Consider the following 144,179-nt stretch of genomic DNA (forward strand, 5'->3'; position numbering starts at 1 on the left):
CCAGAGTGGGAACTTCCAAGCTGAGATCTCAATCCCCAGAGTGAGCTTGTTGCTGAGGAATTTGTAGTTTAGTCAGCTCCCCAAAAACCCACTCTCTCTGCTTTGACCTGAACAGAGGATGACAAAGAAACCTGTCTCCTTTCTGGAGTGAAAATATTTCCTTCCCCTTCAAAATGAGTCTAAATGACAGCTGAAGGTGTTCTGTGCGGTGCTTGGCACCCAGTCAGCACTCAGCAAATGTCCCCTTCCTTCCGACACCTGCCATTGCCACCAGTTGGACCAACATTGGCCACCTGCCTAAACTTGCAATGGTTTGTATATCATGGGACACAATGCTTTATGCTTTAAAACCAACATTGACATTTCATATAATAAGGTGAGGGTTGGAAGTAAGTTTCACAACTCAGAATAAACTGTTTGGGTCCAGCTGATGAGTGCGAGGGTGGGGGGTGCGGTGAGGGGAATATGCTAGGTCAGCCAGGTCACCATTCCATTATGATTGAGGCAGTGAATTATCTTTCTTTGTCCAGAAGACCAAGGTGGAGGGCAAAAGGGGAATGAGCACTCAAGTGAGTGGGAGAAGAATGCTTGCCTGGGCAGCCTCTGGATGACTCTTTCGAAGACTGTGTCAGTCTTGGTCCCTCCACCCATCCAACACCAGCATTAAAAGCCTAATCTTTAACCAGGCTCTGAGCCATTTGCCTGACACTGAAAAACGGCTGAGTTTTCCTGCCAAATATATATCCACATTTTTTTTATAGATATAAATCACCTTCAAGTCACTTCTCCTCTTTGCAGTTAAGGTTACTAAATCTGCCCAGCACTTTTGTTCTTTAGAAGAATATAGACTTTGTGGTTAGACTGGGTTTTAAGTCCCTGATCCATTCTACTAACTGTGCGACCCTGGGAAAAACTTTTAACCTCTCTGAGCCTCAGTCTTATCATTTGCAATAACAGTACTTACCAATTTCATCCACCTGCATAACAAATATTTGAGTGCCTATTGTGTGCCAGACACTGTGAAAAGCTATAAATTTCACAGCAAATAATACAGCCAAGATCCTTATCCTTGTGGATCTTACCATCTAATAGAAGGCACTATAATAATCAAGTAAATAAGATTATTACAGATGGTGATAAACGATACGAAGGGGATATAGAGGGTGATGTAATAGAGTGAGCCACTTAGGTGACATTGAAGACCTGAAGTGTGAGAATGAGCAATAACCATGGGAAGAGCTGTTAATGGTATCAAGCCACAGGAACATGGAGCACAGAGGTGTGGGGATGGGAAAAGAGGTGTTGTTTTAGGGCTGGGCGTGGTGGCTCATGCCTGTAACACCAACACTTTGGGAGGCCGAGGCGGGCAGATCACTTGAGGTCAGGAGTTCAAGACCAGCCTGGCCAACACGGTGAAACCTCGTCTCTACTAAAAAAAAAAAAAAAAAAAAAAAGTACAAAAATTAGCCGGGTATGGTGGTGTGCGTCTGTAATCCCAGCTACTTGGGAAGCTGAGGTGGGAGAATCGCTTGAACCTGGGAGGTTGCAGTGAGCCAAGACTGCACCACTACACTCCAGCCTGGGTGACAGAGCAAGACTCCATCTCAAAAAAAAAAAATGTTGTTTTAGGAACAGAGAGTAGTATAGTACCAAGAGGGAAGGTGGTACGAGATGAGGTCAGAGAGGGAGGCAGAGGCCCGATCACATGGGCTTTATGCATAATGGTAAGGATTTTAGATTTTATTCTAATCAGGGTGGGAAGTCAATAAAAGAATTGTACAAGGTTCATATTTTCTTTTCCTTTTTTTTTTTTTTTTTAATCTCTGAGACAGGGTCTGGCTCTGTCACCCATGCTGGAGTGCTGTGGTGTGATCATGGCCCACTGCAGCCTTGACCTCCTGGGGTAAAGGAATTCTCCTCACTCAGCCTTCCGAGTAGCTGGGACGACAGGTGCGTGCAATGGCACCTGGCTATTTTTTATTTTTAGAAATAAGGTCTTACTATGCTGCCCCGGCTGGTCTCGAACTCCTGGCCTCAAACACTCCTCCTGCCTGAGCCTCCCAAGGTGCTGAGATTACAGGCATGAGCCACCATGCCCAGCCATGATTCGTGTTTTGAAAAGATCAGTTTTGATGCTTTGTGAAAAGATTATAAGAAACAAGAGAGGTCAGGGTTATTGTAAAGATTACCTGCAATTACAAATGTAATGGGCACAGCCCCTGATGCACGTAAATTCTCTATGAATAATAGTTAGTTGTTCTGGAAAGTCTAAGCCTGTCCTGTCCAGTACACCAGCCATTCTCTACATGTGATTACTGAGCATCTGGAATGTGGCTGGTGCAACCAAGGACTTAAATTTCTGATTTTATTTAATTTTAATTAATTTAAATTTAAAAACTGATATTCAATTCAGTTACTGGGAAGTATGTTTGAAAAAACTTACATATATGAATCAATTTTTTAAAATATAGATTTTATGAAATGTGAATGCAGACTCAAGTATTTTTGATGAAAATTTGATGTCCAAATTGAGATACACTATAAAATACACACGTGACCCCAAAGACTTAGTAAGAAAAACAGAATGTAAAATAACTTGTTACGGCTGGGTATGGTGGCTCACACCGGTAATCCCAGCACTTTGGGAGGCCGAGGCAGGCAGGTCACCTGAGGTCAGGAGTTCAAGAGCAGCCTGGCCAACATGGTGAAACCCCGTCTCTACTAAAAATACAAAAAATTAGCCGGGCATGGTGGTGCATACCTGTAATCCCAGCTACTCAGGAGGCTGAGACAGGAGAATCGCTTGAACCCAGGAGCTGGAGGTTGCAGTGAGCCGAGATCGTGCCACTGCCCTCCAGTCTGGGCGACAGAATGAGTGAGACTCCGTCTCAAAAAAAAAAAAAAAAAACACTTGATAAACATTTTTATATTCATCACATGCCCAAAGGATATTTTAGACATATTTGATTAAATAAAACATTAATTGCATTTAATAATAGTAAATATTAAATTAATTTTACTTATTTTACTGTTTTTAATGCCAATACCAGGAAATTTAAAATTTGACCAGGTATAGTGGCTCACACCTATAAGCCCAGCACTTTGGGAGGCCAAGGCTGGAGGATACCTTGAGGCCGGGAAATCAAGACCAACCTGGTAAAAATAGCAAGACCCTCTCTCTACAAAAAAAAAAAAAAAAAAAGAGGCACAATGGCATTCGCCTGTAGTTCCAGTTGCTTGGGAGGCTGAGGTGAGAGGATGGCTTGAACCCAGGATGTCAAGGCTGCAGTGAGCTATGATTGTGCCACTGCACTACAGCCTGGGTGACAAGAGTGAGACCCTGTCACAAAATAAAGATAAAGTAATAAAATATGTGTGGCCCAGTACAGTGGCTTATGCATGTAATCACAGCATTTTGGGAGGCTGACATGAGAGGATCACTTGAGGCCAGGAGTTTGAGGCTGCAGTGAGCTAGAATTATGCCATTGCACTCAGCCTGGGTGACAGAGTGAGATCCTGTCTCTAATAAATAAATAAATTACATATGTGGCTCACATTGTATTTCTATTGGGCATGCTGATCTAAGGGAAAACAAAAATGTAGACATATAAATGCACAGGATGCTAATTCTTGATTATGTCTCATCAGAAATTTTAATTCAAAGATTGGAACTGGGAAAAAATAAGAAACAAAAGCATCTTTTGGAAACACTGTAGGAATGCATAATCTACATCATAATTATTTATTTATTTTTATTTTATTTTATTATATATTTTGTTTGAGACAGAGTCTCACTTTGTTGCCCAGGCTGGAGGGCAGTGGCGTGATCTCAATTCGCTGAAACTTCTGCCTCCCAGGTTCAAGCGATTCTCGTGCCTCAGCCTCCCGAGTAGCTGGGATTATAGGCCTGTGTCACCACATCCAGCTAATTTTTGTATTTTTAGTACAGACAGGGTTTCACCATGTTGGCCAGGCCGGTCTCAAACTCCTGGCCTCAAGCAATCCTCCTGCCTCCACCTCCCAAAGTTCTGGATTACAGGCATAAGCCGCCATGCCCAGCCTTATTTATTTTTATATACATCTCATTCTCAAGGAGTTCTTTTAGCATCCCTGACTGTTCCTGGATTTTAGACCCTCCTTTGGCAAGCTCAAGAAGCTCAGTCCCGGGGAAACAGAGAGAATGGAGCTCAGGACTTAGAGGGTCCCAGAATGTAAGGTTTTATCCCCAAAACCAACTGGGCTCTATACAACTGATTAGGTGATGGACATGTGTCATTAAGAAACCACTGAGCTGCTTCCCCCCCAAAAAAACACTGAGGGAAACTGATTCTTTTGCTACTTTCTTGATTTATTGCTATACCCCCCACTGGACCTAGTATGATGCCTAGCATTTATTCATTATTCAATAATTGATGTTCAGCACTGATTCTTTCAACAAACTTGGGTGCTCAGTTCCCTATCTGGGGGGTGTGAATGAAAGCTTCACAAATATTGCCACTATTAATAATACTAGTAGTATTCATTAGCAATAGTAATAATAAAATCACTATTAGTAATTAATCATAATAATGGTAATATCTGTGAGATCTTCATTAATAGTAACAATGATTACAATAACAACAAACACTTATTGAGTACTTACTGTGCTAGGTGCTATTAATATTAAAGCGGCCGGATGCAGTGGCTCACTCCTGTAATCCCAGCACTTTGGGAGGCCAAGGCGGGCGGATCGCTTGAGCTCAGGAGTTTGAGACCAGCCTGGGCAACATGGCAAAACCCCGTCTTCACAAAAAATACAAAAATTAGCCAGGTGTGGTAGTGAGCGCCTGTAATCAGTCCCAGCTACTCGGGAGGCTGGGGTGGGGAAGATTGCTTGAGCCCTGGCGGTCAAGGCTGCAGTGAGCCGAGATTGTGCCACTGCACTCCAGCCTGGGTGAGAGAGAGAGAACCTGCCTCAAAAAAAATTTTAAGTATTTTTTCTATCTTGAGCACTTCATTTTCTGTGTTTTAGATAAAACATGACACCATTTAATTCTTACAACAACCCTATAACTCCAAAAGTGTCAGTATCTGCTTACTCAACTCAGAGAGCTGAGTGGCCAGTGTTTTGGCCATAAATTTCTGAAATAGGATGTTCACTGATCCCTTACAACTGTAAACAGGGCAAACATGGTCTCTGCCCTGGGAAAATACGAACAGAACCACCCTCTGAATCAAAAACATTTCTTGTCCTTTTACAGGATAGTTGTAAGGACTAAGAAACAAAATCTTCATGTTTCCAGGAATGGATGAGTTGGCTTTCATCATTAAAAATTTGTTTTTTGCTTTGTGTTCTACATACACTTAAACAGCATCCAACTACTTATTGTTCCTAAAAATGCTTCTGATATTTTTATGCTCCTGATTCCATGTCCTTCTACCTATCCTGGTTGTTGTTTTTTTTCCCCCCACTAAGTGAACTATTCCTCTTTCTACAGCCTAACTCGAGTATCTTATTAGTGAAGACCTACCAAATTGGGCCAGTTGCACTTTGGTTTCTTTTGGCATAAAAAGAAAGGCAGATTGCTCTTCTTTTGGGCTCAGTAACTTCTTTATTTCCCTTCTCCACTCCCCCACTAGTCTGTGAGCTCCTGATGATGGGGAAGGGCAAGGATTCTGTCTTATTAGGCTTTCTGTCCCCAGCTACTGGCACAAGGCCTGCCATATAATATTTTTGTTGCTAATATTCATTAAACACTGTGTTCCTTGTCTTCTAGATATTTTTTTCTCCCGCGCCCTGTGCTCCTTGTCTTCTAGGTATTTTTTTCTCCCAACAAGCTTGTGAGGTAGGTACCATTGTTATCGATCCCAATTTTTACATATGAGGTAAATTTATACATTAAAAAGTTGGCTGGGCCCTGTGGCTCACATCCATAATCCCTGCATGTTAGGAGGCTGAGGTGGGAGGATTGTTTGAGCCCACGAGTTTGAAACTAGCCTGGGAAATGTGAGAACTTGTCTCTTAAAAAAAAAAAAGTAAAATAAAAACCTTAGAAGCATAAGTAACTGGCCCCAAAATCACACTGCTACTCAGTGGCAGAGCCTGAATTAGAACTCAGTAATCAAATAAGCCACCTAAAGCATTTTTCACAGTATGCGGTGCTTAATAAGCGTATAGTCTATGAATATTAGCAATGGGAATTATTGTTTAGAGTTGTACAGCTAGTAAAGGAAGCTGAGACCGTAACTCAAGTTTTATAGGTTTAGTTATTTATTTAGCTCCAAAGTTTACAGTCTTTCCATTACACCAGAATTGAATTAACAGGACCGCTTAAAGAGGCTTAACCAGTTGCTTTTTTTTTTTTTTCTTTTTTTAAATATAGACAGAGTCTCCCTCTTGTTCAGGCCAAAGTGCAGTGTCGTGATCACAGCTCACTGCAGCCTCTGACTCCTAGGTTCAAGCATCCTCCCACCTCAGCCTCCTGAGCAGCTGAGACTACAGATAAGCGCCACTGTGCCCAGCTAATTTATACACACACACACACACACACATATGTATATCTATATATAGCTAGAGATGGGTTTTGCCATGTTGGTCAGGCTGGTCTCGAACTCCTGGCCCCAAGAGATCCTCCCATGTCCACCTTCCAAAGTGCTGGGATTACAGGCATGAGCCACCACACTCAGCCTCCATTTACACTTTTTAAATTCTGGGGGTATTTTTTAAAATTCAGAAATACTAAAACCAAAATAGGATATATTTTTGATGTTTTCTTTTAGCATATAAAGCTTTCAACTTACAAAAAATACAACTTTAGGCATAATCTCATTTAGATGGAAATTCAAAAAACAAGTTTCATACTCTTCCTGAAAAAGTCTCTTCCAGCTGTCTATCTCTGCGATAGGTTCTGTGAATTACAGAAAACGAATTCTCTGCTGTCATTGCTGGTTACCTGTCTGGCTACCTTGAGGATGGGTACTATATTTCAATTCTGTGATCCCAGCACAATGCCCAGGGTCTAATAAACATTCAGTGAACATTTCTCGATTGAATGCATAGGGCAACCACTTTTGGTCTCAGGGTTCCCTTACAGTCTTAAATATTATTGAGGTTGGTCTGAGTGCAGTGGTGTTTACAACTAACTGATCACAACCAGTTACAGATCTTTTTGTTTTTTCTCCACTCCCACTGTTTGACTTGGCTAGCCCTTGAAAAATAAAAATGGACCGGGCGCGGTGGCTCACGCCTATAATCCCAGCACTTTGGTAGGCCGAGGAGGGAGGAGCGCTTGAGCCCAGGAGTTCAAGACCAGCCTGAGCAACATAGTGAAACTCCGTCTCTACTAAAAATACAAAAAAATTAGCTGGGTGTGGTGGCGCGCACCTGTGGTCCCAGCTACTCGTAAGGCTGAGGCAAGAGAATCGCTTGAGCCCAGGAGGTTGAGGCTGAAGTGAGTAGAGGCTGTGATTGCGCCACTGCGCTCCAGCCTGGGCGACAGACTGAGACTCTGTCTCATAAATAAATAAATAAATAAATAAATAAATAAATAAATAAATAAATAAACAGTGAAACGAACACCACAGGGACAGACTTCCTTTTGTCCTTTTTTCTCTTCGTGCAGAGTAACGCGGAGTCTTGCCGTAACCCAAGATGGCAACCATCTCTCAAATGTCACGCCGTACAATGACGTCACACGGCGACTGCGCCTTTCCTCCCTGAGAGTTTCGCTACATTTCCCAGGATGCTTTGCCAATAGCGACGCTATTAGTCGTCATCGACGGAAGTGCACCTGACTGAGCGGAAGTAGGAGCTCTCAGAGGTTAAGAAGGTGGAAACCGGAGAAGCTGTGAGGTTGTGAGTAACCCCGTGGGTCTAAGCGTGTTGGCTGTGAGGAACAAAGCTAGGGAATAATCTGCTGGGAAGCGCGAGGCATCACTTCCCTAACTGTAGGAGCTCAAACGCCTGTGTTCTTCCAGTAGACCTGGGAGCGAAGAGAAGCAAGACATTGCTGTGGAGGCGAAATCTCCGTATTAAGATCTTGCTGGTTTTTTAAGTTTTCTTGGCACATACTAGGGCAAATTCAGACTCTTGTCGTGATACAAGGGTCGTTGGCGTGATTTTGCTGCGACTAGAGCAATTTACGTTCTTGCAAATCTCTTGCAAATTTTTGCAAATATCTGGGCTGCTGATGCTCTGACTCAGCTTCTACAGCAGTGGTTCGCAATTGGCTGCATATCAGAATCACCTGGGATGAAAACATAAATAAATAAACCTGATGCCCTTGCTTGACGCGACACTAATAAATCAGAATTTGGTCAGGTTCTGAGCAGTGGTATTTTCTAAAGTATCTTTAGTGTTCTCTTGGGCAGCTAGGGTTCAGAGTCACGCTTTCTAATGCCTGACTCTGGCCCCCACGGTAATCCTGATTAGGGTCACCTGCGCCAGGGTTCCCCTTCCAGTGTAAGCTGCGTGGGCTCTACCACACGCATTTGCGTTAAAGTGATCACAATTTTGGCACGGATTTTATTTTGAAGTCTACTAGAAACGTATTCTTGGGCTTCCCGTGGTGGTGCTAAAAAGACGGACCGTAGTTTCTTACTCGCGCCTTGGTTATTCATTCTGAATGGAGATTAGGGCTGCTTCCTTTTTCTTGTCACTTTTTTAGTTTCTGCCTAATTTTTGCTATCCAAACAGAACACGAACGGTGGAACGTGGAAGAGTTACATTAAAAACGGCTTCTTTTGTTGCTTTTAAGAAGTTCTGGGCCAGGCGCGGTGGCAGGCGCCTGTAATCCCAGCTACTCGGGAGGCTGAGGCAGGAGAATCGCTTGAACCCGGACGGCAGAGGTTGCAGTGAGCCGAGATCGCGCCACTGCACTCCAGCCTGGGCGACAGACTGAGATTACGTCTCAAAAAAAAAAAAAAAAAAAAGAATCTGGTACCAGATTTGACCAGAAAAGGGGTCTCAGTTAAAATGACGTTTGACATTATTATTACTTATGATAAGCTATATTTTTAAATAATGAATTCCAGTGAAAGGAAGTTACGGTGTGTTTTTTGGCTGTAATGCAGAGGTTTGTTTAGGTTTGAAACAGAACTTTTAAAAATATAAGCACCATTACATAGCAGTTTTGTTTTGTTTTCCCCCAGCTTTAGCGTCACCTCCCTCACTGGGCAGCATGGGGGAGAAGTCAGAGAACTGTGGGGTTCCAGAGGATCTGTTAAATGGTTTGAAGGTTACAGATACTCAGGAAGCCGAGTGTGCTGGCCCTCCAGTTCCTGATCCCAAAAATCAGCATTCCCAGAGTAAGCTGCTCAGGGATGATGAGGCCCATCTCCAGGAGGACCAGGGAGAAGAGGAGTGTTTTCATGACTGCAGTGCCTCATTTGAGGAGGAGCCAGGAGCGGACAAGGTTGAGAACAAATCTAATGAAGATGTGAATTCCTCTGAACTAGATGAAGAATACCTAATAGAACTGGAAAAAAACATGTCGGATGAAGAGAAACAGGTAAGTATTTTATTTATTGTGCAAGATCTGCCACTTACACTGCATTTTAAAATGTGGTCGATACTGTATCATAGACCACCTTATCTGTGGTAAAGAGTAACTTGCCCCTTTGTCTTCTTATGGCTTTAGTAGTGTTGGATCTGAGATAAATCGGTGGCGTGACAGGGAAGCACTTGAGTGTGTCTGCTTAACAAAGAAATTTTCATTATTTTCTGTGAACCTTGAGTTATGTTCATCTTGTACTTCAGGTGTCTGTAATGTAACAGTCTTTTTGTTTATTTTCAAAATGTATATATACTTTTTAGTTTTCTGTTATGACCTTTTCTATGGTTGGCTGCTGAGATTTCTGTAATGAACATTTTTATGTTTATGCTACATTTATGTTTATGAACATGTCCTATTTATGCTAATCGCTTGTTAGCAAAATATGACTGCCTGAATATCTTGGTGGGGTTTTGGTTGCAGAGGTCTTGAGGAACAGAATTGTGTATGATTATAGCTAGCTATCCTTTGTTGAATGCCTACAATGTGCCATCCACTGACTTAAAATGTTACCTGTGTTTTTCATTAATCATCACAACATGCCTATGAGATGCATACTGTTATTTCCCATAAGGAAACAGCTTAGAGGGATGAAGTAACTAGCCCAAGATCAAACACCTAATGAATTGCAAAACTAATTCTCAAATCAAATCTGTTGGATTCCAAAGCTAGAGTATAATGTATAATGTAATAACAAAAACATCTGTCTTCCTACAAAGCAGATAGACTAATAAAATGTACACTCTCCTGTTTCTTTGCCCTGGGGCCACACCCTTAACTGGGCAAGCCTTCACTTTTGGGGACTGAAGTCCTGCTGTCCTACTTCCTTCTGATTGCACAAGCAAGGTAGTCTCTGAAGAGTTACTGTAATGTCTTGAGTTTGTCTACAAAGAACTTGAACTAGATTGTAGTTTATGCCACTAAGGAGCTCACTCACTGAACAAGTTGTGATACATTGGTATTGAGTTGAGATAATAAATGTTCAGCCTAAGCCTAACAATGGGGGTGGGAAGGTAGCCTGGGGTGGGTAGGAGCATCTTCTCTTTCTCTCTCCTTAGACACTTTTCATTATCAAATCAGTTAGCTTTAATGTGAACATGTTCGCTTTTGTGCTAGTGTGCGCCACCAGAACAGGAGGAAAAAGGGCAAAAGTGAGCCAAGTTCATAAACTACCACAGCAAATACAGCTCAAAAAAATTAAGTACTGTTCCATAACATTATAACAGGTTTCAGGCTTTTTAGAAACACTGATTATGCATCTATGTTAAAAAGTTCGTAGTGCTTTTCTGATACCTTAATATATTTTGCCCTGAAATTATATTAATTTTCTAGTGCCCTCTGGATTTGACAGTTGAATGGTTTGGCTCAAGGTGTCACAAAGTCTGATCCCCACCTCTAATTTAGTAAAACCTTTTTTGTGCCTCCTAGGGCAGAAAATCATACTTTAAGTTCTATAAATACTTTTATGATTTTTTTTTTTTTAAGACAGGATCTCACTGTGTCATCCAGGCTGGAGTGCAGTGATGTGATCACGGCTCACTGCAGTTTCAACCTCTTGGGCTCAAGTGGATCCTCCCACCTCAGCCTCCTGAGCAGCTGGGACAACAGGCTTGCACCACCCTGCCTGGCTAATTTTTGTGGGTTTTTTGGTAGAGACAGTGTCTCACCATGTTGCCAAGGCTGGTCTCCAACTCCTGGGCTCAAGCAGTCCTCCCACTTTGGCCTCCCAAAGTGCTGGGATTACAGGCGTGAACCACCACACCCAGTGAGGATAATTATTTTTATTGCCTGTAAGTTTAATATTCTAAGTAGAACAATACTTTTTTTCACTTTTTTCCCTCCTGTTAAAAATTGAGATATAATTTAGTGAAACTGTATATCAGTTCTCATGTGTAGAATGCAATGAGTTTGACAATTGTATACACCTGCATAGCTCACGTTTCTATCAAGATAGAGAACATTTCCATCATGTCAGAAACTCCATTTGTGTGCTTTATCAGTCATTTCTTTCCCAACCCCGCCAGTCTCTGGTTAACCACTCTTCTGATTCCTGTCCCATAGGTGGTTTTTTTCCTGTTCCAGACATTCATATAACCATAATCATACAGTAGTATTCATGTTTAAAACATAAATATTTTCTATTCATTTATATATCAGTCTAAGTGTTTTCATAGCTAATTTGAAAATTTGTAAGAATATCTCATAACAGTAACATACTGCAGTGCTAGTCTTATTATTTAGAGAAATGTAAGCCACTGACTACTTTAAGGAAACAACCTATAAGAGTGCAGATTGCCTTCAGCTAACTGTGGTACTACTCTTATTAGGTGTTTTTATGCTATTTTGATAAATATCTTTCCGAAATTTTCAAGAAGCCAGCGAAACAGATTGAAGAAATGTCTTCTGCATATATGGTTTGGCTTTAATAGAGCATCAGAAACAGGATAGTGTTATATTTGAATCTTTTAAAATAAAGTTCAGATAGTTCAACAATGACTAAAAAAAAAAAATGGCCAAAAAATGTGAAAAGACTCAGCCTCATTAATAATGATGAAAAATACAGGCTGGGCGTGGTGGCTCACGCCTGTAATCCTAGCACTTTGGGAGGCCGAGGCGGGCGGATCATGAGGTCAGGAATTCGAGACCAGCCTGACCAACATGATGGAACCCCATCTCTACTAAAAATACAAAAATTAGCTGGACGTGGTGGTGTGCGCCTGTAATCCCAGCTACTTGGGAGGCTGCGGCAGGAGAATCGCTTGAACCTGGGAGATGGAGGTTACAGTGAGCTGAGATCAGGCCTCTGCACTCCAGCCTGGGTGACAGAGCAAGACTCTGTCTCAAAAAAAAAAAAAAAAAAAAAAAAAAAATACTAACTAAAACATTATGTCTCATCTATCAGATCAGAATATTGATCTGATGTTGACAAGGAGAGGATGTTGGAACTCATATACTAATATTGGGAATTTAAATTGTTATGTCACTTCATGGGACGCAGATACCAAATTTTTATGTGACCATTTCTTTCGATAGGGCTATCAATAGACTCTTCTACAATGATAGGAATGTTCTACATCCTGCACCATGCAGTATGGTAGCTTCTGACTACATCAGGCTGTTGAGCACTTGAAATGTGGCTATTACGGCTGAGGAACTGAATTTTATTTTAATTAATTTAAATAGTCACACGGGATGGCTCACACCTATAATCCCAGCACTCTGGAAGGCTGAGGCAGGCAGATCACCTAAGGTCAGGAGTTCGACCCGAGACCAGCCTGGCCAACATAGTGAAACCCCTGTAGCCTGTAGCCTGTAGCCTGTAGCCCCACCACTCAGGAGGCTGAGGTGGGAGGATCCCTGGAGCCTGGGAAGTCAAGGCTGCAGTGAGCCATGATCACGCCACTGCACCCCAGCCTGTGCAACAGAGTGAGACCTTGTCTCAAAATGAATAAATAAATAATTTTAAAATAGTCACATGTGGCTAGTAACTACCATATTGGACATGACAGCATTAACCCTGATTCTCTTGTAGCCATTTATTTCAAGGAAATTATTAGAAATATACACAAATGTATATACATAGATGTGTTGCAGCATCATTCATAATTTTGGAAAGCTAGACAGTGTTAAACAGGGTATTTGTAGTATAGTAAATTTATTTGGTCTTTGTCCCTGGTTCCTGTTACAGAGCCACTAGAACCCTTGGAATTTTCTGATAGTGTAGTGTATTTTTATTCTTAATGTACCCCTTTTGATAACTCCTGAGTTCATCCTAATGAGATAACTTTTAGGATCTGGCCTATCTATAGCCTAAGGAAGGATGGGGCCAGTCACCAAAAAGACTAAGTGATTAGAGGTTTAGAGGGTTGGAACTTTTGGCACCACCTACCAAAATCCAGGAAAGGAGGAGGGCAAGTGCTGGAGATTAAGCTCCATTAAAGCTTTTTTCTTCTTGTGTTTTGAGCCGAGTCTCACTCTGTTGCCCAGGCTGGAGTGCAGAGGTGCGATCATAGTTCACTGCAGGCTTCAACCTCCTGGGCTCAAGCAATCCTCCTACATCAATGTCCCAAGTGGCTGGGACCACAGGCGCCCTCCACCACACCTTGCTAAATTTTTTTGTGTTTGAAATGAGGTCTCACTATGTTGCCCAGGCTGGTCTTGAACTCCTGGACTCAAGCAATATTCCCATGTCAGCTTCCCACAGTGCTAGGATTACAGGTGTGAGCTGCTGCGCCTGGCCTATAAAAACCCTTGAACTAGAAATTTGATGAGCTTCCAGGTTGATGAGCACATGGAAGTGTTAAGAGGGTAGCACCCAGAGAGGGCGTGGCAGCTCTGCACCCCTTCTCCCTCTACCTTTCCCTGTGTGTCTCTTCACCTGGCTGTTCTATATCCTTCATAATGTCCTTTATAATAAACTACTAAGTGTAAGTAAAGTGTTTCCCAGAGTTCTGTGAGCCATTCTAGCAAATTATTGAACCCACAGAGGGGGTGGTAAGAACGCTGTGCTAACCATTCAGTCGGAATCATAGGTCACAACCTGGGACTTGTGATTAGTGTCTGAAGTGGGGCCAGGCTTGTGAGACTAAACTCTTAGCCTGTGGGATCAGACACTGTCCACCTGGAGATAGTGACAGAACTGAATTGAATTATAGGACACCCCGTTGGTGTCCATTTGAGAATTGTTTAGTGTGGAAAACACTCTCATCTGGTGTCAGACCTATTGGGAGGATATAGTAGGAGAGAAAAATATGTTCTTCCCAGAATATTACTTAAATTTTGTTGTTATATTTATGTAGTATACAATGCAGTTGTTAAAGGTAAATCTTGGCCGGGTGCAGTGGCTCATGCCTATAATCCCAGCACTTTGGGAGGCCAAGGTGGGCAGACCACTGGAGACCAGGAATTCAAGACCAGCCTGGCCAACATGGTGAAACCCCATCTCTACTAAAAATACAAAAATTAGCCAGGTATGGTGGTGCGCACCTATAGTCCCAGCTACTTAGAAGGCTGAGGCATGAGAATTGCTTGAACCTAGGAGGCGGAGGTTGCAGTGAGCCGAGATCACGCCACTGCACTCCAGCCTGGGTGACAGAATGAGACTCTGTCTCAATAAATGAATAAATAATTTTAAAATTTTTTTTAAAAAGATGAATCGTAGGTATTGACCTGGGAAGCTGCCTGTAATATAATGTCAAATTAATTAATCAGGTTATACAACAGTGATGATTTCTTTTAAGGCTATGTGAAAATATGTTTATACATACAAATTTGAAGGGTATACACCAAAGTATAAGCAGTAAGTAACTTTGAGAGGTGTGATTATTAGGGAATTTTAATTTATATGTAATGCAATTTTGTAATATTTGCTTTTTTTTACAGTAAGCCTGTATTACATTATTCCATTTTAAGAATATAAATAAATAAAAATTGATTACTTTACAACCAAACTGTGTGCCCTACCACAAAAGCACATGAAGCTGACCCCTGATGATCTGGGAAAGAAGTGCTATTCCGTACAGGGTCTATGTATTATTAAAGGTTTCTTGGTGGACACAACCAAATAATAGTAGCCAAAGTCTGTTAATCAAGCTAACTTCACTTGTCCTGTGGCTGGGAAGATAATTCAGGCTCAAGTGTAGTGTCACTTCTCAGCAGGACTCATAAATCAAGAATAATTGAGGAGGAAAGCAGTTAAGATTTGGTAAAAACAGGAAAAGCTCTCAATGAGAGTATAGTGTATTTGTGTGTTTATTTCAGCAGTAAATCTTAACTATTTGTGAAAGCTTAAATGTAGATATAACTACCCACAGGAATGGAATTTTAGCTAACATTTGAGATGTACTAGGTATGTGAAACAAATAACTGGTTCTGAGAGGCTTGGCTAAGGTGAAGGACAGATGTAGCAGCAGAAGAGAATTGCAATAATAACATTATGATACAAAAATGCTGTCTTAGTGTGTTGGAGCTGCTATAACAAAATACCTTAGACTGGATAACTTATAAATAATAGAAATTTATTGCTCATAATTCTGGAGGCTGAGAAGTCCAAGATCAAGGTGCCAGCAATTTCAGTGTCTGGTGAGGGCCTGTTCCTTACAGATGGCACCATTTGTGTCCTTACATGGCAGCAGGGGCAGGGCAGCTCCCTTCAACCTCTTTTATTAGGACACTAATACATTCATGAGGTTGGAACCCTTATGACTTAATCACATCCCAAAAGGACCCACCTCTTAATACCAACACAATGGGGATTGTTTCAACATGAATTTTGGAGGGACACATTCAGACCATAGCAAGTGTTTATAGTATTAGGACCTATGGCACATACTGCAGAATGCTAGTATTGATTCCATAAGAAAATCGCCTTTTATGGACTGCTTGTCACAGTGCAGTTTCTTAGGTCTCGTGTAAATTTCCTAGGTAATTCATATGCACATGCTGAGGCTTGAGGACGACTGTCATGGGCTTTGCACAATCTTCCTTCATTAAATAGCTGTTGAATGAATAGCATCTTTTTCTCCCCCATGAGAGCCAATAATTGGCCTTACAAGTTACAGAAATTTTTTTCTCACATTTATTCAAGTAATATTTACATTTCTTCCACCCACTAGACATTGTTTGAGGCCCTGAGGGATACAGTGGTGAACAAGACAGGGTTTCTGTTCTCTCACTGGAGAATTAGGACAAAATGTTAAGATGAAGGATGGGTTGGGTTGGAAGGATGGTGCTATGGTTTGAATGTTTTCCTCCAAAATTCATGTTGAACTTAATCCTCAATGTGTAGTATTAAGAGGTGGAGCCTTTAGAAGGTGATTAGAAGAATTAGTATCCTTATAAAGTATACCAATAAAAGACTTGAGGGAACCTGTTGGGCCCTTCTACTCCCCTTCCACAAAGTGAGGATGCAGAAAGAAGGCACCATATTGAAGCAGAGAACAAGCCCCTAACCAGACGCAAAATCTGCTGGTGCCTTGATCTTGGAATTTCCAGCCCCTAGAGCTGTGCAAAATAAATTTCTATTATTTATAAATTACTGAGTCTGTTATTTTGTTATAGCAACCTGACTAAGACAGGTTCAGAGGACTGCTTTAGATTGGCTGGTCAGGAAGGCCTCTCTGGAGAGGTAGCCTCTCAACAGAGACTTGGGGGAGGGTGGCGCTGGGAGCAGCCAAGTGTGTGACCGTCTGAGAGGGAAGCATTGCAGACAAAGAGAGCAGTTGAATAAAGCCCTAAAGTAACAACAAGTTTGGTGTTTTGGCATGTTCAAGTAATGGAAGAGCCGATGGCTGAAGCACGATGATTAAGGAAGAGAGTGGGCTGATAGTAGGCAAGGGTCTGATTATGGAATAGTTCCTAAGCCGTGGTAAAGAACTTGAAGTTTTTTCCAAGTGCAGAAGGAAACAGATGGATAATTTTAAGCCAGGGAGAGACGGAAGTTATTTAAATTTTAATAAGAGAATTCAGTTCTTATACAGAGAATGGAGGGGTATGAGGATGGAGGAGGGACATGAATAGAACATTTGAGACCAATTAGGCTCTAATGCAGTAGCCCGGTGAAGATGATAGTAGCTTGAACTGTGGATCTGAAGAGAAGTGTATGATTTCGGGATATATTTCAGAGGTAAAGCTGACCACACATTGCAGTGGATTCGACTGGCGGGATGGAGTGAGACATTAGAATGATTCCTTGTCTTCAGCTACTGGATGGATGGTGTGGCCTTTATTAATATGAAGAAGATGAAGGAACTTTGAACTCATCCAGGTTCTGGTGATTTAATTCTTTCCTGCAAACAAACATTTTTTATTTGTAAGCCAAAATGCAGATTTAGTCATTTCAATGGGTTTGCTCCCTTTCACTAGTGGTTTGCAAATGGTATTCATTTACATGTACACATAAGGGATCCAAAAGTCTGTTGCTTGGTGAACATGGATTCAGAATGCCTGGTATCTGGGATTTTAAAACATTAGGCTCTGAAAATTTTAAGGATTATTCTTTAAGGTCGTTTTCTCTTTAGGAACCATTATCAAAGCTTAGAAGTTTCAGTTTAGAACAGAAGTTACATTTCAGTCTCTTCCCTCTGTCATTTTTCCTAAATTCCACATTACTTAATCTTTTGGATTTCCATGTTTCTGCCACCCTATTGCACCATTTTCATAATCTAATTAATGTTGTGGCTGTGGGTGTGTTTGCAGGGAATACTCTCTCGATTGCTTCCAAAAAGTTTTCACTAACTTCTTCCATAGTGGCCTGCATAGTCCTGTTAACGTCATGAGCAACCTTTCTGATTTTGTTGTTTCCCTTTTCTTTCATTCTTTTTTTTTTTTTTTTTTTTGAGATGGATATTCCCTCTCTGTCGCCCAAGCTGGAGTGCAGCGGTGCGATCTCCACTCACTGCAACCTCCGCCTCCCGGATTCAAGCGATTCTCTCTCTGCCTCCCGAGTAGCTGGGGCTACAGGCGTGTGCCACCACGCCCAGCTAATTTTTGTATTTTTAGTAGAGACTGGGTTTCACCGTATTGGCCAGGCTGGTCTCGAACTCCTCACATCATGATCCACCCACCTCGGCCTCCCAAAGTGCTGGGATTACAGGCATGAGCCACTGTGCCCTGCCTCCTGCCTCCCTTTTCTTTCATTTCTTGTTTTCTTTTTGTTGTTGTTGTTTTCTGTTTGTTTATTTTGAGACAGAGTCTTGCCCTGTCGCCCAGGCTGGAGTACAGTGGCATGATCTTGGTTCACTGCAACCTCTGCCTCCCAGGTTCAAGTGATTCTCCTGCCTCAGCCCCCCAAGTAGCTGGGATTACAGGTGCCCACCACCACACCCAGCTAATTTTTGTATTTTCAGTAGAGACGGAGTTTCACCATGTTGGCCAGGCTGGTCTCGAACTCCTGACCTCAAGTGATCCACCCGCCCCAGCCTCCTTTTCTTTCATTTCTAATGGGCATCCTTTGGAACTAAGGTGGTCAGTTTTACCAACTTCTTAGAGTTACCACTGTTGAACTTAATGCTGTCTACAAACGATTAAATCAAATCCTAGAAGGAGCTTAGATTTCTGATCCCAAGTTTGTTTATTTTTATTTTTGTAGAGGCCCTTTCACTTGGCCTCCCAAAGTGCTGGGATTACAGGAATGAACCACCCTGCCTGGCCTGATGCTGAGTTTAAACCAGTGGAAATAAGGGTTGCTTGCTCTAAAACAGGGGTCGTCAACCCCCGGCCATGTACTGGTACCAGTCTGTGGCCTGTAAGGAACCCAACCACACAGCAGGAAGTGAGCAGCAGGCTAGTGAGCGAAGCTTCATCTGTATTTACAGCCACTTCCCATCGCTTGCATTACTGTCTGAGCTCCACCTCATGTCATATCCATGGTAGCATTAGATTCTCGTAGGCTTGTGAACCCTGTTGTGAATTGCACATGCAAGGGATCTGTGTTGCCTGCTCCTTACAAGAATCTGATGCCTGATAGTCTATCACTGTCTCTCATCACCCCCAGGTGGGACCATCTAGTTGCAGGAAAACAAGCTTAGGGCTCCCACTGATTCTACATTATGGTGAATTGTATAACTATTTGATTATATATTACAGTTTAATAATTATAAAGTACACAATAAATGTAATGTGCTTGAATCATTATGAACACCCCCTTCCCCAAGACCCTAGTCCGTGGAAAAATAGTTCCCCACAAAAGCAGTCCCTGGTGCCAAAAAGGGTAGGGACCGCTGCTCTAAAACATTTGGAAGTTAGTGAGGTGTGTTTACATTATTTGCTGGCAGAAAAGTTAAAATGACGTTCAGTATTTCCTGTGTTTATTAAGAAAGGTCACTTTGTGTAGATCAGTGGTTTCCAGACTTTATTGTGTCTAAGCATCACAGGAAATGTATTAACCATGCACAGCCTGAGAAGTGTCTGACACCACACACCTGTGAGGCAACAACCAGGCATCTGTTTTGTTAGCAAGCCTCCCAGGTAATTTTGATATAGGAAGAACTGTGGCCACACCATGGGAAACAGATCCAGATGGACACAGATGACTAAGCTTCCAAAACAAGAAGTATTGACCTAACCCGTACATTGACTGCATCCAACATCGGAAGAACTGAATAGGAGGTTTTCTTTTACCTACATCCGTTGATCAAGGTCTGAAAACAACTTGTTGGGCCGAATTTAAGCAGTCCTGACATAGAAAATTTATTTCTGTTAAAGATTGAGTTTTGGGAAATAGAATTTTCTGATTTAAGAAACAAGGGACTATTTCCAAGATTAATTCCTCATAGATCAGTCATTTTTTTCCTCAGAAGGATAATACCTACTGAGAGGCAGGTTCTAACTGTTGCTTAGATCCAAAGATCCTCCCTCATGCCTCCCTAGAGGACCTGTAAAGGTGACTTGTGGAAAGAACAGATATGTCTTTATGTATGTAAAGCAAGTGATATCTGATTTCAAAGAAGACAAAACCAAAAGCTTATTTTTTTAATGATAAGGAATTCCCTTCAGAATAATTATAGAACTGATGTCCCTAGCCCTTCCAGTATTTGCATTCCAAGTGTAGTTTTCTTGTCCCACCTAGATAAGACTAAAGCAGAAAGTTTTGTTGCATGTGCCTCCACTTTCCAGCAGTTGAGCAAGTATGTACCTCTCTTCACGCTCTCTTTTACTCCAGCGATTGATCTCTGGGTACTGTGATCCCTGGGTACTGCGCTTGACATAAAGTGTATGCCGTTTTATTTTGTAGCAATTACTTCACAAAACTGCAGAGGGCAGCAGAGAGCTTCTGATAGATTTATAATATGGACGTAAGCTTGCCGGAGTGAGAGTCTTGGTTTTCTCCCTGTTTGTCTGTTGAGCACACGCTTACCGTAGGATTATTTAAATATGAGATTATTGTTTAAATGTATTTCATGCAAGTTTTTAACTATTTAATAATGATAGATGGGGTATACACTTATAAGCTCGAAGTCAAGTGTGTTTATGTTGTATTCACTGACCTAAAGTAAAAGAAATACCCTACTTAGCCACTGCATTGTAGTCTGCTGAAGAGTGGTTTATTTATAAGGGACTAGAGAAGCACTTTCTAACATTTTGCCATGCTACCCAGGATTTTAAATTATATCAGTTGAAGTTCTCTAGCTTGGATTTTTGGGTTTTTTGGAGGGTGGCTTTTTTGTTGTCAATTAAAAAATTATATTCAAGCTACTTCTAATATTTTAAGCAAGTGAATCAATCCATTTGAAGGTCTTAGCACAATGTCTGGCACATAATAAGTATTATGAGTTTTAGCTCATTGAATGAGTTACACAGCCATGGAATCAGGTATCTAATCTAGTATAGGTAATTAAGCAGATAGGAGTACTATGTTAGTAAATAGGAAATTACAAGGTAAGATTATAGCCAAGTCATGGATATTTGCTTTACAGGAAGAGTCTTCACTTAGCAATAGTAGTATACCATTTCCATTTTTCATCCTAACTAGTATTTACAGTAATTTGTCTTCTTTATAGAATATCTTCTTTGTGTAAAGCAGTTTATAATATTTAAATCCTTGATTTGCTAATTTTATTCAGAAAGGACACTTGTAGTAGTTTCCACCTTTATTTCTTTGTTAGTTAAATGAAAATTAACCCACATATGCTACAGATTCAGGGTAATTCTAGAAATTGAGTTATTCATTCAGCAGACATTTGTTAGTACCTGCAATTAGTAGACAAAATTGCCCGGGTGCAGTGGCTCACGCCTGTAATCCCAACACTTTGGGAGGCCGAGGTGGGCGGATCACCTGAGGTCAAGTTTAAGACCAGCCTGACCAACAAGGTGAAACCCCAACTCTACTAAAAATACAAATAAATTAGCAGGGCCTGGTGGTGTGCGCCTATAATCCCAGCTACTCAGGAGGCTGAGGCAGGAGAATCACTTGAACCCGGTAGGCGGAGGTTGCAATGAACTGAGATTGCATCACTGCACTCCAGCCTGGGCAACAGAACAAAACACTGTCTCAAAAAAAAAAAAAAAAAATTAGGCAAAATTGGTTTTCTTTCTTTCTTTCTTTCTTTTTGGAAATAGAGTTTTGCTCTGTTGCCCAGGCTGGAGTGCAGTGACGCAATCATGGCTCATTGTAACCTCTACCTCTGGGGCTCAAGTGATCCTTCCCCCTCAGCCTCCCAAATAGCTGGGACTACAGGCATAAGCCACCACGCCCAGCTAATTTTTTTGATTTTTAGGAGAGACACGGTCTTGCTGTGTTGCCCAGGCTGAAGTTTTCTTGAAGAATATGGTTTTCTCTGTCAAGAAACTTACAATTCAGCTAGGGAGACATGTAACTATGCTTACCTTTTTATTTTAGGTAGTTTCGTGTTTTATCACGAAACACATCCAGATGGACACAGGTGACTAAGCTTCCAAATACAAGGCTCAATGGGGACAAAGCAGTGTGCACAAGGCATGTCACATGTTGCCTAATCTTTCCACTCCTATGTGCTTCTTCTTGTGCTTCTTCTTTTTCTTCTTCTTTGCTGCCTTGCTGTCTTTTGATGTGTGCCTTGCCCTCTTGCCTGTATCATTCTGAGTCTGAGCTGTCAGAGTCAGATGACTTCCTATTCTTTTTCTTCTCCTTCTTTCTTTTTCTAGAAGGATTCCTTGTGGGGTCAGGCTTCTCAAACTCTGCTGACTTTGCCTCCTCCTTTTCCTCTTCCTCATCAGGTATCAGAGAGTATTTGGTCCCACCTGGTTGCATGAAACAATCTTTTGCAAAGTGGCCTTTACAGCCACACTTCTTGCAGGTAGTGTTCAATCAATATACTCTGGTTAGCATGTAAGTGTGGGGGGGTGGGCAATGGGTAGAGCCTTCTCTGTGCTGTGTACATTAGCACGGTGCCTACACATTCTGTGCCATAAGTATGTTGAAAAACTCTCATTACTGAGGTAGGGGTTTAATGTCCTTACTGGAGACTATATTTAGCTCTTGAAAGATAAAAATTATTTCCCAGGTGGAGAGTTCTATTTTAACTTTTTATTTTTGAAATAACATTTTTTAGAAAGTAGCAAAAAATAGATTCCAGCTTCCCTTAATTTTAACAGCTTACATATCCATAGTGCAGTTATCAAAACCAGGAAATAAACATTATTACAACACTATAAACTGCAGACCTTATTCAGATTTCATCACATTTTCCATGAACATCATCTTTTCTGTTCCAGGATCCACTGCATTTAGTTTTCATGTTGCCTTAGTTTTCTCTAGTTGATGATAGTTCCTTTGTCTTTTTTAAGAGAGACAGAGTAGCCCAAGCTGGAGCACAGTGGCATGATCATAGCTTACTGCAGCCTCAAACTCATGGGCTCAAGTGATCCTCCTGCCTCAGCCTCCCTCATAGCTGGGAATACAGGGGCTTGCCATCACACCCAGCTAAATTTTTTTTTTTTTTTTTTTCAGGATATGGGGTTTTGCTTTGTTGCCCCGGTTGGTCTCAAACTCGTGCTCAAGTGATGCTACCACCTCAAGAGTAACAATAATAATAATAGAACAACCTAAGTCCTGTGGTCCAAGCCCTTGATTCAGTGAGGAAGAGGTTTGTTTTTGTTTTGTTTTGCTTTGTTTTTTTGAAACCAGGTCTTGCTCTGTCCCCCAGGCTGGGGTGCACTGGCACGATTCCATAATTCCACTGTAGCCTCAAATTCCTGGGCTCCAGTGATCCTCCCACCTCAGCCTCCAGAGTAGCTGGGACTGCAGGCATGAGCCATCATGCCCAGCTAATTTTTGTATTTTTATTTTTATTTTTTTGTTTTGTTTGTTTTTGAGACGAAGTCTCACTCTGTCACCCAGGCTGAAGTGCAGTGGTGCAATCTCAGCCCACTGCAACCTCTGCCTCCCAGGTTCTGGTGATTCTCCTGCCTCAGCCTCCCAAGTAGCTGGGATTACAGGCGCCTGCCACCACACCTGGCTAATTTTTGTATTTTTAATAGAGATGGGGTTTGACCATGTTGGCCAGGCTGGTCTCGAACTCCTGACCTCAGGCAATCCACCTGCCTCGGCCTCCCAAAGTGCTGGGATTACAGGTGTGAGCCACCGCACCTGGCCTAATTTTTGTTTTTTAGTAGAGACGGGGTTTTGCCATGTTGCCCATGCTTGTCTCAAACTCTTGAGCTCAAGCAATCCACCCTCCTTGGCCTCCCAAAGTGCTGGGATTACAGGTATGGGCTACCACACCCAGTGAGATTTATTTTTAACATAGGTCTCAAAATGACTATAGGTCAGAGCTCTGGAACTGAATAACATGTTTTGGAGCAGTGTCATCCTCTTTTCAAATGCCCTAGTTCTTGACACCAAGGGAATTAAAAGTGACTTTTTCTTTAGAACTATGAAGCATATAAGTTCTGTGAGTTCACCTTTTTGCAGCAGCTTCTGTGCATTACTCAGTTCTACTTCTGCAAACAGTTCTTTATTTCCACACCTGTGGAAGACAGTATGGTCTTGTAGTTAAGAGCATGAACTTTGTTGTTTTGTTTTGCTTTGCTTTGTTTTATTTAAAAGCTAGGGTCTAGCTTCGTTGCCGGTGCAACTCCTGGGCTCAAGCGATTCTCCCACCTCAGTCCCTCAAGTACTTGGGACTATAGATGTGCACCACCTCACCTAAAAATATGAACTTGGAAATGTTAGATCTGTCCTAGCTCTATCATTTAACTTGGCATAAAGTGGGATCATAAGGATTAAATGATTAGCAGGTAAAAGCAATCTGGAACTGTTAACTATAGCTAGTAAGTCAGAATTTGGTGAGCATAGACCATAAAATATTTGAGGTCTAGAATAGAGCTTAGAAGAGCTCTTTAAAAATCATTTTTAGATACTTGGTTTTCTAAAGGTTGCAAGCATACATTCCACAGTGTTATAGAAGTATGACAACCTCAATTATTTAGCTCCTTCAAGTTATGAAGAAAAGTTGTTTGGCTAGGGATGTCGGGGTGAGAGAATTTAGAAAGGAGTACACTGGAAGCTTCTGAGGTTCTGGCAGTGTTCTCTATCTTAATTTGTATAGTAGTTTTGTGAATGTATATTTTGCAACAGTGTACTAAGCGGTACATTTCTGTATGTTTTTCCGTATGTATTGTACCTCTGGTTGTTTAAAGAATTTCTGATATTGGGGTATTGAAATCTTCAACTAATGTTGTATTGTCTGTTGCTCCTCTGAATTCAGTCAGTTTTTCCTTTATGTATTTTATGGTTCTGCTGTTAGATACGTATACACTTATAGTTGTTATATTTTCCCAATTTGTTGACCTTTTTACCGTTATGAAATATCCCCTTTTTTGGTCTCCAGTAATATATCTTGTCTTAAAGCCTGTTTTGTCTGATAGCACTTCAGCTACTTAAGGTTGCTGTTTACACAGTATCTTTTTTTATACTTTTATTTTCAACCTGTATTATGTCTTTGAATGTAAAGTATGCATCCTATAGTCAACATATAATTGAATCTTTTTAAATCCAGTGTGATAATCTCTGCTCTTTGAGTTGTTTAGTCCATTCATATTTTATCTGCTTATTGATATGTTTGGATTTACATTTGTCTTTTACAAGTCTCATGTGTTCTTTATTCCTGTTTTTTACTGCCTTTTTTTGTATTAGATAATATTTTCTGCATGCTATTTTAATACTTTGGATTTTATTAACTATGTTTACTTTTTAGCTATTTTCTTAGTGGTTGCTGTAGGAATTGTAATGCACATCTTTTTATAGTCTACTTTAGTTTTTCGGGATTCTTTTTTTTTTTTTCTTTCTTTTTTTTGAGACAGGGTCTCACTGTGTTGTCCAGGCTGGAGTACAGTGGTGCAATCATGGATCACTGCGGCCTCCACCTCCCTGGGCTCAGGTGATCCTCCCACCTCAGCCTCCTGAGTAGCTGGACTACAGGTGCACACCACCATGCCCAGCTAATTTTTGTATTTTTTGTACAGATGGGGTTTTGCCGTGTTGCCTAAGCTGTTCTCAAACTCCTGAGTTCAAGCGATCTGCCTACCTTGGCCTCCCAAAGTGCTGAAATTACTGGCAGGAGCCACTGTGCCCAGCCCTACTTTCGTTTAATAGTACTTAATTTCAGTGAAATATATTGATAGAAGCTTTGCTTTAGCATAGCTCCATTTCCTCTCCTCCACTTTGAACTGTCGTTGTCATGTACATTTTATCAATATATGTTGTAAACCTAACCACTGAGTGTCATAATTACAGCTTTTTATAATCTTTTCTCTTTTAAAGAAATTAAAGAAGAGAGAAAGTAATATTAGAGTCTTATATCTGCTTACCATTTCTGATGTTCTTCATTTCCTCCTGTGGTTTTGAGTGACCATCTACTGTCATTTCCTCCAGCCTGAAGGACTTTAATATGTTTGTGAGGCAGGTTTCACAGCAGTAAATTTTCTTTGTTCATTGTGAAAGTCTTTATTTTGCCTTCATCTTGAGGTAGTTTTGTTAAACGTATAATCTTTGTTGAAAATTTTTCTCATTCACATTTTAAGTATATCATTACACTGCCTTCTGGCCTCCACTGTTCTGGTGAGAAGTCAGAAATTAATAGTCTTGTTCTCTTCTATCATTTTTCTCTTGTGGCTTTCACATTTTGTCTTTTTCTCTCACCACTCTGATACTCTGGTGTCTTCAGATGTAGATCTTCTATTCTACTTGAGGTTCACTGAGATGAGCTTCTTGGATCTTTAGATTAACATTTTTCTTCAAAATTTTAAAGTTATCAGCCTTGGCCGGGCGCGGTGACTCACGCCTTTAATCCCAGCACTTTGGGGGGCCGAGGCGAGTGGATCACGAGGTCAGGAGATCGAGACCATCCTGGCTAACATTGTGAAACTCTGTCTCTACTAAAAGTACAAAAAATTGGCCGGGTGTGGTGGCAGTTGCCTGTAGTCCCAGCTACTCGGGAGGCTGAGGCAGGAGAATGGCGTGAACCCAGGAGGCGGAGCTTGCAGTGAGCCAAGATCGCACCACTGCACTCCAGCATAGGCGACAGAGCAAGACTCCGTCTCAAAAAAAAAAAAAAAAAAGTTATCAGCCTTTATTTCTTCAGATATTTGTTCTGTTCTTCTCTTTCTTCCCTTCTTCTGGGTCTTCCATTCATGTCAAGAGGGCCCTGTTCATTTTTCTTCAGTCTTTTTGTTTTCATTCTTCGGCTTGGATAATTTCTTTCGATACAACTTCAACTTTACTTATTCTTTTTATTTTTATTTTGAAGCAAGGTCGCACTCTGTCGCCTAGGCTATAGTGCAGTGGCACAGTCAGGGCCTCAACTTCCTGGGCTCAAGCGATCCTCCCACCTCAGCCTCCAGAGTAGCTGAAACCACAGGTGTGCACCACCACACATGGCTAATTTTTTTGGCTTTTTGCTAGAAACAGGGTTTCGCCATGTTGCCCAGAATGGTCTAAACTCCTGACTCAGCTAGTTCGCCCACCTCGACCTCTCAAAGTACTGGGATTACAGGTGTGAGCTACTGCCCCTGGCCTGCCCAGTTTTGTGGTTGGCTTTAGGGAAAAGGATTTGACAACCTCCTTACTTCACCACCTCAGAAATTCCACCTATGTTTGAACTGTATAAATAATTTTTTTAATTTTCAAAAAATCAGAAAGGATGAGAAAAAAACTAAGCCTTAAAATTGACCATGAACAGAAACAAATTAACATAACAATCATGAATTGATTATATAGAAAAGATAATTCCATTAACTTTGGACACAGACTCTTGACTGCAACAAAACCTTGAACTTTACATAGTAGGTTCATTGTTGGTAATGATATTTGTATAGTAATTTTGGAACTCTTGTTTTTTGTAGGATAGAGCAAATTAGTAAAGTGGCTATTCTGAGAACCAGAGTTTTCACTGTGGAGGAATGTGAGAAAGAATCCTGGGTTGTTGGATTTCACTTGTATGTGTTCTTTTGGCTCATAAGGGTTTCATTTTGTTTAAGATGTATTTCCTGGGTTTCTTCACTGAGAGGGCCTAAAAGGAGTAATACCCTAGTAACAGTGAACACACTAACACCCAGATCTTTGTTTCTAAACACTATTCCACACTAAAAGAATCCAGGACTCGGCTGAATGGGGTGGCTCATACCTGTAATCTCAGCACCTTGGGAGGCTCTGGTGGGAGGATCACTTGAGCCCAGGAGTTTAAGACCAGCCTAGGCAACATAGTGAGACCCCCCATCTCTACAGAAAAAAAAAAAAAAAATAGCCAGGCGTGGTGGTGTGCACCTGTGGTCCTAGATACTGGGGAAGCTGAGGTGGGAGGATTGCTTGAGCCCAGGAGGTTGAGGCTGCAGTGAGCCATGATCTCTTTAGCCTGGGTAGTAAAGCGAGACCCTGTCTATAAATAAATAAGTAAAAATTGATCTAGGACTCCTTGGAGATATGGCAAGATCTAGGGTAGGCAAAGTACAGAATACTACACCTGGAATATTATGTAAACCTGCAACAAAGTTCACCCTTGGGAGAATAAACCCAGGTAAAATGCCCATGCAGATCCTGGAAGTGGGCGAGGGAGGCTTGAACTGGAAATCCTAGAGAACTCAGTACCTGGAGCATAGTTTAAAAGGGCCGTATGGGATATGGGTGGGGCCCACCAGAGAGGAGGGCCTTGACAGGAGCCTCTTCTGCCCAGGTCTGAGGGCCAAAAAGCGCTCTACAACACATGAAACCATTTGAGCATTAAATAACACTCCAAATTTTTTGCAGTGCTTTTATTGTGTTTATAATTTAAAACAATCTGTGAGGCAGAATTGAATTACAAAGTTAAAAGCAGTATGTACAGTCTGCATTCAAAGAAAGGTAATGTGGGAAAAGAACTGAAAGGTGGCCCCAGGGAGGAGCTATGGTTTCTACTAGACTTTGAAAACTACAGAAAATTTGGTGTTAGAGAGCTAGGAGGAGGATATGGAAGAGTTATTCCATGGAAGGACATGGGGGACACATAAGCAAACAAATGGAATGAGGGATAAGCATGGTAAGCTCTGAGAGACAATAGTGAGATCAGACTGTCTAGCAGAGAGGACTTGTGTTGCATAGGTTGAGTAGGTTGGAATAGAAGTTTGATGTAGTGTGAACAAGAGATTTCTGAATCGTGATTTTTCTCGTCTGTAAAATGAGTCAAGACCTCCATGCCCACCTCTCAAAATTATCTTGAAAAACAAATGAGCTAATGTATGTGACAGCAGATTTTCAGCAGTGAAGCACTGTACTGGTATAGGTTGTAATGAATTTTGAATACCACGTTGAGAAGTGTACAGTTGTGGTAGTAACTGTTGAAATAAACTCCCTTCATCAAGAGCATTGGCTGTTTGGGGCTCTCCTTGGCAGTTCCTGTGATGATTTACAATGCAGGATAATGTCACTGTTTCCCCCTAAGTTTTCAGTGATGGAGAAGAAAGTACTGAGTAAACAGCCCTATAAAATTTCTTTGGTTTCCATTTCTATGGAAGTATAATTCAAGATCAGATGTTTCCCTGTGAGGCCTCTCTGGAATGTGTTAAAAGGCATTGTGGAGGTATGTAAGGGTTTTAACCACATTGGAAGCTTCTGTTCATAGAACAGAACCTGGAAAGACTTTCCTCTGATAGTGCTGCAGAATATCAGCACTGCCGGTTCACATATGTGTGAATGCTCCTGGCACCTAGCACACTAAGGAAGACCTATACACTATCTATCATATCTATCCTTGGATTCCAATAATATTGTACTATATGCCTGTCATCCTTTGGAGAAAGAATGTATTCAGCAGAAAAAATCTCCAGTCTTTGTACTGGGATCATCAATTCAGTCTCGGCACAGCTGGGAAATAGTTCAACTTTCTCCTCAAAGTGCTATTTTTAGCTGTTTCCAAGGAGATGTTCAGCATGATACTGATAATTGCATTACTCTTAATTTGCACAATCTGTGGAGAGGGAAGCAGCAGTTCTTTTTCAATGTTTACTACTCAGTGGGCCACTGGGTTGTGATTTATCTGTTGAAACAATAGGATGCCTTACTTAGAATAATTGACCTTAGCTCACACCTGTAATCCCAGAACTTTGGGAGGCCAAGGCAGGTGAATCACTTGAGGCCTGGAGTTCAAGACCAGCCTGGGTAACATGGCAAAACCCCCATCTCTACTAAAAATACAAAAAATTAGCCAGGTGTGGTGGTGCATGCCTGTAAACTCAGCTACTCGGGAGTCTGAGGCACGAGAATCACTTGAATCTGGGAGGCAGAGGTTGCAGTGAGCCAAGATCATGCCACTGCACTCCAGACTGGGTGATGGAGTGAGACTCTGTCTCAAAATAAATAAATAAATAAATAAAAAATAACCTCAGAATTACATTCTGGAGCCTTTCGCTTTGCTACCTCAACTTTCAGTCCTTCAAGTTACAAAGGCAAGATGAGGGCTGGGCACACTGGCTCACACCTATAATCCCAACACACTAGGAGGCTGAGATGAGAAGATTGCTTGAGCCCAGGAGTTCAAGACCAACCTGGCCAACACAGTAAGACCCCATCTCTACTAAAAACAGAAAGAAATTACCTAGGGGCAGTGGTGCTTGCTTATAGTCCCCGCTACTCAAAAGGATCGCTTGAGTCCAGGAGTTCAAGTTTACAGTAAACTCTTATGGTGCCACTGCATTCCAGCCTGGGCAACAGAAGGAGACCTTGTCTCTGAAAATAAAAATAAAGACATGGTAAGTATTTCTCGAGCTGGCTGCTCAGGCCAGCCCGTAGCACTGATTCCTTTCTGTATACTTGAGACGTGGTTTTGCCCATTGGGAACTTGATGTTATAAATTTCCCAAAGAATGATTGGTCTCCTAAAACACGAACACACATACACACGCTTACTTCACAAGAGCTTGCTCCCGCAGTCTGATTGATTCATCTGTGTTCATAGAATATTCCTAATGAGTTGGCTCTGAAGAGAAGATTATAGATCAGAAAATAGCTTAAGATTTACATTCAATGCTAAAGAAATTGAAAACTCTTAAAGAGTGGGCATTAAGATCTAGTAACTTGATGATTTAACCCCTCTCTAAAGAATTTGTTTCTTAAATAACTGTTAACTGAATTTGTTATGTTGTCTTGGCTCTCCAACATCCAACACCCCTTCCTATTTGGAGGAATTCTCTTGTGTTGTAATCTTGTTGAGTGGCAGTACCCCATGTCTCTCACTTCATCCTCTGATAACCAAGGCTTGTGATCGATGCTTGGTATATTAGATGCTTCTGACCAAGACCTTAAATCTAGATTGAGTGAAGCAAAGACAATGGAATGGTTAGAGTTGATTTGCTGTCATTGCAGCCCTGTCCTGGCAAGTCTTTCACTAAAAGACATGCATTCTGCTTCTTAACAGAGCCTCCTTGAGTTCTACCTGCTTTCTTTTTTTTTTTTGAGACGAGTCTCACTCTGTCGCCAGGCTAGAGTGCAGTGGCACGGCCTTGACTCACTCCAGCCTCCGCCTCCCAGGTTCGAGTGATTCTCCTGCCTCAGACTCCTGAATAGCTGGGACTACAGGCGCCTGCCACCACACCCAGCTAATTTTTTTTTTTTTTTTTTTTTTTTTTTGGTATTTTTAGTAGAGACAGGGTTTCACTATGTCGGCCAGGATGGTCTCAATCTCTTGACCTCATGATCTGCCTGCCTCAGCCTCCCAAAGTGCTGGGATTACAGGCGTGAGCCACCACGCCCGGCCAAGTTCTACCTGCTTTCTAAGGCTATTCGTTAAGCCTCTCACTGATTCTGTGAGCACTGATATCTTTCCAGTAAACCTGCCCCCTAAAGTTTTTTGCTTAAGATAGTCTTTTGCTTGCATCCAGTAACCCTAATCAATACAGTAGAGATCATTACAATCTAAGCATCTTTCTTATGGGTAGTACTAGGTAAATATGGCCATATTCTTTTATTTTTTTCTGAATTCCTTTAGAATAGCCCTTCCCTCAGATACATTATATCTTAAAATGAATTGTTATTTGTACCTGCTGTGTGTCTGGCACATAGTACGTACCATAAAAATTAGATTCACTCTATACTTACCTTTTAGTTTCTTCATTGAGATTCACCAAGTGCTCTGTTTAATCCACAGTGTAATAATAAGACATTTGGGAAATACCCGGTCTCATCAATAGCATATTGACAAATCTTTTCCAGAGAAAGAATGTTTTTATTTTGGTTCCTGTATTAATCCATTTTCACACTGCTATTAAGAATTGCCTGAGAGTGGGTGATTTATAAACAAAAGAGGTTGAATTGACTGACACTTCCACATGGCTACAGAGGCCTCAGGAAACTTACAATCATGGCGGAAAGTGAAGAGAAAGCTGATGGTTTTAAAGTGTGGCACTTGAAAACCATCAGTTCTCGTGAAAGTGAACTCACTATCATGAGAACAACATGGGGGAACCGTCCCCATGATCCAGGGTCCGTCCCTTGACCCGTGGGGATATTTGGGTAGGGACACAGATCATATCAGTTCCTCATGTTAAAAGGACCAATTGTTTAGGTTCCAGGCTTCTCTTGTGCATGAAATACCCTGCTTAACTGTATTTCCTCCCTTTGAAATTACTTAATCAGAATGCTAACTGTATTTCCTCCCTTTGAAATTACTTAATCGGAAGCTTCAAGAAGGAGGAAAGAGCCCAGCACAGTGGTGTGCACCTATAGTCCCATCTACTCAAGAGGCTGAGGCAGAAGGATCACTTGAGCCCAAGAGTTCAAGGTCATAGTGTGTGTTGATCACATCTGTGAATAGACACTGCACTCTAGCCTGGGCAACATAGTGAGACCCTATCTCTTTTTTTTTTCTTTTTTTTTTTTTTAAGGGACTTTGGTAGATTTTCTGTTTTTGGGGTTTTTTTGTTGTTTTTGTTTTAAAGCACTGTCAAAAGGTGGCAGGCAGACAGACTCTTCTGGTTTGGCTTGTGCCAGTTATATTGTTAAGATGTTCCACAAAAAAGTGCACACACTCAGCATGTGTCTACTTTGCTTTGCAGGATAACATTCTCTCAGCCTTTGTGTTTGATGAGTTTTTGGCCATCTATGTGAGTTTCTGAGTTGTTTGAATAAGCTAAGAAAAGACAGACTTATTTATTTAGGTTTCTTCACATTTTCCTATGTTAACCTGCTAACAGTATAGTATACTGCCCTAACCCTACAGACATGGCTTGTACCCACGAATGTGCTCTCCTAGCATACTGTGTCTCCTTCATGACACAAACCATGAAGGGTTCTTATGAGGATTAAGGTACTTATTTCACAGAAAATAATAGCTTATTTATTGAGCCCTTATTTGCTAGTCACTGTATGGGCAGCTTTATGTATATTATGACATTAATCCATTAAACAGTAGTCCATAATACTATTAAAGCTTCATTTTTGAAATGAAGAAACTAAGGCTCAGAAAGATTCTGAAACTTGTCTGAGGCCACATAACTAGTAAGTACTAGAAGCTAGAATTTGAATTTACACTGGTATGCACACCAGTGCGTATGTTATTTAGTTTCATTTCTGAGTAAGTAGAAATTAAGTGATACTGTAATTATCATTCCATGCAAAAGATAGAAACATAGAAAGCAAAGGACATGCCAAGAAAACCTACATTTTTTGTTTTAAACATCAAGAATGCAATTGATAATTAGCCTGATGGTCATGTGTTTTTTTTCCTCTATCACTGTACAAGGTTTTGGTGAAACTGATGCAGTTCTCAAAAGTCAGACTGTTGCCTATTAAATAGACTTGTGCATAAGGAAAGCTCACCTTTTTGTTCACTTATAATAATATTGTGAGAAATTATGTAATTCTGTGATGTCTTTCAGAAAAGAAGAGAAGAGAGCACTAGACTAAAGGAGGAGGGAAATGAACAGTTTAAGAAAGGAGGTAAGATAACTTTCAGCACTGATAATCTGGTCATCTTGACTCCTCATCCTGTTGTAGAGTCTGTGAAGAAACCCCAAAGAACATTTGAAGAAACCCCAAAACCAGACTTCACAATACAGTGTTGCTTCCCAGTACCTTGGCATTTTGAGTTTTTAACCAGGCCAAATTATTCATCTGATGGTGACAAGTTACCATTTGTCTCTTGGCACATGCATAGTCTTTCTGTAATCCACTATCTGTTAGTCTAGAATCAGGGGTAAAACTCTTGAGCTCTTGCTTTGGAAAACACTAACCTGGAATGTTAAAGGTTATGTGCTGCATTGCTGTGAAAGCAGAGTCGCCGCTCCTCACTTGCTGTGGGGCTGTGAAAGCGGCCTGACTGCTCTGGTATGGCCTAGGGCTGCCTGTCCTTTGGTTGCTCTTTCTTTCTTTCTTTTTTTAAATTCTCCAAACTGCTTCAGAAAGGTTGCTCTTTCATGTGCCATTTTCTTTGGATGCCTTAAGTAGGGAGATTCTTCATGTCCTTCTGCATTTTCTACATTTGTTTAGAAATAAGTTGGTGGCGTTCATTCTGATAATTTGGGGTAACTATTTGATCTTAGAGCAAAAGTCTTCTGTCACATCTTAAAGTATATATGCTTTAGAAATCTAGGAGTGTTAACATCTTCCGCTAGTTATTTTCAGGTTTTTAATTTTTTTCTTATTGTTTTCCAGAAGTTACCCTATTACCTGATTTCAGATTTTAGGTTTTTTTTTTTTCCTATATCTTGGTTTAGTAATCATTAATATTGTTTTCTAATAGAATAAACACTTCTAATTTTGGAAGCATATTTTTTGTATGTTAATATTAAATATTTCAAACCTGAGAAAGGAGTACATAGGCAATTTTCTATTAGTATCCTGACCATAATTCTCTTTTTCACCATTTTCTCTTTTAAGGTCTTGATTTAAATATTGATTTTTACATTGTTCCTTTTAGCTCTATCAAATGTCTCTCTTCAAACATTTCACAGATGCTGTTTTAGCCAGGTTGACTGTATGAAAGCACAACAGATTTAATGAAAACAAATATGTATAATTTTTTTCTTTATCTCAGGCCATGGATCCCAGAGTTTAGTCTCTTTCCTCTGTCCAGTTCTGTAACCTCCTTTGAAAACTCCTTTCTGAATTGCCCAGCCAAATGAAAACTGAACATTGAGGGAATGCCAGGACTCCTGAGTATTGAGGGCTTGTCACTGACAGCATGTTCAGCTGTCAGTTCACCAAGCACAGCCTGTGAGATTGGCACAAGCAAGCACTGTTCCTTTAAAGAGAGAAGAAAAGAAGAAATGATTTTTACTGCCCCAGACTTAATAGACTGTTACCATCTTTTAACTCAAAACCTTCATCCTATGAATGGAAAACAGTGCTTCTGAGATCCTGTGGAATATAGTAGTATCAGGAATAAAATCAAAATGACCACTCATCCTTTATCTTATCCTCAGATTATACAGAAGCTGAAAGTTCTTATAGTCGAGCCCTCGAAATGTGCCCATCCTGCTTCCAAAAGGAGAGGTCGATTCTGTTTTCAAATAGAGCTGCAGCAAGGATGAAACAGGTATGTATCTTTGACCTTTTCTTTTTAAAAAGCACATGGACTTGCAGTCTTTTCATACCATAGTTTCTCTCCAGAAACTAGCATAGAGGTTGCTGCCTCCCTTTTCCTGCCCATATATTTCCCTGATGTAAAGGCCACAGGGAGAATAGAAAATCTTTTGAAAAACTTGAGTCAGATTACTGTTAACATTCCCCGTTAAAGTAGCTGAGTGAATACTTTCATGGAAGGAGGGCTGGCAAATTTTTTGCTAAACTAGGTCAGGTTAATGAAGCAATGAGCCAAGCAGTGCATGTCCTAGAATAGCTCTAGATCCTTATTTTAGGCCTCTGGAATTCTGGATAAACATGCAAAGGCACAGGGAAACACTGGTAAAAACTCTGGGCTTTAAAGCATCTTTAAAGATGGTTATTCCCAGGATTCTGACTTTTCTGTTCAAAGTATGGACACTTGGAGAAATCTCCAACAGCTGGGATAAAAGGTACCCTTAAATGCAAAATAGGTGTCAAGGAACTTTGAAAACATTTTGTATTTCCAAAGGACTGAGAACCTAGTATAACAAGGTGAGTATGGAATAGGTGAGAGTACAAATATATTTGTTTTATACCATGACCGTATTAAAAGTTAGATTTGGGCCAGATGCAGTGGCTCACACCCGTAAACCCAGCACTATGGGAGGCCGAGGCAGGCACATCACCCGAGATCAGAAGTTCGAGACCAGCCTGGCCAACATGGTCAAACCCCATCTCTACTAAAAATACAAAAATTAGCCAGGCATGGTGGTGGGCACCTGTAATCCCATCTACTCAAGAAGCTGAGGCAGGAGAGTCGCTGAACCCTGGAGGCGGAGGTTGCAGTGCACTGCACTCTAGCCTGGGCAACAAGAGCAAAACTCTGTCTCAAAAAAAAAGTTAGATTTGTTTCTGATTTGTCTGATTTTCCTATTTAGTCTTCATAATCGTTGGATTGAAATGAGAGTGGTTTTTTTTTTTTTTTTTAAACAATACCACTTTTTAAACTATGGCTACTTACATCCAAAGTACAAAGGATAGGTTATTTAACATACCTTTAAGCAACCATGATGCTGGCTCAAGATTGGAAGTGGCAGTGTTTTCATTTGTTTGTTTAGATCAGATATCTCTTTGATACTGTCTGAAATTCTCAAATGCCTCTACCACAGTCACTTTAGGTAACAAGGTTTTTTTTGTTGTTGTTGTTTTTTTTAAAGGCCCCAGGGCAGGGTTTGGGGGGTGGGTGCTTGAATGCTTGGACATGCAGAAAGGTTACGGTTTTTTTTTACCAGAACTTGTATAGGATTCAATCTTCAAAGCAGAGTATTTTTGGAGTATTTCATGTGGCATGAGAGAAGAAATAATTTTATAGTATACAAACCAACATTTTGTATTAGAGAAAACAAAACAATTGGTTTAACTTTATTTAAAACAATATTCATTAATGTGTCCCACCAGCAATCAGAATTAACATCTAACAGTTTTTACACTTACCTGGAAAATTCTGATCTTTTGGATTTGCTTCTCCATTTTGCCACATTTTTAGACTGGACATTGTCATTGTGAAATAGGATCAAGGATGCGCCTTCAGTATCAGAGGAAATGCACCATACCCAGTTGGCTCCTGGGATTTGGGATTCTTTGTTTCTACAGTTGCCCAAGTTATTGATATTTCTAGGTTTGGGCTCGCATAAATAGTCTGGTTCTTGAGTTAGGAAAATGTATGGTCTTGTTAGTATTTTGTCTGTCACATCTGAGGAGAACTCAAAAGAGCATTGCTCTATGATTGTTGCCTGTTCAAAGAATAGTTTTGTTGGGAAGTTTTTTGTTCTTTTAAGTTGCGTTCCTTTTTTTTTTTTTTTTTTTTTTTTTTGAGATGGAGTCTCACTCTGTCACCTAGGCTGGAGTGCAGTGGTGTGATCTCGGCTCACTGCAACCTCCGCCTCCCGTGTTCAAGCGATTCTCCTGCCTCAGCCTCCTGAGTAGCTGGGATTACAAGTGCCCGCCACCACGCCTGGCTAATTTTTGTATTTTTAGTAGAGACGGAGTTTCACCATGTTGGTCAAGCTGGTCTCGAACTCCTGACCTCGTGATCCGCCCACCTCAGCTTCCCAAAGTGCTGGGATTACAGGCGTGAGCTGCCGTCCCTGGCCTTAGGTTGCATTTTTAATACTTTATGAAGACTCTAAAATGAGAGACTTGATAACTTCTAGGATTAGTACCCTGACACAATTTAAGGAGCATATTATATTCTAAGTTTTTCAAGGAAATGATGGTTTAACTGCTTTAAGAGGTAAAGATGAAGAATTTCTGAAAGGCAGGTTTGCAAGCTCAGCATCCCTGACTCAGTGCCCCTGGCCACACTTCACATTTCATATCTGGAGAGAGAAAAGGTAACCTGGAGCTAGGGCAGAGTTTCAGCTCTAGGTCTCGCTAGCTACACAAGAGCAGAGCCCTAAAAGAATAGGTTCTCTTTTTTTTTTTTAACTACTGTCCTTATATATTATATACATTGTTTTATATGTATAGTTAGATTTGTTTGTCCTTATATGTTTTGTACATTTGTTTTGTCATTATATATTATGTATACTGTTTTATATAGATAGATAGTTACCTATATATAAAAATTATGAAAGAATGGTAAAGTTGTGATTTTTTTTTTTTTTTTCACACACTCCACTTTGGGGACTACCATTGTAAGCAGCAGGCAACACCTGGGTCCTCTGAGGTATTAGTAGACTATGAGCCTCAAACAAAAGTTTCTGCAATAAAATTCCATAATTCCTTGATTTGAGGAGACAGTGGATAAGATGCACTACAGCTTAATAATCACTTCTAGGCACACAAAGAATACCACCACAACAGTTGTACACATGAATTGTAAAGATTTATTTCTATTTCAGAAACTGTGAAATTGTGTGTCTTTGACTTATAGAAATGTGATAAGTTGAAAAAATATTAACTTATATAAAGTTATACAGATTACTTATAGGACTTCTTAGAGTTTTTAATATTTGAATTGGTATGCTGAACATTGAAAGAGAAATAAAAAAAGGTCCCAGATGACCCTGAAACCTTTTTTGTTTTGTTTATTGTGGTAAAATACAGATAACATAAAGTTGGCCATTTTAAAGTACAGTCATGAGTCACTTAACAACGGGTATACTATTCTGCGAAATGTGTTATTAGGTGATTTCATCATTGTGCGAACATCATAGAGTATACTTACACAAGTCTGGATGGTATGGCCTACTACACACCTAAGCTATATGGTATAGCCTATTGCTCCTAGGCTACAAACCTGTACAGCATGTTTCTGCACTGAATTACTATAGGCAGTTGGAACACAATGGTAAGTATTTGTGTATCTAAACAGAAAAGGTGCAGTAAAAATGCAGTATTTTTTAAATGGTGCATCTATATATATAGATATATATACACACACACACACATATGTATACACACACACACACACATACATATACCGTGTATGCCATAAATGGATCTTGCAGGACTGGAAATTGCTCTGGGTGAGTCAGTGAGTGAGTGGTGAGTGAATGTGAAGGCCTAGGACATTACACTACTGTAGACTTCATAAACATCTTACATTTAGGCTTCACTAAATTTATTTTTTTTTATTTTTCTTTAATAAATTCACCTTGGTTTACTGTGCCTTGTTTTCTTTATAAACTTTTAAATTTTTTTAAACTCTTTTATAATAACAGCCTAAAACATAAACATGTTGTACAACTACAAAAATATTTTCTTTATGTCCTTTTCTCTTCTGAGCTGGGGCAGGGTCTTGCTCTGTTGCCCAGGCTGGAGTGCAATGGCACGGTCATCGCTCACTGCAGCCTTGAACTCCTGGACTCATGCGATCCTCCCACCTCAGCCTCTCCAGTAGCTGGGTAGCTGGGACTACAGACCTGCACTACCACTCCCAGCTAATTTTGTTTGGTTTTCTTTTAATTTTTTTTTTTTAATTTTTTTAGAAATGGGGTCTTGTGTTTCACAGATTAGTCTTGAACTCCTGGCCTCAAGTGGTCCTCCTGCTTTAGCCTCCCGAATCACTGGGATTGTAGGCGTGAGCAACCGTGCCCAGCTATATCCTTATTCTATATACTTTTTTCTATTAAATAATTTTTTTTTTTTTTTACTTTTTAAACTTTTCTGTTGAAAACTAGGATGCAAATACATACAATAGCCTAGGCCTACACAGGATCAGGAGCATCAGTATCACTGTCTTCCAGCTCCACATCTAGTCCCACTGGAAGGTCCTCAAGAGCAACACATACATGAAACTGTCATCTCCATCTCCTATGATAACAATGCCCTGTTCTGGAATACTTCCGATAGGACCTGCCTGAGGCTGTTTGACAGTACACTTTTTTTTTTAGTAGAAGGAGTACACTCTTAACATAATAAAAAGTAGTGTATAGTAAATACATAAACCAATAACAGCCATTTATTATGAAGTATTATGTATGTGTTATGCTTTCTTTCTTTTTTTTTTTTTTTTTTTTGGAGACGGAGTTACTCTGTTGCCTAGGTTATAGTGCAATGGCGCTGTCTCAGCTCACTGCAACCTCTGCCTCCTGGGTTCAAGCAATTCTGCGTCAGCCTCTCAGGTAGCTGGGATTACAGGTGTGTGCCACCATGCCCAGCTAATTTTTTTGTATTTTTTCTAGAGATGGGGTTTCACCATGTTAGCCAGGCTGGTCTCGAACTCCTGACCTCAGGTGATCCGCCCACCTTGACCTCCCAAAGTGCTGAGATTACAGGCATAAGCCACCATGCCCGGCCTGTGTTATATTTTCACATGACTTGCAGTGCAGTAGGTTTGTTTACCCCAGCATCACACCAACACCTGAGTAGTAGGTTATGCCATGATGTTATGACAGCTACTATGTCATTAGGTGATAGGAATTTTTCAGCTCCGTTATACTTCTATGGGACTACTGTTTTATACACAGTCTATCATTGATTGAAACGTCATTATACAGTGCATGACTGTAACAATTCAGTGGATTAAAATACCTTCACAGTGTTATATAGCCAACACCACTATCTAGTTCCAGAACTTTTCCATCATCCTAAGAGGATCCTCCACACTCCTGAAACTTTTTTTTTATTTTCTGAGATGGAGTCTTGCTCTGTTGCCCAGGCTTGAGTGCAGTGGCGTGAACTCAACTTACTGCAATCTCCACCTCCTGGTTTCAAGCAATTCTCCTGCCTCAGCCTCCCAAGTAGCTGGGACTACAGGCACCCACCACCACACCCGGCTAATTTTTGTATTCTTAGCAGATACAGGATTTCACCATGTTGGCCAGGCTGGTCTCGAACTCCTGACCTCTAGTGATCCGCCCACCTTGGTCCTCCAAAATGCTGGGATTACAGGCATGAGCCGCTGTGTCCAGCCCTGAAACTGCTTTTGATTGAATCCTGAAACAATTTGGCTGACACTGCTGTGAAATATTCTGCAAAATATTTAGTATTTGCTACAGTAGGCATTGTGAGAATATTGAACACTTATTTGAAATAACTTATTTCTGTAATACAAAAATTCCTAATTTCAGGAAAATGGACATTTTAGAGCTGCAAGACGTCTTATATAACATCCAGTCTACCCCGCTCCTATTTTAGATGAGACAAACTGAGCCCTAGAGAAGGAAAATAGCATGGGCAATGTTAAAGAGCAGGTTATTGTCAAAGCCAGGACCAGAATTCAGTTCTTTGACATCCAGTGTTCTTTCCGCTATGTCATGCTTCTAGATTCAGAAAGTTCAATTAGTTAGATATTTTGTTTAAGAGTTGTGTATTTTTGTTTGATCAGTGGATAAATTAAGGTTTATAACTGAGACTACATGACAAGCCACACTGTGTGTCTGTAGATGGAGCATCTGTATACTTTCTGAAATATACCCCTTTGGGGTATGATAGTATAACCACTAGCCAGAGAGGAGGGTAATTCAGTTATTCACATGTCAGTCATTTGCCCTGTTTTAGGTCACAAAGTTTCTCAGTGTCAGCATTCTAATGTAAAGTGTCTTGCAAATGTAATAGGTCAGTTAGAACAAAAGACACTTTCAGAAAAAAGTGACTTGAATAAGTGTTACCAGGAGGCCTTCAGATCAGAGCCATCCCCATCCTCGTGTTAATTTTGAGTTTTGTCTTGGAAGTAACATTCAGGTTTTTACGTAATTTCTTTGAAAACCATTCTGTATCTCCATAAACAGTTATTAGTGATCAGATCATGTCATTAAGCATTTGGGCCATTAAGATAAAACTAGGGCAACACATATTAATACTGTTTTTCTTTTTAGGACAAGAAAGAAATGGCCATCAATGACTGCAGCAAAGGTACAGCTTTATTATCTTATTACATGTTAACATACAGGAGCATTATGTCAGACAGAGGGTCTTTGGGTCAGGTGTGCACTTGTACATGTGTACCCTTCCTCTGGGGCCTTGCAAGAGGCGACTTTATAATTATTTTCAAAGATACTATATAATAGTCAGAGTAACTGCTTTTGAATGGATAGTTCAATCAGTTTCTCCTCTACTGGTAAATACATGAAGAAAAATTCAGTGCTCTAGCCTGGGCAACATGACAAAACCCTGTCTGTACCAAAAATACAAAAGTTAGGCAGATGTGGTGGCATGCCCCTGTAGTCCCAGCTACTCGGGAGGCTAAAGTGGATCACCTGAGCCCAGGAGGTTGGGGCTGTGATGAGCCATGATTATGCCACTTACTCCAGCCTGAGTAACAGAGTGACCCTGTCTCCAAAAGAAAAAAGAAAACTTCAGTGCTCTCTTGGCAACAGAACTCATGGAATAGAATTTACCTCCTGTAGTCTCTGAATTACATTCTGTTGAGATTCAAAGTGAAGATCGTAGCTGCTATTAGAGCATTTGGATCTGTGTGTTTTGAGAAGGGGGACAACTGTGATGAGGGACAGTTTCTGTTAGTGAATTGATAGTCTTTTCAAGTGTCATAATTCTTCCAAACCTACTTCACATCATTTTTTTTTAACCCTTTCAGATTCTACACAATGAATCAAGCCTTTGCTATATGATATCTAAGTTCTATTAAGGTCTTATCACCCCACTAACTTTTATAGGGACACCTCAGACATAGGGTCACTACAGTTTTTTTGTGTTTTGGGGTTTTTTATTTTGTTTTGTTTTTCGAAAATTGCCTGATAGGCCAGACAGGTGCCTTGCCTTTCTCACCAACTTCATGTGGAGAATATACATAATCACTTTTTCTTGCGGCTTAGTCTCAGAAGTTTTTCTAGCAAATCACTATTTTTGTGTTTTCTATTTTTTTAGTTTTTCTTCTTTGGATAATAGTTTCTGGGAGAATTATAGAGTGGAAGAGAACCTTATATGTTATCTAGATCCCCTGTCACACTAAGCATATATTCCCCTGCTGTTAGCAAAAAGGGGTCCTGATCCAGACCCCAAGAGAGGATTCCTGGACCTCTCACAAGAAATACTTCAGGGCAAGTCCATAAAGTGAAAAAGCAAGTTTATTAGAGAAATAAAGAAACAAAAGAATGGCTACTCCATAGGCAGAGCAGCAATGTGGGCTGCTCAGTAAAGTATACTTACAGTTATTTCTTGATTATATGCTAAGCAAGGGGTGGATTACTCATGAGATTTCCAAGAATGGGGCAGAGATTTCCCAGAACTGAGGGTCCCTCCCCTTTTTAGAATATATAGGGTAACTTCTGAATGTTGCCATGGCATTTGTAAACTATTGTGGTGCTGGTGGGGATGTCTTTTAGCATGTTAATGCATTATAATTTGCATTTAGGGAGCAGTGAGGATGACCAGAGGTCACTTCCATCGCCATCTTGGCTTTGGTGGGCTTTGGCCAGCCTCTTTACTGCATCCTGTTCTGTCAGCAGGGTCTTTGTGACCTGTATCTTGTGCCAACCTCCTGTCTCATCCTGTGACTAAGAATGCCTTAACCTCCTGGGAATGCAGCCCAGTAGGTCTCAGCCTTATTTTACCCAGCCCCTATTCAAGTTGGAGCCACTCTGATTCAGATGCCTCTGACACTAATTTTTTATGTAATTAATTTGGTGCCCTCTCTACTGGCTTTCTTTTCTTTATATTTGGTATTTCCTTATAGTATCTGAATGAAACTGTTTCTATATTATAATATAGAAGACCACTTCTGATCTGTTACCACGTTGGACTGGAACTAACTCTGAATGTACTGTTTTGTTTGGAAGAAGTTATTTAACCTATTTCCTTTATGTGAGGATGTGTGGGTTTGGGAAGTTTAAATTAGGAACAAGCTGCTGGTTTTCAAAGCTTCTTTCTCTATAACCAAATGGTGAAAAAATGCCTTGTAAGCGTGATTAGCATGGTATGTTGTAAGAAATAGTTCATTTCCATATGAAACAGTTTACTTCCAGCTGCAGCCCGAAGTGTAGGAGCCTTGCCTAGAAAATGAGGGAAAGGAGAAGAAAGTGTTTTCCAACCGAAGTGTTTTCCGCATTTGTTTTTGGATTTGCTTAAACTAATATTTATGTGGTTAGACATGGTCGTTATGGATACATGCATTGTATTCATAGGCAAATTACATTTATATCAATATGGTTTGTTTGTATCGAGAGCCCCCGACATCCCCCACCCTCCACACACACACACACACACACACACTCTCTCTCTCTCTCTCTCTCTCTCTCTCTCTGTCTGTCTCTCTCCCCTCTCTCAATTCATAAACCTTGGCAAAGAACTTAGCTTATTTCTGAGGTCATATTGGAGCTCCAGGGTTTTCATCCTTGACATAAAGTTTAAGTTCATTCTCACCTCAGTCTCCTAAGTAGCTGGGACTACAGGTGCACGCCACCACACCCAGCTAACTTTTTTTATTTTTTATTTTTTATTTTATTTTTTGGGACAGAGACTCGCTCTGTTGCCTAGGCTGGAGTGCAGTGGTGCCATCTTGGCTCACTGCAACCTCTGCCTCCCAGGTTCAAGCGACTCTTCTGCCTCAGCCTCCTAAGTAGCTGGGACTACGGGCGCATGCCACCATGCCCGGCTAATTTTTGTATTTTTGGTAGAGACGGGGTTTCACCATATTGGCCAGGCTGGTCTTGAACTCCTGACCTCGTGATCTGCCTGCCTCGTCCTCCCAAAGTGCTGGGATTACAGGCGTGAGCCACTGCCCCCAGCTCAAGATTAGGGTTCTTTCAGAAAACCTTCTCCTGACCCAATATTCTCCTTCAATTGCTGTACCATTTATCTGATCCCTTTCATTGAAATAATTGTCTATACTTGGCTGTCTCTACTTTGTCTTATCCTATTTTTCTCCTTACTTCACTTCCATGGAGCATTTGTTTTATCCATGCCATTGAAACCCATCTTGTAAAGGTCATCAGCAGTTTCATCTTGCTCAATTTAGTCGTTGCTTCTCTAGCCTAACTTTACTTGACCTTACCTGCATTTAATACAGTTTATCATTCCTTTCTCCTTTAAAATTCTCTCTCTTAAATTTAATGAACTCTATTCATTTTTTCCCTGCTTCGTTGGCTATTCCTTCTTATTCTCCTCTGTTAGCTTTTATGTCAACTTCAACATTTTGGAAGTCTCTAGATCTTAGTCCAGCGTGGGACCCTGTTCTTTTTTTTCCCCCTCTGTATTTTCTCCCTAAGTGATCTCATTCAGTTCTGAAGCTTTAAATACTATCTATAAATTAGCACAATGTAGCCATTCCACCTTGTGTGTATATTTCAAAACATGTTATGTTATATTTATGTTGTATACCATAAATAAACACAATTTTTATTTGTCATTTTAAAAGTTAAATTAAGACGGAAAATGCACAGATTTTTTAACCTAAGAAATTAGAGCAACAGGCCGGGCACAGTGGCTCACGCCTGTAATCCCAACACTTTGGGAGGCTGAGGCTGGTGGATCATGAGGTCAGGAGTTTGAGACCAGCCTGATCATTATGGTGAAACCCTCTCTCTACTAAAAGTACAAAAATTAGCCGGGCATGGCGGCAAGTGCCTGTAATCCCAGCTACTCAGGAGGCTGAGGCAGGAGAATCACTTGAACCTGGGAGGTGGAGGTTGCAGTGAGCCGAGATCACGCCATTACACTCCAGCCTGGGTGACAGAGCAAGATTCCGTCTAAAAAAAAGAAATTGGAGCAACAAAAATGCAATTAAGGGAAACAAAAGGAGTATTTTCATAAAGATAAAAGCCAAAATTAATGAATTTTAAAATATAAAACTAATAAATACATGCCATGTGTATGGCAGAGTTTCTGTCTTCAACTCTGACTTCTACCCTGTAGTCTAGTGTCCTGTATCCCACTGCAAAGTTGTTCTTTTTTCTTAGATGTCTGGTAGGCACCTCAGATTTAACGTGCCCAGCCCCCATACACACACAAAACTTGCAGTTAGTTTTTTTCATTCTAATAAATGACATTACCATCCGTTCCCTTGCTTAAGTTAAACCTTTGGAGTCATCCCTGATTGTTCTTTCATGCCACATGGCTAATTAATTAATTAGCAAGTTCCATGGGCTCAAATTTAAAGACATACTTAATCTAATCCGGCTGCTGTTTTCCATCTCTACTATTTCCAGCTTAGACCAAGCCAGCATCTTCTCTCATCTGGACCACTGCATTAGCTTTCCAGCTGATCTCACAGCTTTCAGTCTTGCCCCACCCCCCAACACTACAGCCAAAGCAGTCCTTCAAAAATGTAAATCAGAGTATGTCTGAAGCTTGCTTGAAAACTTTCCAGTGGCTTCTCATCACACTCAGGAAAAAGTCCAAACTCCTTTGCCTGGCCAGGAAGGTCCTCCATGGCCCTACATTTCAGCCTCTGATCCCCAGCCTGATAACTCACATGCCAGAGTTATTCTTGTTGGTCCCTCTTCCTGGCATGCTCCTCCTTAGCCTTTCACATGGCTGGCCTCTCTCACATAGTCCCTCTTTATATTCTGAGACCACTTTCTGAAGTTACCTCATTTCTCGCTTCACTTGCATTTCCATGACTTTGTTTTATTTTTCGTTATAGTACTATGACTATTGAAATTATATACCTGTCTATTCTTGCCTACTAGAATAGCATAAGGCTTCATGAGAACAAGGACTGTGTCTGTCTTGTTTACCACTATAGCCCAGAGACATACTACATTGGACATACATATTAAGTACTAAATAAATGTTCACAGAAAGCATGAATTTAAAAATTAAGGATAGATTATGAGAAAAGAAAAAAGTTCTAGAGCCAAGACATTGCTTTTTTTTTTTTTTTTTTTGGGACAGAGTATTATCTCTCTGTTGCCCGGGCTGGAGTACAGTGATGCAATCGCCACTCACTGCACGCAACCTCCGCCTCCTGGGTTCAAGTGATTCTTATGCCTAAACCACCCGAATAGCTGGGATTACAGACCCACACTGCCACGCCCAGCTAATTTTTGTATTTTTAGTAGTGATGGGGTTTCGCCATGTTGGCTAGGCTGGCGGTCTCAAAGTCCTGACCCCAATTGACCTGCCTGCCTCGGCCTCCCAAAGTGCTGGGATTATGGGCCTGAGCCACCACACCTGGCCAGCACTGCTTTCTAATAGAAAAAGAAACAACTTGGAAGAAATTAGAAGAAATGCAGTATGTTGAACCAAAACATAGCAAAGGATTATTAGAAGGGCAGCTGATGCTGGATAAAGGAAAAGATATTATGCATCAACCACCTCATAGTGCTGGAGCAGTAGTTTGAGGGTTGAAGGAACAGTGAGGATTTAACTAGAAATATAATCTTAGTACTCAAGACCTAGAAAAAAGAGAATGATAGTCTGCCACCAGATTGGTTTCCCTTAACTCTTTAATTTGTATCTTCAAATTCTCTCTCACCTAGCCTGGCCAACATAATGAAACCCCATCTCTACTAAAAATACAAAAATTAGCTGGGCATGGTGGCGCATGCCTGTAATCCCAGCTACGTGGGAGGCTGAGGTAGGAGAATCGCTTGAACCTGGGAGGAGGAGGTTGTAGTGAGCCAAGATCACACCACTGCACTCCAGCCTGGGCGACAGAGCGAGACTCCGTCTAAAAAAAAAAATTCTCTCTCACTCTTTCACTGCGCACTTGAACTCTGTTCTGGCCTGTCCTGGACTGGGTAAATGACAAGTAGGCAAAAACCAGGACTTGGAGTATAGACCAGGATATGGCAAACTACAGTCACAAGCCAAATCCAGCCTGCCACCTGTTTTTGATAGCCTAAAAGCTAAGAATGGTTTTTACAGTTTTAAATCATTGGAAAGCAAAAGAAAAATATTTCATGATAATTTGAAAATTATGTGAACTTAAATTTTAGTGTCCATAAATAGTTTATTGGAACACACCTATCCTTTTTTGTATTATCTGTGCCTGCTCTTGTACTACAATAGTATCATTGAGGAGCTGCGACACAGATGGTCTGTCTGGCCCACAAAGCCTACAATCTTTACTCCTACAATCTTTACTATCTTGCTCTTTATAGAAAAAGTTTTCCAGCATCAGTTATACACTTGGCAAATGACTCTTCCTTTCGTATCCTTGGAGGATGATTGATGAAGGAATCTGATATAGCCAGAGATATGTAGGCTGTTTTTCTTTGTGTTAAAAATTGTTTCTTCTCTTTTTACAGCAATTCAATTAAACCCCAGCTATATCAGGGCAATATTGAGGAGAGCAGAGTTGTATGAGAAGACGGACAAGCTAGATGAAGCCCTGGAAGACTATAAATCTATATTAGAAAAAGATCCATCAATACATCAAGCAAGAGAAGCTTGTATGGTAAAACCTAAAATTTTTTAAATATTTTTCCTTCTATTCTTTGTGTTGCTACCCAGTGAGTCCTAAATAATCCTTTCAGACACAGTTAAATTCCATTTCTGTGCTTTTGAGGAGCTTATCAAGATATATGGGAGGCCAGGCGCAGTGGCTCTTGCCTGTAATCCCAGCACTTTAGGAGGCCGAGGAGGAGAGATCACTTGAGGCCAGGAGCTCGAGACCAGCCTGGCCAACACAACAAAACCCCATCTCTTCTAAAAATACAAAAAATTAGCCGGGTGTGGTCGTACACACCTGTAATCCTAGCTACTCGGGAGGCAGGAGAATTGCTTGAACCCAGAAGGCAGAGGTTGCAGTGAGCTGAGATCATGCCACTACACTGCAGCCTGGGCAACAGAGAGGATCATTGAGCCCAGGAGTTGGAGGCTGCAGTGAGCTGTGACTACATCACTGCATTCCATCATGGGCAACAGAGTAAGACCTTGTATCTTAAAAACAAACAAACAGGCTGGGTGCAGTGGCTCACGCCTGTAATCCCAGCACTTTGGGAAGCCGAGGAGGGCAGATCACCTGAGGTCGGGAGTTCGAGACCAGCCTGACCAACATGGAGAAACCCTGTCTCTACTAAAAATACAAAATTACCTGGGTGTGGTGGCACATGCCTGTAATCCCAGCTACTCAAGAGGCTGAGGCAGGAGAATCGCTTGAACCCAGGAGGTGGAGGTTGCAGTGAGCTGAGATTGTGCCACTGCACTCCAGTCTGGGCGACAGTGTGAGACTCTGTCTTAAAAAAACAAAAAATACAAATGAATAAAAAAAAAAGTTAAAAATACAAATATAGCACTGTAAACATCTGATATGTATCCTTTCAAACTTTTTTCTGTATATATTTGTTAAATTTGTATTGATGCCCTCCTTTAGTGTAGACTTTCTATTAAGAACTGGAAACAGAGCCAAACAAAACTTTTTTTTTTTTTTTTTTGAGAAAGGGTCTCTGTCACCCAGGCTGGAGAGCAGTGGCACAGTCATGGCACACTGCACCCTCAACCTCCCAGATTCAAGCCACCCTCCCACCTCAGCCTCCTGAGTAGCTGCGACTACAGACACATGCCAACACACCCAGCTAATTTTTGTATTTCTTGTAGAGACGGCATTTTGCCATGTTGCCCAAGGTGGTCTCAAACTCCTGAGCTCAAGCGATCCTCCCAACTCGGCCTCCAAAAGTGCTGGGAATGTGGGCAGGAGTCACTGCACCTGGCCCAAACAGAACTTTTGTCTTTATGTAGCGCACCACAAACATAAATACTTGGGTTTTTTTTTTTTTTATTTAATAGGATCATAGACATATACTTAACTTGATCTTATTTCCACATTAGGATTCTTGTGTTTCTCAAATTCAAAATAAAGGGAAAGGTTTTTTTTGTTTTTTTTTTTTTTTACCAACCCTTGTTTCTCCTCTTTTCCTCAGAGATTACCTAAGCAAATTGAAGAACGTAATGAAAGACTAAAAGAAGAGATGTTAGGTAAGCTTACTTCTTACTTTGCTTGATCATAAACAGCTAGGAACCTAGGGTGGGGACATAGCGAATACTAGAGGAGAACACATGAGTTAGAAAGTTTCGGACTCTACCACAAGGCTACTGACTTCTGAGTTATTTTGACCCCAGAAGGGGCAGCGTGGCTTAGAGAGGGTATTGGCTTTTTTGGAAACCAGATTTCCTTTTTGATTTCCTTGGAAATTTTTCTTGCCTGCAAGAATTTAAGCATAATTCAGTTCCCTGGGATTATGCTTAAATGGGATTTAAAATCCTAGGATACCACCAACCTCGATTTCAAATAACAATTACATAAAAACAGTTTAGTTTCTTCATTGAATAATCACTCCTTGAGGTTCATTAGGATGCAGTCAAGATCATGAGAATTTTTATTTAGAAAATGGCACTCAAAGTCCCTTTAGTGTTTGAGAACACATGAGAGGGCAGGAATTAGGAGTAAAGAGAAATCAGACTGGGGGTAGGGGTAGGGCAAATGGATTCATTTGATCCATGTTTAGTTATTTCTCGTATTTGCCAAAGCATTTTAGAGTTGGAACCTCCCACGAGCAATCTGCTTAAGTAAGAGGAGTGAGGGTTCCTGAACACAGACTTAAGTCTTTTCCACTTGTAACCTGTCTGATATTTCGCTGGTGAAGATCTGCCATGTATTTTCCTTTTTGAGTATTTTCTAAATCTGTTGTTTGAATTACATTTTATAAATTGCAATCATGTGGCCCTAAAGGAAAAATCATTTAAAATAAATTGAGCCTGTCTGGCATTTATGGCCTTCAGACATCAGCATCCAGACAATGGGAACAAATTTCCCAAAGGATCATTCTGATAGCCAAGTTGATTGAGAGGAGGCCATTAACCTAGACTATCCAGAGACTTTGGCCCCTGCCAGGTAGACTCAGACTGTAAAGACTGCTGCTTCAGATTCAGGATAACTCTGGAGCCTTCCCCAGATTTTCCAAAAAAGGGAGTGGAATAGGGGAGCTTTTCCCCTAATTTACATATTTAATTAAACTTGGCCAGGCACAGTGGCTCCTGTAATCCCAGCACTTTAGGATGCCAAGGTAGGAGGATTGCTTAAGCCCAGGAGTTCGAGGCCAGCCTAGGCAACATGGTGAAACCCCATCTCCACAAAAAATTAGTCAGGCATGGTGGCGTGTGTCTGCCCGTAGTCCCAGCTACATGGGAGGATCACTTGAGCCCAAGGGTTAGAGGCTGCAGTGAGCAATGATGGTGCCACCACACTCCAGACTGGGCAACAGAGCATGACCCTGTCTCAAAGAAGAGGGAAAAGAGCATTTTCTCACCTATTTTTACTAACAATGATGCTCTATTTTAGCAAAAAAAAAAAAAAAAAAAAACTGTTTGCATTTAGTATTTGAATTTCTTGCTAAAAAAGATGACCTTGTGAATGGCCATAGTGGATCTGGAAGGCATTGGTTTCTTAGTCCATTTTTTTAAAGCCAGTCCAGTAAAGGGACTGGTGCAAACTGAATCTTACTGCCTATTGTTAGTTCCAGGTGGAATTAAAACTTCCATTTTTCCTTGTCTTTATAAATTCTAATGCACCAGAATTTTCTGTCTCCAAGGCTTTGGGTTTTTCTTATGTCATTCTCTTCATTTGAAAAAATTCAAATTGAATTCATTCCCTCGGTTGCTTCTAAAATGAATTCACCTGCCATTAGACTTAACCAACTTAAGTTGCTTTGTAAATAATATGTGTTGTTACACATGTGTAGTTTGAATGGCTAGATTCCTTTTTTCCCTTAATGAGTATAAAAATCATGAATAAGATACTGCTCTAGGTGTTACCCCACAATAGATAACCTAGAAGAGAGAAATCACTCTTTACATGGAATTTCAGCCCCCACAAGAGCTTTTCTGGTATTCTTTCCTCCTTGTTGCAGATGAGGTAACTTTGGTTCATGTTCTGTGAGATCCCTAGAGGCTAGACATTCTGAATGCAAATTAATATCACTTAGAAGTTCTGAGCAAGCTTTTCACAGTGGACTGCATGATCTTTATGCTAGTTTATGGCTTCTATGGAGAATAAGCAGTTAAAAATTTTTTAAATTGGGTAGTGTGGGCTGGGTGTGGTGGCTCACACCTATAATCCCAGCAATTTGGGAGGCTGAGCCCGAGTTCAAGACCAGCCTGGGCAACATGGCAAAATCCTGTCACTAAAAAAATTAGCCAGGTACGCTGGTGTGCACCTGTAGTCCCAGCTACTTAGGAGGCTGCCGTGGGAGGATCACTTGAGCCCAGGAGATCGAGACTTCAGTGAGCCACAATGATGCCACTGCACTCAAGCCTGGGTGACAGAGTGAGACCTTGTCTTTAAAAAAAAAGAAAATTATAAAATCAGGTAGTGTGATGCCTATGCCTATAGCTTTTGTTCTTTTTATTCAGGATCACTTTAGCTTTCAGAGTCTTTTGTGGTTCCATACAAATTTTAGGATTTTTCTATTTCTGTGAAGAATGTCATTGGTGTTTTGACAGGGATTACATTGAATCTGTAGATCACCTTGAGTAGTACAAAATGGGTTTTTATTTAGATGTGTTCAGTATTCTTTAACTTGTTTTTTCTTCCATCTCTGTAATTTCCTTTTCATTAGAAAGAAGAGCTATGTACTCCTTGAGGGAAAAAATCCTGATAGGAATTATTAGTGGGTAGAACAATTATTTGCTTTGCCGTTTCTAGCCCATCATTTATAATCTTTAGAACAAGAGACCCAGGGTGGCCATTAGTCCTAGTGGCACAGTCCTTGCTGATCACAGAAGATGATCGTGATAGCATCAAGACGATCACTTGAGGAAAGTGGTCAGCAGCTGGAGTGGGGGTTGGTTGTTGTTTTTTGTTTGTTTGTTTGGTTTTTTTGGTCCTTTTCTCTGGGATAATTAGCCTCCCAGCCATAATAACCAAGGAATGTAAGGTTTAAAAGGACTTAAGGGTATGTGTGGTTGATAGTGTGATGAGATGGAAATAGAGACCCTGGACATAGCATCCCAGGAGGCTCAGAGCATTTTTGAGGAGCTAGTCATTGATGCTTTATTTGCTTTCTCTCTAATGGAATGATTTCACAGTTTTCTTAAATAGCTGGGAAAAAAGTTGGCTGGGTACAGTAGCTCATGCCTGTAATCCTAACATTTGGGGAGGCCAAGGTGGGAGGATTGCTTGAGCCCAGCAGTTCGAGACCAGCCTGGGCAACATGGCAAGACCCCCATCTCTGCAAAATCTTTAAAAATTAGCCAGGCGTGGTAGCACAAGACTGTGGTCCCAGCTACTTGGGAGGCTGAGGTGGATTGCCTTAGTCCAGGAGGTCAAGTTTGCAGTGTTATGATGGTACCAGCCTGGGTAACAGAGCCAAGACCCTGTCTCAAAAACAAAAAAAGAAAGAAAAAAGAAAAGAAAAATCTCATGTGAAACCACAATATAGAAAAAAAAAAAAAGTAGTGTTTTATATAAATTCAAATGTACAGTATAGCATTTATAATCAGAATAATCAGGTTAGTTTGAGGAACATAAAGATTTGAAGTCAGGTTTCATATGGCAGACACAGCCTTTATGAGTATATCTAAGCCTTTATGGGTATATTTCATTGTTTCAATTTTACAGTAGTAAATTTTTGCTCACATAGGCAAATAGGAAAAAAAACATTTAAAAGTAAAACTGACGAGACACTTTCAGCTACCCTGAAGCTCTCTGCTCAACTGTAAGATACTTAGGACAAACTCCCAGGGTTACTGCTCTGCCCTCAGGAGTCCCTTGAGAAGTGTGGCTGTGTCACCTTATGGGAAGAGTGCCTTCCTGGGGGTTGGTTCTTTGCACATGAGTCATTATTTATGGCAGCCATGCTGGGAGGGCAAGAGGTTTGTACTGGGATGATGATACAGGTCTCCAAACAAGCTTTGATTCCAAATAGAAAAGAATATAGGGTAAAGACATCTGTCATCATTTGCAAGTTATTTTATCCCGTATGCTGGCCCAGCCAAGAAGTCTTTCAAGCAAGTGAAATTGTCAATAAAATCTGTATGTATATATTTTTGGTTCTTCCTTAATCTGTCATCTCAGTTTATTGAACTATAAGGTAGCAGATAGAGTCATCTACTTTCTCCAAAAGGTAACCTAGGCTGCATGGGCTACTTTTCACATTGTCTAACGGGGAAGCCCTACCCAGGCAGCTTTAGCCCTCTAATCACTAGAGATGGGTGTTTACAATTCATTTTTAATATAAGCTCTCTCATCAAGATTCTAATCACCAGTTGCAAAGCAAGTTAACCTTTTGGAGCTGCATCTCAGATATGGTGCCCAGAACATCAGCACCTGAGAACCTGCCAAAACCATGCCAAAATGCATGATATCAGGCCCTACCCCAGACCTACTGAATCAGAGATTTAAGATGGAGCTCAGCAATCTAAGTTTTAACCTCTCAAGTGTTTCTGATGCACACTCAACTTCAATGACCCTGATGAGTTGAGAGACGGAGTGTGGAGGCAGCTCAGGTGAGGGGTTAGAGGCCAGAGGAGGGCATGGCTAAGAGGGGCGTTCAGCTCTGCTCTGAGAGACACCTCCTGAGCAAAAGCAGCCATGGCACTGAGTTTTATCTTTTCTTCTTTGTGTTGTAGCTGCAGCAGAGAAAAACTAGAAAGCAAACATTTCAGAATGTGTGGTCTTCCAATTCACTAGAGTTCAGATCTCAGCTCTCTATTTGGACAAGTTGCCACTGGAGGAATAGAGTCAGTTACATTACTACTTACTGGGTGTGCAGGGGATAACAAGCTTCCCTTGCCTCAGGTGCTGGGTAGGGACTAGGTCCCAGAACACAAGTATGGCTTGTATTCTGACCATTCCATGAGATGCTGCTCTTCCTAACTTAACCAAGAGCTGCCAGGTGCCTATCCCTACCTTGACCTAGAGCAGCTACTTGAAACTTACCTACTTCCCTCAAAGAAACCATAACACAAAGACAGGGCATTGCCCCAGTAATCCACCTTCCTTTCACCAGCACCTGCTGCTGCTCCCTGCCCTGGCCACTCTGGCACACATGTGGGCCTTGTTCATAATCCAACCCAGGTTTTCCACTCATACCTTCACTTTCTAGGAACATATTCCTGGTGTCCTGATTCTTAAAGTCACTCAGTTGTTCACTCCTGGCCACTAGCAATCTGATGAGGGCACATTGTGAGCTGAATTAAGAATACCATCTGGAGCTTGGCATGGTGGTTCATGCCTATAATCCTGGCACATTGGGAGGCCTATGTAAGAAGATCACTTGAGCCTGGGAGGTCAAGACCGCAGTTGAAGAGTTCAAGACCAGCCTAGGCAGCATAGCAAGACCCTGTCTCTACAAAAAAATAAAAAATTAGCCCGGCATGTGGCATGTGCCTGTAGTCTCAGCCACTTGGGAGGCTAAGGTGGGAGGATTGCTTGAGCCCAGGAGATCAAAGCTGCAGTGAGCTGTGATGGCACCACTTCATGCCAGTCTGGGCAACAGAGTGAAACCCTGTCTCAAAAGCAAAAAATATGTATATCATCTTGTAGGAGTGCCATATTCAAGAGCTATATATGGAGATAGAATTAACATGTCATTGCCAAGTTCAGCATATTCTTCTGGCTATACCTGGACATTGTGTGCTTTTCTGCTTTGCAAGTAGTAGAAGGTCCTAGAATCAGCTTCCTCACTGAGGCTTACAAGAAAGATTGACTTGTTACCACCCCTCTTAAAGCGGCTGAAGCCATACATGTAGGTACAGAAACCCAGTCTTTTTTTTTTTCCACATTTCTCTTCATACTATTCTGCCTGATATCTGTCATTACAGACTGTACACTTGCAGGATTTTGCACTCTGGCCACATGGCACAAGAAACCAATTCCTTGTTGTGGTTGGTTGTTCCCTCAGTAGAGAATATCAGTAGCTTTTCAGTGCTTTGCTTTTGTCTTCATTTCCTAATTGCCATCCTGAGGCTTCTCTTAGGAGAATAGTTCCCACTCCTTTGAAAGTTCTTGGTAAGGCTTCTTTCAGCCCTCGAATTTACCCAAGGTCAAATACAGGCGTACCTCAGAGATGTTGCAGGTTCAGTTCCAGACCAGCACAATAAAGCGAGTCACAAGAATTTTTTGGTTTCCCAGTGCATACAGAAGTTATGTTTATATAATACTGTAGTCTACTAAGTATGCAACAGCACTGTGTCTTAAAAAAAAAAATGTACATACCTTAATTTTAAAATACATTATTAAAAAATGCTGACGATGAGCCCAGCCTTTAGGGAGTTGTAATTGTTTTGCTGCTGGAGGGCCTTGCCTCCATGTGGATGGTTGCTGACTGATCAGGTTGGTAGTTGCTAAACATTGCGGTATCTGTGGCAGTATCTTTAAATAAGATAGCAAGGAAGTTTGCCACATCAGTTGATTTTTCCTTTCATGAAAGATTTATCAGTAGCATGCAGTGCTGTTTGATAGCATTTTACTCACAATGGTTCTTCCAGTATTGGACTCAGTCCTCTCAAACCCTGCTGCTGCTTTATCAGCTAAGGTTATGTAATATTTGGGGATTTGTGCGTGTGTGTGTGTGTGTGTGTGTGACACAGAGCCTCATTCTGTCACCAGGCTGGAGTGCAGTGGCACAATCCTGGCTCACTGCAACCCCGCCTCCTGGGTTCAAACAATTCTTCTGCCTCAGCCTCCCAAGTAGCTGGGATTACAGGTGTATGCCACCACACCCAGCTAATTTTTCTATTTTTGTAGAGATGGGTTTTCACCATGTTGGCCAGGCTGGTCTCGAACTCCTGAACTCAAGTGATTGGCCTGCCTCAGCCTCCCAAAGTGCTGGGATTATAGGCGTGAGCCACTGTGCCCGGCCAGTTTATGTAATATTCTAAATCCTTTGTTGTCACTTCAACAATGTTCACAACATCTTCACCAGGAGTAGATTCCATCTCAAGAAACCACTTTTTTTGCTCATCCACAGCAAGCAACTCCTCATTCGAGTTGTATCATGAAATTGTAGCAATTCAGTCACATCTTCAAGCTCCACTCGAATTCTAGTTACCTTGTTATTCTCACCACATCTGCAGCAACTTCCTCCACTGAAGTCTTCACCCCCTCAAAGTCATCCATGAGGGTTGAAATCAACTTCTTTTAAACTCCTGTTAATGTTGGTATTTTGACCATCTCAGCAGCCATAGCCATATGAAGTGTATTTCTTTTTTTTTTTTTTTGAGACGGAGTCTCTCTGTGTCGCCCAGGCTGGAGTGCAGTGGTGCGATCTCGGCTCAGTGCAAGCTCCACCTCCTGGGTTCACGCCATTCTCCTGCCTCAGCCTCCTGAGTAGCTGGGACTACAGGTGCCCGCCACCAAGCCCGGCTAATTTTTTGTATTTTTTAGTAGAGATGGGGTTTCACCGTGGTAGCCAGGATGGTCTTGATCTCCTGACCTCGTGATCCACCCACCTCAGCCTCCCAAAGTGCTGGGATTACAGGCATGAGCCACCGCGCCTGGCCAATGAAGTGTATTTCTTAAATAATAAGACTATAAAGTCAAAATTACTCCTTGATCTATGGGCTGCAAAATGGATGTTAGGAGGTTTGAAAACAACTTTAATCTCCTTGTTCATCTCAGAGCTCCTCAGTGACCAGGCACATTTTCAGTGAGCAGCAATTTTTTGAAAGGAATCTTCTTTCCTGAACAGTAGGTCTCAACAATAGGCTTAAAATGCTCAGTAAATTATTCTATAAATAGATGTGCTGTCATCCAGGCTATGTTGTTCCATTTCTAGAGCACAGGCAGAGTAGATTTAGCATCATTCTTAAGGGCCCTAAGATTTTTGGAATGGTAAATGAGCAGTGGCCTCAACTTAAAGTCACCAGCTGTATTATCCCGTAACAAGAGAGTTAGCCTATCCTTTGAAGCCAGGCATTGAATTATTCTTTCCTGTTGCTTTGAAAGTCCTATACGGCATCTTCTTTCAATATAGTGCTGTTTCATCTACACTAAAAACATGTTTAGTGTAGCCACCTTCATCAGTGATCTTAGCTAGATCTTCTGAATAACTTTTTGCAGCTTCTATGTCAGCCTTTGCTGCTTCACCTTGCACGTTTACGTTATGGAGATGGCTTCTTTCCTTAAAGCAGCTTCCTCACTCAACCTTGGTAGGATTGAAGAAAGTTAGGGCCTTGCTGTGGTAATCCAAGGCTTTGGCTTAAGGGAATGTTGTGGCTGGTTTGATCTTCTATCCAGACACCTAGAACTTTCTCCATATAAGCAATAAGGCTGTTTTGCTTTCTTATTCATGTGTTCATTGAAGTAGCACTTTTAATTTTGTTAAAGTCTGGCTCTTCCCTTTACTTGAACACTTAAAGGTCATTACAGGATTATTAATTGACCTAATTTCAATATTGTTGTGGCTTAGGGAAGAGGGAAGCCTGAGGAGAGGGAGAGATACAAGGGAATGGCTGGTCAGAGGAGCAGTCAGAACATGCACCGCACTTACCATTTCAGTTAGCTGTCTTATGCGGGTGCATTTCATGGCACCCCAAAATAATTAAATAGTAACCTCACAGATCACTGATTAGATCACCATAACAGGTATAAGAATAGTGAAAAGGTTTGAAATATTATGAGAATTACCAAAATATGAAAGAGACATGAAATGAGCACGTGCTATTGGAAAAATTGTGCTGACAAACTTGCTCAATGCAGGATTACCACACATCTTCAATTTGTAAAAAACACAATATCTGTAAAGCACAAAAAGCACAGCACAACAAAATAAAGTCTGCCTGTATAAGAATTTCAATTGGGCATGAATTTTATCCTTTCTATGCTGGGCTCTCTTGATTTGCCTTTTGCTTGGAGAAAAGCTAGAGTTAGCTGCATGCCTTAGTTTCCTGCCTCACAGGAGGAAATGTGGTATTAGGATTTAGTTGTATGCAATTTGTTTCATCTGAACAGAGGAGAAAGTCCCAAAGGAGCCATTCCATCGAATCCATGCCCGAGTGATCTTAAGGAGATGAAAACACAGCATTCCTGGTTATGCTCAGGGTAAACTGCCTGATGCACAGTCAGTATCTCCAAAGAGAAATTATGTATAACAAATCAATTGGGTTATGGTGATATGCTACTTGGCAGAGAAATTAATATTTATCAACTGAACCCAGTGGCAAGCACTCTGATCCCTGTCTCTAAACATTCTGGTCTAAGCACGAGTAGTTCTGTACTCTTCTCTTTGCCATGGGATCTAGTCTGATAGACGAGATCCTAATAGTTCAGGACATGTGGACATATTCAGGCTGAGTGATGGTGCCACCTGTGCTGTAGGTGGAAACAAGGAAACCTCATTGATTACTGTCCAGATAGGGAAGACAGAATTTGACAGCCAGTGGAAAGTGTGGCAGATAGGCTAGTTTGGCACATGATCCTATTTGGATACAAGGAAGCTGCTTTAGCCTCTGAGCACCCAACCTGACTCTAAACAGCAGGCAGAAAAACATATGCGTGTGCATATATTTAGGAGACTGAGCTCTACTGAAGGCTGTTGCTTCTCTGTCATCGGCACAAACAGCAAAAGGTAAATTTTTCAGTCACTAAAAACTTGTTGATTCTACCATACTGTTTTGCGCTGTTCTTTGTGTTCCACTGACCACACTCTGGCTTCAGAGCCCATCTACCCAAGCATTGTAGAAATTTTAATGTTTGTTCAGTGAATAAATGGGCTCTTTCCCACAATGTGGGACTAACTTTCTGTCAGAACCACCCCCAGGGTCTCCCCTTCTGGTTCATTCTTCATTTTGCCACAGGATTACTAACCCTGAAAACTCAGTTCTCAAGCTGTCAGTGGCCTCCTGTGGCATTGGAACCATAGACTGACGGGCCTGGCTCAGGACAGCCTGGCAGGAGGCACCTGCCTGCCCCGCTTCAGCCCCATTGGACACACAGCTCGCCTGCCTATCTCTGTGCATTGGCTCACGCTGTTTGGGCTTGCAAGGACGGCACCTCTGTCTCATATGGTTGCAGTCCTATGGCCTTTGGTGCCTGGTTCAAGTGCAAACTCTTAGACAAAGATAGACCAAATCTCTTCTTTCCTCCACCCCTTTCCTGTCTTCCTGCCCCAGCCAAAGGAATCTTCCCCTTCCTGACTCTCATAGCATTTTATAACTCAGCTACATATGAATTTGGTTTTGTGTGTATGTCTTTTCTTCCTTGTCAAATTCTAAGCTTGTTTTGGTGTATAGACCATGTCATGTATCTTTGCATCTCTACCACACACAGCAAGGTGCCACACACATGTAGTTAGTACATGTTGGTTGAATTAATCTATGTCAGGTGACCTTAGGTCTTCTCTAACGCAGAGACTATTTATTTCTGTGCCTTTTATTATGTGTCTACTACCTGCCAGGTATTATATATATGTAATCTCATTTAGAAAGCAGAATTTCGCATTTTCTTTTTTTTTTTCCCCCTTAAGTGATGGTCGGTGAAACTAATGTGAAATGTTATAAAGGCAGAGATACTGGAATTGAAGGAAAAAGAATAATTATCTATGTGTTAGTTTGGGTCATCCAAAAAACAGATGCCAAGATAGGATTAAAAGTACAAGAGATTTATTGGGGGAAACACCTGCAAGGGAAAATGGGGCTGGGAGCTGGAGGCTGTTGGCAGAGTTGGCAGACCCCTGTGGAGGAGGAAGGGCCGGGGGAGGGGGGAAGTTTTCCACTGGAGTGTGGTGCTGAGAAAGTTTCAGCAAAGCCATTGGGGAGCCAGTGCTGCCCCTCAGACGAGTCCCTCCCATGCTCAGGCATTGGCTGGAAGCAGCAGGTGGGAAGGGTGGCCTCTGCATGAATGTGCTGATGGATTTTAGAGTGCACCCACTCTGTCCCCTGCATTTGGAGAAATACATCTTCATGACTGCCACACCATAGAATCAACCAAGCTAAAAGTTCAAAGGTGGCTTGTGGCAGACAGGCCCTTTAGCCAGTTAGGCAAAGCGAGGGCCTGGGAAAGAGAATTCTTCCTCTCATCGGCAGTTTGAATATTTGCAGTCTTAGCTTGGAATGGTCTTTCTGCACTAGAGGGAAACCTCCTTTAGTGCAGACCAGCCTAAAGCCAAGCCATTGCTGCCTGAGGAAGCTGCCATCTCTGGAGCACGGTGACATGCCACCACCCTGGACCTATTCCCATCCCCCGGAGCACTGTGGCACGTGGCCTCTTCGTGCCACTGCAAGGTCAGAAAGCACCTCTGGGCACACCTCCGTCCTTTGGGTCTGCCTCCCCACTAGACTGAGCATTGTGCATAGAAGCTACTTTTATTCTTTACATCCCAGTGGCTCACATGATAGATGCCAAGTAAAATTTCCAGTTTGTACTTTAAATTGTTTTTCTGGCACTGGAGATGGGCTTGCAGTGATCCCTCCATCCATGTAATGGTCCTGGGCTCAGTGGACCATCCAGAGTAGGCTTCTCCACCATGGAGCTGCCCCTCCTCGGGAGTCTGATGTGAGTGGCTCTTGATACTCATTCTCACTTCACTCACTCCATATCACAAGAGCCAAGGATTTCCCAGTACCAACATTTTCTTGGGCTGCTTTTGATGGGTTTTTTTTCCCCCTTCCTGTCCTCTTTTTCCAACCCCAGAACAAACTGCCAGCGTTCCTGGTTGGTGTTGCTAACTCAGGTCACCCTGAGGCTGCCCTGTCTTTAAAGCTCTTGCTTGTTGTGAGCCCCTCCCTCTACGCCCATGTGCCCAAGGCTGTGCCGCTGCCGTGTGCAGGCACCCAGGGTTTATGCCAGTGATTTCCTGACACAAGCAGCAGCACAGAACGTGTGTGTCCCAGGTTTAGGTTTGGGAGGCCTGCCTGGAGAACGGCCATCCCAGGTTCTGGGAGCTTTCTCAATTTACTGTTTTATCCAAAGATGGGTTGGCCTTTCTCTGGACATAGTGAGCTTCCTTGGGCTAGTTCTTAAGCCTGAGACTAAAAGTTCTCACCATGAGTTATTAGGGAGGCCTGTAAAATGTAAAGGCCATGCATCTTTTTTGCTCTGTTACCCAGGCTGGAGTGCAATGGCATGATCATGGCTCACTGCAGCCCTGAACTCCTTGGGCTCAAGCAGTCCTCCTAACTCAGCCTCTGCATAGCTGTGACAACAGGTGTGTGCCACCACACCTAGCTAATTTTTAAATTTTTGTAGATACAGGGTCTCCCTATGTTGCCCAGGCTGGTCTCAAACTCCTAGGCTCACGTGATCCTCCTGCCTCAGCCTCCCAAAGTGCTGGGATTACAGGTGTGAGCCACTGCACCCAGCCAAGGCCATGCACCTTCAAGTTCTTTACCTGGGCTTTACTCTAAGATGGGAGGCCTCAGAGTGAGAAAAGCTGCTAAGAAGTGGGAAGGAGCCTGTACCTCTGGTGATTAGGGATTTCTCTTTTCGTCCACCCCCATTCTCACCTCCACTGGAAGTAGACCTGTAAGAAAAATTAAAGCAGTTTAGAAAGGGTTGAAACTGTTTATTCACCCATCCCTGCCAAAATTTTCTGGAACATTCCTAGTTTCAAATGTTCCTTATATCTTAAAACAGCATAAGAACTGTTTTTTGTTTTTTAAAAAAAAATTTGTAGAGATAGAGTCTCACTACGTTGCTCGGGCTGGTCTTGAACTCCTGGGCTCAAACCCTCCTCTTGCCTCAGCTTCCCAAAGTGCTGGGAATACAGGCATGAGTCACCATGCTTGGCAAGAACCGCTGGCTATATACCATGACTTTTTTTTTTTTTTTTTTTTTTTGAGACGGAATCTCACTCTGTCACCCAGGCTGGAGTGCAGTGGCGCAATCTCAGCTCACTGCAACCTCTGCCTCCCAGGTGCAAATGATTGTCCTGCCTCAGCCTCCCTAGTAGCTGGGATTATAGGCGTATGCCACCACCCTCAGCTGATTTTTGTATTTTTTGTAGAGATAGGGTTTCACCATGTTGGCCAGGCTGGTCTCGAACTCCTGACCTCAGGTGATCCACCCATCTCGGCCTCCCAAAGTGCTGGGATTACAGGCGTGAGCCACCACGCCCATCCTATATACCTCACCCAAGTCGTGTAAATAAAGCCTGAAACTTGGGAAGAGGAGGCTGGACTATTGAGGTCTTATTGAGGTTGCTGTGCAAATGAACAAGATCCCATTTCTAAGAAATGGCTAGTCTGGTATAGAAGCTACGGATTTGCTTAGGAAAGCAGGAAGCTCTTGAATATGAATCCAAGCTCAGTGGAAATGGGCTGAGTTGAATTAAATTTAGCAGGTAGCTGCTGCCGTTCTAGAGAGAAGAGACTTGGAGGGACCTCTGCCCTCACTACCAGGCAGACCTGGCTTGGCAGGGTGCCTTGAGCCTCACTGGAACAGCAGCTGGTTTTCCCAGAACTCACCCCAGAAGCCTGTGTCCTCTGATAGTACTGGCCAGTTAGGACAGGAGGCTTTGATTCCCAGAGAGAGCCAGCAGGACTCCACTCTCATCTATGCAAGCACAGGCTTAGGGTGGATGGCATTAAAGTGACTGCACTGCTGAGTGGGGAATAGGGGCTGGGAACTCTCCTGGAAGCTTTCATCATATTAAAAGTAGGCATTTCTTTAACTGCAAAGAGATACTTTTATATTTTGTACTCAGTGGTAAGGCAAGATTAATTGGTACCTTCCTGCTTCTGTTCATTCCTGTATTCATTTGAGTTTTTGCTTTTACATTACAGGTAAATTAAAAGATCTTGGGAACTTGGTTCTCCGACCTTTTGGGCTCTCCACGGAAAATTTCCAGATCAAACAGGATTCCTCTACCGGCTCGTACTCCATCAATTTCGTTCAAAATCCAAATAATAACAGATAACAAAGATAACAAAAGCTTTACAAGCTGACTTGGAATTGTGTGCTGCTTGCTGTTAGCTAGGGGAAAGGCCCTGCCAATGTTTAACTTTTAAAAGCATCTTATCTAAAAGAAAGGCTATCCAGTAGAGCCCAGTGCTCCCTTGTCCCTCTTTTATGATCAGGGTGAAATGTACTTCCTGATGTAATGAACCTAATTTGATTTCCATTTTAAGGTGGTGTCTGTGCAGCTGGTGTCCCCGGTTCTGGCTGTCCTATGTCCAGGAAGAAGCCCATTTGTCGAGGCTGACCTTCCTGATCATACACACACACAGCCCAGCAAAAGCCTCTCCTGAACCAAACAAACCTGTTGGTTGGGAGACTGCCCAGACATGATTGATGACGGGTTCCCGCCTGCCTGTCCCCTCCCTGATCACACAGCTAACGAGGCTGCCTCCAGCATTTCCTGATTTCCTCTGTGGTAATAAAAGCTTTCTGTGCTTAGGTCTGGGTTAGGTTGTGAATTTTGTCACGTAACGACAACTAAGGCAGAAGCCTTCTCTGGCTTTGGGAGCAGTGTTGGTTTCAAGCAGGGTTACTGATTCCGGATTCCACAGATCTGCCCAAAGTTTTTGTTGCCTTGAAGATTTATCTTGAAGAGTTGACCATTCCACCATGTACTAGAATTCAGAAAGTCCACCTTACAAGCTATCTTGGGCCCCTCCAGGTTTGTATAGATAATTATAAATCTGTGTTTGACCAAATGTTAATATTTTTAACTTAAAATAGCTTCATTGAGGAATGGTAGTATATGAATCCCAGAACAAAACCATATTCTTTTAAACTACATGAACCTAGAGGTGTCAAAGATAGAATTGTTTTGTGCTCATCAGTTGATGCTAGTGAGAAGCTTGCAGTTGCTCTGGTTTGAGTCTCAAAAGCATTGACATGCAAGTTTCATCTTGGATGTAAATTACACATATAATTCTGTAAGTGACATGCAGTAGTCAGTCATACTCCCAGTGTTAAGGACTATGTGGTTCTTCTCATCTGTTCCTAAAAGCTTTTTATCTTTTTTCTTCTTTGGGTCAAAGTGAACCTCAGAAGAAACTGTTAAATCTGGCATCCAATTTTCCCGAAAATGTGTGTGTGAAAAATCACACAAGTTGTATGGAAACCGTGTGGAATGCTGGATGGTCTGGTAGTCAGTGTTTGGTGCTTCCTGTGCAGCCAGCATTATGCTAGAAAGTGGTTCTCAATTTTTTTTTCTTTTTTTTTTTTTTGAGGGGGGTCTCGCTCTGTCACCCAGGCTGGAGTGCAGTGGCGCAATCTTGGCTCACTACAACCTCTGCCTCCCAGGCTCAAGCAATTCTCCTGCCTCAGCCTCCAGAGTAGCTGGGATTACAGGCATGCACCACCACACCTGGCTAATTTTTTGTATTTTTAGTAGAGACAGAGTTTCACCACGTTAGCCAGGCTGGTCTTGAACTCCCGGCCTCAAGATGATCCACCCACCTTGGCTTTGGATTACAGGCGTGAGCCACCATGCCCAAACTTTTATTTCAGCAGCCCTTCATAGTCTGGAAAAAAAAATTTTAAGAGCATTTCCATTTATGTGCATTCTATCAATATTTAGTATATTAAAAATTAAGATAGAAAGTGTTAAAGTAATCCCTTTGAAAAATAACATGTTTCCTGTTACTATAAATAATTTTATGTCAGGCCAGGAACGATGGATGGTTTATACCTGTAATCACAGTACTTTGGGAGGCCAACGCAGGAGTATTGCTTGAGGCCAGAGATCCAGACCAGCCTGAGCAACATAGCAAGGTTCCATCTCTACAAAAAAAAGTTTAAAAAAAAAAATTAGCTAGGCGTAGTGGCTTCATGCTACTTGGGAGGCTGAGGCAGGAGGATTGATTGCTTGAGCCCAGGGGTTCAAGGCTGCAGTGAGCTATGATCCCACTGCTGCTCTTCATCCTGGGTGACAGCGAGACCTTGTCTCTAAAAAAAAAGTTTTACTGAAATTTTTAAAATTTTTATGGAAAAATCTTCCAACTCAAAGACACATTTTAGTGAGAAGAATGACATTTTTGCATATCTCTTTAATGCATGGCTTGATAGAGAACAGCAAGAGTCTCACATCTCCTATATTCAGTTTGTCCTGAGATCACAGTGCAGTCACTGACAAGATAACAGTGAAAAAAAATAGACCCTTTAATTTTGTATTACGAAAACAGTTTTCATAATACAAAATTTTGTCTTATGAAAATAGCTTTCATAATACAAAATACAGATAGACACCTTGAAACGGTCTCCAGAACGCCTATGGATCCTTGGACTACATTTTGAGAACTACTGTCACATCGTGCCTTGAGCTCAATGGCTGAGACTTAGCAAAATCAGGGCTGAGATTCCAGAAGGACTATCTGTGCCTCCAAGGAATAGGAAATAGACTTGTTCGTCTAGAAACAGCTTTGGTTAAGAGAAGATGCCCGAGACCACCATTGCCACGAGTGTAGAGGTTTTGTTTCTTAGGCTTCCTCTTCCTCTTCCTCTCAATCACACTGAAATCTTATAGGATGCTACACAAGGCCAACATTACATGCTCCCAGTGGGTGGGCCAAGCAGTGCATTGTCTGGAAAGGAAAGGATCCCAGTAGGTGTGAGCTTGCTTAAGCCAAGGAGTTTTTATCTGGCACTGTTACTTTGCTGCTTCCAACATTTGTAAGAAAAGATATATTCAAACCTTTTGAAAATGTTTGACCATAGAAAATCTTCAGATTTCAAAAGTAGAAAGTAAGTGTTAAGGAAGGAAGGTGGCCTGTATTTGCCTATTGCTGCTAGAATGTATGATTTTAAAGCTCTGGCCAGGCACCGTGGCTCACACCTGTAATCTCAGAACTTCGGGAGGCCGAGGTGGGCGGATCACCTGAAGTCAGGAGTTCGAGACCAACCTGGCCAACATGGTGAAACCCCATCTCTACTAAAAATACACAGATTAGCCAGGCACAATGGCGCATGCCTGTAATCCCAGCTACTTGGGAGGCTAAGGCAGGAGAATCGCTTGAACCCAGAAGGCAGAGATTGCAGTGAGCCAAGATCACGCCACTGCAGTCCAGCCTAGGTGACAGAGCGAGCCTCCATCTCAAAAAATAAAAAGTTCTGTGATGCTTCCCCCCCACCCCCCACCAAAAAAGCATACCAGAATTTACTTTTAAGGTAATCATACTGTGACATTGTACATATTCTTATTCCGACAATATTGCAATGGGTCAAAATAATTTTTGGAGGCTGGGTGCGGTGGCTCAAGTAATCCCAGCACTCTAGGAGGCTGAGGCAGGCAGATCACCTGAGGTCAGGAGTTTGAGACCAGCCTGGCCAATGTGGTGAAACCTCGTCTCTACTAAAAATACAAAATTAGCCGGGCGTGGTGGCGGGCGCCTGTAATCCCAGCTACCCAGGAGGCTGAGGCAGGAGAATCGTTTGAACCCAACAGGCGGAGGTTGCAATAAGCTGAGATCGTGCCACTGCACTCCAGCTTGGGTGACACAGTGAGACCCTGTCTCAAAAAAATAATAATTTTTGATCTTTTAGAATTGCCCTGGAGACTCTGAGAAACATTCTTTAAAATATTATCTACTCTTTCTCATCTGCCTCCTGAGTAGACCATGAGCTCATGGAAAGGGCCACATTTATGTTGTTAATAGCACCAGCAGCTACCACTGTATTAGAGACTTAGTAAACTGGTATTAAAGGATATCCACAAGACGTGGTTTTAGTGTGAACAACCATCAGTATTCAAAAGTCTTCTAATTCTGTGCCATTTAATGCCTGTTTTTTCAAATGTCTCCTTCACTACTAACCAGTATCTGTTACCTCAAGATCAATAGAAACTAGTCATCTCCATAAATTTTAAGACCCAGCAAGTAATTCAAATGTCAGCTGAGGAGGCTTACTTGCTATTTTTTCTCAGCAGCGCACAGTGGCTCAGGGCCTGTAATCCTAGCACTTTGGGAGGCTGAGGCTGGGGCTGGCAGACTGCTTTAGCTCAGGAATTCGAGACCAGCCTGAGCAATATGGTGAAACCCCGTCTCTACAAAAAACTACTTGGGTGTGGTGGTGTGTGCCTGTAGTCCCAGCTACTTGAGGGGCTGAGGCAGGAGGATTGCTTGAGCCCAGGAGGTCGAGGCTGCAGTGAACTGAGATCATGCCACTGCACTCTAGCCTGGGCGACAAAGTGAAACCAACCTATCTCAAAAAAAAAAAAGGCTTACTTGCTATTTTTCACACTCCAAAGAATGCAGTGGGAGACAGAGACAACAGCTTGGTATCACCGAATCAAGGTCAGTAACTTATCTGTGACTTAACCCGGTATTGCCCAAAGTGGCCACCTCACCCTGGAGTTTCTGGACCTAGTTACTCAAGTAAACTTTCTTAGTAGTGTTATTTCGTTAAGTGTGTAGTTCTGGCAGATTTGGAGGGCTCAGCTAGGGTTTCTCAACAGTGAATCCAGTAATCATACCCATGAAGCTCAAAACAACATTCTGTAGGCTGAGCACAGTGGCTCAAGCCTGTGTAATCCCAACACTTTGGGAGGCCAAGGCGGGAGGATCACTTGAGCTCAGGAGTTTGAGACCAGCCTGGGCAACATAGCGAGACCCCATCTTTATAAAAATAAGTACATAATAAAAAAAAAAAGCATTCTGTAAAGAAGGTCACTCTAAGCCAGTCTAGCCTGTCTTGCATGGCCATGTAGAATGAACATTCAACCTGGCATGTAAGCGTTTGTCTCCTGGTTTTTAAGTTTTCATTTTTTGCATCTTGGACATTTTCAAGAATTAAAAAAATCCCCAACTTTTCCTTTCGTTTCAGTCTCCTCACCTCCAGGCCACATTTCCATCAAGTCTTGTGTTTTCTGTATATTCCCACACTGTATCGTAACTACTTTTCCAGTTTTCACAGAAGCAGCTTTTCCATTGGTTGGGGCCTCTGCAGGAGGCTTCCCCAGGAAATTGGGATTTCTACAACAAATTCATACTCATATGGGTGGTTTTTCTGTGTAGAGTGCACTGTGGATTCATTCTTTCATTTTACTCATGGATCCATGCTGTTAAATTCACCTATTTTAAAAATCTCAACCATTTTTCTAAGAACTAGCTGGGTGTAGTGGCTCACACCTGTAATCCCAACACTTTGGGAGGCTGAGGCAGGAGGATCACTTGAAACCAGGAGTTCAAGACCTTAGCCTAGTCAACATACTAAGACTCCATCTCTACCAAAAAATGTTTTAAAACCAAGCAAGGCATGGTGGCACATGCTTTCAGCCCCAGCTAGTTGGGAGGCTGAGGCAGGAGGATCACTTGAGCCCAGGAGTTTGAGGCTGCAGTGAGCTATGACCGAGCCACCACACTCCAGCCTGGGTAACAGTGAGAGACCCTGTCTCTGAAAGAAAAAAAAAACTATGCTTTTCCATGTGTGCTTCCCTTCCATCACAAGCACTGCAGCCAGTTTGTTGTGGTTGTTTTTTAGCCTTTTGCTCCTTGTCCCATTCCCTGCAAAACACTCATCATCTCACTTTACAAATAACTGTACTTAAGGAGACAGTGTTATACCATGTCTAAATGTGGAGGCTGGGGAGTCGCTAAGCCTACATGTTATAGATGTCCCTATAACTTTAGGGACATGGTGGCACTGGACATACATCTGAGCTTCGGCAAAATGACAAGACCTCATACACTGTCCTTCAGAGCTGCTTGGATATAGCCAAAGACATGAATGTTTGTGTAATCCATAAATGCTGAGAGTTGCAGTTCCTACGACGTTTTATGTAACTGAAAGTAGGGGAGTGCTTTAAGAAATGTTGCTGGCCAGGCGCCGTGGCTCACGCCTGTAATCCCAGCACTTTGGGAGGCCAACGCGGGCAAATAGCTTTAGCCCAGGAGTTCGAGACCAGCCTGGGCAACATGGCGAAACCCTATCTTTAGTAAAAATACAAAAAATTAGCCAGGCATGGTGGTACACACTTGTAGTCCCAGCTACTTAGGAGGCTGAGGTGGGAGGATCACCAGAGCCCAGGAAGTCAAGGCTGCAGTGAGCCAAGATGGCACCACTGCATTCCAGCCTGGGAGTGAGACCCTGTCTCAAAAAGAAAAAGAGATGTTGCCGGGCTTAGTAGTTATTTCTGGTGCTCCTTTAGTCTCTGAGCTGGCCTCTGAGACTACTGGTAAGTAACATTTCACTCAACTTTCAAGCTAGAATCTAAGTTGGTGCAGGAAGACCCGGCGCAGGAGCTTTTTAGAGGCATTTTACTGCCTGAATAGATAGTGGGATGAGAAGCTGGCGGCAGGCGGCAGATGTAAACCTGATGGAAGATACATCTTTGCAAGCATGGTCTGATCCCAAGAACTAAGCAGGCCTGCAAATCCTTTTACCACCAGTTCTGCAGAACTTGGGATGTCAAAGGGAAAGGCTATGATTAAGACAGTTGTGCAAGTGAATGGCTGCTTTAATCTTGGGAAAGATCTTTAAGAGGAAGAGTCCAATAATCCCCCAAGACCAAAGCGCAAATCTGACACACCACATAGGATGGGAAATATCTTGACGAGCCCTCATCCGTTTCCTCTGCTTGTTATCTGTGCTCTCTCCAGATTGCCCTTGGCTTAAGAGGAAAGGCTGGAGCTGTTGGCTCTCAGCTGCGCAGCCCCCATTCAGATGCAGCCTTATGAGCCTGCAGCCTATGGTCACTGCCAGCTGGATTGTATGTTCCTTCCTGTTGTTTTCTGTGATCACTTCCCTTCATTACTGTGCCGGTTTCCTCCATATGCTCGTCCCTCCCCTTAAAAAATACAGGAGGGATGAGGATAGGGAAGAGAAACTCTTCCTCTAATCTTATCTGTGGATACTGTGTACTTGATACATACCCACACAATCCTAGTCAAATCTCCTTGAAGTGATTTCAGTTAGGATTCTTGCCAGCCTGCTTCCTCGGTACTTGATAGTAACAAGCTTAATCCTTCCATCACCTGGATTTCCTTTAAAAAAGTATGTGCGTATTCCACCAGAAGTGGCTGAATAATCTGTTCCTTCAGTGAACTGCACAATTAAAAGCTGTACAGGGAAAGGAAGCTATAGTTTGCAATCACTTCCTCCTGTTGTGTGCAGAGCTATCCTGACCTCACACTAGACCAGATCCATTAATGCTTCTGAAAATGAAAAATTGATTACTGTGCTTGCTTCGGCAGCACATATACTAAAATTGGAATGATAGAAGATTAGCATGGACTCTGAAAAAAAGTCAATTTAAAAAAATGGATTACTTGCTACCAGCCAGTCCAAGAGGTAGGGTGAAAATAACGTTAGCGCATGAGAATGACTGCTTACAACCCTTCAAGGGGCAGTTTATGAGCTGGGCACAGTGGTTCAGGCCTGTAATCCCAGCACCTTCGGGGGGCGAGGTGGGAGGATCGCTTTAGCCCAGGAGTTCAGAACTACCTGGATAACAGAGAAACCCCGTCGCTACAAAATAAAATTTTTTTTGTTAGCTCGTGGTGGTAGTGCACACCTGTAGTCCCAGCTACTCAGAAGGCTGAAGCAGGAAGACCACTTGAACCACAAGGTTGAGGCTGCAGTGAGCCATGGCTGCACCACTGCACTCCAGCCTGGGCAACAGAGCGAGACTCCGTCTCATAAATAAATAAATAAATAAATAAATAAACAAACAAACAAACAAACAAAAATTAGCCAGGTGTGATGGCAGGTGCCTGCATTCCAGCCTGGGTAACACAGTGAGACTCCGTCTCAAAAATAAATAAATGAATAAGTAAATCAAAAATTAGCCAGGCATGATGGCAGGTGCCTGTAATCCCTGCTACTCGGGAGGCTGAGGTGGGAGAATCACTTGAACCCAGGAGGCGGAAGTTGCAGTGTGCCGAGATTGCACCATTACACTCCAGCCTGGGCAACAAGAGCGAGGCTCCGTCTCAAAAAAAAAAAAGAAAAAAAAAAAAAAAAAAATCCTAACATCTCCCCAGGGGTTTCGGCCTTCACTGATAGGAACCGAAGAGCTTGGTGAGATGGATTTCTACACCTCATTTTGCCAATGAGGCTGCTGTGTGACTTTGCTGTCAAAGGTCATTGACAGAACTGATAACAGAATCTATGTCTCCTACCTCTTTAGACTAAGGCAGGTTATTAGTATAAAAACATTTTTTTTTTTTTTTTTCTTGAGACGGAGTCTCACTCTGTTGCCCAGGCTGGAGTGCAGTGGCGCGATCTCGGCTCACTGCAAGCTCCGCCTCCCGGGTTCACGCCATCCTCCTGCCTCAGCCTCCCGAGTAGCTGGGACAAGAGGTACCCACCACCACGCCCGGCTAATTTTTGTATTTTTAGTAGAGACAGAGTTTCACCGTGTTAGCCAGGATGGTCTCGATCTCCTGACCTCATGATCCACCCTCCTCGACCTCCCAAAGTACTGGGATTACAGGTGTGAGCCACCGTGCCCGGCCAAAAACATCTTTCTTTTAACATCACCAAGCCACTTTCCCTCCTTTAGACAGCTGCTTCTACAAACTTGCCTCACAAGGAAATAATGAAAGGACTAACCCTGAAAGTACTCTTAACGCTTAAAGACAATGTCTTCCCACTGTTTGGCCAGCTCTCTCTTCTTCTGGCACAGTTTTCCTGAATCATACTCTCCTTTACCCCAAGCTCACTACCTTGTTGGTACCAAAGCAAAGGAATTGTTAAGGCCATGAAATTTCATTCCAAGCCGGGTGCGGTGGCTCACACCTGTAATCCCAGCACTTTGGGAGGTCAAAATGGGCAGATCACTTGAGGCTGGGAGTTCAAGACCAGCCTGGCCAACATGGCGAAACCCCTTCCCTACTAAAAATACAAAAATTGGCCGGGCATGGGGGTAAGCACCTGTAATCCCAACTACTCAGGAGGCTGAGGAAGGAGAATCTCTTGAACCCAGGAGGCAGAGGTTGCAGTGAGCCGAGATCGTGCCACTGCACTCCAGCCTGGGTGACAGAGTGAGACTCAGTTTAAAAAAAAAAAAAAAATTCATTCCGATTAAGCAAAGATTTGGCAGCATGCTAATCACTAGAGAAAAGGATGCTTAAAAAATAACATATTCTGGCCAGGCGCAGTGGCTCACACCTGTAATCTCAGCACTTTGGGAGGCTAACGCAGGTGGATCACCTTAGATCAGGAGTTGGAGACCAGCCTGACCAACATGGAGAAACCCTGTCTCTACTAAAAATACAAAATTAGCTGGGAGTTGTGGCACATGCCTGTAATCCCAGCTATTCAGGAGGCTGAGGCAGGAGAATCGCTTGATCCCAGGAGGTGGAGGTTGCAGTGAGCCGAGATCGCACCACTGCACTCCAGCCTGGGCAACAAGAGCGAAATTCTGTCTCAAATAAATAAATAAATAAATAAATAAAGTCCAGGCACAGTTGTTCACGCTGTAATCCCAGCACTTTGCGAAGCCGAGGCAGGCGGATCACCTGAGATCGGGAGTTTGAGACCAGCCTGACCAACATGGAGAAACCTCATCTCTACTAAAAATACAGAATTAGCCAGGGGTGGTGGCGCATGCCTGTAATCTCAGCTACTCGGGAGGCTGAGGCAGGAGAATTGCCTGAACCAGGGAGGCGGAGGTTGCAGTGAGCCAAGATCGTGCCATTGCACTCCAGCCTGGGCAACAAGAGCAAGACTCTGTCTCAAAAAAAAAAAAAAAAAAAAAAAAAAACTCTTTATTCAAATAATTTCTTATTCTGAGAAAAGAATCATGGCCAGGTGCAGTGGCTCATGCCTATAATCCCAGCACTTTGGGAGGCTGAGGCAGGAGGATCACTTGAGCCCAGGAGTTTGAGACCAGCCTGGACAACAAAGCGAGACCTTGTCTCTATTATTTAAATTAAAAAAAAAAAAAATCTTTACTTGAAAAAGGAAAACTGAACTTACGCTTTCTTATGTGAAGGCCAGCATTGGTAAGATTTTCAGTTGCTTCTATTGGTTGCATCACTCATTCCCTCCATCTTGTAGGAGTTGTGTCTATAAATATACTGCTACATGTATACATGACCAGGATCAGTATGAGTCTCCTGTAGGCCCTCTCAGACAATGAGCACATGGCTTGTTAATCTTCCCTGGTTCTCCCTGTTCCATTTTCATTAGTGAGAAATTTGAGAGAAAAAAGATATTAGCAGAGCCAGATTCCTGTGGTCTCTTTTTTACACTCATTTAAATAAACTGAAATGGGAGAATGTTTGAGATTAAAGCCTTCATGCACTCTGGAATAACAGGCAGCCAAAGGATTGCTTTTCTTGAAGAGAAAAAAAAAGTACATTGACCTAAGTTTCTGGGTCAGTCCTGTGAACTGTCTGTAGGTTTTAAAAGGCTAATTTTTTCCTGATAACCAAGTGTTTCTGATTCTTAGGTCAAACCCTTGACCTCTCACTCAATGTGCTGGGCTCTTAAAGAAGCAACCATTTATCCATAAGGGCAGGATTCCTTAAAATTAAAACAAAAGAAAACAAGACAAACCCAGCAGCAGATATTTAATTACATCCAATTCTGAAGGGTAGGTTGTTTCTATCGAAAAGCTGTTATGTTTGTGCACAGGGTCCTAATTAAACTGTTCACCCTTCCTCCATCCTTCGTCATAAAGAGGTCCCATAAAATCTCCTAGTGATTACAAACCTACAGGCTGTTCTCCTTAGGAAGCATTGCTACTGAAAACAGCTCCCTAAAGTACAACTAGTGATTGAATTTTAATAGTAAAAAAAAAAAATCTTTAAAAACTAACTCCTAAAAAGTAAACATAATTTTTAAATAACTAAATTTTTAAAAAATCAAAGACTTTATTGGATAAAGGTTACACAACATTCTTTAACATTTAAAACTCTGAGCATACTTAAGATGAGAAACAATTTTTATCATTCAAGTCTACAAAACAAAATAGGCTTATGAAGATTGAAATACAGACAAAAGGTAGCATGAAGCAAAGCTTAAATATTAAGCAACTAAAGCAATGAAAGTGAAATAGCAACATGGTAGGTGTAGATTTTAAATACCACCAAGTCTCATTTTTTAGAAAATGAAAATCTGGTTTGTAACAAAACACCTTTGAGAATATGCCATGAGAAAAAAAAAATATTTATATACTTAAAACCTGATCTCTCCCAATTCTTTTGCTTTATATTATTACTTCTTGGTCATTTCCATCACTCTACACAAATAAAGAATTCTAAAGCTTAATTAAAAATCTTGATTATACACTTCATGTATCATGGTTTGGGAGAGTTATCTGGTTCTTGAAGTGAGCCCGAAAGTACTGCTGGTGTTATGTATCTGAAAGAACAAGACTGACCCAAACCAAAGCCCTAGGCCATATAGAGTAGGGCACCCCTATAGTATAGTTCATGTCATCTTTAGAACTCCCTGCTGCTACAGTTCCTGAGCTGACTTTTTCTGATTTGATAAAATATATAATGACTTCATAATATGTAATTTTCCAAACAGACAATTGTAGAATGCAATCAAAACTTTAAATTATTTGCAGTATAATTAGAATTTGCATTAAGCTCATTAGACACAAGACTGCCTGCCTTTTCTTCAAGTTGTAAAACAAATCATAGGTATATTAAATGTTTTAAAACTCACCCAGAACCTTCTGTTAATCCTGAGCCTGGGGTTATTAGGTAATTCCAAACTTACACAGTAACATTATGGAAAGTCTGATCACTTGAGCCAAGTGCTCAGTTATCTGTTACGTTGCTTCATATGAATTTTAAGGTTTTTTATTTTTTGGCATATTTTCCCTTTTTTGTAATAAGTAATCAATATGGATTAGCCTTCTGGTTTAAAAAATAAATCAGTATTGCCACTAAAAAACTTCAGTTTTATTATTATTAAAAGTACGGCACCATCAAATATAAAATGCCTTAAAAATGTAGTACTAACAGGTCCATCTGGTTTTCTCATGTTTTCTCCATTCATTAAAAAAGAAAAATTAAGGTTTTTTATATATTTACCAAAGACAAGAAAAAAATTACAGTCTCTATTAGTAAGAATTCATGCTCCATGCATGAAAAGTTTGACACTGTTTTAAAGGATCCTGTTCCTGCCACTTGTCCCCCAGGGCCAAGTCCTACTGACACCTGTTAGAATTTCTTGCACTTAGGAGGGGCTCTCTGTGGAGAGAGGTCTACATCAAAATTTAGACGTTGTCACCTTTTTTGAACTAGATAAAACCACTAAGGATACAGACAATAATAAAAGGCTTTCCAACTCAGCAGAATTAAGAACTAGCTCTTGGAGTATATACATTTGCACTCCAAGATCAACACTAGCCTATCCACTTTGAGTCAAAATTTGAAAGGTAAGAAGGTAATTATGAAAATGTGCACAAAATGTTAAATACTAGTGGCAAATAAATATATCTTAATATGTTCTAACAAGCAAACATATATTCAAGATAATACAGCCCTGCTTTATTAAAGAAGGAAAAGATCCAAACTGTGTTTGTGGGGTGGGGCGGGGCACCTTGCCATCCTTTCAGCAGGATGTTATTTTCTGTTGTTTCTACTGGCACCTTGAAGGAAACACTGGCCTTGGCATATGTGACTATTGCTTTTCATAGAAGAGCCATTTTAGAAATACCTTTGCTCACATCTGAACTGATTAACCTAAACCTTGGAGAAAGCACAAAGTTTAAGTATGAAAAATAATTCAGCATTTCTGCATCATCCCATGCCTTTTAGGCCTGTCCAAACTGTACTGATAAGAACTTCACATTCCAAAGAAGTTACTGTCAGTGTTTCTTCATATATAAAATTCAAGTGAGTTCTTACGTGTGTAATTCACATCATTTTTCTCCTCATCTCATGCATAATTTATTGCAAGTTTATTTTTTATAAAATATTCCCTAATACCTTTTCTTCAGTTTAAGACAGCACAATTTGCAAGTGCCCCTTTATAGACTGTTGTTTTTAACCACTGCCTTAACATTTACTTCTTAGTGCAGCTTTAAAAACTCCAATTTCATTCAGTCCTGATGCTCTGGTGTTCTCTGTGTCATTGTGGTACAGGTCCATGAAACCAGCAGCCTGCTAATGTCTTTGTGCTGAAATATAGTAAAGAAAAGGAAGAAAATGTAGTTAAGCACAAGTAATTATATGAGGAAAATGATGTCCTTGTTGTTTAAGCCCTACATAGATTGTGGGATCACACCTGATTTTTTCTCTTAAATCAGTTAAACCTGACCGATGTTGTTTTGAGAAAACAACTTACTGCCACTCTAAACCAGCAGAAATATTCATGTTATTTCTGAAGTATTATCAGGCCAGTTTCCAACACAAGTAAAATGGCTGTCATCTTTACATAATCAATGTGCACTTGAGTGTTTTTTTAAAATACTTGCTTATAAATGCCTAGTAACAGGGGAATTTTAACTTTGTTCCTTATATCACCATTTCACAGTACAGTGCTCTGAGAGTCAGCTTAGTTGCTGGGGACTGCTATGAAGCACCAACAGCCTTCTACTAGCACAGACTAGCCTACAGTTTTAAGGAGCAAATTTATATACAGAGCCAGGCTATGTACAAATCAGCAGCAGGTCACACTGTCCACATACTTGCAAAGAGCAAAAAAAGAAGGGAATGGAGGGTGCCTCCCCAGAAGTAGACACAGCACATCGGAAGGCATGAAGAGCACCATTTTGATACTAGAAGACAACACATGTACACTGGTTAGACGGACCAGTATCCCTCGTTACACCAGCAAACGTGATTCTCAGCAGAGGCCTCTTCACCATACCTCCAACAAGAAGCAGGACTCCAAGCGCACTGTTTATAAAGGGCAAGGCTTATACAAATTACTGCTAAATAGCATGACCAGAATGATCAACACTACTAACCTCCCTCTAATACTACGAAGTAGAAAGAAGCCCACTGAAACCCTCTACGATCCCTGATTATGCCTCTCAAACCTGGAAACCCAAGTACCAACACGAGTTTGAGTTCCAAAAGAGATGATCCGTGGAAAGAAAGATGAATTTTTGGTCAAATGCATACCAAAAATGGTATTTCAGTGGAATAATAACAAACACATCAAACACAATGCAACAAGGAAAACAGAAAAACCACTCCATCCTTCCCATTATTTAACTTCCAAACATTTCACAGGAGGTACCTTCCCCATGATTTGACAGAACTGACTTGATTTTGTGTTGCCTTCCGGTGTTCCCATGCTTCCTTCGCTTACTAGATCAAGCCCTACAAAATACATTTCACTGGGTATTCTATCATGTTTCTCCTCAAGCAATGAAAAGTGACCTCTAGGGACAAATACTACATACATCAAGATGAAAGATAAATGTAGTCCTTGCTTCTGGAAAAAAAAAAATGATTTACACTGTTTTAAAATTTGACATTGAGCTCAGTTTTTACTTTCTAAAACTACGATACTGTACTAATAAGATTGCAATACTAATAGATTAAGGCTCACACAGAACTTTGGAAGCAAATGTTCCCATTTTATAAACTGAAGGAAAAAAAGGTAAACACCCAATCCCATGTACAATTCCATTTCCTTCTATTTATGACTCAGTATTTGGCTTCAATTTTAGTGAGGCCTATTTAAGTTCAGTTAAAATCTATGGCAGGAAAGGCAAGGACTCAAACAGATCTTACTATTCCTATGAGAGGTGCAGAAAAATAAAAAACACTATTCCCTCAAGAGATACGCATCTTAAGGGTAGCTACCACTCCTACGCAGATAAGTGTCCAAAATCCCAGCTGCAATCTCTAATCCAAAATTTGCCATTCTGATCCAGCCTGCAAATTACAGCTTCCATGCAACTATACAGTTCTTCGCTAGCTGTACAAACACCAGAGGGTTAAACAGCCTTACTTCAAGGAAGCAATAAAAGTAGTAAGTTTCAAAGCAGTGCAAACACACAGAAATCCCTGAACTTTTCCTATCCTATAAGGGCCCAAGATAAGCCTTTTAGGCCTTATCCAAGGAGTTATTAATAAATGTACTTAAAGAAATAGACTATATTTCAGCACTATCTTTTACCACCCTCTGGAATTTTGACTTGCTTTATGTAAATGACAATGGTTTTGTGACTAATTCACTAAGAATATATATACACATATGTGTTCACATATATATTCTTATATATATACAGTAAGAAGTAATGACTAAGAAGTTCAATGAATATAAAAGTGACAAAAAAAGACTGAGATAGTGAAAAGATAAAAGAAATCCAGTATTTTTGACTTTCCATGGAGACTCAGTTGCTATTTGACATAATTCTGCAAGGTCACACCCAACTTCTACCACCCTAAGAGAATCTGCTCTCAATTCACAGAAGCTCACAGGAGACTCCTCTTTTTTGGCATGGCAGGTAGTATCAATGGAAAGTTATTTTCATTCATTAAAACTATCACCTACACGAGGCACACCCGGCTACCAAAGTCAATGAAAACTAAAGAAAAATAACTAATGAATTCTTTTAAGTCTAGCCTAATCTACTTCAGGAATGATTAAGTGATGACATGATGCCCTCTTCACTTTGTGGCAGGGCTTAAAACAGACAGACCTGCCCGTTTCACTGTTAACTTCAATGCTCCCAGTCTGAATCCACAGTGGTCTGTCAGACACTGTAAGGGAGCAGCAGGACTCGTCACTGTCTGATGTAATAGCTGCCATTTGTTGAGACCTATGGTAGAAAAAACCAAGTTAACAAAAATAAAGCATTCGAGTTTTTTAATCCATCCATTTTACCAAAAAAATAGTTTTAAAATAAGAACAAAATTCAGGTGAATTTTCATAACAAATTTATTCTGGATAACTTGCTCGCTTCACAGAAAGAGAAGCTTTGGTACTAAATGAAAACAGACTTGAGAGCTGTGTAGACACAACAGCCTTTGCCAGGAGAGGGCACTCTCCGGCTCAAGTCAAATCCACAGCAAGATGCCATGGGGCACACCAAGATTCTGCCCTCCAAGCAAACTAACAAATGAAAGGGGAAATGCTAACTCACACTGGATGTTCCTAACAAAAAATGTTTTACTAATCTCACGTTAGCCTAGTGTTGGAGAAGTCCTGATCTTCTCAGTCAGTATTCAAAGATAAGGCTGAACCTGTCATCTCTGTCCACACTACATAATTAATGAGCTCAATGACCCCCTTTTTTTTTTTTTTTTTTGAGACGAAGTCTCGCTCTTGTTGGCCCAGGCTGGAGTGCAGTGGCACGATCTCGGCTTACTGCAACCTCCTCCTCCCAGGTTCAAGTGATTCTCCTGCCTCGGCCTTCTGAGTAGCTGGGATTACAGGCGCCCGCCACCACACCTGGCTAATTTTTTATATTTTTAGTAGAGATGGGGTTTCACCGTTTTGGCCAGCCTGGTCTCAAACTCCTGACCTCAGGTGATCCACCTACCTCGGCCTCCCAAAGTGCTGGGATTATAGGCGTGAGGCACCATACCGAGGCTCTTTTGACCCTTTTTAGCAAAATGACCAAAAACTGCCTCAACCCCTTTCCACTTTAATCCCAATAACCACACTTGCATACTATTCAGGACCTAAATTTACTGTGTGAGGTAATACCTCGTTGAAATAACAGTTATAACAAGATAAGCTTTTTTATGACACTTAAGCTTTCAAAACAGACTTCAAATACTAAGCGTAATTTAAATGAAGGACTGCTATCTTAAGCCTAATTTTTAAACATATTGGCTTGTTTGCTTACTTTCCTAACTATAAATAAAAAACAATTCACCTATCACATCAATGTAGTCAACTCTGAGATCATTAGTTAGATAACATTCAGTCTTTATAATAATTGTTTTTTTAATGCTAAGTTAAATTAGAAGCAGCAGTATATAATGAAAACCTATTTATAAAAGGCTTTTCTGACACTGAAAAGATTTTATATACACCTGATCTAGAAAAATAATTACTTCTGAATTTTAACTCGGGAAAATAATTTTTTAGGGTGAGATTTAATAATGAGGTATTTATCCTTTTGTTCATGGAAAAACTTAATATACTATCAAGTATAACCCAACAGCAATCACACAAGAATAAGGGAATCTGAGTGCACTAAAGAAATTCTTTTGAACCTCTCCCTCTACAAGTAAAACTTATTAGGTTTCAACAATCATTCTAGAGAATCTCCTTTTCAATTTTAAGCAAGGAGAGTCAAGATGTATCAAAGAATGATCTCATGTTTCCCTGTGCAGTTCCTCACCTGCAACCCCCTGAAATGCCAAAATATTAACAAACCAGTCCCTGGTCCACAGTGCCTGGTTTGTGAGTCTTTTGTGCTAATGTTTAAGATAATCTTCCCCTCAATGCTTTTAGGATCTCGAGGCTTTTCTTTAGAAATTTACCACTAGCACAGGATATCCATTAGGAAGAGCCAAGGAGACCCAGCTGTGATGCAGTAAGTGGCGGGAGAGACCCATGAAAAGGCGGCAATTTCATCGGAAATTACTTATTTTGTCCTTTGAGAGAAAGCTTAAGTGCAACAATGGCAGCTATTCTTGGGAAGCAGAACTGTAATGGGCAAACCAGAACAGGGTAACCCTCAATCTCCCTCTTAGCGTGCACGAAAGAAGTAGAGTTTATGCTCTTAAAGAAAGCCCACAATTAAAAACTAAAAACTTAAGAGCATAGACATGTACCTATTATCTCACTGAACACTCAAAATGAATTTTCTTAATACAGTAAAGCATGATGCAACATGAACAAGCAGGAAAAGCATCAACAGTATCTCATCTTACAATAGCCCTTCTGGCTTTCTAACCTTAGTGCTATTTTCCTAACCAGCTCTTTTAGACAAACTGCATGTAATTCTTCCCAGTATACCAGGACTCACACCAAGATGTGCCACACTCAGCCAGATTCCTTGCTAAAACTAAACTGTTGGGGGAGATGACAGATTTGTGATTAACAGCATCCCCAAAATGACCCATGGGTAAAAATGACTATCCTCTGGAAAATATGGCCAAACCACACACAGTTCAAGGCGTTGGAATGTGTGGCATTTCCCTCCTAGAAAGAGGAGACAATCTACTCAATCATACGAGCAGCAATAAAAACGAAAATGTTCAAATTAATCTCCACTTCTCCTCCATACAGCAAAACATTAAAATAGTAAAATGCTACGGTCCCAGGGAAACACGGCATCTATGCAAATCAGCTAATTTACCCAAAAGCTGACAAATGTAGCTTTGTAGTTCTAACATCTTTGTAAAGTTCTCCTAATAGGACCTCCACTGCATTGGGCCCTACCAGCTCAGATACTTATGTGTCATGGAAAGGGTTCGGGATGTGTGGGGCATCTGAGATGGTCATCGGTCATTAGGACATGTCTGAACCAGAATTGCTCATCATTCATTCACAAGAAGACAATCATTTCCCCCCATGCCAGGCCCTGTGTTTGGCATAAGGGAGAGTAGAATAGGAAAGTGAGTACCGGATCACTGGAATTTGTGTGTTAAATAAATGAATGGGGCAAGAGTTGAAATATGTTAACACAGGTCTCCTTTAACCATAATCCTCATGACCTTCGATTCAGTTAACCTCTACAAATGCCTATTAAAACTAGTGAGTCCATGCTACTTCCAGAGACTTGTGAATAATCATGCTATGATTTCTCAAAATTTTCAGGTACAAATAACATTGTTATATTTCCATTTATACTGAGTATATGTTGCAGAATGATAGTATCGAAAGCTACCAGAATTTACCGTGCAACACAAAGTGATTGCAGTGGTAGTAATGATGGCAAGTATTTATACAGCCTCATGCAAGACATTTTTTTTATTGCTTTAAATATTCTTTTAAATTCTCACAATTATCTTATGAGGAGATACTATTATTCTCCTTATTTCACAGGTAATGATATTGGGAGTAACCTGCCTAAGATCACATAGTGTGTAAGTGGCTGATCAAAGTCAGGCTTTGAATCCAGCAAATCTGGCTCAAGAGCTTGTACTTTGAGCCATGTGCCTGAAAAGTGAAAGGGAATGGTTCTTTGCTCAATAAAAGCCTGCTATTAAGCACTACTGTTGCAAAAATCTTTTTTGTGTTTTGAGACAGGGTCTCACTCTGTCGCCCAGGCTGGAGTGCAGTGGCAGGATGATGGCTAACAGCAGCCTCAGCCTCCCAGGCTAAAGTGGTCCTCCCACTTCAGCCTCCCAAGTAGCTGGGACTACAGGCGTGCACCACCGAGCCCACCTTATTTTGTTGTATTTTTTGTAGAGACAGAGTTTCACCATGTTGCCGAAGCTGGTCTCAAACTCCTGGACTCAAATGATGCTCCTGCCTCGGTCTCCCAAAGTACTAGGATTATAGGCATGAGCCAAGGCACCTGGTCCTAAAAATGTTAATGAATGCTTAAACTCACCTGCATCACTGGCAAGTTATATATATATACATACTCCTAAGTGTCCATTTCTTTCTTTAACACTCAACTTGATGACACTCTCACATTACAAAAAATTTTTCCACAGGCAATAAAAAAATTCTATCATATTTTACCTGACATCCCTAGGCTTTTTCAACAGCTTTTAAGTGAATCTAAATGAGGGACACTGAAGGGTACAAAATTACCTTAAATAGTAAAAAAAAAAAGAAAAACAAAAACAAGAAGCCCTTGCTAACACCTGATATGCATTTTATTTATTTATTTATTTAGAGATGGAGTTTCGCTCTGTTACCCAGGCTGGAGTGTGGTGGCACAATCTTGGCTCACTGCAACCTCTGCCTCCTGGGTTCAAGTGATTCTCCTGCCTCAGCCTCCCGAGTAGCTGGGACTACAGGCACCCACCACCATGCCCAGCTAATTTTTGTATTTTTAGTAGAGACAGGGTAATCCAAACAGTACAGTACAGTAGAGACTGTAATCCAAAGTGCTAGGATTACAGGCATGAGCCACTGCACTCGGTCGCTGCTATGCATTATAATTACAAGGTTTTTATTTGAGAAGAGGGAAAAAGTGTGATCATAACAGTCTAACACTTCAGCTATGAAGTATTTGGCTTTTCCTTGTAGATACTGATAACCAGGATAGAAAAAGTTATGAGAAGTTTTAATGATGGTTTCTGGTTAAGACTCAGATTTCCAAGTCAGTATAAGGAAGTAACTGTCACATTCTTTTTTTTTTTTTTTTTTTGAGATGGAGTCTCGCTCTGTCACCCAGGCTGGAGTGTAATGGCGTGATCTCGGCTCACTGCAACCTTTGCCTCCCGGGTTCAAGCAATTCTCTTGCCTCAGCCTCCTGAGTAGCTGGGATTACAGGTGCGTGCCAGCACGCCCATCTAATTTTTGTATTTTTAATAGAGACGGGGTTTCACCATGTTGGTCATGCTGGTCTTGAACTCCTCACCTCATGATCCGCCCGCCTTGGCCTCCCAAAGTGCTGGGATTACAGGTGTGAGCCACCACGCCCGGCTGTCACATGTCATATTCTTTTTTTTTTTTGTTTTGAGATAGAGTCTCACTCTGTCATCCAGGCTGGAATGCAGTGGCACAATCCTGGCTCACTGCAACCTCTGCCTACTGGGTTCACGCCATTCTACTACCTCAGCCTCCTGAGCAGCTGGGACTACAGGTGTCCGCCACCACGCCCGGCTCATTTTTGTATTTTTAAGAGAGATGGGGTTTCACCATGTTGGCCAGGCTGGCCTCGAACTCCTTAACTCAGGTGATCCGCCTGCCTCAGCCTCCCAAAGTGCTGGGATTACAGAAGTGGGCCACCACGCCCGGCCTTTATAACTGTCACATTCTTATGACACAAAGAAACTTCCATATTTAAATAATGACTGTTTTCAACTTCTTTTTAATGATACTTTACAAAATATCAGAAATGTGAAGAAAAAATATTTAGCTGGGCACAGTGGCTCATACCTGTAACCCCACCACTTTGGCAGGCTGAGGCAGAAGTTATTGCTTGAGCCCAGGAGTTCAAGACCAGCCTGGGCAACATAGTGTGACCCTGTCTCTACAAATAATTTTTTAAAATTGGTCAGGTGTGATGGTATGTGTCTGTGGCCCCAGCTATGAGGCTGAGGCAAGAGAATTGCCTGAGCCCAGGAGGTCAAGGCTGCAGTGAGTCATGATTATACCCCTACAGTCTAGCTTGGGCGAGACTGAGAACTTGTCTCTAAATAAATAAATATATACATATACACATATTTTTTTAAATTCACCTTTAAACCAAGTTTGCAATTGGTGTGTTTTTAACATCAAGACTTTATGGGCCAGGCGCAGTGGCTCACGCCTATAATCCCAGCACTTTGGAAGTCGAGGCGGGTGGATCACCTGAGGTCAGAAGTTGAGACCAGCATGGCCAACATGGTGGAACCCCATCTTCCTGCCTCAGCCTCTGGAGTAACTGGGACTATAGGCATGAACCACCATGTGCAGCCTCATAAATAATTTGTCAATTTTGAATATGGAAGTCATTTAAATTAGTAATGGAATTAAACTACTTTCCAAGTTTTACATACCATCACACTTTTTGTCATATTTTAATAATATGTATACCATTTTTTGAAATTTACTTGCTTTTTCCACTTTTTATGTCAGTACAGTTAATGGAAAACAAATATGCCTTGATATAAAAGTTTATGTTACTGGAAGGGAACAGTTTTAACCAAAACCAACTAACTTCTAGGTAAGTGCAGTCACACTAATTCACCTAAAAATTTGGCAGTTACAGTTCTTAAAAATGGAGACACTGGCCGAGCACGGTGGCTCATGCCTATAATCCTAGCACTTTGTTGGGGGCCAAGAGGAGAGGATCACTTGAGCCCAGGAGTTTGAGACCAGCCTGGGCAACAAAGGGAGACTTTGTCTCTACTAAACATTTTTTAAAAATTAGCCAGGCATGGTGACATACACCAGTAGTCCCAGCTATGGTAGGGGCAGGGGGCTTGAGGTGGGAGAACTGCTTGACCCCAGGAAGTCTAGGCTGTGATCTCGCCACTGCATTCCAGCCTGGGTGACAGAGTGTGACCCTATCTCAAAAAAAAAAAAAAAAAAAGGAGGGGCTGGGGCACCAATTAGCATTGTAAGCTACAGTTATTTCCTTGTATAGGACTACAGGTTGATCAGGAAGGAATCCTGGAAGTGGGGCAATGCCAGCAGCATATTCCAATCACACCACTGACCAAGAAAAACACTCTTGTAACTTAATTTCCAAAACCTTCTAGCAAGTGCCATCCTAATTTTAAAAATTTCTATCAAAACTAAATTACAGATGGAAGGTGGTGATGGTTGAACAACACTGTGAATGTATTTAATGCCACAGAACTGTATAATTAAAAACGATTAAGATGATAAATTTTACATCTATTTTTAACTACAATTTTTTAAATACCACACAAAAAAATCACAGTGCTCCATTAATATAACAAGGAGAAAGTGATTTCCATACAATGCCACAAGGAAAGGAAAACAAAAATCCTGTTTGGATCTATAAACGTTAGGTCTCTTACTTGAGTAAAGATAAGACAAAGAGTTGTTTATCTTATGTTAGTGTCAATTATCCATGGTAAAGACACCAAAATACCCTGGAAAACTAAAAATATACAGATCAGCTATATCACTGTGACTTTAAACTTCCTAATCCTTCGTTCAAAAATAGCACAACAAAGCATATTACTATTAGCTAATGCTTTCATTTTTTAATCCTGTTCTTTTGTTGAATGAAGGAATACAGTAAATCTACACAAACTGTAAATTTGGAATATAAAGCGCCTATTAACTAAATCAGAACCAGGTAAAAGTAACTAATGCACACTCGCTATTTTATTTTCTCCTCGAAATTGGCATGGCATCCTATTTCTGAATTCCCTTATGTCCGGCATGTTTTTTGTTTTGTTTTGTTTTTTGAGACAGAGTCTCACTCTGTCACCCAGGCTGGAGTGCAACCTCCGCCTCCCGGGTTCAAGCAATTCTCCTGACTCAGCCTCTCGAGTTCAAGCAATTCTCCTGACTCAGCCTCTCGAGTAGCTGGGATTACAGGCGTATGCCACCATGTGCAGCTAATTTTTGTGTTTTTAGTAGAGACAGGGTTTAATAGAGACGGGGCTTCGCCATGTTGGCCAGGCTGGTCTCGAACTGCTGACCTCAGGTGATCCACCTGCCTCAGCCTCCCTAAGTGCTGGGATTACAGGCATGAGCCACTGTGCCCAGCCATATCCGGCATTTTTTAAGAGATTGTTTTAATAGCTGTAATAGAAGAAGAATACCAAAACAAAAACTAAATGTGCCCCAACTTAGAAACTGAGTCTTCATTCTCTCTGGAAAATTCCCTATTGGAGGCCATCACTAGGCACAAATTCCTGAATCAAAACATTAATTTTTCTAGATATTTGCCCATCTCTTTGGCTGTAAGTACTAATAAAAGTGAAAGCATGCAGCACAAACCATAGAAAATTAACAACTTAAAAGGGAAAACCTAATTTTAGATACAAATTACAGACTTAAGGTATTTCCAATTCCCAATTCAGTTATTCTAGACTTGTGACCTTTTAAACATAAGCAATTTTTAGAAAAGTACAACCTGCTTAAATAGGAGTGTAACTCAATTTAATATGTTGCAATTTAAATACTCAGGCTCACTAGTGAAGATATATTCATTTCGTTGATTTTAGTATCAGTTCCCTGTTCTTTGCCTCCAGTCTGTTTTCACATCAAAATTCCTGCCTATTCAACTTAGTACTAATCTACAATTACTATTTATAGATTTTTTCCCCATCAAAACCATCTAGGGACACACCACCACGTTATGCAAAAAGGCTCCAGACTAGTGAATCCCAGTTTCTCTATCTCACTGATATATAGGGTTTTTTTTTTCAGAGACAGGGTCTCACTCTTGCCCAGACCAGAGTGCAGTGGTGTGATCATAGCTCACTGCAGCCTCCAACTCCTGAGCTCAAGCCATCTTAGCCTCCCAAGTAGCTAGGATACAGGCGAACAGCTGGGACTATAGGCATGCGCCACCATGCCCAGCTAAGTTTTTATTTTTCTGCAGAGATGGCAGGGGGGACGGGGGTCTATGTTGCCCAGACTGGTCTCGAACTCCGGGCCTCAAGCAATCATCCCACCTTGGCCTTCCAAACTTCTAGGAATATGGGAATGACCCACCGCACCTGGCCTCTCACAGATAATTGTTTGGTCTTTGGTTCCACATCTGTAAATGAGAGTTGAATGGATGTTCCTTCCAAATGATTAGTCAGCTTCCTGGTCTATAAATTCTAGAAAGTAAAAAGGGAAAAATACTCTGATGCTTTACGTTTCTGAGAATTTCCAGAAATAAAAACATTCTTAGCTTTCACAACTCTTCCTTCACTTGATTTCTCCCCTGGCCAATCCTTTGTTTTAGCCACGACTCTTAAGCCGCAGATTTGGTCTAAGCCAGTTTACTCCCACTCCAAGGGGAAAAAATACCCACTTCTGTTATCTCCGTATCAAGAATAAGTGCCTTTTATCATTTCAAAGAGAAATATAAAGTGGCTACAACTACCCAATTCAACTCTATCTCCATCTGCAGTAGATACTGGACAAATTTATCTAAGACATTTCCATTGGAATAAAAGTTTTTAATATTCAGCTATTAGAGTTTAGAATACACATTTAAGATTAGACAGATTCTTTAAAACTTGCTTCCCTACTGAAACTGCAAATGAAATATGCCAGACTGCCAGTTTAAAACGAAGGGGTCATTTGGCATATCATTTGTGATATGCTCAACCTTTTCCTCAAAGGTGTGTTCTACAAAACTGATTGTTATTTTTATATTCAACAATCATGATTTTTTTTTCTTCTCTTTCCCCATGGCTTCTGAAACAAATCCAATTTGGTTTATGCCACAACAGCATATTTACCAAGCACTTGACCATATTAGTAATGTCTACTTCAAACTACTGTTAAAACTCACCCAGATCATTACACAAAGCCTTGGAATTACATATTTTGATGACTTTTAAGTCTTTCTGAACTTTAGATTTCAAACTTTTAAAAACACCTGATTGAACAAGTTCATTAATCTGAAACAAATACTTGGAAAATCTTTTAGGATAGTTCCTTATAACTTCTCAACCACACTGAATTTCAAAGAATTTTTTTTTTTAAGTATAGCTGTTTCTGTTTGCAGGAAAGAATATGTTCTACTCAAGTGAAACATCTGTTTTTAAAATGTGTGTTTATTATAATCAAAAAGCATTGAGTGAGTTCCCCAGAAGAAATTCTACTTGCTTTTGCAAAAATTCGCAATCAGTCAATAACCTTAAGAAAGCTGACAAGACTATTGATTTTCAATCTCCATTAATCTTTTCATTATGAGTTCCATAGTAACTACTTCAAATTGGATTTAGAAATCCACAAAAAACTGCTAAATTTTAAATTTCTAAAAGTATTGAAATTAGATCTCCCAAAGTTAAGACACAAAAAGTATGAAATCAACTTTAAAAATCTTGAGATAAACTTGCCTCCACAGCCAATCAGATATATTTCTCACTACTAATACAAAGCTAAAAATGGAAAATAAGAAATCAAATCTTAGGGACAGATGGACCATGTAGAAAAATAGTAAGCTAAGTTACTAGCCCCAAAAGCAGCGATACATGAGGCAGAAAACCAAACAGAAGAGACCGGTTGTAATTACCCGAATGTAAAAAGAGGAAACATGTGATGAAATATTAAGGCTAAAAATTAAAATTCACACATTTATGAGAAATTGGCAGGAAGGGGGTATCAAATCTAAAAGCATTATCAAACCTCTATACTACAAAATCTTATTTTGAGAATATACTGATTCATCTCTCATTATTTGAAGTTTTCTTATCTCAGATAATATATTTCCTGATAGGGCAAATAGCAAAATAAAAGTTTGATTTTTCATCTCTTCTAAACACTCTTACAAAGAATAATTTTCTACCATCTTGAAATTTTTCAAAGCTTTTTGAGAAACACACACAAATAATTTGGATTTAGTTGATTTTATTTACAGCTTTTTTTTGGTTTTTTTTTTTTTTTTTTTTTTACATTTCAGAGCATTACACAATTACATTTTCTCATTTTCTGACCTGCAAACAGATACCTTAAACGGAAATTATTTTGTTTTAATTATCAAATTAGGTACATCCAAAATGCAACAATTACACATATGACAATTAATTCACAAAGTATAATTTTACTGGGACACATCCTAAGAATTTAGGAACAGCCAGTCAGGAGAAATCTGACCAAATTTAGCAATCACTATTTACAAATCCAAAATCAAACCTATCTAAACTCCCAAACCAGAAGCGTGAAAGTATTTATTAAATCCCCACTGGACGAAAGACAGTGATGACTAACACCTATCCAGTCTTGACAGTTTTAATCCCAAACACTGGGCTATTTCCCCAGTCTGTAACTGAATAGCAACCATCTGTTTGTCAAACACCTAACCATCTAACTTTTACACCATTATGCGCATAGAAAGGCTAAGTGTTCATTATTTAAAAAACAAGTAGTCATTAAATATCCACACTATTCCCCCAGCTCACCAAGCCCTTATTGCAATCCCAAATATGCAATCTGTGTCACACAGTGACAGGCTATATTTCATATATATATATATGTGTGTATATATACATATATACGTGTGTATATATATACATACACGGGTATATATATATATACATGGGTATATATATATATACACGGGTGTATATATATATATATATACACATATATATATGTATATATACAGTATTAGGTACAAATGGCAATTAACAGTCCCTACAAAAATTCAATTTCAGTTGAGGCTATGGCTCCTATGCCTTGGGATGGTTTTGAACTTCAAAACTGAAAAATACTGCTAAAATCTCACTTCCTTAACACAAAATTTGATTATATGTTCAGTTTAAGCTCTCAGTCTAAAAATGGCTATAAGGTAAGTATTAAAAAGCCAGCCAACTGAGTGCAACTTCTCTCTCCAATCCGGCCACGCTATTTTGTAGAAATTATTCCTAACTAGACTAGAAAATCTGTGGTGACTTCCAATGGTCTTGCCTACCTTACTGCCCATGTTCACGTTTCAAACTGTGTCAACAAAGCCCGCACTTCGGGGGTCAGCTGCTTGGCAGCCTTAGCTGCCTCTGTGATAGCCTTGCGATACAGGCCCTTTCTCTTCTTATTAAAGCGTGACTGGAAGTTTTCTAAAAAGGGGGAGAGTTGTGAAAGAGCAAGGAAAGATGTTGTTGGAGACCCAAACCATGAAATACGGGCCTCCTGTCGGACTAAAAGGCCGTTATCTTTCCGGCTCACAGTTATAGTAAGAATACGGGCTGGCCACCAAGGGAAGCCATATATCTTGGCCCAAACAATGTCCCCTACACATATGGTCCTGCCATCTGGTGTGACGCATTTAGAGACGTTTTTGGAAAAGACTTTCATTTTCAAGGAATTACTGAGCTTTTTCTCTTCCTTTGAAGAGGAGGAAGTGGAGGAGGTGGAAGGTGCATGCATACTGCCTGGAGGAAAATCAAAGCTTTCAGAAGAACTACACTCAGAGTTGGAAGATTTCAAATCATCTGTGCTATCAATGCTACACACTGAAGCACTGGAAGAGTCAGATTTCTTTTGATTTAGGGTCATGTAAACAGAGATATTGTTTTTGCTGCCCTTTTTGCCCAATGTCTGTGGTTCATCCTGATCACCAGGCACATGCACTTCATTTGTGTCCTGAACCTCACTGCTGGCCTCTTCAGGGCCTTTTGAGGGACTCTGATTTTCTGAAGGGGCCTCACCTGCTGAGCGGGTAGAGGTGCAGCGAGACTGGGGCTTGGGTGCCATCTTGCCACTCCGCATTTTCTCAAGTCCTGTCTTCAGAGAAGAGTCATTTTCTTCATTCCTGTACCTCTGTGGTTTTAAACGAACCCGGGGTGGAAGGGAACCTGAGCTAGGATTCTGATATCGACGTGTGAAATGGACTTTTGAATGTGCATTTTTGGAAGTAGAGGTTTCATTTTGCTTCTTTTGTGCCTTTTCTTTGGCAATTTTTAACACTTCCCGAGCTTTCGCATGATCCATGTTCTTACTCTGGAGAACTTTTTTAGTACTTAACTGAGCTTTTGATGTATTTGCCTGAGCAGAAACTTTTACCACTCTGCCTCTGCTGTGAGCAATATTTGAAACCTTAACCACAGCATTTCTTTTCTGGCTTTCATTTTGGTTTTTCCCATCCACTTTATGGTCAGTTTTCAGTTTTTTGTTCACAGTAGTTACACTTTCATTTCTCCGTTTTTTATCTTCATATTTAGAAGAGTCACTTGCACTACTACCTTTTCTAATTTCCTTTTTTTCAGCAACAACACTGTTTTTACATTTATCACACAGAACTTGCCTGGGTCGTAGTTTAATAGCATTCATTATTGAAGTGGGTTCTTCCCTGTACATTTTTCGTTTGGGTCGCTTAATTTTCCGAGGAGGTGGCTGAGGTATTGATTGGTTATATGTGTCCCTGATAAACAAAGGGGGAGGATAAGGTGCTCCTTCATGGAAGAGAGGTGGTGGTTTGGAAGTCCACAGGCTTTCAGCCAAGCTCAGCTCGGGATGCGGGACGGGAGAAGGGTCATCGGGAACAGCACCATTTGCTTCACACTTGACTTCTGTCCCTTCTTGGAATGTATTACTTTGGAGCGGCATGGCTTCTGGTTTATCCTTATATTCCCTTTTGGGAAATACTGTCACAGGGATACCATGGGGCCCAAACCTTTGAAAGAAATGGAAGAAAAAAACAAGACATTAAGTTAACATCTATAATTCAATTTCTTAAACATAAACAACACCTGATACTTATTTATATAACCTTTCCTGAAAACTATTTCATATTAAAAAACAAGACTACAAAAATCTACTGACTATCTCTTCCCCCAAAAGTCCAAAGACCTTCATTTCTTTAGGTTCTACATTTTTGGTAAAAACAAACAGCTACCCTAAGCAATGACAGAATAGTTGACTATACTTAAAGTAGATATTTCCAGTCTTGAATCAGAAAGAATGTTTTCTCAGATAGCTTTATGTTAAGCATCACATATATTACATTCACTGAACCATATACAACATTTTCAGTAATGCAACTACAACTTTGTGAAACACACATATATTTCTTCCTCTGGTTATAACAGCTTTCAAAACCTCCACAAAGCAAATTCAGCCTTAACTATCCAAAACTACTTAATGAGTAAAATCCCATCTCAACTTTATTGGTTAATCACTGAAGATTCAAAGAAAGTTGCTCTTTTACTCTTGCATCCTAACTAGTTACCTATTCTGTCTCCCAAAACACAAAAATATCAAGAACTCAGATACTCAAACTACTTCCAAAGCAAACAGTTACAGAGCTGTGGCTTTCTTTTTAAATCATCTCACATTAAGAAATATATTTGCATTGCAATCCAATAAGAACACTTATGAATGGGCCGGGTGCGGTGGCTCACGTCTGTAATCCCAGCACTTTGGGAGGCCGAGGTGGGCAGATCACGAGGTCAGGAGATCGAGACCACCCTGGAGAACATGGTGAAACCCCGTCTCTACTAAAAATACAAAAAGATTCGCCGGGTGTGGTGGCAGGCGCCTGTAGTCCCAGCTACTCGGGAGGCTGAGGCAGGAGAATGGCGTGAACCCAAGAGGCAGAGCTTGCAGTGAGCCGAGATCACACCACTGCATTCCAGCCTGGGCAACAGAGCAAGACTCTGTCTCAAAAAAAAAAAGACTACTTATGAATGTATACGTGCATCCATATATACAGAAATACACACACTTAAGCAAAAGTTTCACCAAGTACTTAACCTTGTATTTTGTGATACACAATTTCTTTTCTACTCTGGTCTACACTTCATTTGTTTTAAGGCTAGTCAGACCCATTAAACTGATTTGAAAACTCCATTACGGGTCCAGACTCTGTTTGCAAACCACGGTACCTAATACAAATCTTTAAAATTCTCAGTTTCTAATAACCTTATTTCATAAATACAGTTAGAAATAACAGTGGTTTAACGTGCCTGGGCTGAATATCAAGAACCTGATCCTTAAAATAAACTTGCTATACTAAGTTTTCTTCACATAAAATCAAATCACACTACCAAATAATTTCAGCATATAGGTTAGCATGTTGACTATATGCACTATTTGATTCCAACAATATCTAACACAATACAACTGTAATGCCAATCCTGTAAGGCAAAGGGGCTTAGATCTAAACCCAAAGATTGGCTTCAGGTAGTCAGTCACGTGGAACCTTCAAAACTAGATGCCAATGTTTTATATATGTCTGTATTTTCTACACTACAAATCTTCAGTGCTCAGATTCTCCGAAAATTTTTTTTTTTTTTTTTAAAGGCAAGATCTCACTGTCATCCAGGCTGCAGTGCAAGTGGTACCATCACAGCTCACTGCAGCCTCGACCCCCTAGGCTCAAGCAATCCTCCCGTCTCAGCCTCCCAAGTAGCTGGGACCACAGACACACGTCACCATGCCTGGCTAATTTTAGTATTTTTTGTAGAGACAGGGTTTCACCATGTTGTCCAGGCGAATGCCTGAGCTCAAGCAGTCTGCCCACCTCAGCCTCCCAAAGTGCTGGGATTACAGACGTGAGCCACCGTGTCCAGCCAGAAATGTTCTTATGCTCCCAAAAAGGTTCAGAATACCTTTGCTAGGAAGAAATCTTGATATTAGGTACTAACAGCTGTGGACAAACCTAAACGTGGGCAGGATTTACAAAGAGCCAGCATACACCAGGTATTATTCTAGCACCTGAATACTTTTTTTCCAAAATTCTTTGTTAGTTTGGCTACCACAAACCAACAACTTACAGCAAATACTTACAAAACATAAAAAGGAAAGGCTTTTTTTTACCTACGGTAAGACAAAATTAGGTCTCAGATAGTCCAAAAAGGAAAGGTACCCTCCTATTATATCAGACTGCACAGAAAGTTGCTTTCTCCATTTTAACTTCTGGTAACCAAGTGTTTGCTTCCTGACTACTTAACTCAAAGTAACTTTAAGCATTTAACCCTTTCTTACACAGTACATAGGTGCTCATTAACCACTTTTTCAAAAGATGACAGGACAAAAGAGGTGCTTCTTGTGTTTTAATGCAGAACCAACATAAACAATGTGACTTATTTGATGTGATATCACTACTTGCATTAACAATAACATTTTCTAACTCGTAAGAAGGCATAATTTTGCCCCCATCACACGTTCACGTTTCAATACCTGAATGAAGAGAAGTGCCCTTCCTCTTATTGATTTATAAAATTTTTTTATAGAGACGGTGCCTCACTCTGTCACTCAAGCTGGAACGCAGTGGTGCGATCATGGATTGCTGCAGCATCAACCTCCTGAACTCAAGCAATCCTCTCATCTCAGCCTCCCAAGTAGTTGGGACTACAGGCACCTGCCACCATGCCTGGCTCCCTTCCTTTTATTAGGACTAACTAAACCATACTTATCTTAATGTTTGAGGTGAAGTTTCACAGCTGTCTTTTATCAACTGTTTGTATCCTCTAAACTCATTTTTGCATGTGTAAAATGAAACACTATTTCTGACCTTAAAGGATTCAGATAAAGATCAATAGGTCAATACGCGGCAGCCATTTTCATTGGTTAATATTTTACTTTATTTAATTTGCTTCATGTAAGTGATTTAATCTTATTTTCAAACTAGTAACTTACAGCCTGATGCAGTGGCTCACGTCTGCAATCCTAACACTTTGGGAGGGTGAGGTGGGCAAATTGCTTGAGCCCAGGAGTTTGAGACCAGCCTGGGCAACATAGTAAGACTCCGTGTTTCTACAAATAGGAAAAATTAGCCTGGTGTGGCGGTATGTACCTGTGATCCCAGCTACTTGGGAGGCTGAGGTGGGAGGATTGCTTGAGCCTGGGAGGTCAAGGCTTCAGTGAGCCATGTTCGCGCTATCACACTCCAGCCTGAGCAACTGAGTAAGCCTTTGTCTCCAAAAAAAAAAAAAAAAAGGCCAGGCACAGTGGCTCACACCTGTAATCCCAACACTTTGGGAGGCCTGAGGTCAGGAGTTCAAGACCAGCCTGGCCAACATGGTGAAACCCCGTCTCTACTAAAAATACAAAAATTAGCTGGGTGTGGTGGCACGCGCCTGTAGTCCCAACTACTCGGGAGGCTGAGGCAGGAGAATCGCTTGAACCCGGGAGGTGGAAGTCGCAGTGAGCCGAGATCGCACCACTGCACTCCAGCCTAGCAACAGAGAGAGACTCCGTCTCAAATAAAATAAAATAAAAATAAATAAAACAAATACAAAAACAAAAAACACCTAATAATTTACTAGAGTTTTTTTTTTTGGAGGGGTGGCGGTTGTTTTGCTTTTTTGAGACAGACTCTCACTGTCACCCAGGCTGGAGTGCAGTGGCACAATCTGGGCTCACTGCAACCACCGCCTCCTGGGTTCAAGCTATTCTCATGCCTCAGCTACCTGAGCAGCTAGGATTACAGACGCGTGCCATCACACCTGGCTAATTTTTCTATTTTTAGTAGATGGGGTTTCACTACGTTGGCCAAGCTGGTTTTGAACTTCTGGCCTGAAGTGATCCACCAGCCTCAGCCTCCCAAAGTGCTGGGATTACAGGCGTGAGCCACTGCAACCAGCCAATTTTGCTAGAATTTAGGCTCCTTCCCATGTCTTTAATTTATACTCTCAATGCAAGTATGGCCCAGCCAATTACTTTATAGCTGTTTATATCAAGTAATGGAATCTGGTATGTTTATCTTTATGAAGTTCAGTAAGAATGTTAATATTTCGCAACTGGATTGTTTTTATTCTCTGCTGTTCCCACATAAGCATACAAAATACCCAAGCGTTAAATGCTTTTAGTAACATAGGGAAGAAGCACCTAATTGTGTAATGATGAGTGAAAACTACAATAAGGGGGAAAAAGGGGAAATAAAACTGGTAATTGTGTGTGGGTAGTGAATGCCTGGCAAAGCGGAAAAATATTTCAAAATAATAATAAAACGTCCTCAAAGGACCAAAAAGATAAATCACTTTAGGAAGAAACGGGGATCACATGTCTAGGTCTTCGCTTCATTTCAGTAACCATGCTGTCACCCTTACACAGATAACACCTAGGGCAGTGTTACCAAACTAAGGATGGAGACACTAATTTTGAAATCAATTTCAGGGGTCACACTATGATTAAAATAAAATCAGAGTTAAGGGTAGAAGTAAATATCTAATATCTGTAACTGCAATGAATCTGTTTCATACATGTATATAAGGATATATGGATCCAGATGTAAAATAGATTTCTAAGTAGGCTACAATGTTTGAGAACCACTAACCTATGAAACTATAAACTTAATAAGAATATAAAGTAGAAACAAAACTATGGTCCCTCAAAAACCCTAATTTCTCCTAGCCTGACCAACATGGTGAAACCCCGTCTCTACTAAAAATACAAAAATCAGCCAGGTGTGGTGGCGCACGCCTGTAATCCCAGTTACTCGGGAGGCTGAGGTTGCAGTGAGCTGAGATCACGCCACTGCACTCCAGCACTCCAGCCTGGGTGACAGGGCGAGACTCCATCTCAAAAAGAAAAAGAAGAAAAAGAAAAAGAAAACAAAATAAAACAAAACCCTAATTCTTCAAGTACAGTCTGTGAAAAAACACATCACAACTCCTCGGAGTGTTTGCAGTGGAAATTCCTAAGCCCTGCCCAAAACATAAATCATAAAACTTTCCTATAGTGGAACTGGAATCTGATATTTTAGCAAGCACTTTTGCTTTAGCTTTTTCTAAGGGAAGACATTTACGTCTCATGTGAATGCTCACCAAGATTTTATTGAACAAGTGTTTAGGTGAAAGGCTGAAAAGGCTGACTGGTATCCCTTGCTTTAAGTTTTCCAAAATAACTTTCTACAAATACTCCCAAGAGTTGAGTAATAAGATACCCTACCTGCTTTGTGCAGCATAAAGGCATGTGTTAACGTATTAGTGACTCCTAACCCTTATCCACTTTCAGTCTTTAACCACTACCCAAAGATTCTAAACTAAAACGATTCAGGTATTATGGCTTAATTAAAAATACTGCAACTGTCTGCAAATCTGCAATTCCTTGAAAATAAAACTTTCTGTGAATCTGTAATTCTATTCAAAAAGAAAATTTCTTTTTAATAGAGACGTGGTCTCCCTATGTTGCCCAGAGTAGTCTTGAACTCCTGGGCTCAAGCAATCGGCCTGCCTTCCATAGTGCTGGGATTAGAGGTGTGAGCCACCACAGTCGGCCCCAAAATTCTTTTAAAATAAATATCTTAATAATTTAGGAGTAAGTGCCAAAAAAAAAATTTTGTTTTTTATTTTTTGGAAACAGAGTCTCACTCTGCTGCCCAGGCTAGAGCGCAGTGCCCTGATTTCAGCTCACTGCAACCTCCACCTCCCAGGTTCAAGCAATTCTCATGCCTTGGCCTCCCAAGTGGGTGTGTGCCACCACGCCCCGCTAATTTTTGTATTTTTAGTAGAGATGGAGTTTTGCCATGTTGGCCAGGCTGGTCTCAAACTCTTGGCCTCAATTGATCTGCCCTCCTTGGCCTCCCAAAGTATTAGGATTACAGGCGTGAGCCACTGCACCTGGCCAGTGCCAAAATTTTAAGGGGGAAGAACACTAGGGTTTAACAGTTACTTTGTGTTGCCGGGCACGGTGGCTCACGCCTGTAATTGCAGCACTTTGGGAGGCCAAGGCAGGCGGATCACCTGAGGTCAGGAGTTCGAGACCGGCCTGGCTAACATGGTGAAACCCCATCTCTACTAAAAATACAAAAATGAGCAAGGCATGGTGGCGCACACCTATAGCCCCAGCTACTGGGGAGGCTCAGGCAGGAGAACGGTTTAAGCCTGGGAGACGGTGGCTGTAGTGAGTCAAAATATCGCACCACTGCACGCACTCCAGCCTGGGAGACAGAGTGAGACTTCATTCTCAAAAAATAATAATAATAAAAATAAATAAATAAAAATTAGCTAGGCGTGGTGGCACATGCCTGTAGTCACAGCTACTTAGGAGGCTTGAGGTGGGAGGATTGCTTGAGCCATGATTGGACCAATGCACTCCAGTCTGGGTGACAGAGACCCTGTCTCAAAAACAAAACAAAAAAAGGCCAGGAGCAGGAATGGTGGCTCATGCCTATAATCCCTGCACTTTGGGAGGCCAAGACAGGAGGATAGCTTCAGGCCAGGAGTTCATGACCAGCCTGGTCAACATAGCCAGATGGTGTCTCTACAGAAAAAGGAAAAAGAAAAAAATAATAATACCCAGATTCATTTTATTTTGAGCCAATGATTTTAGAAACTACCTTGCCTTACAAACAGCAGCAGACTAAATCATGGAAGAGGTAAAACTGAAGCAAGCTTATTGTGGTTTATATTTCATCTCTTTGTGAGACTGGTTACGACGTCAAAGTTTAACCTGAGAAAAAATGAAATAGCTAAATGCAAAAGAAAATTTTACAAAAAGTTAAAAATGGAATTACGATACAATCCAGCAATCCCACTTCTGGGTACATATCCAAAAGAACTGAAAGCAGGATCTCAAAGAGATATTAGCCAAAAAGGTGGAAGGTGGAAGCAACTCAAGTGTCTACTGACATACGAAAGGACAAAGTGTGAGCTAGACAGATAGAGATATATAGATATACAAATATATTATACAAAATAACAGTTTCAGTCTTAAAAAGGATGAAATCATAGGCTGGGTGTGGTGGCTCACACCTGTAATCCCAGCACTCTGGGAGCCTGAAGCAGGCAGATTGCTTGAGGCCAGGAGTTCAAGACCAGCCTGGCCAACATGGTGAAACCCTGTCTCTACTAAAAATACAAAAATTAGTGGGCATGGTGGTGCATGCCTGTAATCCCAGCTACTGGGGAAGCTGAGGCACAAAAATTGTGTGAACCCAGGAGGCAGAGGTTGCAGTGAGAAGAGATCATGCCACTGCACTCCAGCCAGGGTGATTGAGTGAGACTCTGTCTCAGGAAAAAAAAAAAAAAAAAAAGGAAATCATGGCACATGCTACAACATGAATGAGTCTTGAAGACATTAATAAGTAAACCAATCATAAAAAGATATTGTATGAATCCACTTACATGAAAAGTATCTAAAGTAGTCAAATTCACAGAAGCAGAAAGTAGAATGGTTGACAGCAGGTGGAGAAGCAGAAATGGGAAGCTGTTGTTTAAAAACTATTGAATTTTAGTTTTGCAAGATGAAAAACTTCCGGAGATCTGTTTCACAACAATGTGAATGTACTTAACACTATTGAACTGTATCCTTAATGGTTAAAATACATTTTGTTATTTTTTTTTTTTTTTACAATTTCAAAAAACTTTTAAAAATGTGCATCTAAGACAGGCATGCCCATAGTCCAAAGTATTTAGGAGGCTAAAACAGAAGCATCACTTGAGCCCGAGTTCGAGGCCATCCTGGGCAACATAGAAAGAACCAACTATTTAAAAAAAAAAAAAAAATGCGTGGCCGGCCACTGGGGCTCATGCCTGTAATCCCAGCACTTTGGGAGGCCAAGGCAGGTGATCACCTGAGGTCAGGAGTTCGAGACCAGCCTGGCCAATATGGCAAAATCCAGTCTCTACTAAACATACAAAAAGTAGCCGGGCGTGGTGGCATGCGCCTGTAATCCCAGCTACTTGGGAGACTGAGGCAGGAGAATCACTTGAACCCAGGAGGTAGAGGTTGCAGTGGGCCAAGATCACACCATTGCCCTCCAGCCTGGGCAATAAGAGTGAAATTTGGTGTCAAAAAAAAAAATGCAGCCAGGTGTAATGGCTCATGCTTGTAATCCCAGCACTTTGGGAGGCCAAGGCAGGTGGATCACCTGAGGTCAGGAGTTCAAGACCAGCCTGGCCAACATGGTGAAATCCCATCTCTACTAAAAATACAAAAAATTACCCAGGGGTGGTGACAGACACCTGTAATCCCAGCTACTTGGGAGGCGGAGGCAGGAGAATCACTTGAACCTGGGAGGCAAGTTTACAGATCATGCCACTGCACTCCAGCCTGGGCAACCAGGCGAGACTCCACCTCAAAAAACAAAAAAAAATGCAGCCAGGCATGGTGGCTCAAGCCTATAATACTAGCTACTCAAGAGGCTGATCACTTGAGGCCAGTTTAAGTCCAGCCTGAGCAACATAGTGAGACCTGATCTCATAATTAAGTAAAAAATTAAAATATGAAACAATGAAAAAAGTAAATGTATATCTAGCTAAATATAGAGGGGAAAGTTTTATGAGAAGCAGTACATTGGTAAAGAATTATTAGTGCAGGGGAAACAGTAATTACATAGCAGAGAAACAGGACAACACCCTAACTTGAGGGAGAATCAAAGTACACACTGCCAATGAGGGCACATGGCTATCATGGGCCTGCAGATGTGGTGTTCCGAGAACACAACATTGCCTGCGTAACCTAAACCTCTCAGGAGTAAATATCAGGCAAATCCAAATTGAGGAACAGTCCTTATTACATAATTGCTACATAATTATATTGCAAGTAAATGTAATACATAATCATTTACTAGAGAATAAAAAACACATTGAAGGAAATTTTTATTGGAAAAATTGAAGAAATAACGAAACATGAGATACAAAGTAAAGTACTCTATCAATGTTTCTTTAATTTGAAAACTATACTGTGGCTATAGTTTTCCTTTGATCTTAGAAAAGAAATCCTCCAGCATTAAGTAAAGGAGAATGATGTCTTCAACTCAGTCTCAAACAGTTCAGGAAACAAATTTATTTACATACAGAATGACAAATTAAATGTGGCAAAATGTTACAAATGAGTGACTCTAGAAAGAGTTTACAAGAATTCTCTGCTATGTTTCAAATTATCTAAAAATAAGAAGTTAAAAAGTGTTTTTTAAACGCATGAATTCAGTTTACTTAGTTCCACCAATACTTCTATGCAAAGAAAGCACACAAAAAAGAAAATCTATCCAACTTAAGTGGTAAATGCCAGCAATTTCACCTCAATTATCACTAAGCATAAGTCTATATGAAACACAGTGAGACCCCCATCTCTTAAAAATAAATAAAATGTTTAAAAAACAAGTATGCTAACTGGTCTGATAGTATAAAACAGTCTCAGCCCTAGACACAGCTTCAGTAGGTGAGACCAGAATGTACCAGTCAATGCCAAATAAGGTTACAGTCTTCGGAAGGAAAGAAATCACCGTGGATTAGTGGTCAGGAAATGGGCTTTGCAGGGAATGGGACCTAGAAAGGCTCAAGCAGATTAAGTGAAGAGCAAAACAGGGAGTGGTAAATGGTGAAGACTAGTTATCCATTCTGAATATTATTAAGGATTCAGAGGCTTACATAAGCAATAAAATAAAGGTGATCCATCTGGCAGAAAAAGAGGAGGGCATGTTGGTGAGTGTGCCTGAGTGGAGAGGGCTGCCAGTTTAAGAGTATGATAGACGGAGAATAACCAGTCTCTTAATAAGAAGGCTGGCTGGGAGCAGTAGCTCACGCCTGTAATCTCAACACTCTGGGAGGCCGAGGTGGGTGGATCACTTGAGACCAGGAGTTCAAGACCAGCCTGGCCAACGTGGTGAAACCCCACCTCTACTACAAATACAAAAAAATTAGCCGGGCCTGGCGGTGTGCATCCATAATCCCATCTACTCAGGAGGCTGAGCCAGGGTAATCGCGTGAACCTGGGAGGCGGAGGTTGCAGTGACCCGGGATGCACCACTGCACTCCAGCCTGGGCAACAGAGTGAGACTCTGTCTCAAAAAAAAAAAAGAAATGAAAAAAGAAAAAGAGGAGACTGGCTGAGAGTGATAGCAATGGCTCATGCCTGTAATCCTAGCACTTTAGGAGGTTGAGGCCAGGAATTTTGAGACCAGCCTAGGCCACATAGGGAGACCCTGCCTCTACAAAAAATTAGCTGAGTGTAGTGACACACACCTGTGGTCCCAGCTACTTGGGAGGCTGAGGTGAAAGGATCGCTTGAGCCCAGAAGGTTAAGCCTGAAGTGAGCCATGATGGCACCACTGCACTCCAGGCTGGATGACACAGCAAGACCTTGCCTCCAAAAAAAAAAAAGGAAAGAGAGAGAGGCTAGTGAAGTCTTCTGTCTAGTGATGTAATTAAATGTATCTAAATTACTTTGTTAAAAACGTGGCCAGGCACAGTGGCTCACACCTGTAATCCTAGCACTTTGGGAGGCTGAGGCGGGTGGATCACCTGAGGTCAGGAGTTCAAGACCAGCCTGGCCAACATGGCAAAACCCCGTTTCTACTAAAATTACAAAAAAATTAGCCAGGCGTGATGGTGGATGCCTGTAATCCCAGCTACTCATGAGGCTGGCGCAGGAGAATTGCCTGAACCCAGGAGGCAGAGTTTGCAGTGAGCCAAGATCGTGCCACTACATTCCAGCCTGGGTGACAGAGTGAGACTCCCTCTCAAAAAAAACAAAAACAAAAACAAACAAACAAACTTAAAGCACAGCTATTCTAGTCTGATCCCATCATTTTAAAATTACAAAGAAGAACACAAAAATAATTCCCTTTCCCTTACATTCTCAAATATGAGCCCTTTTCAATAATGTTTAGAAAGCATACTGGTGGCCAGGCCTTGTGGCTCACGCCTGTAATCCAAGCACTTCTGGAGGCCAAAGCAGGAGTATCATTTGAGCCTAGGTGTTCAAGACATTGTTGTTACTAAAAATAAAACAATTTACTAAAAATAAAACAATTAGCCAGGTGTGGAGGCACAGGCCTGTAGTCCCTGCTATTCAGAAGGCTGAGGCAGGAGGATCACTTGAGACCAGGAGTTCAAGGCTGCAGTAAGCTATGATCATGCCATTACACTCCAGCCTGGGCAACAGAGACTCTGTCTCTAAGGCAAAAAAAAAAAAACAAAAAAAACAAAAAACAGGCTGGGCGCGGTGGCTCACAGCTGTAATCCCAGCATTTTGGGAGGCTGAGGCGAGTGGATCACAAGGTCAGGAGATGGAGACCATCCTGGCTAACATGGTGAAACCCTGTCTCTAATAAAAATATAAAAAATTAGCCGGGCACAGTGGCACGCGCCTGTAGTCCCAGCTACTCGGGAAGCTGAGGCAGGAGAATCGCCTGAACCTGGGAGGCAGAGGTTGCAGCGAGCCGAGATCGCACCACTGCACTCCAGCCTGGTGACAGAGCGAGACTCCATCTCAAAAAAAAAAAAAAAGAACACAAATGGAAAAAAGAAAGCAAGCATGCCAGAAGGGGACTATAGGGACAAAACTTACCTACTAAAAGACTATAACAATTTCCTCATAAGCCATTAGCCCTAGGTGCTAATGAGAGAAAGAGAAAAAGATTAAGAAAGAGGTTACAGTGAGCCAAGATCACACCACTGCACTCCAGACTGGGTGACAATGAGACATCATCTCAAAAAAAAAAAAAAAATTCCTCAAAGAAAGGTTACCTAACAACTTATTTTATTTTAGTCTGAAATCCTTTTCAAATTCAGTCATCCAGCACTTACTAAACACTGACCTGTGCTTAACAGGCTTCAAAGCTGACAATTTGTACTTCCTCTTATGAACAAGTAGGTTTCACTACTGCCAAATCCAAGCCAATCAAGGCAAAACAGCATGCTATCTAATTTAAGACCCAGGACCATGTAGAAGAAATATGATTTCCAAAAATGTCCAAAGTTCACTATATTGAACTGAAGAGCAATTTATGTTTACAGCAAATAGCTGTTGCCTGGGTGAGTGAGGAACAGAGAACTCTTATTTCTAACTGCCAGGTTAACTCCCCAGCAAAACTATAAACTAAGTGGTATGGCGAAATATAGTTAAGTACATTTTAATTAGAACAAGGTTTTCAAACCCCGGAAAATTGTGTATCATTCAAAAAGGCATCTTGAATATATCTACTATTATCTACCATTTACAATTTTAGGCAATTTTGCTTAAGTAACCTCTAAGCCTTGGTGTCTATCTATGAAATGGGGATTAATAGAATTTACTTCAGCAGATTTGCCAGAGTTAAATGAAACAATGTAAACAAAGTATTTGGCACAGGACTTAGCACAGAAATTGAAAATACATAGTAGCTACTATAAAACCCAGAAAGTAAAACTTGGCAACCTTCTTAGATTGTAGAAATATGCAGGAAAAAATAAACAAAAATTTAAAACCTCACACATTAAAAAAACAAGAAATATGCAAAAAAGTGAAATTAAGTATTATAGGGATTATGAGTTTTTAAAAGGCTAAAATCCACTATTCTATAGTAAGTCAACTACATAAAGTTGGTTCAAGGGTAAAGAAATGAAAATTATGGACTGCTTAAACTTATAGATTCAGGAAATCATTTGCAAGACTAATTACCAGCTCTACAATAAGGATTTAGATCAGCCACACGAGTTGCCCATCCCCACATATGACACATTGCTTAGTTTGTAATTATGTCTCATTGTTAACTAACCATTAACCTTTTTTTTTTTTTTTTTTTTTTTTTTGAGACAGAGTCTCACTCTTTCACCCAGGCTGGAGTGCAGTGGGGAGATCTCAGCTCACGCAACCTTCACCTCCCAGGCTCAAGTGATTCTCATGTCTCAGCCTCCCAAGTAGCTGGGATTACAGGCACACACCACCACGCTCAACTAATTTTTTTGCATTTTTAGTAGATACGGGGCTTCACCATGTTGGCCAGGCTGGTCTCGAACTCCTGGCCTCAAATGAGCCACCCACCTTGGCCTCCCAAAGTGCTGGGATTTATAGGCATGAGCCACCGTGACCGGCCTTAACTGGTAACCTTTAAAACAGGCTTAACAAATTGATTGTTCTATTAAATACTTTGGCAAACTACCCCCTAAAAATCAGTTATCTCCAAACATGGTCCAAGAATGTTCTGTATCAGAATCACTTTGTTTAAAATGCAAAATGATGGAATGAAGCTCAGAAATCTATGCACATTTCTTTTGACAACCACTGCCCAAAAGTGTTTAGTAAAGGCATTCTATATTAAATCTACCTAGAATATAACTTAATCTCCAATTACTTTCTTGCAATACCTGCCACTACAACAAGCTTCTGTTCTGGTACTGTGTGTCTGAATTTACTCAAGAATTTAGGGAAAACAGGGTAAATAAATACCAGGAAATAATGATGCACTTTATAAACAAAAATAACTACTAACACATCTTTCATTTTTTATCAATATGAAATTAACTCAGCCATTACAGTGAAGATAAGCACATAATATATAAACTCTTTAGTAGTCCCACAGAAAACCTGATCTTAGGAAGATTAGACCTTGTTTCAACAAGAGCTTTACTTTAAAATAGTACACAGTAAAATACAGTCTTATTTACAGTAAGAGGTTGAAAACCTCATCAGAAACCCCAAGTCCAGGCTGGGCGCGGTGGCTCATGCCTGTAATCCCAGCATTTTGGGAGGCCGAGGCCAGGAGTCCAAGAGCAGTGTGGCCAATACGGTGAAACTCTGTCTCTACTAAAAATACAAAAATTAGCCGGATATGGTGGCAGGCACCTGAAATCCCAGCTACTAGGAAGGCTGAGGCACAAGAATTGTTTGAACCCGAAAGGCGGAGGTTCCAGTGAGCCAAGATTGCACCATTGCACTCTGGCCTGGGTGACAAAAGCGAGAACCATCTCAAAAATAAAAAAAAAAGGAAACCCCAAGTCCAATAAAACATGCCTAGCATAGTTTGTGTATAACACATCTAGTGTATAAAATATATTTTTAAGTTTTATTTTTAATTCCATAATTTGTTACAGGATTTTTTTTTTCATTTTTTTTTTTTCTAGAGTAGCTTCTCCATGGACAGAGCAGGGCTACCCCATAGGCAGAGTGGCCCGGAGGATTCTTTAGACTCAGAATGAAACCAGGTTTAATGCCCAACTAATAATCACTTCTGAAAAAGATCATATTAATGCAACACGCAATGGAAGAGCTCACTCTCAACACATACTGCACAGTAGTGGGCGTCCTAAAGCTGTGTGGGTCAGGGAGTGACTGGCACTTGCCTCTTCTCTGTTTCACTGTGTAAAGCCTTTACTGACATCTTGGCATATAAGCAGAATAATCACCAAAAAAATATTACTTATAATGTACCACAACACAATCATTCAAGCATACTACTTGAGGGCCTAAGTTCTCAACCTGGACACTGTAGTATAAGCCACTGATACCACTACTCACTGCTTCACCAGAATGGCTGTATATTTTTCCCACCAAAAGTAGGGCTATTGCACCATACGTTTCATGGTCTCTGTAAAGAAAAGAAATCATTGTCTTGGTTTATATTTCCTCAAAAAACAAGTAAATTTTCTACAAATTGCTTTTAAGAACTTAGTGAAAACTGAAGTTTCCTAAGGAAATCATCGATTATTTTTAATGCAACAGTACCCCCATGTACACACACACAGTCAGTATTTGTAAAAACATCAGTTCTGAAATACAGCTAGCTACACTCTTTAATATGCATATACCACAAAATTAAAATGCACAAGCATTTTTTTAAGCGATGGGGTCTCAGTATGTTGCCAAGGCTGGTTCAAACCTCAGGGTTCATGTGATCTTCCTGCCTCAATCTCCCAAAGTGCTGGGATTACAGGCAAGAGACACCATGCCCAGCCACACAAGTTTTTATTTTTTTTCTTCAGATAGAGTCTCACTCTGTCACCCAGGCTGGAGTGCAGTGGCAATCTCAGCTCACTGCGACCTCTGCCTCCCAGGTTCAAGCAATTCTCGTGCCTCAGCCTCCTTAACAGTTGGGATTACAGGTGCACACCACCACACCCAGCTAATTTTTGTATTTTTAGTAGAGGTGGGGTTTCGCCATGTTGGCCAGGCTGGTCCCAAACTCCTGGCCTGAAGTGATCCACCCACCTCAGCCTCCCAAAATGCTAGGATTACAGTCATGATCCACTGCACCCGGCTACACAAGCATTTTCAAGCATAAACCTTTACTTCATGATTCCTTATTTCCTGTCACATCCCCTGCTCCAAAAAAAAAAATGATTCAGAAAGACCCTTCAGGATTTTTCACTTTTTTCCCCCCATTTAAAAGCTTCTGCAAGAAGATTTTTAAGGATTTCCAGGTGGCTTTATAACTATGAGGAGTGAAGAACTACCTCTTCAGAAGCCTGGGCTGAAGGCTTTTGCTCTTTGCAAATAGTCTTGAGTGGTTCAATTTTCTTATGTCTGCAATACTAAACTTAGGACTGTGTTTAAGGGACAGACCTAAAAGTTTGCCAGCAGGTAAGATATCCATAATCATCTCTACTGACCCAAAACAAGGAGAGGCTTTGAAGAGAGGCCTTGATAAGGCTGTGGTTCTTGCCCTTTCAGTTTGTTCCTGAGGGACAATAACTATTTTAAAACATGGAAATGCAAGAGGATGCAACTGGGAAAAAAAAAATTATATATATATATATATCCAGAATGTAAAAAATTCTACAAAGTCCATGGATTAACAGTAAATTGCAAGTGAATAAAAGTAACAGCAGAACTACAGATGAAAAGGACAAGAAAATTAACCAACTGCAATGTATGAGCTTTATTTGGATCCTAATTTGAAAACTGAACAGTCTTGAGCTATTAATTTTGACAGTCCTTTTTTTTTTCTTTTTTTGAGACACAGTCTTGCTCTGTCACCCAGGTTGGAGTGCAATGGCACAATCTCAGCTCACTGCAGGCTCCGCCTCCCGGATTCCAGTGATTCTCTTGCCTCAGCCTCCCGAGTAGCTGGGATTACAGGCACACACCACCACAGCTGGCTAATTTTTTTTATTTTTATAGCAGAGATAGGGTATCACCATGTTGGCCAGGCTGGTCTCAAACTCCTGCCTTCAAGGGATCCACCTGCCTCAGCCTCCTAAGGTGCCTGGCCAACAGTCTGACATTTTAACAGTGACTGAATATTTGATGATATAAAAGGATTACTGCTGTTATTTCAGGTGTAATAATGGTAGTAAGATTGTTGTTTTTAAAGTCCTTATCTTTTTAGATATCTGCACTGGCCGGACGTGGTGGCTCAAGCCTGTAATCCCAGCACTTTGGGAGGCCGAGGCAGGTGGATCACCTAAGGTCGGGAGTTCAAGACCAGCCTGACCTACATGGAGAAACCCCGTCTCTTCTAAAAATACAAAATTAGCCAGGTGTGGTGGCACATGCCTGTAATCACAGCTACTCGGGAGGCTGAGGCAGGAGAATTACTTGAACCCAGGAGGCAGAGGTTGTGGTGAGCCAAGATCATGCCATTGCACTCCAGCCTGGGCAACAAGAGCGAAACTCCATCTCAAAATGAAATAAAATAAAATAAAATAATAAAGTTCAACAAAAAGGCTGGGTGCAGTGGCTCACGCCTGTAATCCCATCATTTTGGGAGGCCAAGGCAAGCAGATCACCTGAGGTCGGGAGTTTGAAACCAGCCTGGCCAACATGATGAAATCCGTCTCTACTAAAAATACAAAAATTACCCGGGTTTGGTGGTACAAGCCTGTACTCCCAGCTACTCAGGAGGCTGAGACAAGAAAATCACTTGAACCTGAGCAAGACTCTGTCTCAAAAAAAAAAAACAACAAAAATATGACACACCAATGACTTATTATTTTGCCTATAATAATCACTTAGGCTGGGTGCAGTGGCTCATGCCTGTAATCCTAGCACTGTGGGAGGGCAAGGAGGGAGGATTACTAGTCACTTGAGGCCAGGAGGTTGCAACCAGCCTGGGCAACATAGCGAGACCCAATTTCTACAAAAAATATATATATTTTTTTGAGACAGAGTTTTGTTCTTATTGCCCAGGATGGAGTGTAATAGCATGATCTCAGCTCACTGCAAACTCTAACTCCCGGGTTCAAGCGATTCTCCTATCTCAGCCTCCCAAGTAGCTGGGATTACAGGCACATGCCACTACGCCTGGCTAATTTTTGTATTTTTAGTAGTGACAGGGTTTCATCATATTGGTCAGGCTGGTCTTGAACTCCTGACATCAGGTGATCCACTCACCTCGGCCTCCCAAGTGCTGGTATTACAGGCGTGAGCCACCGCACCTGGCACTTTTTTTTTTCTTAACTTGCCAGGCACAGCGGCATGAGCTTCTAGTCCCAGGTACATGGGAGGCTGGGGTGGGAGGATCACTTGGACCCAGGAGTTCAAGGCTACAGTAAGCTATGATCACACGACTGCACTCCAGTCTCTGTGATAAAGTGAGACCCTATCTCTAAACAAATAAAATAATCATTAAGACAGTTTAGAATCCTGAAGGAATGCTTATATATGTCAAAATTTAAAAAGCTAAGATTAAGGACAAAATGAGAACAGGAAAACCCAAACTGAATTTGTAGGGTTAATTGATTATTCTCATCTGCTAGCATTTAGACTACTGTCATTATGACTAACGTCATATTGACGTTGCTAATGACCTCAGAAGCAGACAGGTAATTTAAACTAAGAGAGCTTGGGTATAAAACAACAGTGGCCGGGTGCTGTGGCTTACGCCTGTAATCCCAACACTTTGAGAGGCCAAGGCGGATGAGCCTGGGCAACAAAGCAAAACCCTGTCTCCACCAAAATGACGCAAATTAGCCAGGCATGGTGGCATGCACCTGTAGCTGCAGCTATTTGGGAGGCTGATGTGGGAGGATTGCTTGAGCCCAGGAGGTTGAGGCTGCAGTGAACTGTGAGTGTGCCACCGCATTCTGGCCTGGGTGACAGAGCAAGACCCTTTCTCAAAAAAAAAAAAAAGGAAAAAGGAAAAAAGAAAAAAAGAGCACAAAGTAAGCTAGAGAATGCATGCTTCACTTAAAGGCGTCCAGTTCTTTTTAGAAAGAGTCTCGCTCTGTCATCCGGGCTAGAGTGCAGTGGTGCGATCTCGGCTCACTGCAGCCTCCACCTCCCAGATTCAAGCAATTCTCCTGCCTCAGCCTCCTGAGTAGCTGGGATTATAAGTGCATGCCACCACGCCCAGATAATTTTTTGTATTTTTAGTAGAGACAGGGTTTTGACATGTTGGCCAGGATGGTCTTGAACTCCTGACCTTATGTGACCCACCCACCTCAGCCTCCCAACTTGCTGCGATTACAGGCATGAGCCACCACACCCGGCCAGGCATCCAGTGTTAAGTAAATACAATGCTAAACAAAATCTGATTTTAACCTGATATTAAAAATATCCTCAAAATTACTGTGTCATTTATGGGCCAAAGAAAGCTACCTAGAAGATAGAAAGGAGGACATAACAAACCAGGGTAGTACAGGGAAAACCAGGCCACCTGGTCATTCTGTTCATTTTACATACAAACTGAGGCGTAAAGTTTGTTTGCTTTGTTTGCTTGTGTCTAAGTGAACTGCCCAAAGCTAAATCAATTAGCCTAAGAACTAGGAAATGGAGCTTAGTAAGGCACAATGATTCGCCCAAAGGCACAGTGCTAATAGGAGAGGTTAGTACCAATATTAGAAACTAAAGCCCAGGCCAGCAGTGGTGGCTCACACCTGTAATCCCGACACTTTGGGAGGCCGAGGCGGAGGATTGCCTGAGGTCAGGAGTTCGAGACCAGTCTGGCCAACATGATGAAACACTGTCTCTACTAAAAATACAAAAAAATTAGCCGGGCGTGGTGGCGTGCGCCTGTAATCCCAGCTACTCAGTAGGCTGAGGCAGGGAACTGCTTGAACCAGGGAGATGGAGGTTGCGGTGAGCCGAAGTCCCGCCACTGCACTCCAGCCTGGGTGACAGAAGCGAGACTCTGTGTCAAAAAAAAAGAAAAAAAGCCCAAGCACCTAACACTCTGTCCAGTCAATAATTTACTATTTAGTACCACTTTCTTTTCTTTCTTGAGTTATGTATGTCCAGCTCCTTTTTTTTCACAGAATGATTCTCCTCAAAAATGTGTTCTCCAACCAAATAAATCTGAAAATAATGCAAAAAATAATAATACAACAGGGAGGGGAAGCATTTCAAATGATTACAAAAGCAGACTCTTAGTCATCCACACATATATTAAATCCTGTGTTCTAGACTCAAACACCTTTTCCACACAGTAGACAGCTCTTCCAATTTTACAAAGACATTTCTGTACCATGCATAACGTAAGCATAAAATATGGAAGAAATTTATAAAAGCAATAACTAGCCCTTTTGAAGACTGAAGAAAAGCACAAATACATTACACATTTAGTCTCCCAAATGTTAGTCTCACTGGAGAGGCAAGAACCAAAACTTCAGAGCTTACTATGTATTCCCCGGTATTCAGCTAAGGAACTAGTGGAGTCTCCAGAGCCAGGTTTCACAGCTTTTACCCAACTAAAGAATCTGCTTGGCTCCAACAACTATATCCTTTATATTATCTCCACACAGGCAATGAAATCAAGAGAAGCACTAACTTTCAGAAATACGCAACTTTCAGAAACATGCCATTCTTTATTTTCTGCTTAAACTAAAACTTAGCCCAACTAGCTTTCTAATATGCAAGTAGAAAAAGCAAAGGTTTTAGAATGGGATCAACCTACATCTGAATCCTTGCTTTGCCACTTACAAGTTAACTGGCCAAATTAAATGAGCCTCCATTTCCTCCTGTGTAAATTAAAAACATTACCAAGGTTATAAAAAAAACTAAAGCATGAGGTACAATGTCTAGCATATAATGGACACTCATAGAAAGCTCCTAATTTTTACCTAGAGGTTGAATTCAATGGCCAAATAAGATACAAATTACTTTAAAGCAACTGATGAATATGGCCTTAGTAGAGTCTAAAGTATCTTGGCTGGGTGCAGTGGCTCACACCTGTAATCCCAACACTTTGGGAGTGTAGAAATGGGAGGATGGCTTGAGGCCAAGAGTTCAGACCTGGCGCAGTGGCTCACGCCTGTAATCCCCAGCACTTTCGGAGGCCGAAGCAGGAGGATCACTTGAGGTCATGAGTTCAAGATGCGCCTGGCCAACATGGCGAAACTCTGTCTCTACTATAATCCCTTGAACCCTGGAGGCTGAGGTTGCAGTGAGCCAAGATTGCACTACTGCACTCCAGCCTGGGTGACAGAGCAAGACTCTGTCTCAAAAAAAAAAAGAGTTCAGGCCAGGCACAGTGGCTCATGCCTGTAATCCCAGCACTTTTCAGAGGCCAAGGCGGGCGGATCACCTGAGGTCAGGAATTCAAAGACCAGCCTGGCCAACACGGTAAAACCTCGTCTCCACAAAAATAACAAAAATTTGCCCAGCACGGTGGAGCATGCCTGTAATCCCAGCTACTTGGGAGGCTGAGGCGGAAGAAGCACTTAAACCTGGGAGGCCGAGGTTGCAGTGAGCCAAGATTGTGCCATTGCACTCCAGCCTAGGCAACAGAGCGAGACTCTGTCTCAAGGGAAAAAAAAAAAAAGAGTTCAACTAGCCTGAGCAACATGGTAAGACCCCCATCTCTACAAAAAATTTTAAAATTAGCCAGGTGTGGCCGAGTGCAGTGGCTCACGCCTATAATCCCAGCACTTTGGGAGGCCGAGGCGGATCACGAGGTCAGGAGTTCAAGACTAGCCTGGCCAATGTGGTGAAACCCCGTCTCTACTAAAAAATACAAAAAATTAGCCAGGCGTGCTGGCATGCGCCTGTAGTCCCAGCTACTCAAGAGGCTGAGGCAGAAGAATCACTTGAACCCGGGGGTGTGCAGAGGATGCAGAAAGCTGAGATCATGTCACTGTACTCCAGCCTGGGTAACAGAGGGAGACTCTGTCCAAAAAAAAAAAAAAGAGCACAAACTCAGTAGCCCTGGGTTCCAGCCTAGTCTCTGAAACGGACTGGCAGTCATCATGTCTGTGCTCAATCTCGAGATTTCATTTGGATGAAAATATAGCTGGCTGGCTGCAATGGCTTATGCCTGTAATCCCAGCATTTTGGGAGGCCAAAATCAGAGGATCGCTTGAGCCCAGGAGCACGAGACCAGCCTGAGCAACATAGTGAGACCCCCATCTCTACAAAAGATACAAAAACAGGCTGGGCGCGGTGGCTCATGCCCGTAATCCCAGCACTTTGAGACGCCGAGGTAGGCAGATTACCTGAGGTCAGGAGTTAGAGACCAGCCTGACCAACATGGTGAAACCCGTCTCTACTAAAAATACAAAAATTAGCCGGGCGTGGTGGCGGGCGCCTGTAATCCCAGCTACTCGGGAGGCTGAGGCAAGAGATTCACTTGAACCCAGGAGGTGGAGGTTGCACTGAGCTGAGAGCATGCCACTGCACTCCAGCCTGGGTGACAGAGTGAGACTCTGTCTCAAAAAAAGGAAAAAAAAAAATTAGCCAGGCATGGTGGTATGCACTTGTAGTCCCAGCTATTTGGGAAGCTGAGGTGGAAGAATGCAGTGAGCTACGATCCCAGCACTGCACTGCAGCCTGAGCAACATAGCGAGACTCTGCCTCCTAAAAACAAAAACAAAAAAAAACACTGTCTCCTGGATCCATCAGTAAACCCCAAAACTGCACAGGAAAGTGTGCAATCAAGTGCAAATTACAATATATACTGGCAGGTCCGTTTTTCCAGATTAAACTGTAAAAAAAAGGAAATCCAACTAGTCAATCATTAGTCCAATAATAATTCCTTGAATTGCTAAATTTTAGTGTTTTATTGCCTCAACATTTCCACAATTTTTTTTTAAGACAGGGTCTCATTCTGTCACCCAGGCTGGACTGTGTGATCTTAGCTACTGTAACCTCCACCTCCAGGGCTCAAGAGATCTTCCCACCTCAGCCTCCCAAGTAGCTGGGACCACAGGCACAAGCCACCACGCCCGGCTAAGTTTTATATTTTTTTCATAGAGACAGGGTTTCACCATGTTGCCCAGGATCCTCTGGAACTCCTGCACTCAAGTGATCTGCCTGCCTTGGCCTCCCAAAGTGCTGGGCCCCTGTAATCCCAGCTACTCCGGAGGCTGAGGCAGGAGAATTGCTTCAGCCCGGGAGGCGGAGGTTGCAGTGAGCCGAGATCACACCACTGCACTCCAGCCTGTGCGACAGAGCAAGACTCCGTCTTGGAAAAAATAAATAAATAAATAAATAATAGTAATAGGATCCTTTCACTTCAGAATATTCAAATGGAAAAGGTTCATATTAGGAATAGCTCTTCCAACAAAAGAAATTGCTGTTTCTAAGCACTGATAGCATGAGACCAAAACTCAATAGCAATTCTCCACTAAAGAAAATTTTTTAAAAATAAAGCACTAACACAATGAGCACTTATCCATTCCATTTCCAAAAACAACTTACCTTCTGCACCTTCCTTTTGCAGATTTGAAATCCAGATTCTCACACAATCACTGGCCATCTCTTCTGTTTCATTCAACAGCATACACACCACAGTGTCTCTTACTATTATATACATCAGTAGAGGCCGGGCGAGGTGGCTCATGCCTGTAATCTCAGCACTTTGGGAGACCAAGGTGGGTGGATCACCTGAGATCAGGAGTTTGAGACCAACCTGACCAACATGGTGAAACCCCATCTCTACTAAAAATACAAAATTAGCCAGGCGTTGTGGCACATGCCTGTAATCCCAGCTACTTGGGAGGCTGAGGTAGGAGAATCACTTGAACCAGGGAGGTGGAAGTTGCAGTGAGCAGAGATTGTACCACTGCAGCCTGGACAACAAGAGCGAAACTCCGTCTCAAAAATAAATAAATAAATAAATAAATAAATAAAATACATCAATAGAAAGCACACTCACCTTATTCTGCTTTCTAATTATGAAAACAGAAGTGCAGGCCGGGCGCAGTGGCTCACGCCTGTAATTTCAGCACTTTGGAAGGCCAAGGCAGTAGTAGGATCGCTTGAGCCCAGGAGTCTGAGACCAGCCTAGGCAGCACAGCAAGACACTGTCTCTATTAAATAAGTAAACAAACAAACATAAACAGAAGTGCAAATGCCCTAATCCAAAATTATTTTTAAAAAAGATACTTGAGGCCAGGCACGGCGGCTCATGCCTGTAATCCCAGCCCTTTGGGAGGCTGAGGCGGGTGGATAACCTGAGGTCAGGATTTCAAGATCAGCCTGGCCAACATGGTGAAACCCTGGCTCTAGTTAAAAAATACAAAAATTAGACCAGCATGGTGGCGCACGCCTGTAGTCCCAGCTACTTGGGAGGCTGAGGTGGGAGAATCGCTTGAACCCAGGAGGCGGAGGTTGCAGTGAGACGATATGGCGCCACTGCACTCCAACCTGGGTGACAGAGTGAGACTCCGTCTCAAAAAAAAAAAAGATATTTGAGATTAAATAATACAGAATAACTGCTCTCATCTTTCCCCTCAAACACCATACTTGAATATGAAATTTTAAATGGCTTTTTTCCCCAAATGGGAAAGAAGGATTCCTGGGTCTTGATGGGAGAGCAAGCAAGTTTAAGAGTAAAACATACTAATAAGCCATTGCAAACAGGTGAGATACGATCAGAGTGTGTGTGCTGTTGCAGGAAACAGAATGGAAAGCCGTGAATGGGAGTCTCTGCACTTCACATCTGCAAAAGAAGAGAATAAAAAGGTTAACTCCAGACTTAGAACAGGTTCTCTTCCCCTGTTGAAAGCAGAGCCCAAAAACATTTTAAATCAAAAAATGAAAATGTGGTTAAGCCAAATTTGTAGATGAACTCAACCTTCTTGTCCTTAATACATAAACTGAATCCCAGGTGTTAGAAGTTACTTGAACATTTTTATGCTACACCACCTTGACATAAAGGATTTTTTAAAAATCTCCAATCTCTTCTTTAAACTTTTCTTAAGCTATCATTAAAATTAGCAAAATATGCTTCTCTGTTGAATGGTTAACCTAACGGGAATGACTTCTAACCGTAAGAATTACAGTTAAAAGGTTCATTTTAACAAATGCTCTTCCCCCTGTAAGGAGTGACAGGTAACCTTTTGGGAACCCCAATGTACACACCCCTTTCTCCAATCCTGCTAAAGTTAAACGTTAGAGGACAGACAAGTGCCTCCTCGCAAGCAATACCCCCGCCCCCCGCCATCCCCCCGTCCAACACGCCGTTCTCTGCAAAAATCCATCTGCATCTTGCATTAACCCACCCGCCCAGTGACGGTGACTCCAGGCCAAATCGCAGAAGAAGACCAGGCGTGAGAGGTGAGACCTGTGAGCCCATCTGCACTCGCACCCTCCCACCTGGTGGCACACCTGCCCCGCAGGCGCCCACCTGGGGCCGGGACCGCCCTCTCTCGGTCTCGCGCGCCTGCCCCACTCCAAGCGCGCGCCACGCGCCGCGCAGGACCAGAGGGCGGGGCCCCGGGCAGCGGGGAAGCGAGGGCTCGGGGAGAGGGGGCCGCCCGGGCTCACTCCCTCCCTGGGGACCCAGCGGACCGGAGCGTGCTGGGGGCGAGCGCGGTACCTTTTGGACAGATCCATGAGGACCCCGGAGAAGAGCTTCTCCCCGAGGCGGAACGACACGACGAGGGCGTCCTCAATGATGTGGTCCAGCGTGACCCGCACCTCCGAGCCCGGGATCAGTTGCGACACCGTGGAGTCCCCGCCCGCCGGCGGCACGAACGCCAGGGCTACGGGCTGAGGCAGCGGCGGCTCCTCGCGCTCCTCGGGAGCCGGGGGCTGCTCCGGCGGCGATGCAGGAGAAGGTGGAAGTTCGGGCCCTCCCTGAGGCGCGGCTGCCGCCGACTCCGCCACCCGAACGGACAGTTTCTCCTCAGCCTCCAGCTCCGGCCCCACCGCCTCTGGGCTGCGGGCGAGCTCCCCTGGCGGCGGCGGTGGCGGCGGGAGCGGCGGCTCGTCGGCCTGAGGAGCGGATTGCTGCCCGTCAGTCTCGCCATCCGGCACAGACGCTTCAGTGGCCGTGACCGGGAGGGGGTCAGTGCCGGCCTCACTGCCGGGGATGGGCTCCATCTCCGGCTCGGCCTCGCCGGCGCCCCCCTCCCCGGGGGACGCTGCAGTCGCTGCCGCCTCTGCAGCCACGGCCGCCATTTTCTTCCTAGCTTCTCCCTCCTCCAACTCTGGCTGCAGCGGCGGCGGCGGCAGCGCTGCTTGGTTCCCTGGGCCTTCCCCTCCCTCCCGCGAACACTTTCGTCCCGCCCTTTCCCTGATGCTCGTTTTTGGCACCTCGCCATTGGTTGCATTCTACACCCCTCCCGCACTTGTGATATTCCATTGGCCAGGGATGGACGTCTATCATCTAGTCAGTCCATCCTTCCCACGCAGAGTAGGAACTTCTCATTGGCCAGATGTGTTGTCAAGTGTGGAATCTGAGTGGAGGAATAGGGGGCGGAATCAAAGGGGGCGGGGGAAGTCACAAAAGAGGAGCCATACACTCATCGCCTCTTGCTATTGGCTGGAAGAGGAAATAAAGTTTTATGATTGGCCTACGCTTCTGCCCATTATCAGTCAGGTCTTTGGAGGTGGGAGAAAGGAGAGAATCATGTGGCGTGCCACTTCTTTCAAAGGCGGCCGAGGGGAGGAGTAACAAGGGAATGCGGGAGGGGAACCGCTTCCCAAGAATCTCTGCGCAGAGATCCTTAGAATAAATGTTATTTCTAAGCGCGGACTTCTTGCGGCCGCGTGTGGGCACGACAGGCTTCTTTGGGAAAGACAACTAAAGTTTGAAATACAATCCTACAGACACTTTTTGAGTGCCTACTATGCTAGTCACTGCACTAGGTGCTGGGGAATAGAATGTTCAAGACGTTCTCCATAACCTCATAGCAGCGGGCTCCAGCGGCCATGAGGAGTACGAGGAGTATTTTCCTTGACTTCTAGGAGTATGATGAGTATTTTCCTTGACTTCTCTCCACTTCCTAGGAACAAAGCACCTACTTATTAATATTTCAAAAATAGGAAAATGCTCGTGAAAGAGGAGAGACACCATCCTCACTGGATTAAACTGATGACTGTTCCAGGAAGGGGTCTTGAGACATTGCTGGACTGATACGTGAACACTGCTTGTTCTCTCCAAATCCACTTGCAAAGTGGACGCACCTGGTCCCTGCTAAAGCCTTTTTCTTTCCTGGCTTCTCCAATGCCACGAGAACAAAAGATCTCTCACTTCAGTGTCCTGACGCCCCTACTTCTCTTACTTCCACATCAAGTCTTTTCGTTTGTTATCTCTGGAAGAATCTACTGAACCTATTTCTCTCAAATGGCACCACAGAGTCAGCCTTTTTTCTGGGAGAATGCCTACAGGAGAGAGGGTAGAAAAACTGCTAGCAATGAAAGTAAAAAAAATAAAGTCCTGAAGAATAATTACAGCTAGTGTCTTTTGAGTACCATGTACCAGGCACTAATACAAACACTATAGCATATCATCTCAATCCTTAAAATTTTGAGGCACAAAGAGGGTGCCCAAGGTTACTCGGCTGGTAAATTGCATAGTCAGAATTTCAGTTTTACATGGAAAAGACTGAAAATAGCAATAAACAAATATCACCATATGCTCTGCCTATTTCAAACCAAGTGGCTCGTGGGGAAAGGCCAGTAGAAGATCCCAATCAGGGAAGTTTCAGAATATCATTTAAAAATACAGAAAGAAACAAATGCACTTAGTGTTCATTTTGTACCAGAGATTTTCCCAAAACTCTCACTTAAAATCCTGTGACTTAAATCTTCTCCCTTTTTTACAGATGAGGAAGCCAAGCCTTAGCCATGTTAAACATCCTAAGCGGGCCAAGCGCGGTGGCTCAAGCCTGTAATCCCAGCACTTTGGGAGGCCGAGGCAGGCGGATCACCTGAGGTCAGGAGTTTGAGAACAACCTGACCAACATGGTGAAACCCCATCTCTACTAAAAATACAAAATTAGCTGAGCATGGTGGCGCATGCCTGTAATCCCAGCTACTTGGAAACCTGAGGCAAGAGAATTGCTTGAACTCAGGAGGCGGAGGTTGCAGTGAGCCAAGATCTGCCCACTGCACTCCACTCTGGGCAACAAGAGTGAAACTCCGTCTCAAAAAAATAAAAATAAAAAGATAATAAGATCTTAAGGGTCATACAGCTAGCTAGCAGCAGACCCTATCTAACCTGGGTCCTTCCAAGTACATGACTTTCACTCAATCATTCATTCATCGAAGAGTTATCTCCTTCAGGCTAGATACTTGCAGTAAGCAGATACAGATTCTGCCTTATAGGGTTTTCACCATAATACTTTGTCTACAGTTCACCATAATCAACTAATTAAACACAACATAGAGTCTATGAAATGCCTAGACCCTAAGGTCTCACATTGTATAATCTCCCACAGGGAGAAAAATATAGTTCGGGTCCTGGGACCTGATTACCTCTTGTAGTAATTCATTACAAGATGCTGCAATGAATAATTTACATTTCAGATTCATAATAGATTGTGGCATACCAAGTCATTGTCCTAAGCCACCATTTCATTCTGTAACTCAAGAGCTTCTACTGGCTCCCAATGCTCACATGGGAGCATTCTTCTTCTGCTTGGCTTTCAAAGCCCTCTCTGTGTTGTCACCTTACCTTTCAAGGTCTCTTTTCCACTACTCTTCAAGCCTCCTAATACTAGAAAGATTTGGTCATATATTATTCATTCACTTATTCATTCATTCAACAAATAAATATTAAAGGGACTGGGCGCAGTGGCTCATGCCTGTAATCCTAGCACTTTGGGAGGCTGAGGCGGGTGGATTACCTGAGGTCAGGAGTTCAAGACTAGCCTGGCCAACATGGTGAAACCTCGTCTCTACTAAAAATACAAAAATTTAGCCGAGTGCAGTGGCACGCACCTGTAATCCCAGCTACTCAGGAGACTGAGGCAGAAGAATCGCTTGAACCCAGGAGGTGGAGGTTGTGGTTAGCCGAGATTGTGTCACTGCACTCCAGCCTGGGTGACAGAGCAAGACTTTGTCTCAAAAAAAATTAATAAATAATAAATAAATATTAAAGGACTACTGTGTTTCAGTGACTGGACTAGTCAGGCAGAAGGCATGAAATAAAGAACACAAAATATATCACTTGAGTTCAGGAGTTCAAGACCAGCCTGGGCAACACAGGGGTTTCACTGTGTTGCCCAGGCTGGTGAATATATATATATATGAAAGATTTAGTAACTGCCCTCCTGAGGATTATTTTTCTAGTTGGGGAACTGGAAAATGAGCATACAATGAATAAAAAGATGATCACAGATGTAAGCAATACCATGAGAGAAATAAACAGGGTGATAGAATAGAAGTAGCTGGCAGAGGGGCTGAAAGGTGTCTCCTTTAGATAAGGTTGTCACAAAAGCCCTCTCTGAGGATTGGACATCTTAACTAAGATGCAAGGAAAAGGCAACCAGCTATTGATATTGCTGGATGAACATTTGGATGAAAAGGAACGGCAATTGTTTGAAGTTCTGAGGCAAAAGAGGGCTTGGCTTGTTCCAGAAACAGAAGGAAGACCAATCTGGTTGAGGAATGAGCAAGAAGTTGAGTAGATGAGGTTGAAAAGGAAAACAGGACCCAAATCATGTTTTGTACTGCAGATACAAAAGCAAGGGATTCTGCCCTCAGGGAGCTCCAAATCTAGTGGAAAGCCTGGGCCAGCCATAGTGGCTCACGCCTGTAATCCCAACATTTTGGGAGGCTAAGGCAGGAGGATTGCTTGAGCCTAGGAGTTTGAGGCTGTAGTAAGCTATGACCATGCCACTGCACTCCAGCCTTGCAACAGAGTGAGACCTGAGCTCAAAGAAAAAAAAGAAACCTGGCTTTTACATTTGCTTTTGTAATCTATTCACCTCTGCATTCAGCCTCCTCCTGGCATGGGATTGGTATGGAGGATGCCTTTGATATTTGTTTAATGGATGGCCACATGATATTTGTGGCTGACTAGGTGATTGGATGGATGGTTGATGGATTGGATGGATAGTTGGAGAACTGAACAGATGGTTGAATAGATGAATGGATGGTTGAATGAATAGATGAATGGCAGGGATAAGGAAACCAGCTGATGGCTGAAACAGATCCTCACTCTCATGAGCATACTTTCATCTCAAGCTCTGCAAGATACTATAATATGGTGGCTAAAATTCAGTTGAAGTAAATAAACCTGTAACTGGCCAGGCTCAGTGACTCACATCTGTAATCCCAGCATTTTGGGAGGCGGAGGCAGGCAGATCACCTGAGCTCAAGAATTTGACACAAGCCTGGGCAACATGGCAAAACCCTGTCTCTACAAAAAATACAAAAATTAGCCAAGCATGATGGTGTGTGCCTGTAGTTCCAGCTACTCAGGAGGCTGAGTTGGGACAACCACCTGAGCCTGGGAGATTGAGGTTGCAGTGAGCCATGATTTTACCACTACACTTCAGCCTGGGCAACAGAGTGAGATGCTTTCTCAAAAATAAAAAATAAAGCCAGGCGCGGTAGCTCATGCCCATAATCCCAGCACTTTGGGAGGCCGAGGCTGGTGGATCACCTGAGGTCAGGAGTTCAAGACCAGCCTGGCCAACACAGTGAAACCCCATCTCTACTAAAAATACAAAAAAAAAAATTAGCTGGAAGTGGTGGTGCATGCCTGTAATCCCAACTACTCAGGAGGCTGAGGCAAGAGAATTGCTTGAACTACTCAGGAGGCAGATGTTGCAGTGAGCCAAGATCGCGCCATTGCACTCCAGCCTGGGCAACAAGAGCGAAACTCCATCTCAAAAAAATAAAAATAAATAAGCCAGGCATGGTGGCTCACGCCTGTAATCCCAGCACTTTGGGAGGCCGAGGTGGATGGATCACCTGAGGTCAGGAGTTCGAGACCAGCCTGGCCAACATGGTGAAAACCTGTCTCTACTAAAAATACAAAAATTAGCCAGGCATGGTGGCATGCACCTGTAGTCCCAGCTACTGGAGAATTGCTTGAACCCTGGAGGTGGAGGTTATGGTGAACCGAGATCGCACCACTGCACTCCAGCCTGGGTGACTGAGCAAGACTCCGTCTCAAAAAATAAAAATAAAAAATAGTGCCGGGCGCAGTGGCTCATGCCTGTAATCCCAGCACTTTGGGAGGCCGAGGCGGGCGGATCACAAGGTCAGGAGATCGAGACCATCCTGGCTAACATGGTGAAACCCCATCTCTACTAAAAATACAAAAAATTAGCCAGGCATAGTGGCAGGCTCCTGTAGTCCCAGCTGCTCTGGAGGCTAAGGCAGGAGAATGGCATGAGCCCGGGAGGCGGAGCTTGCAGTGAGCCGAGATCGTGCCACTGCACTCCAGCCTGGGCAACAGAGCGAGACTCCATCTCAATAAATAAATAAATAAATAAATAAATAAATAAATAAATAAAATAATATAAATAATAAAAAAATAAATAAAACTGTATCTGACTCCCCAGTCATCCTCTGACTACCTATATGATCTGAGCATGATCTTAGGCAAATCACTTAACCTATTTCCTCATTTGTAAAACATCTTAATAATAACTACTTACCAATAGAGATTACTAGGGGGGTTTTTGTTTTGTTTTTCAAGGCTGAGTCTTGCTCTGTCGCCCAGGCTGGAGTGCGGTGGTACAACCTCAGCTCACTGCAACCTCCACCTCCCAGGTTCAAGCAATTCTCATACCTCAGCTACCAGAGTAGCTGGAATTACAGGCACCCACCATCATGCTCAACTAATTTTTTGTATTTTTAGTAGAGATGGGGTTTTACCATGTTGGCCAGGCTGGTCTCAGATTCCTGACCTCAAGTGATCTGCTCACCTCAGCCTCCCAAAGTGCTGGGATTACAGGCATGAGCCACTGCGCCCGGTCTGTTTTTTTCTTTTCTTTCTCTCTCTCTCTCTTTTTTTTTTTTTTGAGACAGTCTCACTCTGTCACCCAGGCTGGAGTGCAGTGGCACGATCTCAGCTCACTGCAACCTCCACCTCCCAGGTTCAAGTGATTCTCCCGCCTCAGCCTCCCAAGTAGCTGGGGTTACAGGTGCCCACCACCATGCACAGCTACTTTTTGTATTCTTAGTAGAGATGGGGTTTCTCCATGTTGGCCAGGCTGGTCTCAAATTCCTGACCTCAGGTGATCTGCCCACCTCAGCCTCCCAAAGTGCAGGGGTTATAGGCATGAGCTACTGCACCCAGCCTGGTCTGCTTTTTTATTTATGTAACATATATAAACTACTTAGCGTAGACCTTCAATTATAGCAAAAATAGTTCAATAGTTGTTAGCAACTAAGTCCAAAAACTCATTCTTGTATCTGTGGTTGATCATACTCAAGGGGTGCTGATCCTCAATAACCAAACTTGAGTAAGTCTAAGTAAAAACCCAAACACAAGCGTATTGGTCCCTGGAGAGGAATAACTATGGCTAAATATGGCTTAGTGGTTTTCTCTGGGCCTGGTTTCTCAGGAAATAGAATTATAGACAGAAGATAACATGGAGAACATGGCCATCAAACCATAGGGGCTGAGTGAATTGCTCCTCGTGTTCTGGGCCTATTTCTGACGAGGTAATCAATATTTCTCTTCTAGGCCGGGCGCGGTGGCTCACGCCTGTAATCCCAACACTTTGGGAGGCTGAGGCAGGTGGATCACCTGAGGTCAGGAGTTTGAGACCAGCCTGGCCAGCATGGTGAAACCCCGTCTCTACTACAAATACAAAAAATAGCCGGGCGTGGTGGTGGGTGTCTATAATCCCAGCTGCTCAGGAGGCTGAGATGGGAGAATCACTGGAACCCGGGAGGCAGAGGTTGTGGTGAGCCAAGATCATGTCATTGCACTCCAGCCTGGGCAATAGAGCAAGACTCTGTCTCAAAATAAAAAAAAAAATAAAATAAATAAAAAATTGTCTTCTGGAATTAGATCACCTGCTCCCAGACCAAGGCTGTGATGGATAACTACTGACAAATATGTCATTTTTCATCTCTGCCTCTGCCTCTGTGTGTGTGTGTGTGTGTCAGTCAGTAGTTCTTAATGTATCATGTATAGGGGGATCTCTCTGAGAATCTGCTAAAAAGTTATTTTGTGCATATTATATAATTTTTTTTTTGTGACAGAGTCTTGCTCTGTCACCCAGTTTAGAGTGCAGTGGTGTGATCTCAGCTCACTGCAACATCCAGCCCCTGGGTTCAAGTGATTCTCACGCCTCAGCCTCCCAAGTAGCTGGGATTATAGGTGCTTGCTACCATGCCTGGATAATTTTTGTATTTTGTATTTTTAGTAGAAACAGGGTTCCACCATGTTGGCCAGGCTGGTCTTGAATTCCTGACCTCAAGTGATCTGCCCACCTTGGCCTCCCAAAGTGCTGGGATTACAGACATGAGCCACTGTACCTGACCGATATTATTTATATATGGTACAAAACCAAACAAAACAAATTTATGCTGTTTGAAGTCAGGATGGGGGTTACTCTTGATAGGAGATGAGGGGGAGCAGCACAGCTAGTGACTGAAAGAGAATATGAATGGTGCTTTCAGGGGTTCTGATAATTTCTGATTCTTGATCTGGGTACTGGATACACAAGTATGTTCAGCTTGTAATAATTCATCAAGCTCTGCACTTACGTGTACTTTTCTGTAAGTAAATTTATATCAGTTATCTATATCTGCTAGTGGTATTAGTGTCTTAACAACATACATTTATTTCATCACCGTGTCTCAGAGTGAGAAACCCAGGCAAGGCTTAACTAAGTCCTCTCTCTCTTTTTTTTTTTTTTCCTGAGACGGATTCTCGCTCTGTCACCCAGGCTGGAGTGCAGTGGCACGATCTCGGCTCACTGCAAGCTCTGTCTCCTGGGCTCATGCCATTCTCCTGCCTCAGCCTTCCAAGTAGCTGGGACTAAAGGTGCCCGCCACAATGCCTGGCTAATTTTTTTGTATTTTTAGTAGAGACAGGGTTTCACCATCTTAGCCAGGATGGTCTCGATCTCCTGACCTTGTAATCCACCTGCCTCAGCCTCCCAAAGTGCTAGGATTACAGGCATGAGCCACTGTGCCCAGCAAAATCCTCTCTTTCAGTCTCTCACAAGGCTACATATCAAGGTGTCAGCTGGGGGTGTGGTTTCATCTGAAAGCTTAACTAGGGAAGGATCCATATGATGATTAATTTTACATACCAGTTTGACTGAGCCAAGGGGTACCCAGATTAAACCATATTTCTGGGGTGTTGAGAGAATGTTTCTAGATGAGATTAGCATTTGAATCAGTGGACTCAGTAAAGTGGATGGCCCTCAGCAGTGTGGGTGGGCATCATCCAATCTGTTGACAGGCTGAATAGAGCAAAAGGCAGAGGAAGAAGGAATTCACTTCTTTTGCTGCCTGCCTGCCTGCCTGTTGGAGCTGGAACATTAGTCTGCTCCTGTCCTTGTACTCGGATGTACATCATCAACTCCCCAGATTCTCAGGCATTTGGACCTGGACTGGAATAACACCAGGCTTTCTTGGGTCCCCAGCTTGCACATGGCAGTTTACGCAACTTCTCAGCCTCCACAATCAAGTGATCCAATTCCTTATGATAAATTTCTTCCAAAATATATGTATTTGGGCATATGTATTTTGAAAGTCCATTTCCAAGGTAACTCACATTTTCATCTACAGCAAGCTTGTTCAACCAGCGGCCCATGGGCCACACGCAGCCTAACGCAAATTCGTAAACTTTCCTAAAACGTTATGAGATGTTTTTGCGGTGTTTTGTTGTTGTTGTTGTTGTTGTTCTTCTTCTTCTTCAGCTATTGTTAGTGTAGTGTATTTTATGTGTGGCCCAATTCTTCTTCTTCCAGTGTGGCCCAGGGAAGCCAAAAGATTGGACACCCCTGATTTATAGGATTCAGTTCCTTGGTGGCTGTTGACCAGAGGCTGCCCTCAACTAATTGCCACATGGGTCTGCTCCATAGGACAGCTCAAAACATGCAACTTGCTTTATCAGAGTAAGCATACAAGAAGAGCCAGAGGAAAAACTGGTGTAAGCAAGAAAGAAGTCACAGTATTTTGTCGTGTGATCTCAGAAGAGGCATCCCAGCACTTTTGCTGCACTCTGTTCAGAAGCAAGTCACCAGATCCAGCTATTTACAAGGAGAGAGGATTCCACAAGGGCATGTATGCCAAGAGGCGGGGATCACTGAGAGCAATTTCAGAAACTGATACCACACAACTTAAAAGTTTGAAGAAATGAAAACAAAAGATTTCAAATGGGCTGGGCACGGTGACTCATGCTTGTAATCCCAGCACTTTGGGAGGCTGAGGCAGGCAGATCACCTCAGATCAGGAGTTCGAGACCAGCCTGGCCAACATGGTGAAACCCCATCTCTACTAAAAATGCAAAAATTAGCCAGGCGTGGTGGTGGGCGCATGTAATCCCAGCTACTGAGAGGCTGAGGCAGGAGAACCGCTTGAACCCAGGAAGCAGAGGTTGTGGTGAGCCAAGATCATGCCATTGCACTCCCGCCTGGGCAACAAGAGTGAAACTCCATCTCAAATAAATAAATAAATAAATAAATAAATAAATAAATAAATAAATAAAACTTCCTGCTCTATATGGATACCACACATCCCTTACCATCTGCTTCTGATAACAGATTCTCACTTCACACCGCAGGTGAAAGAGCCATCATATTACAAAGGTAAATCTCAATATTAAGGACAATCTCCATAATAAGAGCCAACATTAATCCAGCCATTTATGAGCACTATGTGTCAGGCAGAGACAGCCACCAGATGAGCTTGGGGGAATCAAGTAATAAAATGTGGGTCCTATCCTGAAACATTTTGCCCATAGTCTTCGGGTGTCCTTTCACACAGCTCCCCCTTTTTCTTTGTATATTCCTAACAATTCCCATGTCAACATAATTCCTCAAAAATTGACCCCACAGGCACCACTGTGGAGGGGGTAGTTCTAGGTGAACCATTTGGTTTGCCTAGGACTGAGGGGTTTCCTGGCATGCAGGACTTTCAGTGTTAAAAGTAGGATGCTGCTGGGTGCGGTGGTTCACGCCTATAATCCCAGCACTTTGGGAGGCCAAGGCAGGCAGATCACAAGGTCAGGAGTTCGAGACCATCCTGGCCAACATGGTGAAACACCGTCTCTACTAAAAATACAAAAAAATTAGCCGGTGTGGTGGCACATGCCTGTAGCCCCAGCTACTTGGGAGGCTGAGGCAGGAGAATCCCTTGAACCCGGGAGGCAGAGGTTGCAGTGAGCCGAGATCATGCCACTGCACTCCAGCCTCACAATAGAGTGAGATTCCATCTCAAAAAAAAAAAAAAAAAAAAAAAAAAGAAGTGGGCCAGGCTTGGTGGCTCACGCCTTTACGTAATCCCAGCACTTTGGGAGGCCAAGGAGGGCAGATCACAAGGTCGGGAGATCGAGACCATCCTGGCTAACACAGTGAAACCCCGTCTCTACTAAAAATATTTTTTTAAAAAATTAGCCGGGCGTGGTGGCGGAAGCTTGTAGTCCCAGCTACTCGGGAGGCTAGGGCAGGAGAATGGCGTGAACCCGGGAGGCGGAGCTTGCAGTGAGCCAAGACCGCGCCACTGCACTCCAGCCTGGGCGACAGGGCGAGACTCTGACTCAAAAAAAAAAACAAAAAAGTGGGACGATGCTGGGTAAATCGTAATGGTTGGCCAGGCTTCATGCAATGTGTCTTGCAGAAATGAACACTAATCCTTGCAACAACCCAGCAAGGAACCGACGCCTCAGAGAGGTCAAAGAAAACTTTGAAAGCTGGAGATGGAGATTAGGATGGGACTAGGCCTGTCAGTCTCCAAAGAATGTACTCTTGGCAACCTTGATCTTTTGGCTATTTTTTTGTTTCCTTAGTCATCCCCTGGGACAGGATCCTTGGGCAAATGGCTTATTGGTGTGCATTTTTTGATCAAACCTTCTAGTTCCAAGCCCACAAATCAAATCTGACCTTAGATTCTAAACATCCCTGATTGTACCCATCCCCTTAAAAAAAATTCTAGGAACATTTATTTACTTGACTTTCTTCTCAGCTATTAGATTGTTCTTTTTTTATTTTATTTATTTATTTATTTTTGAGACAACGTCTCTCTCTGTCACCCAGGCTGGAGTGTGGTGGTGCGATCTTGGCTCACTGCAACCCCTGCCTCCCAGGGCCCAGGTGATTATCCCACCTCAGCATCCTGAGTAGCTGGGACTACAGGCACATATGACCATGCCTGGCTAATTTTTGTTTTTTTCTGTAGAGACAGGATTTCACCATGTTGGCCAGGCTGGTCTCGAACTCCTGAGCTTAAGCAATCCACCTGCCTCTGCCTCCCTAAGTATTTTGGGAGGCCAAGAGAGGAGAATCGCCTGGCCAACATGGCAAAACCCCATCTCTACAAAAATACAAAAATTAGCTGGGCACGGTGGCATGTGCCTGTAATCCCAGCTACTCAGGAGGCTGAGGCAGGAGAATCGATTGAACCTGGGGAGGCAGAGGTTACAGTGAGCTGAGATTGCACCATTGCACTTCAGCCTGGGTGACACAGCAAGACTCCATCTCAAAAATAAATAAATAAATAAATACATAAATAAATAAATAAATAAATAATCACAAAATTGCTGGGTCCAGTCGCTCACGCCTATAATCCCAGCATTTTGGGGGGATCATTTGAGCCCAGGAGTTCAAGACCAGCCTCGGCAACATAGTGACTCCTCATCTCCCTCTTCTCTACAAAAAATTAAAAAATTAGCCAGGTGTGGTGGCATGTGCCTATAGTCCAGCTACTTGGGAGGCTGAGTGGGGAGGATTGCTTGAGCCTGGGAGGTTGAGGCTGCAGTGAGCTGTGATCATGCCACTGCACTTCAGCCTGGGTGACAAAATAAAAGAATCACAAACCTGAGATCATTTTGATAGAATTGCTTCTCTGCCATCACAGTTATTCTCTGTCTCCGTTTCCCTATCTGTAATACGGGAATGATAAGTCATTTCTTTCTTTCTTTCTTTCTTTTTTTTTTTTTTTTTTTTTTTTTGAGATGGAGTCTCACTCTGTCACCCAGGCTGGGTGATTCTCCTGCCTCAGCCTCCCTACTAGCTGAGATTACAGGTGCCCGCCACCACACCCAGCAGCTAATTTTTGTATTTTTAATAGAGACGGGGTTTCAACATGTTGGCCAGGCTGGTCTCGAACTCCAGTACTCAGGTGATCTACCTGCCTCAGCCTCCCAAAGTGCTGGGATTACAGGCATGAGCCACCACACTTGGCCGATAAGTCATTTCTACTTCAAATAGTTGCTGTGAAGTTTATGTTAAATTAGATCACACATGTGAGCCAGTAACTTTTCTCATTATCTTTTCCAAGGGTCTGGAGGCCTGCGTAGGAGTGTGGACATCACCTGGTTCAGCCAGTGTAAATTCTGAGCCAGGAACTGGGGCCCAGGCACTGGTCTTAGCATTTACTTCATAGCCATTCACTCCCAAGCAGCTATTTCCATGTTTACCTCCAGTTGTTTCTTTGACTACATAGACAAACACAAACTGACCCGAATATTTAGTTCTAAGTTGCTTTGGTTCAATTTTATACCAAATTCCTATTCTCTACCTTATTTTTATTTGTTTAGTTTTAGAACAGCAGAGATTTTTTAGGAAGGTATGTGTGTACAGTTTTATACAGAAAAAACTCCTTGTAAGACCTGCCTTGTTCATCTCTGTACCTCTATTCCAAGTACAGTGCCTTGCATATGATAGGCCTTCAAAAAAATATTTGTAGGAGGACTGTACAGGCTCACGCCTGTAATCCCAGCACTTTGAGGCCAAGGTGGGCAGATCACCTGAGGTCAGGAGTTCAAGACCAGCCTGGCCAACATGGTGAAACCCCGTCTGTACTAAAGATACAAAAATTAGCCAGGTGTGGTGGCACATGCCTGTAATCCCAGCTACTCATGAGGCTGAGGCAGGAGAATTGCTTGAACCCAGGAGGCGGAGGTTGCAGTGAGCCAAGACTGCACCAGTGCACTCCAGCCTGGGTGTCAGAGTGAAACTGTGTCTCAAAAACAAAACAAAACAACAACAAAAAAAGCCAGGTGCAGTGGCTCAAGCCTGTAATCCCAGCACTTTGGGAGGCCGAGGTGGGTGGATCACCTGAGGTCAGGAATTCCAGCCCAACCTGGCCAACATAGTGAAAACCCGTCTCTACTAAAAATACAAAAATGAGCTGGGTATGGTGGAGCATTCCTGTAGTCCCAGCTACTTGGGAGGCTGAGGCAGGAGAATCACTTGAACCCAGGAGGCAAAGATTGCAGTGAGCTGAGATCACGCCATTGCACTCCAGCCTGGGCAACACAGCGAGACTCTGTCTCAAAATATACATATATCTGTTTGTAGGCCCGGCACAGTGGCTCATGCCTGTAGTCCCAGCAACTTGGTAGACTGAGGTAGGAGAATCGCTTGAGCATGGGAGGTCCAGGCTGCAGGGAGCAGTGATTGCGCCGGTGCACTCCAGCCTTGGCTACAGAGTGAGACCCTGTCTCAAAATAAAAATAAATCATAGAATTTATAAACAAATGACCAAATAAGTAAACGTTTATTTCTAGGTGGTAGGGTTAATGTGGAGTTTCTTTTCTTTTTGGCCATCTACATGTCTCAATTATCCTAACTTTCTAAATTTTCTACAGTGAACATGTATTTCTTAGGGGGGAATCTTCGAATTGTTTTTTTGGCAAATAAACACATAAATAAGTGAATAAAATAGGGCCTGGTCGCCTTGTAATAGGAAGATCCCAAACGTGGGTTTTCTAGACAGGGTGTGCAAAAAAATAGGTGTAACTGGGTTCCCCAGGATCTGATGGGTTGGAGAGACAAGAGAGTTCCCATATGAGAAGCCAGAGCTCCACTAGCCTGGACATTTTGTTCTCCTTTGGGTCATGACACATTCTTTTCTGCCCTGGTATCTCTGCTGGGTGAAGGAGAAAAGCAAGTCCCAGGAGAGTTTTTCATGGACTTTAAATGATTCATAAGGCGCTTTCCTCCTCCAGCGGAGGCGAGGCCTGGGTCTTGGCTGTCTTTGTGGCGTTGCAATGGAGATGGTGCGGCTCCTACCCCCGCCCTCAGCCCCCGCCCACCCACTCCTGACCTGGGAACCTTGAGATGTAACCCCCTTCCGTATGAGCTGGTTCCTGTATTCAAATCCGAATTCCGCCCAGACTCAGCCCACTCCATCCAGCTCTGTGGATGCGGACTAGGAAGGGAACAGATGAAGCCAATTTAGTTGCCCTTTCTTTGTTCCCGTGACCTTGAGGCACTTAACTCAGCGGAGCTCGCGGTGCAGGGAGCCCGGCAGAGCTCTGGAATGAAAGGCAGGAGACCTTGGAGGGCTCTTGGAGCCTGCACTCTTTCGTTGTGCTTTGGTCACCATAGTGACTTCTGTCTGAAGCCTCAACCCTGCGGTTATTGCTCGATATTCATTCATAATAAGGCCACCCCTGAGTTTTCCGCCCACTGGGGGACCGAGTACCACGTGCATTGAAGTCACAAGGCGGAGGCGCCGGGGCCTTTAAACACTGTGTGTCAGGGAGGGTGGGGCGGGCCGACGCTGGGCACAGCTCAAGTGTCAGAACGCGGAGGAATTCACATTGTATCTGGTCCTCTTCCCTCAGTTTACAGAGAAGGGACTTGCCCAAGGTTTCTCAGCCCTTCCGAGGGACAGCAGGGACTAGAACAGGCACCCCCCCGCCCCCCCTCGCCCCGGTCTCCTGGCCTAGTGTTCACTGCATTCCATCACTCAGGGCCGTGCAGGGCACATGGTCCTTCCTGGTCCAGGTTTTCTAATTTCTTGAACTCTTGGGCTAAGCACGGGGCTCACAGTTTCCATGATTGTCACTAAAGGTAATGGGAATTGATGGTAATCAGCTCATAAACCCTTAGTGAAAGGCCTAAACTAGAACTCCCTTAGCCAGTCAAAAGACTTCTAGTTCCGGTACAGATTTGCAAGTAAATTAGCTCATTTAATCCTCAAAATCACCCTGCAAGGTGACTATTATTATTCCTTTTTAAAGTGAGAAACCTGGGACTTCAACGTGTGTTTGAATAGATCAACTTGGAGTCAGAAGTGAATACGAATCCTCACTCCAGCCCAGGGGACAGAGCGAGACTCCATCTCAAAAAAAAAAAAAAAAAGGAAAGAGGTGAATGTGAATCATGTGAATCCTAACTGTGCAATTTACTAATGATAAAGAATTGCCTAAGAACTCATTAATAAAGGCACTGCCTTCTGACTCAGGGAAATCAAGTCCTACCATTTCCTTGCTGTGTGACTTTGGACAGGATACTTGACTTCTCTGAGCCTGTTTTGCTCCAGATGTAAAAACAACATAACAACAGAACCTACTTCATAGGATCATTGTAAAGATTAAACAATGTGTGCAAATCACTTAGCACTGTGCCTGGCACTTCATAAGTAGATTCCATTATTTCAATATTTAAAAGTCAAAGACAAAAAGAGAAAGTCTGCATCCCACTGCCAGACTCACCCAGAGCCCAAGGGCTTCCTTTTTGTCAGCCTAGGAACCAAGTGCTTGGAAAAAAGGACATTCCAAGGTGAGTAAAGTGAATTGGAAAGATTATTTTCATAGCTTGATTTTTGTTTTGTTTTGTTTTGTTTTCTTGAGACAAAGTCTCACTCAGTAGCCCAGGCTGGAGTGCAGTGGCGTGATCTCGGCTCACTGCAACTTCTGCCTCCCGGATTCAAATGATTCTCCTGCCTCGGTCTCCAGAGTAGCTGGGATTACAGGCGCACGCCACTGCACCTGGCTAATTTTTTGCATTTTTAGTAGAGCGGGGGTTTCACCATGTTGGCCAGGCTGGTCTTGAACTCCCGACATCAGGTAATCTGCCTTCCTTGGCCTCCCAAAGTGCTAGGATTACAGGCGTGAGCAACCGTGCCTGGCGATTTTTGAGTTTTTAAGAGACTCAAAACAGGAAAAGAAAGGAAATAGTTGAGTCAGTGTCTCTCTATAGCTTAGCTGTCAATACCTTCCAGAGCTATGCTGCCCAACACAGTGTCCACCAGCTCTGCTTGAGTATCGAGCACATGAAATGTTCCTGTCCAAAATGAGATGTTCTGTAAGTATAAAGCACACACCAGATCTTAAAAATTAGTGGGAGAAAAATATTTCAAAATATCTCATTGGCCTGGCGTGGTGTCTCACTCCTGTAATCCCAACACGTATGGAAGGCCAAGGCGGGTGGATCGCTTGAGCTCAGGAGTTCAAGTCCAGCCTGGGAAACATGGTGAAACCCCATCTTTACAAAAAATGCAAAGAAAATTAGCCGGGTGTGGTGGCGTCCACCTGTAAGTCTCGGCTACTTGCGGGGCTGAGAGGGAAGGATGGTTTGAGCCCAGGAGGTTGAGGCTACAGTGAGCAGTGTTTGTGACACTGTACTCCAGCCTGGACAACAAGCAAGACCCTGTCTCAAAAATAAAACAGAACAAAACAAAGCATTGATTTTTAAAAAATATTCATTACATATTGAAATACTCATTGCATATTGTATTTTAAATAAAATACATTATTGGCTGGGCATGGTTGCTCATGCCTGTAACCCCAGCACTTTGGGAGGCCGAGGCAGGTGGATCACCTGAGATCAGGAGTTCGAGACCATACTGGCCAACATGGTGAAACCCCGTCTCTACTAAAAATACAAAAAATAAAAATAAAAAATAAATAGCTGGACGTGGTGGCTCGTGCCTGTAATCCCAGCTACTCAGGAGGCTGAGGCAGGAGAATCGCTTGAACCAGGGAGTCAGAGGTTGCAGTGAGCCTAGATCGTGCCACAGCACTCCAGCCTAGCGACAGAGCGAGACTCCGTCTCAAAAATAAATAAATAGGCTGGGCACAGTGGCTCACCCCTGTAATCCCAGCACTTTGGGAGGCAAAGGTGGGTGGGTCACCTGAGGTCAGGAGTTCGAGGCCAGCCTGACCAACATGGAGAAACCCCGTCTCTACTAAAAGTATAAAATTAGCCAGGCTTGGTGGCACATGCCTGTAATCCCAGCTACTTGGGAGGCTGAAGCAGGAAAATCGCTTGAACCCCAGAGGTGGAGGTTGCGGTGAGCCAAGATCACACCATTGCACTCCAGCCTGGGCAACAAGAGTGAAACCTCCTTTCAAAAAATAACTAACTAAATAAACTTAATTAAATTAAAAACATTATTAAAATTACTTCCACCTATTTCTTTTTATGCTTTTAATATGGCTACCAGAACATTTTCAGTTACATGTATGACGTACATTATTTTGCTACAGGACAGAGCTGGTGTAGAAAAGTCTGATTCTAGGCCGGGTGCAGCGGTTCATGCCTGTAATCCCAGCACTTAGGGAGGCCAAGGCAGGTGGATCACCTGAGGTTAGGAGTTTAAGACCAGCCTGGCCAACATGGAGAAACCCTGTCTCTACTAAAAATACAAAAATTAGCCAGGTGTGGTGGTGGGCACCTGTAATCCCAGCTACTTGGGAGGCTGAGGCAGGAGAATCACTTGAACCCAGGAGACAGAGATTCCAGTGAGCTAAGCTCGCACCACTGCACTCCAGCCTGGGCGACAGAGCCAGATTCTGTCTCAAAAAAAAAAAAAAAAAAGAAAGAAAGAAAAAGAAAAATCTGGTTGCATCTTAGCCAGCCTGTGTTGGGCACCTCTGCACATTTCTCTCCTTTAGTTCTTCTTTTTTTTTGAGATAGTCTCGCTCTGTCACCCAGTCTGGAATGCAGTGGTGCGATCTTAGCTCACTGCAACCTCCACCTCCCAGGTTCAAGCGATTCTCCTTCCTCAGCCTCCCGAGTAGCTGGTATTACAGGCACCCGCCACCACACCAGACTAATTTTTCTATTTTTAGTAGAGATGGGGTTTCACCATGTTGGCCAGGCTGGTTTCGAACTCCTGACCTCAAATGATCCACCCACCTCGGCCTCCCAAAGTGCTGGGATTACAGGCATGAACTACCATACCCAGACTCTCTCCTTTAATTCTTACAACACTTTTGTCTGGAAGGTATTGTTTATCTACATTTTGTTCCTGAAGGACAAGCTTGGAGATGCCAACTCTTCATTTTGCCAGGTAAGGTCACCAAAAACCCCCTGTTATTATGTACTATTATTATTTTATTAAAAATATGAGTTTTTCTCTTTTTTTTTTTTTTTTTTTTTTCTGAGAGGGAGTCTCGCTCTGTTGCCCAGGCTGGAGTGCAGTGGCATGATCTCGGCTCACTGCAACCTCCGCCTCCCAGGTTCAAGCAATTCTCCTGCTTCAGCCTCCCGAGTAGCTGAGATTACAGGCGCCTGCCACCACGTCTGGCTAATTTTTGTATTTTAGTAGAGACAAGATTTCACCATGTTGGCCAGGCTGGTCTTGAACTCCTGATCTCAGGTGATTTGCCCGCCTGTACCTCCCAAAGTGCTGGGATTACAGGCATGAACCAACCTGCTCGGCCAAAAAATCACTTTTAATACCAATAAAATTTAAAAGGTCAACTAGGCCGGGCACAGTGGCTCATGCCTGTAATCCCAGCACTTTGGGAGGCTGAGGTGGGCAGATCACGAGGTCAGGAGATCGAGACCATCCTGGCTAACACGGTGAAACCCCATCTCTACTAAAAATACAAAAAAATTAGCCAGGCATGGTGGCGAGCGCCTGTAGTCCCAACTACTCCGGAGGCTGAGGCAGGAGAATGGCGTGAACCCGGGGGGCAGAGCTTGCAGTGAGCCGAGATCGCGCCACTGCACTCGAGCCTGGGCGACAGAGCGAAACTCTGTCTCAAAATAAAATAAAATAAAAATAAAAGGTCAACTATGGAAAACAGTGCTTTGCCCAGATAAGAGCAGTTGACATTTCTTTTTGAGATAGAGTCTCACTTTTTTGCCCAGGCTGGAGTGCAATGGCGCGATCTCGGCTCACTGCAACCTCCGCCTCCCGGATTCAAGCAATTCTCCTGCCTCAGCCTCCTGTGTAGCTGGGACTACAGGTGTGTGCCTCACGCCTGGCTGATTTTTTTGTATTTTTAGTAGAGACAGGGTTTCACTGTGTTAGCTAGGATGGTCTTGATCTCCTGACCTCGTGATCCGCCCCCCTCAGCCTCGCAAAGTGCTGGGATTACAGTCCTGAGCCGCCACCCCCGGCGACATTTCTTAAGAACATACTACCCTGCAGGTACTGGGCTAATTTATTCTTTGTTCTGTTCGGTTCTGTATAGCCCATGAGGCCAGTGCTATTATTATCTCCATTTAACAGATGAGGAAGCTGAGGCTCTGAGAGCCACTTGGCTAATAAGTGGGGGCTATGGGATTTGTACCCACATCTGATAAACTCTAAGGCCTTTTTTTTTTTTTTTTTTTTGAGACAGAGTCTTGCTTTGTCGCCCAGGTTGGAGTGCAGTGGCATAATCTCGGCTCACTGCAAGCCCCTCCTCCCAGGTTCACACCATTCTCCTGCCTCAGCCTCCCGAGTAGCTGGGACTACAGGTGCCGGCCACCATGCCCGGCTAATTTTTTTATTTTTAGTAGAGACGGGGTTTCACCGTGGTAGCCAGGATGGTCTCGATCTCCTGACCTCGTGATCTGCCCACCTCGGCCTCCCAAAGTGCTGGGATTACAGGCATGAGCCACCGCGCCCGGCCGTAAGGCCTATTCTCTATAAATTCTTCCTCCCTGTAATTGCCCCAAAGAGCGATTGCGGTTTGCATTTGGGTAAAAATTTGATGAGATTTTAATTCTTTTAGAATCTTATTATAGATTCGTATCCTTTCCTCACCCTCCTCACCCCACTCTGTTCTTGAATTTGGGAAAAGGTAATTACAGTTGAAGTGACACAAGTACTTAAAAGGAAATCAACACATCTGCCTTCATTCTGCATGAATATGGAAGGGAGATTTCCATCTACCCACCTTTCTCATTTTCCCTTCTGATGGGAAATGTCAGGAAGCTCTGGTGCTTGAATCCAGCCCATAGAGAAAAATTCCAGTGCCCCATATCCAGTGGAGGCCACGGCTGTATATACTAGGGCCACTCCAAGGCTTCATCTGCATCTTCCAGGCAGTGCTCAAGGCCCCGGGAGACCAGGGTCTGCCATGGAGTTACCACTCCACTTCCTCCTCTTTCCCACAGGACAGAGGATTTAGGACTGAGCTTACCATGTCTGAGTTAAAATGTATGTATTTATTTATTCTGAAACAAGGTTTTGCTTTGTTGCCCAGGCTAATTTTTTAATTTTTTTCTGTAGAGATGGGGTCTTACAGCCGGGCACGGTGGCTCACACCTATGATCCCAGCATTTTGGGAGGCCGAGGTGGGTGGATCATTTGAGGTCAGGACTTGGAGACCAGCCTGACCAACATGGTGAAACCCTATCTCTACTAAAAACAGAAAAAATTAGCCAGTCTTGGTGGCGCATGCCTGTAGTCCCAGCTACTCAGGAGGCTGAGGCAGGAGAATCCCTTGAACCTGGGAGGCAGAGGTTGCAGTGAGCCGAGATTGCGCCACTGCACTCCAGCCTGGGCAACAGAGTGAGACTGTCTCAAAAACAAACAAACGAAGAGATGGGGTCTCACTATGTTGCTCAGGCTGCTCTCAAATTCTTGGGTTCAAGCAATCCTTCTGCCTCAGTCTCCCAAAGTGTTGGGATTACAGGCATGAGCCATTACACACGACCTCAGTTGATTTCTGACTTGTCCACCTCCTGGCTCACTTTCAGAAGCTCAGCCCTCAGGGAGATCATGCCAGATTTCTTTTTTTTGAAACAGTGTCTCACTCTGTTGCCCAGGCTGGAATGCAGCAGCATGATCATAGCTTCCCTAATTCCCCATCTTCCAAATCTGCAACTTCAGGATTTGAATTTGGAGGTGGAGAAGGTTAGTACTGAGCATGTTTCCCCTTAGGCATTAGAAGTCAGGCATGGGCTGGGCACAGTGGCTCACACCTGTAATCCCAGCACTTTGGGAGGCCAAGGAGGGTGGATCACTTGAGGTCAGGAGTTCGAGACCAGCCTGGCCAACATGGTGAAACCCCATCTCTACTAAAAATACAATAATTAGCAGGGCGTGGTGGCAGATGCCTGTAATCCCAGCTTCTCAGAAGGCTGAGGCAGGAGAATCGCTTGAACCTGGGAGGCGGAGGTTGCAGTGAGCCAAGATTGCGCCATTGCACTCCAGCCTGGGCAACAGAGTGACTCCGTAACAAAAAAATAAAAAAAGAAAGAAAAGAGAAGTGACTTGCCCAAGGTAATACAGCCAGTAATGACTGAGCCAAGGCTGCAAACCTGATTTGTCAGACTCCATAGCTTAGAACTGTGATCTAGTTTCTTCAGGGTCGTGTCATAACTAGTAAGTGATGGAGCCAAATTCCAACTGAAACAAAAAGGAGAGACCATGCTCTCCCCCAGGAAATGCTAGAGATTATAAATGACAAAAATAGGCCGGGCGCAGTGACTCACACCTGTAATCCCAGCACGTGGGAGGCCTGGCCAACATGGTGAAACCTCGTCTCTACTAAGAACACAAACAATTAGCCAGGTGTGGTGGTGGGCACCTGTAATCCCAGCTACTCGGGGAGGCTGAGGCAGGAGAATTGCTTGAACCTGGGAGGCAGAGGTTACAGTGAGCCAAGATCATGCCATTGTATTCCAGCCTGGGCAACAACAGTGAAATTCCATCTCAGTAGTTCAAAGGAAACTTCCTGAGAAGAGAATTTAATTTGAAAATATCTCCGTTCTACCTGGCATGTGATATAAGAAACATTTGGCAGTCTGCCGTGGGTCAGGATTTCTTTTTTTTTTAATTATTTTTTTAAATTATACTTTAAGTTTTAGGGTACATGTGCACAATGTGCAGGTTTGTTACATATGTATACATGTGCCATGTTGGTGTGCTGCACCCATTAACTTGTCATTTAACATTAGGTATATCTCCTAATGCTATCCCTCCCCACTCCGCCCACCCCACAACAGGCCCCGGTGTGTGATGTTCCCCTTCCTGTGTCCATGTGTTCTCACTGTTCAATTCCCATCTATGAGTGAGAACATGCGGTGTTTGGTTTTTTGTCCTTGTGATAGTTTGCTGAGAATGATGGTTTCCAGCTTCATCCATGTCCCTACAAAGGACATGAACTCATCATTTTTTATGGCTGCATAGTATTCTATGATTTCTATAATAAATCATTCCCATTGCCAGTCTTACCAAAAGAATATTCTATTGTTATACAAAAAAGCTAACAAAAATAACTACCATGTTTGGGATGTTTACTACATGCCAAGGACTACATTAATAAGCATTTCTTGTATATTAATATCATTCCATCTTCATGATAGCCCTATGGGTAGATATTATTATTTTCATTCTATATGTTAAGAAATTGAGTCTCAGGCTGAGCACAGTGGCTCACGCCTGTAATCCCAGCACTTTGGGAGGCCGAGGCGGGTGGATCACGAGGTCAAGAGATCGAGACCAGCCTGGACGACATGGTGAAACTCTGTCTCTGCTAAAAATACAAAAAATTAGCTGGGTATAGTGGCAGGTACCTGTCATCCCAGATACTGGGGAGGCTGAGGCAGGAGAGTCATTTGAACCTGGGAGGCGGAGGTCGCAGTGAGCCAAGATCACACCACTGCACTCCAGCCCCGGTGACAGAGTGAGACTCTGTTTCAAAAAAAAAGAAAGAAATTGAGTCTCAAAGAGGTTAAATAACTTGCTCAAGGTCACCCAGATGGAGGGTGGTAGAGCCAGAGTTCAAAATGACAATGCTATTGTTTTCATCCCTGGCTAAGCATGAGAAAAATGAAGATTACCAGGCCCTACTTAAAGTCACCAACTTGAGATTTCCCAGGGATGTGGCCCTGGGATGTATTGAAAAGTCTCCACAGGTGACCTGAAGCCCACCAAAAATTGAAGACCTAGCCCCAGTTAGGCCTTAACCCAAAACTCACCCTTATAACTGCTCACCTGCCTGGACCCAGTACTAATCATATTAGTCGCTGTTAGAGAAGAATGTCTGTTTGGTAAAACCACTGATGGGCTTTGTGAAGGCTTTGGTTTAGTGATTAGCTTTCAAGATGCAAACTTTGTCCTTGGAATAGTGGAAAACAGCACGTAGGCTTAGAAATTCTTTTTTTTTTTTTTTTTTGAGATGGAGTTTCACTCTTGTCACCCAGGCTGGAGTGCAATGGTGAGATCGCAGCTCACTGCAACTTCTGCCTCTTGGGTTCCCTGGCCTCAGCTTCCCAAGTAGCTGGGATTACAGGCGCCCACCACCACACCTGGCTAATTTTTTTATTTTTAGTAGAGACGGTGGGTTGCGGGGGAGGGGGTCTCACCATGTTAGCCAGGCTGGTCTCTAACTCCTGACCTCAGGTGATCCACCCGCCTCCACCTCCCAAAGTGCTGGGATTACAGGCAAGAACCACCACGCCCGGGCTAGGCTCAGAGATTCTGAGAGGAAGGGTCTCAAAAACCCAGATCATCTAATATCTTCAGAGACAAGGAACATGCCTTTCACTCCGCCTGGAACATTGTGCCCTCTCCTCACCTCCTTAGCGACTTTCAGATCACAATTCCCTTACCTAGCCATAGGAAGCAGGTACTCCCACATAGCTTTCTCTAGTTGTTTTTTTGTTTTGTTTTGTTTTTTTGAGACAGAGTCTAGCTCTGTCACCCAGGCTGGAGTGCAGTGGCTCGATCTCAGCTCACTGCAAGCTCCGCCTCCTGGGTTCACGCCATTCTGCCTCAGCCTCCTGAGTAGCTGCGACTACAGGCACCCGCCACCACGCCCGGCTAATTTTTTGTATTTTTAGTAGAGACGGGGTTTCAGTGTGTTAGCCAGGATGGTCTCGATCTCCTGACCTCGTGATCCGCCCGCCTTGGCCTCCCAAAGTGCTGGGATTACAGGTGTGAGCCACCGTACCCAGCCAGCTTTCTCTATTTGTGTGTGATTATTTACTTCTTGTTTCCTTCTTAACTAGGCAAGAGAACAAGGAGCACATCTTGTTTTGCTCATCTCTAAATGCAAGCCCCATGCGTACGATATAGAAGGCACTCAATCAGTAATACCTAATCTTTGTGTACCTTCTTCTATGCACCGGTGACTGTGCTGAGCAGTTCATATGTATTATCTCACTTAATTGTTACAACAGTCCAATCTTCATTTCACAAATGAAGAACCCAAGGCATAGAAAGACGAAGTGGTCACTTAATTTTTTTTTTTCTTCTTTTAAAAAATTTATTCTTCAGGCCGGGCGCCGTGGCTCACGCCTATAATCTCAGCACTTTGGGAGGTCAAGGCGGGTGGATCACCTGAGGTCGGGGGTTCGAGACCAGCCTGACCAACATGGAGCAACCCCATCTCTACTGAAAATACAAAATTAGCCAGGCGTGGTGGTGCATGCCTGTAATCCCAGCTACTTGGGAGGCTAAAGCCGGAGAATCACTTGAACCCGGGAGGCAGAGGTTGTAGTGAGCTGAGATCTCACCATTGCACTCCAGCCTGGATGACAAGAGCAAAACTCCATCTCAAAAAAAAAAAAATTATTCTTCAAATGACAACTTTTAAAAAAATTATAGATTCAGAGGGTATATGTGCAGGTTTCTTACATGGGTATATGTTATAAATCTGAGGTTTGAGCTTCTAATGAACCCATTACCAAGAGTGAACATTGTCCCTCGTAGGAAGTTTTTCATCCCTTGCTTTTCTCCCTCCCTCCCCTCTTTTGGAGTCCCCAATGTCTGTTATTTCTACCTTTATGTCCCTGTGTACCTTTTGTTTAACTTTTTGTTACCTAATTGGTTTTCTGTTCCTGAGTTAATTTGCTTAGGGTAATGGGCTTCAGTTGCATCCATGCTGCTGCAAAGGATATGATTTCATTTTTTTCTTTTATGGATGTGTAGTATTCCATGGTGTGTATGTACCATATTTTTAAAATTTAATCTATCATTGACAAACAGGTTGATTCCATGAGTTTGCTACTGAAAAGAGTGCTGCAATAAACATACGAGTACAGGTGCCCTTTTGATAAGATGATTTCTTTTCCTTTGGGTAGATAACCAGTAGTGGGATTGGTGGGTGAATGGTAGTTGGTTTTTTTTGAGATGAAATTTTGCTCTAGTTTCCCGGGCTGGAATGAAATGGCACAATCTCAGCTTGCTGCAACTTCTGCCTCCTGGGTTCAAATGATTCTCCTGCCTCAGCCTTACAAGTAGCTGGGATTACAAGCATGCACCACCATGCCTGGCTAATTTTTTGTATTTAGTAGGGACAGGGTTTCACCATGTTGGTCAGGCTGGTCTCAAACTCCTGACCGCAGGTGATCCACCCGCCTCGGCTTCTCAAAGTGTTGGGATTACTGGCATGAGCCACTGCGCCCGGCCTGTTTTAGCTCTTTAAGAAATCTCCATACTGTGTCTCATAGAGGTTGTACTAATCTACATTCCCATCAACATTGTAAAACTGCTCCCTTTTCTCTGCATCCTCACCGTCTGCTATTTTTTTACTTTTGTTTTTTGTTTTTTTTCTTTGAGACGGAGTTTCACTCTTGTTGCCCAGGCTGGAGTGCAGTGGCATGATCTCTGCTCACTGCAACCTCCACCTCTCAGGTTAAAGCGATTCTCCTGATTCAGCCTCCCACATAGCTGGGATTACAGGTGTGCGCACAACCACACCCGGCTAATTTTTGTATTTTTAGTAGAGACGGGGTTTCACTACTTTTGGCCAGGCTGGTTTCGAACTCCTGGCCTCAGGCGATCCGCCTGCCTCGGCCTCCCAAAGTGCTGGGATTATAGGTGTGAGCCACTGCACCCAGCCTATTTTTTGACTTTTTAATAGTAGCCATTCTGACTGGTGTGAGATGATATCTCATTGTGGTTTTTAAATTTGCATTTCTGTCATGATTAGTGATATTGAGTATTTTTTCATGTTTGTTGGTAACTTGTATATCATCTTTTGAGAAGTGTCTGTTCATGTCTTTTGCCCACTTTTTAATTTCCTTCCTTCCTTTCTCTCTCTCTCTCTCTTTCTTTCTGATGGAGTCTCATTTTGGTCACCAGGCTGTAGTGCACTGGCACTATCTCGGCTCACTGCAACCTCCACCTTCCAGGTTCAAGCAATTCTCCTGCCTCAGTCTCCCCAGTAGGTGGGATTACTGGCGCCTACCACCACGCCTAGTGTCTAGAAGGTTTTTATAGTTTGAGGTCTTATATTTAACTCTCTAATCCACCTTGTGTTAATTTTTGTGTATGGTAATAAGTAGGGGCCCAGTTTGCCCAGTTTCATTCTTCTGCATGGCCAGTCAGTTTTCCCAGCACCATTTATTGAATAGGGGGTTATTTCCCCATTGTTTATTAGTGTCAGCTTTGTCGAAGATCAGTTGGTTGTAGGTGTGTGACTTTATTTCTGGATTCTCTATTCTGTTCCATTGATCTATGTGCCTATTTTTGTACCACTGCCATGCTGTTGTGGTTACTATAGCTTCGTAGTATAGCTCGAAGTCAGATAATGCAATGTCTCTGACTTTGTTCTTTTTGCTTAGGATTACTTTGGCTATTCAGGCTCTTTTTTGGTTCCATATGAATTTTAGAATTGTTTTTTCTAATTCTGTGAAAAATGACGTTGGTAATTTGATAGGAATTGCCTTGAATCTGTAGATTGCTTTAAGTAGTATGCCATTTTAATGATACTGATTTTTTGTGCTTAAAAGGCTCAATATCGCAAAACTAGTAAATCCAGGCTGGGCACAGTGGCTCATGCCTGTAATCCTAGCACTTTGGGAGGCTGAGGCGAGCAGATCACCTGAAGTCAGGAATTTGAGATCAGCCTGGCCAACATGGGGAAACCCCGTCTCTACTAAAAACACAAAAATTAGCTGGGTGTGGTGGCATGCACCTGTAATCCCAGCTACTCAGGAGGCTGAGGCAGGAGAATTGCTTGGGCCCACGAGATGGAGGTTGCAATGAGCCGAGATCGTGCCACTGCACTCCAGCCTGGGTGACAGAGCAAGACTCAGTCTCGGAAAAACAACAACAACAACCAA

At 42.4% G+C, this 144,179-nt stretch overlaps 2 protein-coding genes across 10 annotated transcripts; one reads left to right on the forward strand and one right to left on the reverse strand.

The window, feature by feature from the left end:
* Positions 1-7,601: 7,601 nt before the first annotated feature.
* Positions 7,602-63,696, forward strand: TTC1 (tetratricopeptide repeat domain 1). 2 transcript variants are annotated; one of them, XM_004042924.5, is made up of 8 exons: positions 7,602-7,834; positions 9,130-9,488; positions 33,350-33,410; positions 34,895-35,007; positions 41,339-41,375; positions 47,672-47,820; positions 49,286-49,340; positions 63,084-63,696. In XM_004042924.5, the coding sequence occupies exons 2-8, from the start codon at positions 9,159-9,161 to the stop codon at positions 63,215-63,217; spliced, it is 879 nt and encodes a 292-aa protein (XP_004042972.3). In that variant the 5' UTR covers positions 7,602-7,834; positions 9,130-9,158; the 3' UTR covers positions 63,218-63,696. The 2 variants fall into 2 exon arrangements, with proteins under 2 accessions (XP_004042972.3, XP_055243492.1); XM_055387517.2 differs by having other exon boundaries at positions 7,752-7,831.
* On the reverse strand, positions 59,944-117,367 carry PWWP2A (PWWP domain containing 2A). 8 transcript variants are annotated; one of them, XM_019028550.4, is made up of 4 exons: positions 116,657-117,329; positions 91,023-91,987; positions 78,809-78,928; positions 74,044-76,327 (listed from the first exon to the last, which is right to left on the reverse strand). In XM_019028550.4, the coding sequence occupies exons 1-4, from the start codon at positions 117,238-117,240 to the stop codon at positions 76,314-76,316; spliced, it is 1,683 nt and encodes a 560-aa protein (XP_018884095.2). In that variant the 5' UTR covers positions 117,241-117,329; the 3' UTR covers positions 74,044-76,313. The 8 variants fall into 8 exon arrangements, 7 of the variants coding, with proteins under 7 accessions (XP_055243491.1, XP_018884095.2, XP_018884094.2 ...); XR_008680015.2 differs by lacking the exon at positions 74,044-76,327 and adding an exon at positions 87,378-87,482 and having other exon boundaries at positions 116,657-117,323; XM_055387516.2 differs by lacking the exons at positions 74,044-76,327; positions 78,809-78,928 and adding an exon at positions 59,944-61,822 and having other exon boundaries at positions 116,657-117,332.
* Between the last annotated feature and the right edge of the window lie 26,812 nt (positions 117,368-144,179).

Source organism: Gorilla gorilla, chromosome 4 (genome assembly GCF_029281585.2).
Source record: "Gorilla gorilla gorilla isolate KB3781 chromosome 4, NHGRI_mGorGor1-v2.1_pri, whole genome shotgun sequence".
In the NCBI taxonomy this organism is placed as follows: domain Eukaryota; kingdom Metazoa; phylum Chordata; class Mammalia; order Primates; family Hominidae; genus Gorilla; species Gorilla gorilla.

Coding starts and splice junctions, on each gene's coding strand:
- TTC1 (XM_004042924.5), top strand. CDS start 9,159: ATGGGGGAGAAGTCAGAGAACTGTGGGGTTCCAGAGGATCTGTTAAAT. Junction 9,489..33,349: donor TGTCGGATGAAGAGAAACAG/GTAAGTATTTTA, acceptor GATGTCTTTCAG/AAAAGAAGAGAAGAGAGCAC. Junction 33,411..34,894: donor TGAACAGTTTAAGAAAGGAG/GTAAGATAACTT, acceptor TCTTATCCTCAG/ATTATACAGAAGCTGAAAGT.
- PWWP2A (XM_004042925.5), bottom strand. CDS start 117,240: ATGGCGGCCGTGGCTGCAGAGGCGGCAGCGACTGCAGCGTCCCCCGGG. Junction 91,988..116,656: donor CTCATGGATCTGTCCAAAAG/GTACCGCGCTCG, acceptor TTTCTTTCAAAG/GTTTGGGCCCCATGGTATCC.